Consider the following 133,778-nt stretch of genomic DNA (forward strand, 5'->3'; position numbering starts at 1 on the left):
TTTTCATTGACTTACTAAAATAGTGTTAATAATATACGAGCAGTTCGCCAATATTAATCCTGATTCTAACACGACCAGCTTATAACCTACATACTTGTAGAGCAAAATCTATCTCGGGTTAGTCCTTTAACTATACTGCTCGCGCCCCGTGTTTTGGCTATTGCTAAATGCTGCGGCGTAGCACGCAGTTTTAATTTACGATTGATGAAAATACTCCTCTGATGTTTGAAGTAAGTCCTGTTAGAATCGAAATAATAAGTATCTAATTATGGTTTATCGTAGAATAACCCTCGTTTGTCGTTCTTATGCGTAGAAATATATCATGAAATTGCTGCTGTTGTTCTTTCTGCGTGAGTAAACTTCACTGACGATGACCATACGTATTAAATGTAGCTTTCAGTTGATATTAAAACTTTATTTAATAGATATCTTTGAAATGGATATACAAATTGTTTGTTTTTTATTACCTTATTATGTCTTGAATAAGTAAAATTTGAACTTTATGTATTGAAAACAGAATGCGAAAACTGTTTTTATTCAGCTCATATGTAAATCTTTATAACATCCAAGTAATAAATAAAATGTGCAAACCGGACGACTAATTTCTGTATATCAATTGTCATTTCCTCATGTTACCTTTATAAAAAAGTATCAACTTTGAGGAATTAGCTAGCTGATCTCCGGACTCGGATATCAACGAATATTCTGTACTCTTTTGCCTTACGTAATATGCTCGTCAGCATAAAAATGAACGCTTTTCCTGTTGAAAATATGGTTTCATGCTTGCGGGACAGATGTTCGAAGTTTTCGATCCTTCATTTCGCCTCTGAAATGTTTGACAAGTTGAGAATTTCTGCACCTTATCAACTGAAGAGAATGAAGAGTCAGATGTGACTCTTACCTTGCCCGTTACAATGAGAAATATAGTCATATCAAAAGGAACAGATTAACATATAAACTGTAATTCACAACGTTTAAGAAAATTGATTAAAGCCATCCATTGTCAAAATGAGTATTTAATTATGCCGACTACAAACGGAATATTGAAAAGGATAAAGTAACATTAAACAGCAAAAAATAAATGATAATGAAGATGTATCTTGTACTTTTTCAAACAAATTGCATAAAAACTGGCCAAACTGAACCAGTAATTGATAATACGAGTGCAATTTCATACCTGGCCTTGGACTTTTCTGTTTATGGTTATTAATTAAGTTGCAACTGCACTTAATGCTATTAAAGCAAAACGAACAATTACAGATAAAATGCTTCAGAGTTCGCAAATATGATAATATAATAATTTCAGAGTATCCAAATATAATAATTTCAGAAAGGCATTTTGTTAAAGGAAACATACGGTGCCCCTAAAGTGACATGTTACGCACTTTTTTTCCACTTAGGTAATATGAGACTTTTTTATTTCGTTTAAACGTTTAAACGAAATGATTTCGTTTAAACGAAATAACTATTTCGTTTAAACGAAAATCGTTCAAACGAAATAACTAATTCTTTTAAACGAAATCATTTCGTTTAAACGAATTAGTTATTTCTTTTAAACGAATTAGTTATTTCGTTTAAGCGAAATAAAAAAAGTCTCACATTACCTAAGTGGAAAAAAAGTGCGTAACATGTCACTTTAGGGGCACCGTAGAAACAAAATAGTGAAATATGTTGTTTATTTTTTTTTGTTCAAGAACAATGTTTGCTATCTTTACAAAAGAAAATACAGCATATCTTGAATCAAGAGGGGTACACGTAAGTTAAGTTTGGTAGTGGGTAGGTTAAGGTTTTGGAGTTTGTGTGAAATTAGGTTAAGGTTATGGAGGTTTGGTATACGTAGGTTAAGGTTTTGGAGTTTGTGTGAATGACGGTTAAGGTTATAGAGGTTTGGTATACGTAGGAATTTAGGTTAAGGTTATAGAGGTTTGGTATACGTAGGTTAAGGTTTTGGAGTTTGTATGAATTTAGGTTAAGGTTATAGAGGTTTGGTATACGTAGGTTAAGGTTTTGGAGTTTGTATGAATTTAGGTTAAGGTTATAGAGGTTTGGTATACGTAGGTTAAGGTTTTGGAATTTGTGTGAATTTAGGTTAAGGTTATAGAGGTTTGGTATACGTAGGTTAAGGTTTTGGAGTTTGTGTGAATGTAGGTTAAGGTTAAACAGGTTTGGTAAACGTAGGTTAAGGTTTTGGAGTAGTTAGGTTAGGGTTATATATAGGTTAATGGTTATTAGAGGTTTAAATTGGTAAACGTAGGTTAAGGTTTTGGAGTTTGTGTGAATGTAGGTTAAGGTTATACAAGTTTGGTAAACGTAGGTTAAGGTTTTGGAGTTTGTGGGAATTTAGGTTAAGGTTATAGAGGTTTGGTATACGTAGGTTATGGTTTTGGAGTTTGTGTGAATTTAGGTTAAGGTTATAGAGGTTTGGTATACGTAGGTTAAGGTTTTGGAGTTTGTGTGAATGTAGGTTAAGGTTATACAAGTTTGGTAAACGTAGGTTAAGGTTTTGGAGTTTGTGGGAATTTAGGTTAAGGTCATAGAGGTTTGATATACGTAGGTTAAAGTTTTGGAGTTTGTGTGAATGTATGTAAAGGTTATAGAGGTTTGGTATACGTAGGTTAAGGTTTTGGAGTTTGTGTGAATGCAGGTTAAGGTTATAGAGGTTTGGTATACGTGGGTTAAGGTTTTGGAGTTTGTGTGAATGTAGGTTAAGGTTATACAAGTTTGGTATACGTAGGTTAAGGTTTTGGAGTTTGTGTGAATTTAGGTTAAGGTTATAGAGGTTTGGTATAGGTAGGTTGAAGGTATGAAGGTATTTTGTGTTAGGCTTCCTGTAGTTCCTCTGTTACTTCAAGAGGTTCTTCTACTACTTCCTTTATTTTGCTGCTGCAAGTAGTTCTTCTGCTATCATTTGTAGTTCTTCTGCTATTTTCTTCAGTTTTTCTGTTACTTCTGGTAGTTCAGTTGTTACTTCCTGTAGTTCTTCTGTGCAACCTAAAGTTAGTTTGATGCTCCTTGTATTTCTTCTATTGGCTTCAACTGATCTTCTATTCCGATTTATTTATTATGCTTTCATCATACCTGTAGTTTTCTGTTTCTAGCTATACTTTTTTTGTTACTATATATAGTTCTGTTTCTGTAGTTGTTCTGTTCTGTATAGTTCTTTTGTTATTACTTGTAGTTATCATGTTATTACTTATACTTCTTTTGTTCCTACCTGTAGTTATTCTGTTTCTTCCAGTAGTTCCTCTGTTACTTTTTGTTTTTAGTGATCATTTATAAAACTTAAGAATTATATTTATGAGGGGTGTTACATATTAGTATTTAATAACCTCTCATGAACAGACTCAGTCAAATCGTGTCGGCAATGATATTGCGTTCTCTGTTTCAAATGGATAGTTGTACATACTTTATTTGAGCCGCACCATGAGAAAACCAATATAGTGCATTTGGGATCAGCATGGATCCAGTCCAGCCTGCGCATACGCGCAGTCCGGTCAGGATCCATGCTGTTCGCTTTCAAAGCCTATTGCAATAATTGAATTAGAGAAACTGTTAGCGAACAGCATGGATCCTGACCAGACTGCGCGGATGTGCAGGCTGGTCTGGATCCATGCTGGTCGCAAATGCACTATGTTGGTTTTCTCATTTACTAAGACATCGAACGTTACAAAGAAACTGCGCAAGTTCTACACAGTTTCCCTTCTAAGGGCTGTTTGTCGTGAATTTGGAACATAAACATCGACTTGAGACCCAATATAAAACTCTCTTAAAATCCTTCATTAAAACAAAAAAGTAGACCATGTTGTTTGCATTGCCTACTAAACAGTTTCCTGAAGTTTTCGCCGTATGGTATAATACATAGGACGAGACGCGTTGTCACCACAGCCTGCAAAAACTTCAACCATCTATCTTAATTACAAACTGTTTAACGGCTTAAAATCAGTTAAGGAATGAAAATTAAATGAATCTCTATCAATTTTTAAGATCAATCGTTTAAAACATCACACATATCTCGAGGTGAAATGATTTAAACCAAATGGAAGAAGACATTTATAGTCTAAAATAATGTTTAATCATTTGAAGTATTTGACAGTAAGTGTATATACATTCATTTTAAGACTAACCTCAAAAATGAAATGGCGGCGAAAAAAGCAGGTGAATTTAATGCACGTTCAATACAAAAATGAATTGATTTCAGGTCAAAGAATACAAATTAGAAGTCGTTGGTTTGTCTTAAAATTATAATTGATAATGGCAAACGGCGGTGTAAAGTAAAGTAATGTGTAAATATTACCTGCTTGGCTTGTTGAGGTATCCACCTTTGATGAGAAAGTCTAAGCCAGTATACATAGTTTCAATTAATATGTTTTCGCGTTTTTTTTTTTTTTGACAAACGTCAAAGCTTATTTCTACGGATGTTGCCCAAACCAACTCAGGATTAAGTTGCTGGAGCATGTTGTTCCAGATGATAAGTTATATCGATAAATTTGTTGTTTGTGTTTAGTGCATATATTGATTAGAAAAATGAAGTTTAGCATATTGTGTTGTAGAACAATGTTTGTATCAATTTTACTAGAAGTGATCTATATATTCAATAGAAAACGTTAACATTTTACAGTTTACATGATAGGTATCCATTGCGTGAAGCGTTAATTAACTTGGTCTAGAAGATATAATTTCTGAGTATTTCTTGGTGAACAGAAACGTCAGCTTAGGAAGGAATAGTATAAAACGTTTATAGATAAACTTTCTGGACAAACATCTTCACAGAATTCTCTGTTCAGACATAGACTTAAAGATATGATGAAAACATCTCTGGCATATTTACCGGCATCACCATGCAAGCGAATGTTGTCATTCATTATTGGACACATCTTGAAAATTACGGTATGCTCCTTGATTGCCGTCAAGACAAAATAACGAAATAAAAGTTTAGCAAATAAACATTGCATAGCTGCTTTGTTTACAATTAAGTGGTTTAAGCTCCCAAGAGGGTTTGTTTCCACTGACCTTTCCAACACGGTGGCTTTGTTCTTGGAAAACAGTTTTCTTATTAGACATTAAATTTTCTTCTTGCACTTAGCGAATTATGCGTTTTGAGTAAGTTAGCTTTTGTGTGCTCTTTGACGTTGTAATTCTTAGTATCACTGTGGTTGCTTAGTATCGCCGTGGTTGCTTAGTATCACCGTGGTTGCTTAGTATCGCCGTGGTTGCTTAGTATCACCGTGGTTGCTTAGTATCACTGTGGTTGCTTAGTATCGCCGTGGTTGCTTAGTATCGCCGTGGTTGCTTAGTATCACCGTGGTTGTTTAGTATCGCCGTGGTTGCTTAGTATCGCCGTGGTTGCTTAGTATCACTGTGGTTGCTTAGTATCGCCGTGGTTGCTTAGTATCACCGTGGTTGTTTAGTATCGCCGTGGTTGCTTAGTATCGCCGTGGTTGCTTAGTATCACCGTGGTTGCTTAGTATCGCCGTGGTTGCTTAGTATCACCGTGGTTGCTTAGTATCACCGTGATTGCCTAGTATCACTGTAGTTGCTTAGTATCACCGTGGTTGCTTAGTATCACTGTGATTGCTTAGTATCACTGTAATTAGTTGCTTAGTATCACCCTGGTTGCTTAGTATCACTGTGGTTGCTAAGTATCACCGTGGTTGCTTAGTACCACCGTTGGTGCTTAATATCACCGTGGTTTCTTAGTTTCACCGTGGTTGCTTAGTATCACCGTGGTTGCTTGGTATCACCGTGGTTGCGTAGTATCACTTTGCTTGGTATAGCCGTGGTTGCTTAGTATCACCGTGGTTGCTTAGTATCGCCGTGGTTGCTTAGTATCACCGTGGTTGCTTAGTATCACCGTGATTGCCTAGTATCACTGTAGTTGCTTAGTATCACCGTGGTTGCTTAGTATCACTGTGATTGCTTAGTATCACTGTAATTAGTTGCTTAGTATCACCGTGGTTGCTTAGTATCACTGTGGTTGCTAAGTATCACCGTGGTTGCTTAGTACCACCGTTGGTGCTTAATATCACCGTGGTTTCTTAGTTTCACCGTGGTTGCTTAGTATCACCGTGGTTGCTTGGTATCACCGTGGTTGCGTAGTATCACCGTGGTTGCTTAGTATCACAGTGGTTGCTTAGTATCACTGTGGTTGCTAAGTATCACCGTGATTGCTTAGTATCACTGTGGTTGCTTAGTATCACCGTGGTTGCTACCGTGGTTGCTTAGTAGCACTGTGTTTGCTTAGTATCACCGTGGTTGCTTAGTATCACCGTGGTTGCTTAGTATCACTGTGATTAGCTGCTTAGTATCACTGTGGTTGCTTAGTATCACTGTGATTACTTAGTATCACTGTGATTGCTTAGTAGCTTAGTATCACTATGGTTGCTTAGTAGCTTAGTATCACTATGGTTACTTAGTATCATTGAGGTTTCTTAGTAGCTAAGTATCACAGTGGTTACTTAGTTTCATTGTAGTTGCTTAGTAGCTTAATCTCACTGTTGTTGCTTGGTATTATTGTGGTTATTTAGTAGCTTAGTATCGCTGTGGTTGATAAGTATCATTGTACTTTCTTTGTGCCACTACAGTTGGTTAGTCTCATGGTGACTGTTAAGTATCACTAAGATTGCTTAGCATCATTGCGGTTGCTCAGTATAAATGTTATTGCTTAGCATAACAGTAGTTGCTTGGTATCACTGTAGTTACTTAGTATCACTGTAGTTGCTTAGTTTCGCTGCGGTTGTAGCATCACCGTTATTGCTTAGTGTTACTGCAATTGCTTAGTATCGGTGTAATAACTTAGTACCACTGTTATTGCTTAATATTACTGTAGCTGCTTAGAATCACTGTGGTTGCTTAGTATCACTGTGGTTGCTTAGTATCAATGTGGTTGCTTAGCATCACTGTAGTTGCTTAGAATGACTGTAGTCACTCAGTATCACTGCATTTGCTTAGTATCACTGTAGCTGCTTAGTATCACTGTGGTTGCTTAGTATCAATGTGGTTGCGCAGCATCACTGTAGTTGCTTAGAATGACTGTAGTCACTCAGTATCACTGCATTTGCTTAGTCTGACTGTGGTTGCTTAGTATTAATGTTATTGTTTAATATCATCGTAATTGCTTAGTATCACTGTAGTTGCTTAGAAATAACGTGGTTGCTTTATACCACTGTTGTTTCTTAAAATTAATGTTGTTGCTAAGTATCAATATAGTTGCTTATTATTAATGCTGTTGCTTTATACTACTGTAGTTGCTTAGAATTAATGTTGTTGCTTAGTATCACAGTAGTTGCTCAGTATCACGGTGGTTGCTTATTATCATTTTTAATGCTTAGTACCATGGTAGTTGCTAAGAATCACTGTCGTTGCATAGTACAATTATAGTTGTTTAGTTCATTGTAGTTGCTTAGTATCAATGTTATCAGTTAGTAACACTGTAGTTACTTAGTACTGCAGAAGTTTCATAGTATCCTGTGGTTGCTGAGTATTAGTGTTAATGCTAAAAATCAGTTAGTATCACTGTAGTTGCTTTGTACCACTGTGGTTGCTTAGTATCATTGTACTCGCTTAGTATCGCTGTGGTTGCTTAGTGTCACTGTACTCGCTTAGTATCGATGTGGTTGCTTAGTATCACTGTACTCGCTTAGTATCATCGTGGTTGCCTAATATCACCGTTATTGTTTAGAACCACTGTAGTTGCTTAGTATCCTGTGGTTGCTTAGTATCACTGTGGTTGCTTAATATCACTGTTGTTGCTTAGTATCACTGTGGTTGCTTAATATCACTGTAGTTGCTTAGTATCATTGCGGTTGCTTAATATTACTGTGGTTGTTTAGTATCACTGTTGTTGCTAAGTATCGCTGTGGATGCTTAGTATCACTGTTGTTGCTTAGTATCACTGTGGTTGCTTAATATCACTGTAGCTGCTTAGTATCACTGTGGTTGCTTAGTACCACTGTAGCTGCTTGGTATCACTGGGGTTGCTTAGTATCCTGTGGTTGCTAAGTATCACTGTGGTTGCTTAGTATCCTGTGGTTGCTTAGTACCACCGTAGCTGCTTAGTATCACTGTGGTTGCTTAGTATCACTGTAGCTGCTTAGTATCACTGTGGTTGCTTAGTATCACTGTTACTGCTTAGTATCCTGTGGTTGCTTAGTTCCACTGTGGTTGCTAAGTATCACTGTGGTTGCTTAGTATCACTGTAGTTGCTTAATATCATTGTGGTTTCTTAGTATCAATGCGGTTGCTTAGAACCACTGTAGTCACATAGTATTACTGTGTTTGCTTAGTATCACTGTGGTTGCTTAGTATCCTGTGGTTGCTTAGTACCACTGTAGTTGCTAAGTATCACTGTGGTTGCTTAGTATCACTGTAGTTGCTTAATATCATTGTGGTTTCTTAGTATCAATGCGGTTGCTTAGAACCACTGTAGTCACATAGTATTACTGTGTTTGCTTAGTATCACTGTGGTTGCTTAGTATCGCTGTGGTTGCTTAGTACCACAGTAGCTGCTTAGTATCACTGTAGCTGCTAAGTATCACCGTGGTTGTTTAGTATCCTGTGGTTGCTTAGTACCACTGTAGTTGCTTAGTATCACTGTGGTTGCTTAGTATCCTGTGGTTGCTTAGTATCACTGTGGTTGCTTAGTATCACTGTAGTTGCTTAGTATCCTGTGGTTGCTTAGTACCACTGTAGTTGCTTAGTATCACTGTGGTTGCTTAGTATCCTGTGGTTGCTTAGTACCACTGTAGTTGCTTAGTATCACTGTGGCTGCTTAGTATCACTGTGGTTGCTTAGTATCACTGTGGTTGCTTAGTATCACTGTGGCTGCTTAGTATCCTGTGGTTGCTTAGTACCACTGTAGTTGCTTAGTATCACTGTGGCTGCTTAGTATCACTGTGGTTGCTTAGTATCCTGTTGTTTCTTAGTATCACTGTGGTTGCTTAGTATCCTGTGGTTGCTTAGTACCACTGTAGCTGCTTAGTATCACTGTGGTTGCATAGTATCACTGTAGTTGCTTAGTATCACTGTGGCTGCTTAGTATCACTGTGTTTGCTTAGTATCCTGTGGTTTCTTAGTATCACTGTGGTTGCTTAGTATCCTGTGGTTGCTTAGTACCACTGTAGCTGCTTAGTATCACTGTGGTTGCATAGTATCACTGTAGTTGCTAAGTATCAATGTGTTTGCTTAGTATCCTGTGGTTGCTTAGTATCCTGTGGTTGCTTAGTATCACTGTGGTTGTTTAGTATCCTGTGGTTGCTTAGTATCAGTGTGGTTCCTTAGTATCCTGTGGTTGCTTAGTATCACTGTGGCTGCTTAGTATCCTATGGTTGCTAAGTATCAGTGTGGCTGCTTAGCACCACTGTAGCTGCTTAGTAGCACTGTAGTTGCTAAGTATTGTTTTGATTACTTAGCATTGATACTAAGCAACCACAGTGATACTAAGCAACTACTGTGATACTAAGCAACCACAGTGATACTAAGCAACTACTTTGATACTAAACAATTACATTGATGAAAAAGATCCTGGCAATAATTACAGTTCTTGGGGTGATAGCCGCATGGATTTACTTTCAAATTCTGTGAATTATCTATCTGCGGGTTCAGGTTTTTTTCAGGCATATGCCAAGGGGCTGATGCTAAATTATGGTTTTAATATATTTGCCATATTAATTTCATATTTGTTACAATCAATTTGATTCATAAAATTACCCGTCGGGGGAGGTTTTATCTACTAGGCATCGTCGTAAATTAATCACCGATAAGCCTCAAGGTGGCAAATTTACATTTTTATCAATATAGGCACTTTACTGACATACGATTCAGATATGAATTTATATATGTTTCCCTAAACTGAGGTTATTACCGGGTTATAGATTCAATGGCCTGAATAACTACGATAGTATAATTTATCCAGAAATTAATCAAAATTTTTGTTCTGACTCGATTGAGACGAAACCTACAACAAGAAAAGGCCATTCCGTATTGTTGCTGCTATTCACGTGTATTTCTTTTAGCAGCATACCAACATCCATTTAGATTGGATTTAACGTCACATTGACACAACGATGGGTCTTTGGTGACTTTCCAGCATTAGCTGATGGAGGAAGACCCCAGGTGCCCCCTCTGTGCATTGTTCTAAGGCACGGGTGTGCACATGAGTAGAACCACCTACCTTCCGTAAGCCAGCTGGCTTCCTCACATGAAATAATTATACGCCCAACGCGAGTGTTGCGAGGTTTCGAACCCATAGTGATGAGGGCAAGAGGTACAAAGGCGGCGGCCCCCCACCCACCCCTTAATTTTTAAAAGATATATTGTGTATCCCTGAACCATGGATATTTATATATTATTTGAAAACCTTAATGACCTACAAATTGTCCAATGCGTATATTAGTTACAGATCATTAAATTAGTTTGCGATAAGATCTACGTACAATACCCTTGCCCACAGACAAAACAATTAAAATCGCGACAGATTCCTCAAATACCCTTCTGAGTCGCCTATTAACAGTAATTTGTAAAGATGGTATATACATGAAAGTCATTTGTAAAAATGTATATAAGGGTACATGTTAGCAATGTATAAAATAAAATTGGACATAATGACACATACAATTTTTTAAAATATATATCTTAATATATAGTAATAATAAGTTAATAGTGTGTAGTATAATAAATATTATATAGTAGCTATTTCAGTCTCCTGTAATTTTTCTAATAGAATGGTTTTGCATATGATTTCATGTTCCTATAAATTGTAAGTGTGAATTGTATTTTAAAATGAGAGGAAAATAGAGTATATATATGTGCATTTAATCATGTACTTGTCAGGTCACTTACTTAACATACGTACATTCATGTAATCACACAGTCTCTTACTTAACACCCATACATGTATTATATACTCACTTGGTCACTTACTCAACATCCGTATACTCACTCAGTCACTTACTCAACATAGGTACTTTCACGCACTCACTTGGTTAGTTACTCAACATTTGTACATTCATGCACTCACTCACCATCTGTACATGTATTATGCACTTATGAGGTCGCTTACTCAACAATGTACATTCATGCATTCATTTTGTCACTTACTCAGCAGCCGTACATTCATGTACTCACTTGACCAGTTATTCGGCATTCATACATTCATGTACTTACTCAACATTTGTACATTCACTATGTACTTATTTGGTACTCACTCAACATCTGTACATTCACTATGTACAAATGTACATATTTGGTCACTAACTTAACATCCGTACACTCATGCACTCACTCGGTCACTTCTAAACATCCATACATGCACGTAGCCACTCGGTCAGTTACTCAGCATTCATGTACTCACTCAACACCCGTACATATACATTTGTACAGTAGAATTCCGCTATTAAGACCACCCATGATTCTTTGTAAAACTGGTCTTATTAGCGGTCTGGTCTGATTAGTGGACAAGGCTATACGGGGAAGGTCGGGCAGATAATAACACATTGGAATACAATCAAGACGCAATAATGGCAAACACTAATGTATTATGTACTTACTCGGTCAATTACTCAACATCTGTACACTCCTGTTCCCACTCGGTCACTTACTCAATTTTCGTACATTCATGTACTTAATCGGTCATTTACTCAACTTCGTGCATTCATGTACTCACTCAACATCTGTACATGTATGCATGTACTCATTTGATCAGTTAGTTCATGTACTCACTCAACATCAGTACATGTATTATGTACTCACTCAGTCAATTGCACAACATTCAAACATTCATGTACTCTCTTAACTTACTCATTTGATTTGCAAATCTCAGCTTCTAGCTAGTTTCACCTTGAACAGAGATTTTATTCATACTGTTTTATAAAAGCACATTTGAATATGTATATTGTCTCTTGTAGTTGTAGTTAGAACGGTCATTTACAATACACATTGTTTTATGCTGTATGTAAATTTAAATGTTTGTAAATGAATGAGACGTAAATAAACTATGAAACATAACGACGATTGTTGTGCTGGTTACCATGATAAAGATGATGATGATGACGACGACGACGATGATGATGATTAAGACAGTGGCGAAGGTCATGACGTGGAGAACAGTGATCATAACTCGTTTTATATGAACAAGTGTACACTTATTATAAATGCTTCTGTGCCACTGAAAATGTGGCATAAGACTGACAATATTACTTTCATGACAAGATCGAAACAAGATCTTTCTTGACAAGATCGAAAGAACCTTTCCAACTTAATCAAACGTTAGTTAATTGCATTTCATATAAGCTTTTGTGCACACGCACAAGCTGGTTTCCTGTGTTATATTACAAAACAAGAAATATCTTTAAAAATGATGGTCGGCGAATTGTAATAAGGAAAGAAGTTTATGAATTTTTCATCTAACATTCATCTTTCATCTAACATTTTTCAAATTGCAAAACTAAACACCGCACTTTAACAATTTAAATGGTTCTCTTTTAATTTTTCGCAAAGGTTTCGTAGGGTTGCAATTTTGTTTCGTTTATCCTTAGACGAATAATTACAGCAGTAGTTTGATGAAGATTCATGAAGCGGTTCATGAGAAGAGGTCATTAAACGTGTTTATATTTTTAGCTAAATTGGTCCCTATCCCCGTTTGTAACAAAATAGCAGGAGACCTTACGATATTGTTACACATCGAGTTTGATAAAAATCCATTACATTTTAGTGGTTAATGCGAAGAAAGGCATATCTACTTTTAGCTATAATGGTCCCTAATAGGGCCCAAGTTCCTATATAAATAAATTTGTAAGAGGACCTTATAATGATGCTCTTGACCAAGTATGACAAAGATCCACCAAGCTGTTCAGGAGACGCTGTATAAAGGCATTTCTAGTTTTAGCTCTAGCAACCCCTAAAAGGGGTCAAATGTTCCAGCTGAACAAAGTTGGCTGCGGGCCTAATTAAGATGCTACAAATCAAGTTTGATTAGAATACATGAGAAAAAAATCAATTAAAGGATTTTTTTATTTATTTCTAAAATAGGCCAACTGATCCCGCTTTAACAAATGCATATTCGCTATTCATGAATATTAGGACAATGACGTCACACCTATAAAAAAGTGATGATCAAGCAAAACATACAATTGTAATCATTTCAATATTTCTGTTTCAAAAGCAAAGTTTGACCGTTATAATATCACATACTTTAGATAAACTGTATGCAGCGTACCTTCATTTCAGTGTAATGAGATTCAGTCATTATATATTATATGTATAATGAAACAGATTTCAACTGAGTTCAATATTTGCATACCATGCTAAAGAAAAATATTCATATACAAATGTATAATAAATCAGTTAAATAATTTATAACAAATATATCAAAGCAAACAAATACTCATTTTAATATGCAATCTGAATAAGTCACAAAAGCAAGAAACCTTTTCATATACAGACGACAATTGTAACAAGGAAAATCTTTTAAAAAGCACTTCTCTACATAAAAGACTCTTATCACACCCTTATTCATGTGATACGCAGACCGTATTCAGCTTTTTCTTTAATTTGATATATTTTGGTATTTGAACAGGTTTTTATCATATTTATTAAACTTACTTATCATTTTGAGATATATCAATATTCTTGCTAAATATACTGAGCCAAAGTTAGCTTTAAAACTGTGAACAGCGTCGTTTAGGATAAACGCTTTGTCTACATTTCACTCAGCGTAGCACAATCAACAGAGTGAAAGAAATTGACACTCTCGTCCAATCAGGCAGAGTGTTGCATAAATCTTCCATTTTGATAAATTATCTATAATGCGTTATCAAGTAGTTTGATTTGCCAACTGAAGTCACGTGGCATAGGAAACGAAAACGAATTTAGACGGCGTCGCCGAAAAAATTGTTTGAAGCTCTCGCGTTTCTAATATCATCATCAGCATTATTTTCATTATTAGTATCATTATTATCAATATTAGTATTATTATTATTATTGCTGTTTTCAGTGGGTTTATTTAAATACAACTGTGGATTATTACCCCTGATTGTGTAAAAACTAGTCGGTTGCCCATTTGTATGCTAATGTTCAACATAACTGAGACAGAGATATCTGTGAAGTATACATACCCGGTATAAGCCATTGACCAAGTAAGCAAAAACAACTTTCATTATTAAAACAACAGCTGGAAAGCTTCGGTTATTTCGTTGTTGTTTTTGAAGAAAAATCCTACCGTAATACTGACCCGTCGGGATGGAGCGGAACTAAAGCCAAGGAACAACATAATATGTCGATTTTAATTAGATTAAAATGAAACGAAGCAGATCGTAACGTTATTTGTGCCCCAGAAAATAACACTTTCTGATTTGTAAATACACTAAAAGAAATAAGGCGCAAATCAACTGGAAACTTTTTGAGTAATGCATTCATCAACGTTTGAATTAAGACTGTTTCAGTTTCAGATTTATTGGAATATCGGCATAAATATAATTTCTAAGTATATCTTAGTTACTAAGAAGCAGCAATATCTGTAAGTTTTTCCTTTCTTATAGCATAATATACATATTTGGCTGTATATCTGATAATTCTATTATTGTTTGTAGATAATATCCTAGTAAATTTATTTATACATGCAAATGAATGATCAATATCATGCTTTTGACGAAAATTTCTATAAAGTGGACAACATAACAGAAAATGATATTCTGATTCTACATTTGGTGTATAAAGTTTACAAACAAGTCGGTTTCTGTCAACTCCAGAAAATCTTCCACTTTCAATTTCAAGATAAAGCGAACAAAGCCTAAAACGAGACATTTCTTTTCAATGTAGATCATTACCTAATACATCTAAAGACTTTCTATAATAAAACAGTTTGGACTGATTTACTATCACATCATTCCAGATTTGTACATACTGATCACTTTATCTTTGTTTTAACACTGGCATGTAATTAATATCAGAATTCAAATAATTCCACAGATAACGGTATCATAGACTATCCAGTTGTCTTTTAATGGCTGACGCCCAGGTAGATTCAATAGTGTTATTCAACAAATCACAATGTTCTATAAAAAAAATTATATGCAAGTAACTGGGGAGTTTTCATTATATTTAACCAGTATGTAAGAGCTCGCTCATTACAAATAACAGAAAGCGGGAAACGACCAAGCTCTTCAAAAACAGCAGCATTGGAAGTCTGAGGGCGAACCCCTAGAATAATTTGATAGAATCTGAGATAAATTTTGTCGATTTCCTTGTAAATATATATCCCCCATACTTCCGAACCATACAGAATTATTGGAGTTACAAGAGAATCGAACAAAGACAATTTTCTTTTAATGTCCATTTAATTAATACCCCAGTCACACATACGGCGCGGAAAGCTACGTCTAGCCACGGATAAAAACGTAGTAATCCGTATCGACCCGTATTGAAACGTACCTGAGACGTACCTTAATGTAGTAAGCCGTATCAATTCGTACCAATTCGTATGGCTCAGGTACGGATCGATACGGGTTACTACGTTTCTATCCGTAGCTCGACGTAGCTATTTGCGCCGTATGTGTGACTGTGATATAAGACTGAAACATAGACTAACACTTACAAACTTGCCATGATGGAGGCTGAGCTGTCTGTACCTGTAGCATACACATTCAAACCAATTTTCATTAAAATGTATGCTACAATGACAGAGAAAAAAAAAAGAAGAATTGGTCTTTTAAAGTCGAAGTTTTAGACTTTCTAACAGACTTTAATTTCATTTGTTTTCCATGACATTGTCATGACGTCAAATTATATTGGTCGCGTGGCTTCATTTTGATAAATCAGCACACCAAGACAGCATTTAGGGTGGAAATGACCCAACAATCAAATCATTGCTAAACAAAGCAATTATGAACAATTCACCAAATACGCAAAAGATTCTTTGAAAATTTTCACTCTTTTTTAATCAAGGCATTGCATGAAAACCAATAGTTAAGAGAAAAAAACAAAAGACTTTTAATATTTTAAAATTACGTATCTTATGTGTTCCAAATATCATGAAGATCGCATTATATTCATTGAAACATGATGTCTAAAATGAGCGTGGAGGCGTTCGGTCTCCGGAAATTTAAAACAGCACAATGTATTTTATGTCCCAGTAGTGCTATATAACCCGAGGTTACAGTGGTATTTAATTTACTAATAACAGTTTTGTTGACATATTATAATGAATGATGACTGTATACATAACGCACAGTCAGTTTGATAAACATTGCATAACAGTCTATATTGAGGACCTACATTATAACTCCAAAGACGTAAAAAATGGTACTAGTAGCTTCCTCGCTTGGCGCTCAGCATTAAGAGGATAGTGCTAGGACTGGTCAGCCCGGTGTCAGTATAATGTGAGTGGGTGGGGTATCATGCCACGTGTCTACGGCGTGATATTCCAGTGAGGCAGCACTATAAAGTTGGGCATTGTGCTTACTGCTACAAGTAGACACCGTCGTTTATATGACTGAAAAATTGTTGAAAAAGACCTAAAACCCGAACACACACACACCTGAAGTTATTTGGATTTTATATAACTATGTCCATCTCCCATTAAAATCTAGACTGCAAGGAAATTTTGCTGAGATGGTAAAAAAAAAAACATGAAAAAGAAATTAACAAAAAAATCTTTTTAAAACCCAGTCAGTATCAACAATACAAAATAATATTTTTCCTTTTCTTTTAAGCTGATTTTCAATTGGTTGGTTAAAGCTACAGATTCTAAAAGACGATTGTTTTTACAGTTAATGGGAGGGAGACAATCTGTATTTATGCGTACAAGTTGTTACTACATGTATTTATATCCCTTTCTTACAGGTGTATAATATTTGTATGAAGGTTTTCGTTACGTTGCTGTATATTGTCTCAGCAAATAAATAAGTATGGGGTCAGAATATTATCAGGGATTTTCAGACAAAAGAAAATATATAGGACAAACAATGTACCTGTATTCGTGGAACTGGATAAATCTTGCACTATATGGCAATGTGTAATAATATAATGGAAATATAAAGCCATATACAATGCACCAAACAGTTTAGACAAAATATGGAATGGTCCTCGAAACTTAACTAATTTCTATGTCAAAAAGGGCCATAACTAAGTCCTTGTTCTAACTGTGTTATCTTGGATACTTTTATGGTAAACAAGTGGTCAAAGTTTCAAAGCCATATGTCAAACAGTTTAGACAAAGTTGGGACTGGTATGAAAATATCAACTGATTTCCAAATCCAAAAAGATCCAAAATTCAGCCAAATATCTTTGACATACCCTTGACAACAGATGGAGATTATGACGATGAACAAGTGCTCAAAGTTTCAAAGCCACATGCCAAATAGTTTTGATAAAACGTGGACTTGTGCGAATAATGCAGCCAAAATACTTGACAAAGTTGCTTACTCTTGCCTATAGATAGAGACTGTTATAATAAATAAGTGATAAAAGTTCAAAGCTTTTTATCAAACACAAAATATGAACTGTTACGGAAAACTTAACCAAGATTTCAAGTTAAAAGGGCCATAATTCAGACAAAATCGTTGATGGAGTTACGTACTCCTGCCTAAAACTGGACATAGTGATGGTACACAAGTGTTGAAAGTTTCAAAGTTATATGTCGAAAGGTTTTGTCAAAATGTGGACTGGTACGAAAAACTTAGCCAAAATGTGACGCCGACGCCGTGGTGAGTAGGATAGTTCTCATTATTCTTCGAATAGTCGTGCTAAAAATGTTCCAGAATTGGTCATAATTTTCATATTTATACGGATGAATTTACAGTAATGAATTTGGAAAATATTCTTATCCCTTCATAATGTCGTGTGGGCAAGTTATAAATGATATATGTTACAAAGTATAGAAAAACGTGAAATAACTAGATATGTTTAATATGTTTTACACCCCCCCCCCCCCCCACACACACACACACCTCGTATTATGGTTTAGACGAACATAGATAATCCACCTGAAGTCCAGCATGTTTCAGTAGTAACTATGGGGGTTGTGCGCCATGTTAATAGCCAAATGCTACATGACAAATACTAGTATTTGATGTTCAATGCCAAACTTTAAAGGTAAATGCTACGAACTAATTGCTATATAATGTTCTATCAGCCTGGATTGAAGTAATAACATGTGACCGAAACTGTTTACTCTAAAATATTTAGAAAAGGGTTTTAACTGTACACTAAAACTAAAGACGTGAAAAACATCTGTGCCAGTGTTAAATAAAATTAGAATATGCGTGACAAACTTGTGACCCAAAAATGCATTGAACCTCTCCTGACCTTGATCTTGAAGGTAGAGAACCGGGGGAATGCACCACAAACTAAAGATGTGATGAACAAGTTACATAAAATTAGAATATGGGTAACAAAATTATGAACTGGACAAAAACGCAAGAGCAAGATTGTGATATACGTGTACACTTGTGTAAAATCAGAATTAAATGTAGCCAAGGTTACAAAAAGGAAAATGCTGGGTACCCTCTTGATACTGATCGTAAACTATGAGCACCCCATACCGAAATATTGTGAGACTTCCCTCTACCAAATTTAAATAAAATTAAAGTACGGCCCTGACAAAATGGTGGTATAGATGGCACGACGGACGGACTTACGAACAGAGTGATTATTGTAGTGTGTCCAGAAAAGAATTAGGCCTGGCAATCATCATTTAGAATATGAAATAAGTTTTAAACGTCATTTTAATAGTATAACATTAATAGAACAGAACAGAACAGAATATTTTATTCTAGACTTATACCGTGATAAGTACATCGTCTTGTCTGCATACTGCGCAACCTGGGCGAATGCACTGAGCTAGTCAAAAGTCATACACTTCTATTGTACGTCCTTCTCATGAATATTCCTCCTCTCTATGGGATCCGTCAACTTCTAACGAGATCCACTGTTGAGCAAGTTAAGAGGAGAATTGAAACTTTCGTGCAAAGAGAGTACACAGATTGCATCCCAATCTATGTCACCATGATTGTAGGGCAACGAGACTGGAAGTCTACAGCACCGTCGCTACATAGCCAGCTTCACCATGCTATTCAAGATCCAGAACAATCTAATCAAAATACCAACAACATTAATTCGCAACTATTGGAGGTACGCACGTATTGGATGTATAATAGCTTGACTAAAGTTATAGGGTTAGGTTGAGCATAAGTTTAATTGTGTACATATAATGCGTGTCTACATTAAATGTGGGAGAATTGTTGCAAACCGTCGAAGTACCGCAAAGTCCGATACGACAAAGTGACGCTCGAACCAGAGGCTGTACCAGATGAGACCATCAATAGTAATGGCAAACATTCAATACTGATACATTATGGCCATGCAGGGGGATAGAGAAAGTAAAAGACTGTCAGGTTTCCTAGGCTACTCAGTCCACTTAGTGCTTCCTAACAGTTGCGATAAAGAGGTGCAAAAACCTAACACCTTTAAACTTAATTCCCTTAACTGCAAAATAAATATATGTACACATAAACTATTGTGCAGAAAGGAAGACGTTAATAGGGTTAAAACATGATAAAAGCAAAAAGATTTGTACTGGAATTACGGTGTAAACACCAATGTAGCCAGTTCTGATTTGAAATCGAAGTCTGTTTAAACACTGACTACATGAGATGGTAATATGTTCTAGGAAAATGAATTTTATGATAATCAGCTGTAGTAGATGGAATCTGAAATGCCTGATAACTGTAGTGTCTGGACTGTCTTGTGTAAGATGTAACGTATTGCTTAGGATCAGCATCAACATGATAATAAACCATTTTGTGAAATAAAATTAGTCTACTATATTGTTTTCTAAATTGCAATGTATTCCAATTTAAGTCTTTTATGAGACAGTGCCTTGGTCTTGCTGTAACTGTTTGTTACAAATCTTGCAGCTTGTCTTTGAACGTTTTCTAATTTATCTATATCCTTCTGATGGAAGGGATCCTTTACACTAGAACAGTATTCTAAAGTTGTTCTTGCAATAGTATTATAAGCAGCTGCCTTGATGGAGCTTTTAGAAGAATGTATGTTACGTTTTAAGAAACCTAAGCTCTGACTAGACTAGGTAAAAGTCATGCTGCTTGTCAACCAGGATATCAAATTTATCTAAATGATCTAAGATATTACTACATTTTATATCTAATATGTGCTCTAAGATCTTACAAGCTATTAGTATGCAGGTTAAAGACACTGGCTTATAATTTGAAGCTTGAAATGTTTCACCTTTTTAAAAAACAGGCGTTACATCGGCCTCGGACCAGTCTGAGGGTACAGAACCAGTATTAAGAGATTCATTGAATAAGATAGTAAAAATTGGTGCTACCTCATTTGCACACTCCTTTAAATTCTAGGTTTAATCTGATCTGGACATGGTGCTTTGAATGGATTTAAGATTTCCAGAATTTTCTTAACACCATTTTGTTACGTTTATTTCAGATATTCTTAGGACGGCCAGCACATATTTATGCAGTCTCGCCAGGCATATGTATGTTTTTGACAACACAGAAAATGACGTCACTCGACCTTCAGTTTTTTCCGGAAGTAAATAAAATGAAAGTAGAAATGCTAAACTTGAAAACGAAAGCCGCATTTTGATTCGTAGATAGTCAGGGGTCACGCGCAGGGGTCACCCCGTCTAAATGTATGCGCGTGGACTTTTTTTTTTTTTTTTTTTTTTTTTTTTTTTTGCTATTGGGGAGCCAATTTTCAGCACTTTATTACGAATTGAAATTACCTGGGCTTTAGTACAGCATGTCAGCTTTTAATCTACGAAAACATATTTGAGCTCTGGATAAACAGAAATCCCACAGGGGTCCGTCACGGACCAAGGGTACATTGATTTTTGATGTTGTCTGAGAGTGTCAGTATATGCCTCAGATGTAAGATATAACCGTATTTGAGAGCTGCAGACCTAGTCATTTCAGAAATATTTTCAAAATAAGTTTCGTGTAATAAATGTTGTTTCTACGGAAGCGTGAAAGGGCCATCAGACGCTAATACGTTTTAGTACGTTAAGGCTGCGGAAAGGATATGCTGGCAAAAATGCTATGTCCAAGGTTTGGTAGATTATGATCTGGATCATTTGTGAAACCAGAAGAAAAAATTCAGGTCCCCGCCGATGATAGGATGATAGTTGTACTGTTTAGTTGATCTGTAAGGTTTGTGTTCTAATTCATCTATGCATCTAAGATCCTTGTCAGGCCTGTATGCACTACAAACAAGCAAATCTTCTTTCCTTTCTGCTTTATATTATATTTACCCATATTATTTCTGAGTCAGACTTAATTTCAGAAGGAGAAGTACCTGTTCTACCTTTTCTATCAGTCCTGTAAACTCTCGGGGAAAACTTCAGAATTTAATTTTTAGCTTTAGCCAAGATTCATTCCAAAGTACTACATCAGGTTTTACTGTAGCTAGCATAGAAAAAAAACTTATTTCTTTCTTCTTTACAGATTGGCAATTCACGGTAAATATTTTCAAATGCTGTACATACTGATATTTATAATTTGATGGTTTCGGCAGATTGGTTGGTGTGCTACAGTGTAATAGCATAAAATGTTTTGCTCCGCATGGTGACTGAACTTTTTAAGACAAACGGAATTAAGAAAACTGTTTCCGTTATTGTCACAACATTAAATCAATGTTGAGGGATATTGTATTATTGAAGCCGGGCACGTATAATGGCTACCTCTTATACTACTTTTTATACTATTATGGTCATTTTATTTTCAATCATTTTCTTTTTTCAAATAAAAATCAAGATACACTATTTTGATCGGCAAAAATATTGTACAGTAAGTTGAATTAATTTTTTTTTAATCATTCAGCAAGAAAAGGAGGGGGGTGGGGGAGCTGTTTACGAAAATTCAGAAGTTGCGGTAACCTTCAAAATGAGGTAAGGAGTTGTACTCGTGTGTCAGATCTGAGAATATTGTCAATTTATGCATAAATTGCCGAACAGCAGTTGAGTTCGGATAAGCTCGTTATCATTTTTTAAAAAACTAACTGTAATAAAAGGAAACAGCGTGGGGGCCATTTGGTCTAGTCGCGTAATGGCGGACAGGTTTTTGAACACTATTTTTCTCTTGGCATGACCACACCTGTACGAAAGTAGGAACTGTTTTACAGCTGTAGAACGTCTGTAAATGAACTGTATTTTGAAATTACAGCTGTAAATGACCTGTAGTGGAAATGATCAGAAATACAGTTGAAATGTACAGATGTAAAACATGTACTTTTCAAAATTTCAAAAAAATAGCTGTAAGAAAACTACAGTTGAAAGTTACAGCTGTAAAATGTTCATGTCTCAAAACTTCAACTTCTGTTTGAGGGAAACATGAGTACTGTCAGTCATCTTTTATTAAGTTCGGTGGGATATAAGTAAGTTCAGAGAGATAGGCATCTTCTTAATTATTGGAAGGACTAAGTACAACTGTTTTGTTATGTAATATAGTTATAAAAGGACATGTATATGTACATGCATTAGCTATTTACGTTATATTTGAAGCTGATAAGTTTAAATGTAATAATTACAAAATTGTCATATGTTTTCATGACAAAGAAAGTTTTATAAACGAAATCTGATGCATAATTTCTACTTTATGTCCTACTATTGAATTTTGCAAATGCTATACTGTAATTTAACATATTTCATATTATTTTTTACTTACAATATCATTTATTTTGCCATTTTTTGTAGTAATTGCTACCCTTTCTAGAGAATGACAATTCATCCTAAAACTTTTTGTACCTCTGATTTCGTCCCTTAAATAATGTCCTCTTTTTCAACACCTGTAATATTTCTACAACTGTAAGTAACTCTGAGGCATTTTTACAGCTATATATATATATATATATATATCATTTTCTTTTACAGCTGTTAGTCTTTTTTACATCTGTATCTCATTTGAATAATTCAAACTATTTTACAGTCGTTTTACAGCTATAAACTGAAATCTACAGCTGTGAAATCAATGTTGTTATATGAAATCTACAGGTGTAAATTTGAAATAATCATAACTGTAATTTTGAACAAAAGTACAGGTCTTTTACAGCTGTAAAATTTCATACAGACAGAGGTCTAAATTAAAGCTGGTTTCTGTTTAAAGTTCATTGTGGATGTATTTTTTGACATTTTGGTAGAAAAAAATGGAGAGGAGGATGTATGTGGTGAAGTGAAACTCAATTTTAGTACGAGTAGTATTTCCAGGTCCAAAGTGTAAACCCTCCAATTATCGTCCAATATCCCTCTCATGTATCGCCTCAAAGTAAATGGAGCTTATCCTGGTCTCCAACATTATGTCCTTCTTTGATAAGTTTAATATCCCTAGTCTTTATCAACATAGTTTCAGGTCAAAGCACAGCTGCTAAACCCAGCTAATAAGTTTCTCCCAAGAAGTCAATGACAACTGAGAACAAGGTCAAAAAAAACAAATATCATAGTCATGGATTTCAGCAAAGCTTTTGATAAGGTAGATCACCATAACCTAGTCCATAAGTTACAAAGATTTAGGTGTCAACCCACGGGCCACTTTTTGTGTCAAATCCTTCCTGCAGGGTCGTGCCCAGTAGGTTGTCGTTGAAGGTCACAATTCAGACAATCACCCCCGTCCTCTCTGTCCCTCAAGGCTCGGTCCTTGGTTCTTGCCTTTTCCTTTCCTACATAAATGATCTGCCTGACAGTGTCAACGGCAAAGTGAGGCTGTTCGCAGAATCAATCGCAAAAGAAACCTTGTAATCTTCCCCTCTACGCTGCACGACATCGAATTAAAATCGGCAGATTCTGCCAAATATCTATGTGTAACCATCAGCAAAGACCTATCATGGACTAACCATATCAACAACATAACATCCAAAGCAAACAATTTCGTAAGATTCCTTAAACGAAATGTCTAAACCCCAAATAAAAGAGTCGAAGAGGTTGCATATAAAAGCTATGTTAGACCCCAGTTAGAGTTCTGTTCCACCATATGGCATCCGTGGCAAAAATATCTAATCCTTAAAATAGAGCACGTCCAAAGATCAGCAGCAAGGTATGTCTAGATCAGTAGTGTTTCCGGTAGCGTTGAATGAACTAAACTGGCAAACCCTAAAACAACGCCGTAAAACCAGTGCAGTTACAATGTTGTCTAAGATCCAACACCACCTTGTTTTTGTTGACCATAATCACCTTAGAAGAACTAGAAATCTGAACTATTTTATACCGTATTCAAAGGCACAAACCTCCTTATTCGCAGAAGTATACGTCGGTGGAGAGTCTCGATGTGTCTTTGCAAGCTAGTCCCAGCTTAGAAATATTTGCTGGGGCAGCTGCTACCTTTCTATCAGTTCTAATTCAACTTCCTGCTTTTACTTTTAATCTAGCTTGTAAAATAGTTATTTTACTCTATCTTTGTGATGCACATACTTTCTGTATTTTTACTATTTTAACAGCTACCCCTGACAACGCGCATGCTATAGTCATAATCGTTAACGATTGCTAAGGCGTAAAAAAATTGTTTGTTTCCGGTATCCCGACCTACCCTAAATTTTTGGCCCGACCCTAAATGTTTTTATGGCCTCGGAAAATATTTTTTTCAAGTTTTTAACAAAATGATGCAAAACTGCACTTTTTATGCGTTAAACGTGGCCAGTGATGTTAGAAATCAACTTACTGATGCTCTAAAGGCATATCCCCCTTATTTGTAATCATTTTTTGACAAAAAAATAATTTCCGAAAAGTCTCCCTTAATAAAAAAAAAATTCCAGAAAAAAAAATTTCCGACCTACCTACCCTAATTTTTTTGAGCATGTTACCGGAAACAAAGAATTTTTTTAGGCCTAAGGCGTAAAAAATATTCGCTTCCGGTATCCCGACCTACCCTAAATTTTTGGCCCGACCCTAAATGTTTTTATGGCCTTGGTGAAGTTTTTTTCAAAGTTGCAAAACCGCACTTTTTATGATTTAAACATGGTCAGTGATGTTAGAAATCAACTTACTGATGCGCTGAAGGCATAACCCCTTATTTGTATTCATTTTTTGACACGAAAATAATTTCCGAAAAGTCTCACTGCATAAATAAATAATAATAAAAAAATCAGACCTACCTACCCTAATTTTTTGAGCATGTTACCGGAAACAAAGAATTTTTTTAGGCCTAAGCAGTAGATATAGGACATAGACGTGATTTGATGTGATTTTACAGTAAGCAGTTGTAACGAGAGAAATCTCTCTTAGAAGATACATGACCCATAATTTCTCTTCATTTTTTTATCAGTTTTATCATAACTCTTTAAAATGAGGTAAGATGGGTCTTTTGTGTTTGACCTATTTTGCAATCGTGAAACATCGAATATTTCCGTATTTTCCGTCTATTGAGTAGCATAAATAGTATGGTAAAGGTTAAATTTTGGAGTCACATGACCTAAACATGGTGGAAAGTGCGTTGGTGGGAAGGATTACCAGAAATGCGTAAGATCTGTGTATTTGCAACAGAAATAAGTTCAATACTGTCTTTTTTGTTTGGTAAATTATGTTTCTTTTATGTTTTCCTGCGTGATAACAAACTAATTGACCATATGCAGGGCTTTTTTCCGCTATAAATCTACCTCGTGTAATAGTCCCCTTTTTACATACCCCTTTCAAAGGGGTCCGACACGTGTGGGTCACCTTAATATGGCATAATAAATAGTCCTAAGGCACTGGGGGCAAAAACATTGGTCAATAGATATATTACTTTGACCAGGGAAATTGCTCTCTATGGGCCCTTCAACTACCTCACTCTTCAAAACCCCCAAAATTTTTAACACGCTTCGTTGCATCCATTGTTTCTCTCTGTGAATTACAGGGCTATGCATTGCCACTCATGAAAACACACAACTTTAATCCATGCCTTAAACGATGTTCATTTTGTCAAGCTTTGTATGTCACAATAACGAATAAATTTTGATCCATTTACACGCGTTCGTACACACGGAATGCATCAGTAAAATGACTCTTGAATGCAAATTGTCGGTAAAAAATTGCTACAGTCCGATAAACAAACATATTTACTAAAACTCACCACTAATGTTATATTTATATTTCACTTAACACAGACGAAAATCAGTTTCAAGTAAATTTTAAGAATATTTCCCCCATCATCCTCCATCATTACTGGTGCGTGCTATTTGACAGAACGGTTGATGTAGCAAGTGATTTTAAAGCGCTTAGCCAATCAAATCATTTGTTCCATCACCGGTTCTGTCAATAGCACGCGACATGGAAAATGGAGTATGTTGGTGAAAATGTTTTGAAATTTACTTGGAACTGATTTTTGTCTATGTTAAGTGAAACAGAAACATTTCAACAGTGGTGAGTGCTAGTAAAATATGTTTGTTTATCGATCTGTAGCAATTACTCGCCGATAATTTGAATTTAAGATTCATTTAACTGATGAATTCCGTGTGTACGAACGCGTGTAAATGGATTGAAATTTATTCGTAATTGTGACATACAAAAATTAAGCTTGACAAAATGAACATCGTTTAAGGCATGGATTAAAGTTGTGTGTTTTCATGAGTGGCAATGCATAGCCCTATAAATTCACAGAGAGAAACAATGGATGCAACAAAGCGTGTTAAAAATTGTGGGGGTTTTGTAGAGTGTGGTAGTTGAAGGGCCCATAGAGAGCAATTTCCCTGGTCACAGTTATATATCTATTGACCAATGTTTTTGCCCACACGTGTCGGACCCCTTTGACCCCTTTCAGGCCCTCACTTCGTGTGAGTTTGCTTGCTAAATATAAATTTGAACTATGTAAAGTTTTTAGCAAAGGTTAAGCTTTATTTTGATACTGACCATTGATTTCAATTTGCAGAAATAAAAAAGTTACAGGTAAAAAACCTCATTTTCTGTTTCGGGTTTATCATCAGTACCAGTAGATTTTGGTAATTTGCAAATTGTCCCAATTAAGACAATTTCCGAGAGCATTTTCCCAATTCCACCTGTGTCGGTGGCATTCCCAAATTGATGAAAAAAAGGCCTGATATGGACATTATAGATGTTCCGGTATTTCCGTAAATAGGGTCAGGGGGGCTGGCGAGATTAACCGATATAAAGACCGTGTACATTATTAGCGATTATTTTTGCCAGAAGATTAGGATTTAGGAAAGTTCTTACTTTCTCACAAAGGAAATACTATTCTACGACCTCGGCAACAAATTTTTTTGCAAAAGTAATCTGTTTACCTTGAAAAAATACGAATAATTTCACACCTTTGGTATCAAGTCTTGGAAGCGGCAGTGTAGAATAAAAGATAAATTTAGAAAATAAAGTAAACTTCGAGGATACTTTTGCTACATCTTAATTACAACAATGTTAAATGATAATCTGCAATACTTTTTTTTATTCATTTTCTTTGTTTAAAACTTGAAAAAAAGATAAACTAAACACTACAGCCATATAGCGTAATGGCCGATACTCCCCTCACCGTAAAACCGGGAACGGGCGTTTATTGGTGGTTTATACTGGAAAACGGGATTTATCCTATAATGTTGATATCGAGAATATGAATTAAGGCACCGCGAATTGGGTTTTATCATTACAAAGAAAATATTCACAACTCAAAGAAAAGTGAAAATTCGTGAGAACCTATTCACTTGAAACAGCAAGTTTACATTTAGTGTCATCATACCTGTTACAGCAAATATCATACTTTGCAAATTTACGGGAAGCCGTCACGTTGACGTCATCCGCCGCGTTCTCGTTTTCTTTTCTTTCTTTTTTTGTTTGCACTCCGCACAGAACTCCTAACTGTTCAAAAGATATTTTTCAGTTGCATAGAATCTATGCATTTTCAAATCGAAAAAGAGAAATAAAAGAAACATGCTGGCGTGGTTTACGAATTTTTGCGACTGATTCGGGGTGTTCTGTTACTGATGCAGACAACCAGTCTGCTGAGTGTACATAAAACGGAACCGGAAGTCATCGAAAAAATTGCCTTGGTATATGCAGACAACAAAGAGGAATAACTATATACAGACGTTACCGTCCTGGGGATTTTCATCCCCAGCGCTTTGCGATAAACCCCCTATCAATCAGCAAAAAAAATCACAGGCAAGGAAAATGCAAGAGTTATGCAGCATGGTATATTTTTCTCTCAAATGTTACAACAGGCCTCGACCTTAACTTTTTTCAGCAGTTGCCAGCAGGTCCACCAACTGCTAAAATCTAGTAGACCTGCTCAGACTTTAGTGGACCTCCAATTCTATCACAAAAATTGTGATGTTGTAGACGTCATAACTTCATATGACTCAAAGAAGCAGAACTTATTTCTAAAATAATTAAAAATGAAGACTGTAGCAATCTGTTATCCCGAAAATAATTATTTTGAAAAGTGTCCCAAAATATGGACACAATAATCATCTTCACCCGACCCGTGTTGAAAATGAAAAAAAAAAAAAACAAAAACAAAAAACAACAAAAAAAACCCATTAACAATTGTCGGTAATTATTCTGTTGGTAAACTAAGTAATTGGCCTTATTTTCATTATCAATTAACACCTCCTCAAAGAGCTAAATGAAGGGTGTCGGTTTGAATTTTATGGCATCTGAAGTGGAGATCAAAGCGGTATAGTTGCCCGAGGTTGTCATGGCATTACGTCATGTTTTCGCGCCATGTGACACATCACTGTCTGATCGTACTTTCTCGATTCCTTAAATTGTTGAGAAGAAATCAATAAAAAAGTTTTTTCTTTAATTTTTTAAAAGCGAATGTGCAATATCCCGAATAAACTGACATGTAGGGTAAAATGGGGTAACTGGGACACTTAAAGAAACACTGTTGAGTAATATGTTAGTAAGACAAAATATATACTTGGTTTATTGATATTTCAGTATGCGCAACCTATATAATATATGACGAATATAAACTTTTACAAATACCTGATAACCTGTGATTAACTATAAATTAATTAAACATTGGTCAAGTGTCCCAAGTTACCCCACCCAGTTGGGGTAACTTGGGACATTTTAGTTTTATTAGAATTTATGTATATTACAGTCGCATTTATGACAAATGAAACCATTCATGTCCACAGATCAAAAACGAATTCTAAACTGAAAATATAGCTCAGTATTAATTACAATTTATGACTGTTTTGTAAAACAAGGATGCATAAAGAATCAATATGTCCAAGTTTTACCTAAATTATGTCATTATTTGTTTCAATATATGCTTATTATATAAATCGTTTAAAATAGAAAAATGTTATAAGTGTAAATAACTATGTATGAATTAAACATACACTTGACATAATCCATTATGTACTTATATATGTGATTTTTACACTTGAAACTGATCAAAATTTTAAACAGTCTTAAAACAGATTTTATCAAATATTAACGGGACAATTAAAATGTGTGTCTTTTTTCACAAAGAAATAAGGACATTAACTAGCTTTTTGCATACAGGAAGACTCGGGGAGGAGGGGATGAAATGTGAGGGGAATGAAGGCAGGGTTAAGGAGATCTAGAGGGACACATGGGCATACGCTCTCGGAACCTATTGGCAACTGTACCTAGAATGTGTTGTCTGGCCAATATTTGGTGTTTGCTTTAGCCTGAATATTTGACACAACGTCATCTTTTAAAGGAGTAATTAACTAAAAGAACTACTATGTTGGCTTGACTGTCAGTTGGTTCCTGCGCTTCACCTAGTATAAATACTACTTATTAATATAAGATTTGCCGACAGTTTCTTTAAACATGATAGAAATATTAGTATTAGCCTATTAGACTATCAAAAATTCTAAACTCACCAGATTTTACGCAGAATGAGTGGGAGGGGTTCACGGAACGATCTCCCTTTAAATAAACGTATGTGACTAAAAAGTGACTTAGATCATCTAAACTTGGTATCGGGTAGAAAATTCAGTAGTTGCACCAGAGTTAAGCTAATATATATTATGACCACGCCTGTGAAATAGTGGTATACTTACAAAATATCAGAGTTTCGTCATTACTAGACTTTCTTTCCTATTTTCATTTCATTTGTGGAAAAAGATTAAAAGTTGACAATTTATAGTGGTTATGTCCAGTTATGTACAACATTTTATGTACTGTCCATTGGAGCATATCCCCATTTTCTTCCAGCATCCAGTTTGTTCAAAAATAAAATCATGGAGAACTTTGTTCTTAACGACAGTGTCCCACTTGCCCCAATACATTAGGGTAAGTGGTACTCTTTTGAAAAGGAATGTTCAAAAATAAAGTATGTTGTAATTTCTCAAAAACAAATCTCATTGTATGAAATAGTAATGTGATACCTATAGCTTTGCAACTCTTCCCATAACTGAAGGTATCAACACGTACCAATATAAATATTTTGGACATGCCATATTTCACAAACAAGCACCTGTTTTATAACGTTGTTGTCTGACGTCAACGCAACGGTTCATGACAGGCCACTTTATTATTCAAAATGAAAGTCAATAGAATTTTAAAAAAATAATGCCATGTCCTTGATTTGCAATGATACATAATATGCTTCAATATTTCAAACAAGTTAAATGGGATATAAGATGTATAGGAGAACCAGTTTCTTGCGTCAAAATTGACGTCACATTTAGGATCAAGCCGTTACGGTACCGAAATTAAATATCTTTAAGATCTTATTGATATACCGACCACATATAAGCAAATATATCTAGAAAGTCAGACGACTATTTCCACTGTGCGTTTCACTAGACAGGAACATAACGAGAATATTTTAATGCACCATCTGAAAAAAGTAGGCATAATTATTTACAGCGTGTAATTTTATGTTTTCTTATTTTTATTTAATTAGTAATATTCTCAACATATGTCTAAGGAAATCGATTCTTAAAATATTTTCCAATCTATCGGCAGAAAAGTTTTGTCATAATAGGCTTTAACACTGAATGTTCTTTTTCAACATATGATCTTATTAAGGGAACGTAACCAATATTTACCCCAATTTACTGAAAAGTGTAAAGTGTCCCAGTTTCCCCATTGTCCCAGTTACCCCATTTTACACTAAATGTGTTAAGCCGTGAACGATATTAGTGGATATCCTACCTCTGTGACCTATTTGCCCTCAAGGAATTTACATTATTGTTTGAGAAGAATATCTAACAAAGTGTTGTGTCAAAAAATACATGTACAAAGAATCATTTAAAACTTACTAAAAACCGCAACGACATCATACTGCTTTATTTTAAAACCACAATTTCTATTTACGTTCACGAGGTCACGTAACCTATTCTGCCGCGGTAACAGAAATCTGTTTGCCAAAAATCGTTTTACTCCATGTATTTAAATTGCTGCCGCTTTTTCATTATTTAAGATTTTTTAATTGTGTTTTTTTTGTACTTTCTGGTCAAAAGTCTGAATTTTATTACCATAGTATGTACCGTTTATTTACTTTAAGAAAGAAATAAATAATCAAGATCGCGCTGTTTGAAATTTTACAAAACATTATATGAAAATTTGATTGTTTTTAAAGAATTTTGCCTACATTCCTGTCGATATCTTATTAAAATTGTTATAGAATTCAAACTGTATTAGTTCTCAAGCGGTGTTGAAAATTTGAAGCGATTATATTAAAAAATGAATGCACTACGCGCGTTTTTTGTGTAAAAAGTAACCGCGATGTAAATTAGATATTACGATAGGGCGCACGTGCTTGTGGAGTGGAAAATTACCAGCATGACGTTTTGATATATTTACAATTCGCGGGTAAATTCCAGTCAACTCAGGTAATTTTGCCTGATGTAATTTCTCAATTTGGTAAAGTTACCATGTAAAAACCACTCGCCCGATCGATGGAGTAGTCCATTCGTGCTATCCTGACTTTAACTCGCCAATGCTTATAACTGTAGAATGCTGTACTTAAGGCAAAATCAACTTTCGTTTTGTGAATTCGCCGATATGGGTACGATTTTTTCCTCTTATTTTTCACTTTTAAGGGTTTTATTTTACTTGCAGACCGTGACTGAAAATTGGTTGACCGTCGGTCTACCCAACTTTTGATAGTTAGTGGACCTGCCAATATTTTGGTTGCGTCGGTCCAACGGTCCACCGCTAAGGTCGAGGCCTGAATTGTATCAGTTGAATCGATTAAGAAGGATATAGATATATAGTTCAAAGTGTTAAGTTATATAATTAATATGAAATTAGGTGCCAGCTATGATGCATAAAGTAGACCAAACTAAAAATGACTCATATTTGCGAATATGAGATCAACAAAGTATAAAATACACACAGAACGACATCAGGAGATAATCTCATGTAAGCTCGTGTGACCTCGTTATCTTATTTAAGCGCTTGCTGACTTGATCACTTGTGATCAAATTAACAGATGCTTGTTAAAGTATTACACTTTATTAGTATTACAGCCGGGACGAAAAAACCAAATCGGGTCTAATTTTCAAACGACAGATGTTCATTTCTCAGACTTCCAATCATAAATTCCTTCCTTCCCCTTGTAGAGAATACTAATAACATTTAAAAAAAGCACCATTATCAATTCATTATAAACAAACAATCTGATAGAATTAGAAAGTTTTTCATGACACAAACTTTTATCCTTCTACTGTCTATTGCATACACCGGTAATTAAAATGAGATATCATTCAGTTCCCAGGTTATGTTGAAAAAATTTGCTCTATATGCCTTTCAAGTTGCTGATCTATTTATTATGCCACCCTTCGAAGAAGGAGGGGTATATTGTTTTGCAGATGTCGGTCGGTCGGTCGGTAGGTCTGTCGGTCGGTCGGTCGGAATGTAGACCAATCCGTTTCCGGATGATAACTATAGAAAACTTGGGCCTAGGATCATGAAAGTTGATAGGGAGGTTGGTCATCACCAGCAGATGACTCCTATTGATTTTGAGGTCTGTATGTCAAATGTCAAGGTCACAGTGACCCTGAACAGTAAAACGGTTTCCGGATGATAACTCAAGAACACTTGGGCCTAGGATCATGAAAGTTGATAGGGAGGTTGGTAATGACCAGCAGATGACCCCTATTGATTTTGAGGACAGTATGTTAAAGGTTAAGGTCACAGTGACCCTGAACAGTAAAACAATCCGTTTCCGGATGATAACTCAAGAACGCTTAGGCCTAGGGTCACGAAAGTTGATAGGGAGGTTGATCATCCCCAGCAGATGACCCCTATTGATTTTGAGGACAGTATGTCAAAGGTCAAGGTCATAGTGACCCGGAACAGTAAAATGGTTTCCAGGCAATAACTCAGGAACGCTTGGGCCTAGTTTCAGGAAAATTGATAGTTAGGTTGGCCATGACCAGCAGATGACCCTTATTGATTTTGAGGTCATTAGATCAAAGGTCAAGGTCACATTGGCCAGGAACACTTAAAGGGTTTCTGATCTTCTTGTCCAAAACCATAGGGCCTAGGGCTTTGGTATTTGGTAGGTAGCAAAATCTATTGGTCCTCTACCAAGATTGTTCAGATTATTTCCCTGGGGTCAAATATGGCCCCACCTTGGGGGTCACATGGTTTATATAGACTTGATGTAGGAAAAAACTTTGTCCAAAACCACAGGGCCTAGGGCTTTGATATTTTGTATATGACATCATCGAGTGGTCCTCTACTAAGATTGTTCAAATTATTCCCCTAGGGTCAAATATGGCTCCGCCCTGGGGGTCACATGGTTTACATAGACTTATATAGGGAAAAACTTTGAAAATCTTCTTGTCCAAACCACAAAGACTATGGCTTTGATACTTTGTAATGTAGCATCATTCAGTGGTTCGTATTTTTTGTATATTTTGTATATGACATCATCGAGTGGTCCTCTACTAAGATTGTTCAAATTATCCCTCTAGGGTCAAATATGGCCCCGCCCCAGGGGTCATATTGTTCATATAGACTTATATAGGGAAAAACTTAGAATCTTCATGTCCATAACTTAAATCATTCAAATTTGGACCACATGTATAGTTTTGAGTGGCAAGATGAAGCTTGACATGAGTTGACCTTGATCTTGACCTTATGACCTACTTTCACATTTCTGTAGCTACAGCCTTCAAATTTGGACCACATGCATAGGTTTGTGTACTGAAAAAAACTTTGACCTTGTTATTGACCTAGTGACCTACTTTCACATTTTGGAAGGTACAGGTTTCAAATTTGGACCACATGCATAGTTTTTTGTTCCAAAATAAAATTTGACCTTGATTTTGACCTACTTTCACATTTCTCAAGCTAAGCCTTCAAATTTAAACCACAAGCATAGTTTTGTGTACTGAAATGAACTTTGATCTTGAGATTGACCTAGTGACCTACTTTCACATTTCTGAAGGTACAGAATGACCATGAAATTGATCTAGTGACCTGCTTTCACATTTCTCAAGCCACAGCTTTCAAATTTGGACCACATACACATTGTTATGTACCGAAATGAAATTTGACCTTGATTTGACCATGAGCTATTCTTGAAATTTGGAACATTCAAAAATGGCCCAGTGAATGGCGCCAAGATCACTCTGTAATCTCTTGTAAGGTTAATAGGTTAAAGGTCAAGGTCAGATTAAACCAGAATGGTAGAACTTTTGTTTGCAGTGAGCATATAATTTCTGTTCCTTGTGCAATTACTGAATGCATCAAGGGGGACATTGCGTGTTCGACGAGCTCTTGTTTTTATAGCTCTTTGATTAGATCAAATACCAGTCAATATGAGATCTATTTAATTTTCAAATCAACCAAAGTTTTGCCATAAACATTTTAATATATTTTTTTAGCTCATCTGATTTTTTGAAAAAAAATGATGAGTTATTGTCATCACTTGAGCGGTTGTCGGCGTCGGCGTCTGCGTCGGCGTTGCCTGGTTAAGTTTTATGTTTAGGTCAGCTTTTCTCCTAAACTATCAAAGCTATTGCTTTGAAACTTGGAATACTTGTTCACCATCATAAGCTGACCCTGTATAGCAAGAAACATAACTCCATCTTGCTTTTTGCAAGATTTATGGCCCCTTTTGTACTTAGAAAATATCAGATTTCTTGGTTAAGTTTTATGTTTAGGTCAACTTTTCTCCCAAACTGTCAAAGCTATTGCTTTGAAACTTGGAATACTTGTTCACCATCATAAGCTGACCCTGTACAGCAAGAAACATAACTCCATCTTGCTTTTTGCAAGATTTATTGCCCCTTTTGGACTTAGAAAATCAGTTTTCTTGGTTAAGTTTTATGTTTAGGTCAGCTTTTATCCTAAACTATCAAAGCTATTGCTTTAAAACTTGCAGCACTTGTTCACCATCATAAGTTGACCCTGTACAGCAAGAAACATAACTCCATCCTGCTTTTTGCAAGATTTATGGCCCCTTTTGGACTTAGAAAATATCAGATTTCTTGGTTAAGTTTTATGTTTAGGTCAACTTTTTCTCTTAAACTATCAAAGCTATTGCTTTGAAACTTGCAACACTGTTCACCATCATAAGCTGACCCTGTACAGCAAGCAGCGTAACTCCATCCTGATTTTTGCAATAATTATTGCCCCTTTTGGACTTAGAAAATCATTTTCTTGGTTGAGTATTATGTTTAAGTCAACTTTTCTCATAAACTATCAAAGCTATTGCTTTAAAACTTTCAACAGTTTTTCACCATCATAAGTGGACACTGTACATCAAAAAACATAACTCTATCCTGCTTTTTGCAAGAATGATGGCCCTTTTTAGACTTAGAAAATCACGGGTAGGACAATATTTCTATCACACAAAAAAAATCAGATGAGCGTCAGCACCCGCAAGGCGGTGCTCTTGTTTTATTTAATATGTTTATTGTTTTATTTTAAATAATTCAATTAAATTGGTAAATAAGAATATTACATTTCATATTCAGTCTTCACCTTGCATACATGAATATGAGATTCTAACTGCTCATGCAAATTATTTCAATAATATATACCTTATAAATTCTTCAAGTTCAAATCAACCCAAATTTTGCCTGAAAATAGTTTAGAAATATATTCAGTAGTTTGATATATAAAATAATAAATTTATTTCATAAAAAAAAAATCCCATATTGATCTTTACAGCGCATTCACGACGGTGCCCCATTCACAAATACAGTATGATACAGCTTGAGTGAATTATTTCAAATAAATTTTGTATTAATATATATTACAGTTTGATAAAAAAGAACAATTAATTTATGATTTAATTCATAAATAAAAATTTACACTTGTTACCACCCTCGCCCTTCCAATACCCCGATAACCTCAAAATACCCCCCTTCCCATCTGGTCCCACCAAATAACCCCTGCCCTCCCATTTATCTGTGAAATACCCCCTTCCACCGGCTTGAGAACTGCTTCCACGCTATACAAACAAAATACCTTCCCCACTCCTTCCCGCTAGACACCCCCCCCATCCACCTGTTCCTGACCCATTAACTTTAAATGACCACCCCTGTTCCTAAAAACTGTTTTCACAGGGGGGTGGCTGTTTTCTGGAATAGCCCAATTCATGAAAATTTGTTATGAATGTAGTGAATCAAACAGTTTCAGTTCTGTGATAGGACATGAATAATCATGCAAATGATGTTCACAAGATAAAGATAACAGAATCTAGCACCAGAAGCCACCATTTACATACATTGTATATCACCTATATTTAAAACTGTTAGAGTTGGGGGTTGGGTCCTCCTATTCCAAATTGAAGTAGGGAATACCCCATTCTGTACATGTATAACTCCACTCGGCACTCTATGTCGTGACAATCACGCTTTTTCCATCTACTTGTTTCCCTAATGAAAATTTCAGAATCTGGGCCTGCAAAGTTTCTTTTCCTTTCATGGCTTTTGTGGTTTTAACAACAATTTACAAATAAAGCCCACATAATGTCAGGCTTAACCTCCTGACATTAGTGCATTTTTGATGACGTTGGCGCAACATTAAGACGCGACAGAACGTGTGCATATTTCTCGATGCAAATCTAATACACAATGTAATCTTTTTAAATTGCATATGCATCTACATTTAAAATAATTATATAAATGATTCAAATTTTTGTTAATAAGCCTGAATGAAATTGAAAAACTGTTGCGACGACATTTACATGAAACTCAGACGTCACAAATGACATCACGCACCCGATATGAAATTTGAACGTCAATACAGAAAAATATTGATGTTTCAGGTGCCATGAAACGTAACAGAGTTCATAAATAAGATGTAATAATTAAATGTATGTATGGCCGACACAAGGTGATAATTTTTTTTAATTTTAAATCACAGGAGTCTGAAATTCTATCAATAAGACCATAGAAGTCTATCTTTACAAAAAATACGCCCTATATATATAAAGTTTATTTTATATATATAGGGGGTATTTTTTGTAAAGATAGACTTCTATGGTCTTATTGATAAAATTTCAGACTCCTGTGTTTAAATAGAATGTGTATCTCAGTATTTTATCAAACTTTAATAGATTTTGTTGCACTGTATGATAAATACATCATGTGACAGACACTGCTACCTGCTTAACTTTAATTAGGTTTTAATTTGAAATATTTATGATTATTTCAGTCTGGTCAGTGTGTTTACATAATGTAGCAATTGGTGGACTATTAATACCAGCTGTGAAACAGTCAATATAGATGACTATGACTTATATTATAATGGATTCAGTGTGTAAGATTGTGGTACTGGCGTTACTGTTGGAAGTATCATCCTCTGCTGAAATAGGTAAGTCACTTTATTTCCTGCCTGCACAGATACACTCACAAAAAATGTATATAAAATAGGAAAGAAGAAGGTGAGAACCAGCTTGGGGGCAGCATGCAACAGTCAACTGTCAGTCAGTTTGTTTATTTTTTTGTCTTGTCAATAACTTTGTCATGCCTAGATTTGAAATATTTGCACAAACATTTGCAGTATCCGTATGATATTCTATATGTAAGACCCAGACCACTAGTTCAAGTCGGTGTAGAAGTGTCCGGTAACTCACTGTGAGACACAAATTTTGAGTCTCACATTACACATATTAAGGTTATCACTTTATTCCTAGCCATCTAAAGAGGCATTTATACTGAGTCTAATACATATATATATATATATTATATATATAATAAGACTCATTTTAGTGTATCTGGCTGAAATGAAAGATAAAATGGCACTACGAAGCATTGTGAATTTAAAAAGCTGTTTTATTTTTATTAATCTTCAGTGCCTTTCTGTCACCAGATATTTTAATTACTCTGGGTCTTTTGTTAATTTTTTTTATTTGACATATATTTTTCAGTGGATGACTACAAGTTGAATTTGACAAGCAGTGGACCAGCAGTGTTTGGCTCATATATAACATTTCAAGCACAGTTATTTCTTGGTGCTAGTAGTAAAACTCCACAAGATGAGAAGTTGTTCCGATATGATTGGAAAGATACAGTTGATCTCTTGACAGTAAGCAACTTATTATTATTATTTAGTTTAGAAGATATTAGTAGTTGAATTTGATCTTTTGTAGTGGTTACATGAATTATACTAAAAATGTTCCTTTAGTCACTTCATATTTCATTTTCTGTAGATTATTTCATATCTCTCTATATCTAAAATGACTCTTGGCATTCCTGTATGACTTCAATTATTTAACTGTCATTTAACGGGTTGCCATTCATTCATTTATAAAATGATTTTCATTTCTGTACCCTGAATCCAGGCTTTATTCCAAACACCATCACTTCCGGTTTATCGAACTTTCGGAACTACCTTAAAAAGCTAAAGTGTATTTCAGTTGAGAATTGGATGAGGTAACGCATATTAAGGGAGCATTTATACTGGGATACGTTGTAGTACATGTATATCCTGACGATATTTACAAGTTCACGTACTTGGGAGGTTAAACTCATTTATTTTTGCTTGTTAATAGGATAGCGGTATATTTATTACATTCTGCAAGTTTGGGCTAGATACCTTGAAAACTTTAAGAGGAGTTTCCAGAAAAAGTTCATGTAATTTTGAGCACTATACAGCATTCTCTAAAATTTCAAAGGGCCATAACTCCTAATCCAGGCACATGACATTGTATGCAAGATATATGTCTGTAAGTTTTGGGAAAATCCCTTCAAAACTGTAGCAGACTGACTGATGGAGCATAAAAAAGAGATGAATACAGATTTTTCAAAGATTACTATTTTCACCTTTTGAAATTTTATGTAAAAAGTCATAGAGAAGCTTATGTTCATGAAAAATTCTTTAGAAAAATGAATGAAAATAATCATATTTCTTATGTCGATATTTTATATCCTAAGGAGAGCCAGCATGCAGATTTCAACACCAGCCTTCATCGCTGCTTTGATTCTTACGTTACTCCAGATGGTTATAAAATGCATGTGTCGGTGTATGATTTAAAGTCCAAAGCCGTGTTTAGACCAGTTTCAAAAAAGGAATTAGACTTCATTATTACATGTAAGTAATTTTCATATGTTTTATCTACATAGAGTATAGAGTATTTCCCGTCAGGGATTACAAAGTACAGAATTATACTTTCCGGTATATTACATGAGTCAAATATTGTCAATGGATAAAGAAATGAATTGCAGCAAATGGCACACTCTGCTACCCTCAACAATGATGATTTTGAATAACATGTTGTTGTACTTTACAAACTGAGAGTAATAAAGAATTTATATTTTAGACACTATGATTTTGCATTTTCGTTAAGGACTTCGGACACTATCATATGCTTCTAGCCTACATTTTGAATGCAAAATTCTCCATAAGTATTTAAACAATACCCAAATCGTTTCGAGCCAATGATAAACCAATGTGTTAGTTAACTTATTACAGCAGAAACTGTTTTTTATCTGTTCCTATCAAGATGTTTTTCTTATTTTATCTAGGCCAGGGTATATTTTCTTGAAAAAATAAAATGTTTAATTTCCGTAAAAATATAATGTCATCACTTTACGGATGTTTTAAATATATAAATTCCAGTCGAAAAAAGTGACAAAATCTGTTTATTTAAGGAAAAAATAACATTTTAAAATTAAAATCCTAAAAATAAATAAAAAAGCGAGCGATATTTTTGCAAACAACCTGTACTTGATTTATCTATACACTGTTCGTAATGTAAAGTTATTGATGCATTACATGTATGAATAGATATACATGTATAAGTGACCGGTCAGTTTTATTACAGTGGTTCAGGTAGTTATTTAAGTACATGTACATGTCTGTATAGCTGTGTTTTAAGTGATGGCAGGTATTTGTGTGCTGTATAACATTAATACTACGAAAAGGCAGTCATCTTATCAAGCCGTAGGGTGGGTTCTTGCTTGGAATAAGTACCAGTGGCACAGATAATATTTGAGCCACGCCATGAGAAAACCAACATAGTGCAATTGCGACCAGCATGTATCCAGACCAGCCTGTGGATCTGTGCAGTCTAGTCACGGATCTGTGCTGTCCGCTAACGGTTTCTCTAATTCCAATAGGCTTTGAAACCTAACAGCATGGATCCTGACCAGAGTGCGCTGATGCGCAGGCTGGTCTGGATCCATGCTGGTCGCAAAACACTATGTTGGTTTTCTCATGGCACGGCTCATTTGGCTTAAACATTTAATAAAAATGTATCCGAGATGACAGTTCTTTGTGGGGATTGCCTAAGGAAGCTGTATTGGAAAAAGTTAAATCGGGATAAGTCTGACAACAGCCCATTTAAAGATAATGTTGTCTAATCAGGGCAGAAGTTGTGAGCAAAACACATTCGAAATGTATCATTTGTAGGGCTAAAGTAGAAGCAGGTCGATGCATAAAAATTCCACCTTAAACTCGGCTGGACCTTTCAGTTCGTTTTCGCGTCTGGCCGTATTTGTATATGTCATCTGCATGGAACGCGACTTGACACATCACTTTCGTGACATCACACTGAATGTGAAACCGTCACTGTCATGACCTGCCATGAAGCTACTGTTCTGGACCTATGCATCACAGGCATATCAATAGCAAGCGTTATTTCTGTTTGATGGACTATAGTCAGGATCAGATTATCTGCTGTGCACATATTGACTCTTTTTTGTGGTGTTTAGTCCGTCGCAAAGGACAATACTCAATTCAGTTTTCACAGAAGGAAGAACATGAAGTAATGAATCCGTGTGACATTTAGTTCGTGTCTAAAAGAAATAAATATAAACGCACAGAAGAAGATGAAAAAAATTAAGAAATGAAAAATATATAAAAATACAAAAAATAATAAAAACAAAATGGAAAACAAATAACATCCTCATCGCTAATGGCTGGCGTGCGCGTCGCGAGGAGGGCATGCAGAAGATTAGCTGGTGTGTTGCTAGTATTTTACAGCACACATTTGCCAATCTACTGCAACAAACAACCAGGATAAGCCAATGAAAATTTAACCCAACGAATAATATTCACAGCAGTTGCTTCTCTCACTACTATACATGTATAAAATGCCTATGTGTACCCTCTCAAACATTTGCATAGTATTTGAGTTACAAACAGATGTAAAAATATGTGACAATCTAATTATTAAACATGAATGTAAAAAGTATTGGTTACTTTACATTTAGGAACACCTTGTAGTTATATTTTTTGTTTAAAAGTACTGTTCCACCCCATGCATCAACACAATAGTCACGGAAAATGTGTATAATTAATATCTACATGTGCTGGCCAAATATGGTTTTGATGCACGGGTGGGAACAATGTTGTATAAAACAAAATAGCTTTTATATGTATAATAAAAGGGTACGTAATTCTATTTAGAGCAAAACTCACCGTTTTATGAAACAAATATTGAAAATTTGACTTTAAGAAATAATTTCAAATATGTATTTTGATGGTGTATGTAATTAAATACTTATTTCTTAGTGGTTTATTTTTCACTGTTGGAGTAGGCAAATTCATATAGAAAGTGTCCGAAGTCCTTTCCATGTTCATTCTATTTTCAGCAACTTTGAATGGCAATTTGAAGCATAACCAGACTATACACAGAAGTTCGAGGGCATCAAACAACACTTTTTCAACACATAAACCTGTGCATTTCATGGCAAACCTTACAGATCACTTCAGATTTGCACCAAATTTTACATACGAATGGTTTATTGATGATGAAAAATATATAGCAGGAAATGTTAAAAATGAGAGCATAAAATTTGAGAAGCCTGGGAGACATAACGTTAGACTAGATGTTGTATCAACAGGAATTACAATAGACTGTAGGGGAGAGGAATATGTCAAAGATCTGAAGGGTTCATTCCAGACCAATGTAGTTTTGAAAGGTAAGACTGAAATGATTAGTTGAATTTATTTCATGTTTAGGTATCTTAGTTGTAGCTGCCACTGTTAAACTATTAGAAGACTGTTAGTAATTTTTAGGGGACGAGTGCAGGATACAGAAGAGAATGTAAGAAACTTTGCTGGAGAGGTAGGGACTCTATACTCATGACCTGTGATTTCATGCTCCTGCATCTTACTATGTAACCACTTCATCCACTCCTATTGCTTATATGAATATAAAGATAGGTTATAAACTGACTGATTTTATCTTTTAAGTGCATCTTAATGACATATCAACATGTTTTTAGATTGTCACTCAACACTAAATGAATTTTGTTCCTGATTAATTTCTAGACAAGAGCTGAAAGCATGACTGTAAAAACAAAGTATATAAGATGTTATGTAGAGATATAAATACTTACACCAGACCCTGACCTGATTACTGCACTGCTGTAATGGGGTTATCACTGGTAAAACTTTCATGTACAAGTCTATCATATTGACCAAATAACCTATCAAATTATATGAGGTCACACATGGAAAATAGTTTGGGTTAAGTAAACGGGATGTAGTTGTATGGTGAAGACCAGGTCAAAGGGTCTAAATTTAAGAAATGTTTTCTAAATAGCATTTGTTTGTTACGAATTGGTCAGAAGTAGTAGTTTGGTTGGTGCATGACTAATTACTCACCATATTTATAATGATTTTCTTTAAGTGTTTTAGTGAAGTGGATGAAGTGACAGAGACAAAATTAGTTCTGACTTATTCTGACCAGACGATTTGTTAATGTAGACTAAATTGAAGATGTTAATCATGATAACTAGAATCTAAACTTTATAAATCAAACCTGCTGTAACGTTCACCTGTATACAGTATAACCCTTCTTAGAATGGTCAACCCGCTGGCTTAGCTCAGTAGGGAGTGGACAGATTTACAGATTGTGGGGTCATGAGTTCGATCCCCGGTGGGGCATATGTTCTCCGTGACAATTTGATAAAAGACATTGTGTCTGAAATCATTTGTCCTCTACCTCTGATTCATGTGGGGGAAGTTAGCAGTTACTTTCGGAGAACAGATTTGTACTGGTACAGAATCCAGGAACACTGGTAAGGTTAACTGACTTTCGTGTCATAACTGAAATACTGTTGACAAAATGCATTAAACCCCAAACAAACAAACTTAGAATGGTCATTTTTAGGTCTGATAATTTAATATATAGGTAGGCAGTTCTTCTTCCAACGTGCCTGTCCATACCTGAAGTAATGCCTGGAGGGGCACCTAGGGTCTTCATCTACAATCAAAATCTGGAAAGTTGCTATTTGACTGTTGTTTTATAATTGTGTTGGTTATGAGTAAGACCCAACATATAAAATATACAGTGTGGTAGATATAACATACATATTAGAATTCTGTACTTATCAGTACTTGCGCATTCCAAAGAAATTTAGATGCAAAACATCAAAACTTGGAGGTAGTGATCACCTGTCTTACTCTACAACTTATTTTCAGTCCCCTGAGTGACTGCTATAAAATGTGTATATGTTAGCCTGTACTATTAACACTGTTTTCACTTTATTTGAAGAGGTTTGATATGTGTACACTGTTACAACTTTCCCCAATGTGATTAAGGAAGATAATATTTTAGATACTTAAAGTAAATAAAGGAAGATACCCTCCTTTATTATATGTTATCAGACATTACAAAACAATTAAGTATACATTGATCCTGATAATTTTAAATTTTGTTTACATTGTATTCAGCAAGCTGGGTCAAAATAGACTGCACATGTTTTACAATGTGTCTGTACTATAAATTTATTTATAGATACAGGACCTCCTGTGACCTCTGACCTTACAGCAGTGGGCACAGTGCCAAGCTTTATAGCCCTGTCTCACTGTAGACATGTGACTTGATACCCCATTTTCATTTCTTTAGTGTGACTGTTACATAATGACACCATGACCTAATGGTACTGAGTTCCTTGCATTTTTGTCTGTAAAATAATAACTTTCGACTAAACTGGATGTTAGATGACAATAAGTGATACAGTCAAACCTGTCTATAAAGACCACCCTTGGGAGAGCCAAAATGTGGTCTTTATAGGGGGGTTGTCTTTATTCACAGGTTAAACTACACTGTAAATGTTAAAATGGGAAACAAAACCTGTGGTCTTTAGAGCCAGGTGGTCTCTGTTCAGAGGTGGTCTTTAACACAGGTTTGACTGTACTTCAGTTTCATAAATTATTTTATCTACCCTTAAAGGATAAAACACTGCCATGAAGCTGTCTCTTCATTAATTACTACTTTATCTACCCTTGCAGTATAAATCACTTCTGTCATGTCAGTTGGACTCTCTCTTCATTGATAGCTATTTTAACTACCCTTTAAGTATAAAACACTGCAGTTAGGCTTTCTCTTCATTAATCAATGTCCTAACTACATTTTAAATGTGTCCGCCCACTTAGCTCAGTAGGTAAGAGCCTTAGTCTACGGATCGCGGGGCCGCGAGTTCGGTCTCCGGGCGGGGCACATGTTCTCCGTGACTATTTGAGAAACGACATTGTGTCTGAAATCATTAGTCCTCCACCTCTGATTCATGTGGAGAAGTTGGCAGTTACTTGCGGAGAACAGGTTTGTACTGGTACAGAATCCAGGAACACTGGTTAGGTTAACTGCCCGCCGTTACATGACTGAAATACTGTTGAAAAATCCAAAACAAACAAACAAAACCTTTTAAATGTAAAACACTACAATTAGGCTTTCTCTTCATTAATCAATGTTTTATCTGCCTTTTAAGTGTAAAACTCTGCAATTAGGCTTTCTCTTCATTAATTTTTGAGGATAAAACACTGCAGTAAGGTTGTCTCGTCATTAATTACTATTTTATTTGACCTTTAAATATAAAACACTCCAATTAGGCTGTCTCCATTAATTACTGTTTTTTTTATCTACTCTTTAAGTATAAAACAATGCTGTTAGGCTATCTCTTCATTAATTACAATTTTATCTGACCTTTAATTAAGCATAAAACACTTCAGTTAGGCTGTCTCTTCATTAAGTACTATTTTATCTACCCTTTAAGTATAAAACACTGCTGTTAGGCTGTCTCTTCATTAATTACTATTTTATGTACCCATTAACACTACCCATCTACTGCATGGATGTGCAGGCTGATCATGATCTGCACTGGTCGCAAAGGCAGAATCAGTCGTGTCCAGCATGATAAGTGTTAAGTATAAAACAATGCTGTTAGGTGTCTCACAGACTAGTCCCTTGTCTCAGAAGTTTTTCTCTTTTTTTTTTCAGTTAAGCAGAACCGATTTTGTGTAAACTAAGTTGGTAAAAGGTGTGTAATTTAAGGTGTTTTTGTGACATGAAATAATTCAGATAATGAGAAGGTGATTATAATTTCAGATCCTGTGTTAAAGCTTAACCTATATGGGAAGACTGCGATAACTGAAGGAGGGAATATAACTCTTGTTGCAGTCTTCAATGGAAGGTAAGATGTATCAAGCAAGTTGAACATTATTTTACACTAGAGACAAGAAAGGAAGCATCATATGAGGGGCAGTCAGAAAATATCTAAACTTTTGATCTTTCTCAAAAACCAATATTTTATAAAAAAATCTTTTTAATCTTTTTCAAAGTATTCCCAGTCTACGTCTGTACACTTGCCATCTTCATGAGAGCTTTTGTATTCGCGCTGCAAACCATGAAGTAGATCTACTGCTGATGCTGAAATTAAATCTGCCATAGTCTTATATTTGTTTCCAGCGAGCCTTATTTTCAGTGCTGGAAACAAAAGTGGAAGGAGGCAAAGTCAGTTTTATATGTTTACCCGCATGGAATTTTATCTGAATTAAATAGATTGATGCATATAAACACAGCTTGAATGTATATAAAGTCAAACTGACTCCTTTGATGAAAGTATTTACAGCAGTTGAATTGCATATGATATAATTATATTGACCACAAAGTTGGAGCATTTCTGAGGTGGAAATGATAGATTGAATTGGCTTGTTTCCATACCTACCATTATCATTTGGAATATTTGCATTTTGAGAGGAGATTGCAAATGGAAAATGTTAATTGGGATACAAAGTAAAAATGTCTGCAGTTTCGCCATTCATGGATAACTTGGTTGTATTTAGAGATTGATACCTGAAAAAGTTTGCATTACTGGATCAGTTAGAACAATGTAAAGACAGAAAGCCAAACTTTAAGGAGTGAACTTCACTTTGAATGATCTTCGGTTTTTTGTATAAAACACAGTAAAGGCCATCTTAAAACATGCTCTTTTATTTTATGCTAACTAATGAAATACTGTATTCTATCAGCTAAATATTTTTATTTATTTTATGTTTTCCAGTGAATTATAGAGTTTTCTCAGTGAAATAAAAGTGATAATCCACAGTTTTGAAACAGTAGATTATCATTTTTATTTTCACTGTTTTTGCCGAACTAGTTCCGGTCCTCCGTCGCGATTGAAGTCAAATTGTATACCGAGCGTTATGAATACCGGGGACCATAATGATGATGACGTCGTTAAAATGACGTCATTTGTGTTATGCTTTCTGCTGACCTTTCCCACGATTTTCGACATTTTATAAGTTACCCAACAAAAGTAGAGTTTTACACATGAAATAAAAAGAAAATTTGTTTGTGTCAGTGAAATATGCCACTAGTGAAAATATCAGTTTTTGATGCTCACTTGTGAAATAAAATTGATATTTCACTGAAACAAACAAATATCCTCTATATCTCATCACTCACACTGTGAAAATATGAAATCTATATTTTCACACTGTGAGAAATATAGCTCTGCCCGCTCATATATTGTGTATGAATTTTAAATTATTTGTTTAAAACAGGATGAAAATTGTAGTCGCACTTTGTTCTTTATAGTATATTTCTTGATTCAGACTATTTTACTTAATGAGAATTTCATAACGTTACGCAGCAAAAAAAAAATGGAACTTTATGTTGTGTGCGTCTTTTTAACGTCACAACACGTCGGACGTCATGTCTGTTTACGCGCGTCTGTTTCCCGCGCTGAGATTAAAAATTGTTGCAAAATGCACATCTCAACGTAATTAAGCATAAAATAAAAAGAAAATTTTTGTTTTTCGTGAATATTGAATATATTTCACCTCGAAGTGAGAAAATGTTCACATTTTCACTCGCGCTACGCGCTTGTGAAAATATCTGAAATTTTCTCACTTCTTAGTGAGATATATTCCATATTCACTCAAAACAAACAAATATCCTCTATGTATTCATCTTAATAAAATGAAACTTGGTATACTTCATTAACATTAAGTGGACATATGCGTGTTATCAGGACTTTAATGTCCGATTAATTGTTCTGATGAAATATTACAGCTGCATTTGAGCATTACATACTTAACTCCTAGTTTCCATCCAGTTGAAATGAAACTTGGTATACATCATCAACATGAAGTGGACATATACATATTATCTAGATGTTTATGTCTAATTATTTTTTTCTGGAATTTTGTCCCTGTTGTAGACTTTATTTATTATTATATTAAGTATTTTCAGGGTGGGGGCATGTGCCATACAAGGTTGACATCATTCTTTGTTTAAATATTCTAATTGCTGGACAACTTACTGCGCTGCTCAGAGAGCTGTGTATTCTGAGTCCTAACTTGCCATGGTTTCATCTGTAAGTCCTGTATCATTAAATGAGCCGCGCCATGAGAAAACCAACATAGTGCGTTTGCGACCAGTATGGATCCTGACTAGCCTGCACATCCATGCAGTCTGGTCAGGATCCATGCTGTCACTTCCATAGCCTATTGCAATTAGAGAAACCGTCAGCGAACAGCATGGATCCTGTTATGCATCATCAACATTGATCCATGCTGGTCCCAAATGCACTATGTTGGTTTTCTCATGGCACGGCTCAAATATTTTATAAGGTCTGCTCTGTTTAAACTTACGTAGACCCTTCTTTGCAGTAAGAATAGTAGTTGACACATTATTTTTATTTTCTGTAATAGTGCACCATACAAGTTCTGTTGGAAGCTTGCACCATACAGCAACAGTGTGGCTGGTAATCAGACATGTGTTTATGAAACAGAAATGCCTGTCTACACAATACGTGTACCCAAGGAAAGTCTTTCAGAGGTCGGAAAATACTCTCTCACCATATATATAGAGAATGACGTCAGTGTACTTACCAAGCAGCATTATGTAACAGTGAAAGAAGGTATGTAACTAATCTAGTTGTACCCTTTCAAAATATGGAATGGGGGCATATGGAAGTTTGTCTCCCCAAAAATTTGCTTTTGGAACAGTTTTTTGTCCATCCATCACAATTCTTGTTCTCTATATATTGTTGTAACCCCTGAAAGGATTTTCAGAAAAAACTACCTACAAAACATCGACCAAACTGAGATGTGCAGAATGTAACAAGGTCAAGGTCAACATTGCACAGTGAGAGCAGTGTTAAAATAGGGATAGTAACAAGGTCAAGGTCAACATTGCACAGTGAGAGCAGTATTAAAATAAGGATAGTTTCATGTTCTCTTTCCTTTCATCCACCTTGAAAGATCTTCATTTAACTTGCCCCAAGGGTTAAACGTGATGAGACAATTTTCAGAACAATTTTCCGCCATGTCTGTTCAAGGTCAATGTCCCAGGGTGAGATCATGGATCGAATTGAGATTACTTTGTGTCTGCTCTGTATCTTTCTACAGCCAGAGGGATTTTCAAACAACTTGCCACTAACCATTACCATAGTGAGATAGCATGCAGTACACAACTTAGTTATTAGGGTCAAGGTCACATAATGAGATACTAGGTGATGATGGCAAATCATAGATAAGCCTTGTTAGTACTCCAGAGGTCATTTTTTATGGAGACAAAAGTTTGGATTTGGGGCTCACTAGGGTGAAGGTCACTGTCACTTCAAATAGAAAAACAATTATAGCTAAAACACTTACGTTAGGAATGAGATATAGTGGTGAAAGGACACTGCTACTAAACATTGAAAAATGGCTTCTGCTCAGTATCTTTGGGTACACCTTCTGCTACAAGAATTGTTGTGTAGATAGATTTTATTGAGACAAAGGTTTTATAATGTTGTAAACTTCAGTTAGTCCTGAGAAGTGTGATAGACATTACAAATATGCAGTTGCGGGCATTACATATCAATCTGTGAGATGTCGAACACTGAAAACACTGAAAACTGGTTTCTTGGTGTTGCAAATTTCTTGTTGTTAAATCATTAATGTGTTCAGTGAATAACTATAACTGGTGTTCATTAATAAATTAGACTGTAATGTGTGTCATACAAAACAATGAATCATTGATTCATGTGTAGATAATAACAGGATGTAAAACTCTTATGACAGTTTGGTAAGTATATATGTGGCAAGTACTTGACAATGTATATTTCCTCACAAAGATAGTGGAAGTATTGTATGAGAGATTCTTCTGTTTGAATCTGAAAAAAGTAATCTATTGTTACATAAGAAATGGATTATCCTTCAAGTTCTGATGGTAGGTATAAATTATTGTTTCTTGTGTCTTTTTCAGTTTATGTCATCAGTCATGCATGATATTTATAGGTTATTAGCGATGTTTCGGGAAATAAGCACCAGTTCTGCAGCGGAAATATTGTGTAACTTTAGGAGCGCAATATTCCTCTGCTAAAGAACAAGTACATATTTCCCGATGCAAAGATAATAACCTTTTTATTACATACATATCTGCATGTATAAGTGTAATGTTAATATTATGACTTTGTTCAATAGTCTGAATAGGATTGACAATACTGAACTAAATAAAAGAATTAATGCAACAACGCACCCGATATGAAATTCAGGGGTGAGTGTATGGAAAAATATCAATGTTTCCAGTATCATTGTAACTAAACGGGAATAGAAACGAATATGTAATAAAACCATGGTACTTGAGTCTCAGTTTGGTATGATCTTACAGAAAAACTAGCCATCTTTAAACTTACATTGTCTTATAATAAACTGAGAATTTCTGTTGTAATTTTTGTAACTCTGCAATATACTGGCCACTGTTCCTATTCCAGTTGTTATGTCTTTAGGAGTGATATCTATTTTTTCCTGTAATGTATCATTGGAGCCACATGAGTATTACTCAAGTTGTCATTATTTTTAGGAGTTACCCCCCTTTTTAGCTCTTCCAAACAATAGGTTCAAGATGAAGTGTGAGCTATTAGTATAGATGGTTGGTGTTGCATTTGTTGTGTATAAATTTACTGTTAATTCACTAGATTATAACGACCTGTTATCAGTGCAATTTGTCCAGAATGTTTGAAATTGAGATATTTTTGGCGAAAATCTAGGTTTCTAAGATCCAATCACAGAAATCTCTAGTTAAGGTAATGAACCCGTAATAATTATCAGCAATTTCAGATAAATTACATGAGAAACTGGTCAGATTGTTTTTCTATATCAGGGCTTATTCAGGTCGGAAACCATGTGATCTGGCATCATATCTTATTCAAATAAACACTCAGAAGGTCCAATTTTCTACCATATCTACATGCTACATGGCCAGCATAATTTTCTTTCTATAACATTGGGCAACTTAAAAACTGATGCCAAAAACAAGGTCACCTTATCAAATCTGTAACATCTTATACCTGATCTATTTGAAATCTCATCAGAATGTCTGACTCAGTAAATGTACTGGTGTTGCATATTAAACACTGGGATATCTTGGTTTAAAAACTAGGCCATTAGATCAAACATACATGTAGAACAACATGATAAGCACTCTTAAAATTACATTTTAACTGGATGTTCATTAAACGTTTTTTGTCCATCTACTCAAGAGAGCAAATTTAGGCCATCTTGTCTTATTTTTAGAGACCAGACCCTCACCAATCCAGACACTCCATGATTTATGTTTTTGTTCAGGGTGTTACAGTTTTATTAGTTATCTCCCTTGTTTTGTTATTGTTTTTTTCAGGACCGGTACCTCACCCGTCTGGCCACTCAGCAGCATATGTTCTCATTCCGGTTGTAACAGCTTTAGTAGTTATCTCCCTTTTATTATTTGGTGGAGTGTTTTATGTTAACTACCGCAGAAAGAAACTGCACCATATAGAATCAGCAGATTTTCAGTTCCACAGAAGCATTCAAAAGACATCTAGTGAAGGCTGGTTTTGGTCAAATGTTAAAGACGCATTCAGAGAATTGTTAAGTTCACGACATTCTGACCATAGCTGGGAAAGAATTAACAGTAGATCTGGTAACAGAAATACAGAACAAGGAAGAGGATATGGCTCCATGGTCAGTCCAGTAGAGACCTAGATACGGACAAAATGTATTATTTAAGGTCTGAGATTTGTAAAGCTTGTGATATAATTTATGAAATGTTAAAACATTATCTCATATTTTCATGGAAAAGTAACCTTTTTTCATTTGCATACTATTAAATTAATAAATGTTAATTTTTGTTTGACAAACAATATAGTTATGAATATATATATATTTTTTTGCCATATATAAAGAAATCACTACTGGAACTGCGTTACAACAATGTATATTGTTATGTTTTCCCATTTTTCATGTCTGCATTTTGTCTATCAGCGCTTCTCGGACCTCATGCAGGATTTCACCGAAACCTTACAGGATTGATTGTAATGAAGCAAAGTTGTGCATATCATTTGCACATCCTCTATGGAATATTTACTGGAGTTATGTCCCCTTAAAAGTAATTTTTGAATAAATTTGTCTGGACTACTTCTCCTTTACTATTTATGGGATTTGAATGAGAGTTAAAAGTATGAATAGTACCAAGCTGTTGTTCATGCAAATTTAACTGGTACGGGTTTTTTGATTGAATGATTTTTTACTGAGTCATAGCCCTTTGATTATAAGTATTAAAGTCTATGCAGAAATTCTTGCCTGTGCCATGTCTCCAAAACTTTTGTCCAGAGTTCATTCAAGCTTCAGAGGAATGGTTGATACAAAGCTTAGTTGTATGTATTGCTGCCACATACCACTTGGAATGTTTTTTATCAGTATTAAGGTTTTAGCTTTACTGTTTGAAAAATATGTATAGCTATTGAACTTGTCCATGCGTCAGTGTCCCAATTTGGTTAAGTTTTTGTGCTTAAGCTGGTATCTAAGTAAACACTTGTGAATGGATTGAAACTGTATACAGTATTCTCTGTGGTAAACTGACTTACATTTTACAGGTTCAATAACTCTGTTGTTTTTTTTACAAAATGATGCCCTTTTTTTCAACTTAGCAGTTTTTGGTTAAGTTTTGTATGTAAGCTGGTAACCACTAACTGGAATGGATTGAAAGTTCACACACTTATTCACTGTAGAATCTGTTGATTGAACATGCAATGCACAAGTTTTACAACTCTACTTTACATTTCAACAAAATTATGCACCATTTTGACTTGGCAGTTTTTAGTTAAGATTTTGTATGTATACTGGTATCTCAGTACCCACTAATGGGAATGGATTGAAATTTCAGCTTTGTTCACCGTGACGATCAGACATGCTGTGCTAAGGTTGAATAACTCCACTTTGCATTTTTACAAAATTATGCCCCTTTTTCAACTTTTATATTCATTCAGTTGTGCTGTTGAATAGTTAAATGTTGCTGTCCTCTGACAGCTCTTGTTCTAAATTACACTTTTCTAGACTTTTTTGTACTGTTGGTGGGATCTAAATGAAACATTGTAGGAATGGTGAGTAGCAAGTCCATTTACACATACATTACAAATTTTATGGTTAGATGGTGTTCACTGAGTTATGACCGTTGTTTATTATATGTAACGTCTACATAGCACCGTTCATAATTTTTAGTACCTATATGGTTCTACGTATTAAAACTTCAATGTTCAGTCTCCAATACCTTACCAAGATTATGGGGAAGACAACTGTTTAATCAAAATACTCCAAAGTATGTGTTTATTATTTGCAAATATTCTGACAACAGATTTTAAAGAATTTCCCTCATGCTTATGAATAGAAAATTAACTGGATATGTGTGTGTGTTTTTTTTTTGCACTGGTTGCAAAGGCAGAATCAATCATGTTCAGCATGATAAGGGTTAAATACTAAATATCAATAAAATATGAAAAACAGTGATATATTGTTGTGTAGTAATAAGGTTGATGATAAAATGTTAAGATTTCTGTGTATAAATCATGATTCATTTCCAGATATAGTGTTGTTACAGTGTTGTTTTTATGTTGTTACTGTAACTTACATATTTTTGATGATTTTTTGAGAAAATGTAGTGATATGCTTAAAGAGATATTCCAGAATTTTTTTAATTAAGCTTTAAGTTGCCAAAATAGATATAAACTTTACATGAAATGCAATGTATATACTGTATATAGTCTTGCTTGTTGATTTACACTTGTTATGTTGTTTTAGCACACACTTATTATGATTATAAGGTGCAATATATTACCATATTTTGACAGATAAATTGATGTTAGTGTAGTGCATAATTAGATTAGGATGGATACACAACTTCTTTATACCTGTTTTACAGTTATTGTCATGTATGCTAAATCTTACTTCTGGCAGCTCTCTTTTTTCACCTAGCAGACAATAATCTGGGTGCTTGTCCATGCCTAAAATATTACCAGAATGAGCACCTGTGGTCTTCCTCCACCATCAAAAGATGGAAAACCGTCTTGTGTCCCAAGTGTGTCCAGGTGATCCTAAACCCAGCAAAAACGAAAGTATTCTTTAACCCTTACCCCACTAAATTTCTGTAATGAACTTTTCCATCTTTCAGTTTTGACAGTACCATTTAAACTGTTAGGAGGGGTGTTCACCAAAAGATACTGACTGAATGGTGAACAGTGCAGATCACGATCAGACTGCATGGATGTGCAGGCTGAACATGATCTACACTGGTCGCAAAGGTAGAATCAGTCGTGTCCAGCATGATAAGTGGGTGTTAGTAAAGTGTATTATTTAAAAATTTTGAAAATATCATTTGCCGTTGTTTTAAGCAGTTCTCGACAACTCCATTGTAAAATTTAGGCTCATGAGTATTTTTACAACTATATGTGACCCATATTATGCTTTGTTTATTTTTTGAAGACATTCTACTAATATATTCCAGGGAGCAACATAGGCTACAATTTTTCCTAATTTAACAAAGTTTAGAAGAGAAAATTCAATGTCAAGGTTGTTTTCAATTTACGGAAATTCAGATTTTTTAGTTCCTGTATATAGTTGGTAATGTCAGAAATGATGTGTTGCATATATATGATGTTATTTTAAGACCGAAGGCCACAAAATGCTGTTGAATTAGTGATTAATTACCTTGTTTGATTTTCAAAGTCTGCCGATTATGGTAAGACACCATACAAGCAAAAATGAGCCATGCCATGGGAAAACCAACATAGTGGGTATGCGACCAGCATGGATCCAGACCAGCCTGCAAATCCGCGCAGTCTGGTCAGGATCCATGCTGTTCGCTAATAGTTTCTCCAATTCCAATAGGCTTTAAAAGTGAACAGCATGGTGCCTGACCAGACTGCGCGGATGTGCAGGCTGGTCTGGATCCATGCTGGTCGCATACCCACTATGTTGGTTTTCTCATGGCACAGCAAAAATGCATTCTAATTTGAATGCATAACTGTAGAAACAGGATGAACTATGCATTTATTATTCAAAAATCACAAATTACAAAAAAATGATAGAACTTTCCAAAAGTAATGGCTAATAATGGCTGTACAATTTATTTGAGTTATTTACTGCCTTTATAACATTGACAACGTAGTATCACTAGTATGTGAAAACCTACATATATTAATGGATGTTGGTGGATTTGTTTTCATCATGTACACCAGCTTATATTTTTTCATGGCCGACCTTGTATTTACTGATTTATGAATGCTGAGACTTTACATCAGTTCTCATAGTTGCAAAAAAATGGTAAAAATTGAGTTTATTATACACTAGATATACATGTAATCACATAACATGTATTCATATTTAATACCAATGCCATATGTTTTGTATGTAATCTCTAAATCATTATTGTTTTGTAATAAAAAGAAAAATAGCAATTGCTGTACTTAATTTTACATCATTAAACTATGAATTATTATCTTTTTACTGAAAAGGGAGATAAATCTTACCAGTTTGGTGTGCCAGTGAAAATAGTCATTTGTTTCAATCCTTTTTAGCTTGACTATTCGAAGAATAAGTAGAGCTATCCTACACACCACGGCGTCGGCGTTACACCTTGGTTAAGTTTTTCGTACCAGTCCACATTTTGACAAAGTCTTTTGAGATAAAGCTTTGAAACTTTCAACACTTGTTTACCATCATCATGGCCAGTTATAGGCAATAGCACATAACTCCATCAAGGATTTTGGCTGAATTATGGCCCCTTTTGACTTAGAAATCATGGTAAAGTTTTTCGTATCAGTTCATATTTTGACAAAGTCTTAAGATAAAGTTTTGAAACTTTCAACACTTGTTTACCATCACCATGGCCAGTTATAGGCAAGAGTACATAACTCAATCAGGGATTTTGGCTGAATTATGGCCCCTTTCGACTTAGAAATCTTGGTTAAGTTTTTCGTACCAGTTCATATTTAGACAAAGTCTTTTAAGATAAAGCTTTGAAACTTTCAACACCTGTTTACCATCACCATGGTCAGTTATAGGCAAGAGTACGTAACTCCATCAGGGATTTTGGCTGAATTATGGCCCCTTTCGACTAAGAAATCTTGGTTAAGTTTTTGTACCAGTTCATATTTAGACAAAGTCTTTTGAGATAAAGCTTTGAAACTTTCAACACTTGTTTACCATCACCATGTCCAGTTACAGGCAAGAGCACATAACTCTGTCAAGGATTTTGGCTGAATTATGGTCCTTTTTGACTTAGAAATCTGCGTTAATATTTCGTACCAGTTCATATTTTGACAAAGTCTTTTGAGATAAAGCTTTGAAACTTTCAACACCTGTTTACCATCACCATGTCCAGTTATAGGCAAGAGTACATAACTCCATCAAAGATTTTGGCTGAATTATGGCCCCTTTTGACTTAGAAATTTCGGTTAAGTTTTTCGTACCAGTTCATATTTTTTGTAAAGTGTTTGACATATGGCTTTTAAACTTTTATCACTTGTTTAGTATAATAGTCTCTATCTGTAGGAAAGAGAACATAACTCTGTCATCTATTTTGGCTGAATTATGGCCCTTTTTGGACTTTGAAATTGGTTCTGTTTTCATACAAGTCCATGTTTTGTCAAAACTATTTGACATATGGCTTTTAAACTTTGAACACTTGTTTATCATTATGATTTCCATCTGTAGGCAAGAGTACATAACTATTTTGGCTGAATTATGGCCCTTTTTGGACTTTGAAATTGGCTCATATATTGCCATTTAGTGCAAGACTTATCAAAATCAAAGTAATACAGGAACATTGTTTGTCTAATCTATTTATTTTTATGCCCCCCTTTGAAAAAGGAGGGGTATATTGTTTTGCAGATGTCGGTCGGTCGGTCGGTCGGTAGGTCTGTCGGTTGGTCGGTCGGAATGTAGACCTATCCGTTTCCGGATGATAACTCAAGAACGTTTAGGCCTAGGATCATGAAAGTTGATAGGGAGGTTGGTCATCACCAGCAGATGACCCCTATTGATTTTGAGGTCTGTATGTCAAAGGTCAAGGTCACAGTGACCCTGAATAGTAAAACGGTTTCCGGATGATAACTCAAGAACACTTGGGCCTAGGATCATGAAAGTTGATAGGGAGGTTGGTAATGACCATAGGATGACCCATATTGATTTTGAGGTCAGTATGTTAAAGGTCAAGGTCACAGTGACCCTGAACAGTAAAACGGTTTCCGGATGATAACTCAAGAACGCTTGGGCCAAGGGTCACGAAAGTTGATAGGGAGGTTGGTCATCACCAGCAGATGACCCCTATTGATTTTGAGGTCTGTATGTCAAAGGTCAAGGTCACAGTGACCCTGAATAGTAAAACGGTTTCCGGATGATAACTCAAGAACACTTGGGCCTAGGATCATGAAAGTTGATAGGGCGGTTGGTAATGACCAGCGGATGACCCCTATCGATTTTGAGGTCAGTATGTTAAAGGTCAATGTCACAGTGACCCTGAACAGTAAAACAGTTTCCGGATGATAACTCAAGAACGCTTAGGCCTAGGGTCACGAAAATTGATAGGGAGGTTGATCATGACCAGCAGGTGACCCCTATTGATTTTGAGGTCAGTATGTCAAAGTTCAAGGTCACAGTGACCAGGAACAGTAAAATGGTTTCCAGGCAATAACTCAAGAACGCTTGGGCTTAGTATCAAGAAAATTGATTATTAGGTTGGCCATGACCAGCAGATGACCCCTATTGATTTTGAGGTCATTAGGTCAGAGGTCAAGGTCACATTGGTTAGGAACAGTCAAATGGTTTCTGATCTTCTTGTCCAAAACGATAGGGCCTAGGGCTTTGATATTTGGTATGTAGCAAAATCTAGTGGTCCCCTACCAAGATTGTTCAGATTATTTCCGTGGGGTCAAATATGGCCCCACTCCTAGGGTCACATGGTTTATATAGACGTATATAGGAAAAAAAATTGAAAATCTTGTCCAAACCACAAAGTCTGTGGCTTTGGTATTTTGTAATGTAGCATCATTTAGTGGTTCTCTACCGAGTTTGTTCAAGTTATCCCTCTTGGGTCAAATATGGCCCTGCCTCAGAGGTCAAATGGTTCATATAGACTTATATAGGGAAAAACTTAGAATCTTCATGACCATAACTTACATCATTCAAATTTGGACCACATGTATAGTTTTGAGTGGCAAGATGAACCTTGACATGAGTTGACCTTGATCTTGACCTAGTGACCTACTTTCACATTTCTGTACCTACAGCCTTCAAATTTGGACCACATGCATAGGTTTGTGTACTGAAAAAAACTTTGACCTTGTTATTGACCTAGTGACCTACTGTCACATTTTTGAAGGTACAGGCTTCAAATTTGGACCACATGCATAGTTTTTTGTTCCAAAATAAAATTTGACCTTGATTTTGACCTAGTGACCTACTTTCACATTTCTCAAGCTACAGCCTTCAAATTTGAACCACATGCATAGTTTTGTGTACCGAAATGAACTTTGATCATGAGATTGACCTAGTGACCTATTTTCACATTTTTGAAGGTACAAATTTGGACTGCATGCATATTTTTGTGTTCTGAATTGAAATTTTACATTGATTTTTATCTATTACCTACTTTCACATTTCTCAAGCTATAGCCTCCATTTGAAGCACATGCATAGTTCTGTCTACCGAAATGAACTTTACCTTGAAATTGATCTAGTGACCTGCTTTCACATTTCTCAAGCGACCGCTTTCAAATTTGGACCACATACACATTGTTTTGTACCTAAATGAAATTTGACCTTGATTTTGACCTTGAGCTAGTATTGAAATTTGGAACATTCAAAAATGGCTCAGTGGATGGCACCAAGATCAATCTGTAATCTCTTGTTAGGTTAATAGGTTAAAGTTCAAGGTCAGATTAAACCAGAATGGTAGAATTTTGTTTACAGTGAGCATATAATTTCTGTTCCTTGTGCAATTACTGAATGCATCAAGGGGGGCATTTCGTGTTCGACGAGCTCTTGTTTTTGTCTGAATCTGTGGAAATATTTTGACCCCATTCTTCAATCAATTCTTCGAATAGTCGAGCGCGCTGTCATCAGACAGCTCTTGTTAATTCCTGCAAGGATTGTTTTAAATAGATATGTATGGTAAAACTGGCTGTATATTTGAATACTGATAGTTCTGTCTTTTGTTTAACTTTAGTAACCCTGATAGTATTAAATCCATTAATAACATTAGGGTCACAGTGGAGAGTGGTGAATCTCTTGCCCACTAATCTATGTGGGTTTGAGCACTGCTGTGGTAACCTTGTGAGGAAGTCATCTAGCTTGCTTAGTAGGCCGGTGGTGCCACACAGGTGTATGTCGGTGCCACACAGGTGTATGTCTGTGCCTGGAATATCCTGGGTCCTCCTTTACCATGTCAGAAATCATTCGTCCTCCGCCTCTGATTCAGGGGAGTTGGGAGAGGGGGCGGGGAGGGCGAAGTTGGCAGTTAAAGTGGAGAAGTGGTTCACTGGTTCTGTTTTGGTGTCAGCCAAAACCAACAAACAGCACCATAAGAAAGCTGGAAGTCTCCATATCTTAACTTTGTGACTTGTACCAAAGAAATGAGTGACAATCGTAGCATTAATCTGGAAATAAGACTCTTAACGCTTAAAACAATTGTAAATATGGCACTGATGCCGAGGACTCGAGAGGCAAATAGTGTTTTGTCTGTCCGTCTATCACACTTCCTTAGGTGTCTAACACCTACAGTTTTCATCTATTTCAAATGAAACTTCACATACATCATCAACATGTGACGTGCACTCGACCACTACAGTTTTCATACTTCATTAACATGAAGTGGACATGCACGTATTGTCGGGAATATTATTTAGTTATGCGCCTTGTGTACCTACTCCTACAGTTTCCATCCAATTTAGATATAACTTTGAATACATCACCACGATCAGTGTGCCCCATTTCTGGTCTTAAGTGTAACACAACTATAAGTGTACCCAGTGTGCTTAACTCATTCTACAGTTAATGTAAATTGTTATACAAGGGCAACATCAGTTGGACATACCAAAATTACAACTGCTTCTGTACATTGTATACTCAACTCCTCCTACAGTTACTATTTAATTCAAATAAAACCTTAAGTACATATTATGTTGGGACTTCCATAATATTTTGTCTTGAACTTAGCCCCTATTTTAGATTTTACAATGTCGCAACTGTGTTTCCTTATGAAGACGAAAGTCATCAGAGCTGTTGCAACATCGTGTGTAGCCACCATGTTAATGATCCTCAGCAAATTCATATTATTCATCAAAACTGAATGAAACATCAATCATGCCTGCTTGTTTTTATTTTGATGAAGATATGCCCCCTTTTTTAGAAAGCAGCTTTTATTCATTAGTTTACATCAATATACTTTTTCCAATTGCCAGCAAGTTAGTATCTCAGTTATTGCACATCATAATTAAATAAAACCTTACACCTTATTCGTTATGGTAATACCAGCTGAATGACATAGGTCACATATCTCATGCTGTCATTTTGAAATAATTCCCCTTTTTGTTCTTAGACATATTTCTCTCTCTCACTCTCTCTCCCTCTTTCTCCCTCTCTCTCTCTCTCTCTCTCTCTCTCTCTCTCTCTCTCTCTCTCTTCGCAGCAATATGCTGTTTGTGATTGTAAGAGAGTTATTATCTCAGTAACTACATATCACAACTGAATGAAACTCTACACACTTGTGCGCCATCATAACAGCAATTGGATGGCACATACTCCATAACTTTTATTAACTAATAACTAATAGTTTATTTTGTTGAAATAATGCCCCTTTTTAGTACTTAGCCATTTTTTTAATATAAATTAGATTTCAACATTCATCTGCTTTCGTCTTGAATGTATTTTATTATCTGCTGCGAAGTGGGAGGGGAATAGATAAAAACTGTTCATATGTCTGTATGTCTGTTCATTTGTCTGCATCTCCTCACCCCACCCAACCCCACTAACCACCACATTCCACCCCAGTCTACACGTAGACAACAAAAATTATTTTACTTTTAGTTCCTAGTGATTCTTGGTACTGTCACTTAGTACCCCATTTACCCGGACCACATTTACTCTTACTTTGATGGGGTTTTTTTTTTTTTTTTTTTTGCTTAATTGTGTTTCTCGGTATCGTTTCTTAATCAACCAACCCCTAAACCGCCGAAGATTGTACACTCAAAAACTTACCAACCCTCCCCACCCACTCTTACATTATGTGCTATTGTAAAACTTCTAATCTTTTATGGCGAGCTTCGTTGTTTGTTGGCCACTCTTCCTAATTGTGTTCTCGACTCCTCCTACAGTTTCAATCCATTTAAAATGAAACTTGCATGGCTCTATGGCTGTGTTTGCGGTGCTCTGTGCTTCCAGGGAATCTACCCTTACCTTTTATCTTTTTTGTTTTGGTATACATCATCGCCATCTAGTGGACATTTGCATATTCTTGGGTGTTTTTTAGCTCACCTGTCACAAAGTGACAAGGTGAGCTTTTGTGATCGCGCGGTGTCCGTCGTCGTCCGTCCGTCCGTGCGTCCGTCCGTCCGTCCGTAAACTTTTGCTTGTGACCACTCTAGAGGTCACATTTTTCATGGGATCTTTATGAAAATTGGTCAGAATGTTCATGTTGATGATATCTAGGTCAAGTTCGAAACTGGGTCACGTGCCATCAAAAACTAGGTCAGTAGTTCTAAAAATAGAAAAACCTTGTGACCTCTCTAGAGGCCATATATTTCACAAGATCTTCATGAAAATTGCTCAGAATGTTCACCTTGATGATATCTAGGTCAAGTTTGAAACTGGGTCACGTGCCTAAAAAACTAGGTCAGTAGGTCTAAAAATAGAAAAACCTTGTGACCTCTCTAGAGGCCATATTATTTCACAAGATCTTCATGAAAATTGGTCAGAACATTCACCTTGATGATATCTAGGTCAAGTTCGAAACTGGATCACGTGCCATCAAAAACTAGGTCAGTAGGTCTAAAAATAGAAAAACCTTGTGACCTCTCTAGAGGCCATATTTTTCATGGGATCTTCATGAAAATTGATCAGAACATTCACCATGATGATATCTAGATCAAGTCGAAACTGGGTCACGTGCCGTCAAAAACTAGGTCAGTAGGTCAAATAATAGAAAAACCTTGTGACCTCTCTAAAGGCCATATTTTTCATGGGATCTGTATGAAAGTTGGTCTGAATGTTCATCTTGATGATATCTAGGTCAAGTTTGAAACTGGGTCACGTCCGGTCAAAAACTAGGTCAGTAGGTCTAAAAATAGAAAAAGTTTGTGACCTCTCTAGAGGCCATATATTTCATGAGATCTTCATGAAAATTGGTCAGAATGTTCACCTTGATGATATCTAGGTCAAGTTCGAAAGTGGGTCACGTGCCTTCAAAAACTAGGTCAGTAGGTCAAATAATAGAAAAACCTTGTGACCTCTCTAGAGGCCATATTTTTCATGGGATCTGTATGAAAGTTAGTCTAAATGTTCGTCTTGATGATATCTAGGTCAAGTTCGAAAGTGGGTCACGTGCCGTCAAAAACTAGGTCAGTAGGTCAGATATTGGAAAAACTTTGTGACCTCTCTAAAGGCCATATTTTTCATGGGATCTGTATGAAAATTGGTCTGAATGTTCATCTTGATGATATCTAGGTCAAGTTCGAAACAGGGTCATGTGCGGTCAAAAACTAGGTCAGTAGGTCTTAAAATAGAAAAACCTTGTGACCCCTCTAGAGGCCAAACTTGTGAATGGATCTCCATAAAAATTGGTCAGAATGTTCACCTTGTTGATATCTAGATCAAGTTTGAAACTGGGTCACGTGCCTTAAAAAACTAGGTCAGTAGGTCAAATAATAAAAAAACCTTGTGACCTCTCTAGAGGCCATACTTTTCATGGGATCTGTATGAAAGTTGGTCTGAATGTTCATCTTGATGATATCTAGGTCAAGTTTGAAACTGGGTCAACTGCGGTCAAAAACTAGGTCAGTAGGTCTAAAATTATTAAAATCTTTTGACCTCTCTAGAGGCCATATTTTTCAATGGATCTTCATGAAAATTGATCTGAATGTTCACCTTGATGATATCTAGGTCAGTTTCGAAACTGGGTCATGTGCGGTCAAAAACTAGGCCAGTAGGTATAAAGATATAAAAACATTGTGACCTCTCTAGAGGCCATGTTTTTCATGAGATCTTCATGAAAATAGTGAGAATGTTCACCTTGATGATATCTAGATAAAGGTCAAAACAGGGTCACGTACCTTCGAAAACTAGGTCAATAGGTCATATAATAGAAAAACCTTGTGACCTCTCTAGAGACCATATTTTTCAATGGATCTTCATGAAAATTGGTCAGAATTTTTATCTTGATAATATCTAGGTCAAGTTCAAAACTGGGTCACATGAGCTGAAAAACTAGGTCACTATGTCAAATAATAGAAAAAACGACGTCATACTCAAAACTGTGTCATGTGGGAAGAGGTGAGCGATTCAGGACCATCATGGTCCTCTTGTTATCTGATTACTTATTAGCTCACCTGTCACAAAGTGACAAGGTGAGCTTTTGTGATCGCGCAGCGTCCGTCGTCCGTCCGTCCGTCCGTCCATAAACTTTTTCTTGTGACCACTCTAGAGGTCACATTTTTCATGGGGTCTTTATGAAAATTGGTAAGAATGTTCATCTTGATGATATCTAGGTTAAGTTCGAAACTGGATCGCGTGCGGTAAAAAACTAGGTCAGTAGGTATAAAAATAGAAAAACCTTGTGACCTCTCTAGAGGCCATATTTTTCACAAGATCTTCATGAAAATTGGTCTGAATGTTCAACTTGATGATATCTAGATCAAGTTCGAAACTGGGTCACATGCCATCAAAAACTAGGTCAGTAGGTCAAATAATAAAAAAACCTTGTGACCTCTCTAGAGGCCATATTTTTCATGGTATCTGTATGAAAGTTGGTCTGGATGTTCACCTTGATGATATCTAGGTCAAGTTTGAAACTGGGTCACGTGCGGTCAAAAACTAGGTCAGTAGGTCTAAAAATAGAAAAACCTTGTGACCTCTCTAGAGGCCATACTTTTGAATGGATCTTTATGAAAATTGGTCAGAATGTACACCTTGATGATATCTAGGTCAGGTTCGAAACTGGGACACATGCGGTCAATAACTAGGTCAGTAGGTCAAATAATAAAAAAACCTTGTGACCTCTCTAGAGGCTGTAATTTTCATCGGATCTGTATGAAAGTTGGTCTGAATGTTCATCTTGATGATATCTAGGTCAGGTTCGAAACTGGGTTAACTGTGCTCAAAATCTAGGTCAGTAGGTCTAAAAATAGAAAAACCTTGTGACCTCTCTAGAGGCCATACTTTCAAATGGATCTTCATGAAAATTGTTCAGAATGTTTACCTTGATGATATCTAGGTCAAGTTCGAAACTGGGTCACGTGCGGTAAAAAGCTAGGTCAGTAGGTCAAATAATAAAAAAAAACCTTGTGACCTCTCTAGAGGCCATATTTTTCATGGGATCTGTATGAAAATTGGTCTGAATGTTTATCTTGATGATATCTAGGTCAGGTTCGAAACTGGGTCAACTGTGGTCAAAATCTAGGTCAGTAGGTCTAAAAATAGAAAATCCTTATGACCTCTCTAGAGGCCATACTTTCAAATGGATCTTCATGAAAATTCTTCAGAATGTTCACCTTGATGATATCTAGGTCAAGTTCGAAACTGGGTCACGTGCAGTCAATAACTAGGTCAGTAGGTCAAATAATAAAAAAACCTTGTGACCTCTCTAGAGGCCATATTTTTCAATGGATCTTCATGAAAATTGGTCAGAATTTTTATCTTGATGATATCTAGGTCAGGTTCAAAACTGGGTCACATGAGCTCAAAAACTAGGTCACTATGTCAAATAATAGAAAAAACAACGTCATACTCAGTTCAAAACTGGGTCATGTGGGAAGAGGTGAGCGGTTCAGGACCATCATGGTCCTCTTGTTTCTTGAGTTAGCCCCTTTTTATTTCATACATTATTCTATCAAGCATTCTGGGGACATATGTCACACATGTGCTCGCCCTATCATTGTTTATTAATTATCTTACAATGAAATGCAAACAGCAAAATAAATGTTTACAAAAAAGAATCTCACCCAAATATCAGAAGAATGCATAATTGTAGAAGTACATTTCCAGATCATAATTTCACATTAAATGGTACTCACAAACTTATGAATAATGTAAAAACGTACTTATACTGGTTGTTACATAACCATTTGCTGTACATATAATGAATCTAAGCACTGACATTTACTTTTGAAACAAACATATGACAACATTTTCAGTAACGTTTCGAAGTTGTTACTTGATAAAGAAATAAAAACCAGAAGTCTTACAATGAAACACCACTCGTTTCAGCGTTCGGATATCACGTTGTTGGTAGTCTTTTTGCAAACATTTACGTCCTTATTTCTATTATTTTAGCACAAAACAAAACTTACGCTTTTCAATTGTACGAGGATACATTACTGCACACTTTATTTTAGGCAACATCTGTGACATACAAGAAAAACGTAAAAAGAAACATTTAGTTGGACATAAAGCACATTATAGTGCTGAAATGTTGCACAGGTTTAACATCTGTTACGCATAGGAAATACGTAAAAATGAAACATATATATATATATAAAAACACTGTACGAGGGTCCAGCGAAAAGTTCTGTCATTGGATTCGAGTTTCTCAAGTGCTACGTTTTATCAAAAATTATTTTTATTACAAACCTTCGAAGTATTCCCCCTTTTCCGAAACACATTTTGTAACCTTTTTACCCAATCGCGGAAAACATAGTCTACTTTTGGTATCTGTTTTGAGACACTAATAAATGACGCTGCCAAGAGAACCTCTGGACTTATATTTCTTTCCAGAAAGCGTTTTCTTAGGCCTTTAAAATAAAAAAGTCACATGGATTCAGGTTAGGTGAATAATGCGGATGGTTTACAACTTCCACCTTTTCAGAAGCCAAAAAAGACTTAACAACATCGCACTTGTGAGAGGAGGCGTTGTCGTGTATAAGATGGACTACTGACCAGCCTTAGCTTGGACGTTTCTTATTGTAAAACGTTTTTCACTTTCTTCAGTACAGAGTTCAGTGACTGTATGACCAGATGGACAAGGCACCTGAACGACTGGCCCGCCAGTATTGAAGAAAACTGGGTACATCTTTTCAAAACTTATAGTTCTCTTGGCAATACAGGGGCGTTTTTGATCTTTTCTCTTCCATTGCTTATTATCATCCTTTCTGTGTGGCTCAAACATGTGTATACAGGTTTCGTCACCTGTTAGCAAGTTAGAAATAACCCGACTATCACAACTTTTGTATGTTTTCAAAAGTTCACGGGAACATTTAAGGCGTTGTTACTTTTGCTCCTCAAGGAGTATAAGAGGTACCCACCTAGCGCAAACCTTTCTCAGGTACAAACGCTTTTTCAGAATTGTTCGCACACTGCCTTCTGATTATGCCAGTACAACTGGCTATATCTTTCATCGACAATCGCGCATCCTGTTCGACCACAGCTTTTACAGCAGCAATGTTTGCCTTGGTAACAGAGGTTTTAGGCCTACGAATAGCTACGAATGTTAGTCTTTCGTCCATTTTACAATGTGACAAGTAGACTGGTCAGTGTATATGTCTGCATGTATTTCAATTTGAAATAACTTGGTCATTTGAAAAGCAATTTGCACGAAATAAACGGGTATCGTTAGCTACTGGACACGCCATTCATTTGCAATGAAGCGTTTTAAAAATATCTCCGATAAAACTACAGAAGCCCATTTTTAAGTGACAGAACTTTTTGCAGGACCCTCGTATAGTGCTGAATGTTGCACAGGTTTACTGGTACGACAATAACCAAGGTATTCTGAATATTGTAGACTACGTTTTCTTTGGTTGTTGCAATTTTAGTTTAGAGCAAGAATATATCATCTATACAAAGGCTATGTGCAGTTAAAGCTCAAATTAATGCTTAGAATAACACTGGTGTAAATTGAAAATGGTACAGTTATGCATATTGGCTAATGTACTTGTATTCTAAAATTAAAACAATTTACTGATAAAACGTGCCCTACAAGACCTTGCAGCTAAAAGTATGTCTATTTTCCCGACAGCTCAAACTTGAACACCCTTAAAATAGGACTATAATATGAGATGCACTTTGAGGATTTTTGTGGATTTAACAAAACACACTGCTGGTATCAACCATAAAACAAGAAACTAGTTGACAGCTAGTCAAGGCTCATCTAGTTAACAGTACTTGTAGTACACATTTACCATTATACATATAGATGATAGAAACTGTCTGACTTTTAAATAATGCAATAAGTTATTTAGATGAAAATGTGAATTGTGAACGCAAACTACAGCTGAAGAAAGCGGACTCTGGTTCATGTATATTGAGACCCATTCACTTTTTATTTTAATACAGCTGGTAGACACTTTTTCCAGCACTTGACATTTTGATTATTCACTATAAGACCTGTTGAACTATTCATTGCGTAAACGTGTTCATTTTTAATTCTTGTTTTCTTCGTATGTACCTTCGCCCTTGTAACTGGCGACATATCCCGATTTCTTGCCCTCATCAGAACGTCCCGCCTTGCTACGCCCTTTACCTGTCTCGTCAAAACGTAACTTGTGCGACCCAGTGTATTTGGTGGTATCTGTAAGTCCTTGCACGTTTCCTGTGGCTGACGGTTTCTGGAAGGAATGAAAACTTCATAGATATTATTTGCTTCTTGTGAGGTTCAAGAGATCTTACACTGCCGATTTACCAGTAACTTCTTATTTCCGTAATATCATTATACCCGCCCACCCTTAAATTTTCGGGAAAGATGGTGGAGTGGGAAATGAGATGTGCATATAACTTTCGTCTTGTTACTCCGCCCGTAAATCTTTGACCAAGTAACTCATACAGCTAGGATAAAATCATTTGGTCCAAACTAACAGCAATGCATCACTATGAAGTGAAGTTGCGCACATTTTCAAGATACGAATTGCCATGCCTCTGGCACTCTGAAATGTTACAGAGTGTTGTATATTGTGCAATTGTAAAACAGAAAGGTGGAAATTCCACAGGTCGCTCAACACGACAACAATGAAAATGTTGCAGGTTCGGTTTGATTGAGCCTGTTCATGTACGGTAGTGGAAATGCATGCTACCGTCCACGCCCTCTAGCCCCGGGTTGAGCAGAACTCAACATTTACACATGCTACAAGTACAAAAATCAATTTAGAAACATCCGCAGATGTATTCAATGGGCCGACAATCGGCGACAATCGAATAATCGTCGGCGTTGCATTCATGAGCGCGATCGCCGACTTCACTTTTCCCTGACCGATTAATTACTTGTCACCCCAACGGATAATTTAGTTGTTTCTTATCTTTTTCTTTCTGGTATTTACGGTTCTTTAGGGCAATTACGCCAAGGGAAACTACACTACGTAAAAATGGCTTCCTCCAAAGTGTCAAAAGAAATTGATGTCATTTGCGATCACCCAGATTTTGGAAGATATATGGCTTTTACAAAATTAAGCCGGGAAAACCATCAGCCTAAACTCTTGACATTAGTATGGCAGTGTGCATAGCATAACGTTAGACTTACGCAAGCATATTAGTAAAAGTATTTTCAATTTTTGATTTTGTAGGATTGAAATTATTCCAGTCGTTAACTAAGAATTAATAAATCGTTAATACTTTTTTTTTCTCCAAATAATTTTAATTTAATAGCATAATATCACTGGATAAGTCCCTGGTGAAATTAAGACAGTACCTGATTTGAAGGTTACTATCTTCACAAATATTTTACTTTTATGCTGTTAACTTACTCATATTTACAATAGAAATAGGATATTTGATGTCTGTGAGGTTCATTTCTTAAGTAATGACATAAAACATACATTGTGAGGTGATCTTATAGATATGCAACTAGAGTAACCGATTATCCGATTATATCCGATTAATCGAATCGGTTGGCTTTTCCGATTATGCCGATTAATCGGTTGGCAAAACTAACCGATTTGCCCATCACTAGTATTCATACGGCGGTGCACATGGAACCTTCAATGATACACTAGCGTGTAATTCCATGAAAAGCGGCGTATGGTCCCCAGTTAAAATAATGGGCAGAACTAAACAATTGGAATTTAGAAAGGGGATCTAAGGTTACGAGCCTGCATATCACAGGAACATGCCCTGTTCGTATACCTCCTACAGATTTCAAAGGATCTAGTCCAAACTTAAAAAAATATATAATTATTAGATACACTCACAAGTACATAATTGTCAGGATGTCAATGTACCCTACATTGTTCAGTTGTTTCCAACTGAAATTTTATAGAGTGCTGTATATTTCTCAATACTGATACAATCCTTGTTTTAGCAAGTTACCGAGTATCGCTGTGGCAATGCAGAAGCCCCCTACCCGTATAAAACTTTGTTAGTGTTCATCCCTTGTGGTTGTTGGCAACAGTTTTAAGGCTAAAATGCTTCAATGCATTTAGGAGGTAAGAAACAAAAACTATTTTTACTTAAATTTCAATAGTGACATTGACCTACAAGCATAAATCATGTACGCGACACATTGTTTAATCATGGGGAACATTTGTGTGCATACTAAGATAATCCATCAATACTCATAAGTTATAGGGCAGAAACAAATTTTTACTTGACCTTCAATAGTGAACTTGACCTTTGACTTACAACCATGGGTTATGTGCGCAACAAATAGTCTAATTATGGGGAACATTTCTCTTTAGTAATAAAAATATGCTTTAATACAATTAAAAGTTATGGGGCAGAAACACATTTTTACATTACTTTAAACAGTGACATTGACCTTAAACCGACAAACATAGATCATGTGTTGACACATTGTCTCATCATGGGGAACGTTTGCGTGGAGCACTAAGATAATCCATTAATGCATATAAAAAATACAGAGCGGAAATTTTTACTTGACCTTGAGTTGTGATCTTGATCTTGAACGTACAAGCGTAAGTCATAATCTGCACAATCTGCATACTGCCCTCTATTCATATACCAGGTTTTATGAACCTAGCTTGAATATCTTTTTGCTAATTGCAGGATCCAGATTTACGGCGGACAGACGGAAGGAGGGCATTCCTATAGTCTCCTCCGGTGTTCCACCGGTAAGGGACTAATAACCCCTCTTACAGTTTTAAACGGATCTGGCTCGAACTTAAGGAAAGTATCACTATAAAATTCACACTATGCATATCGTCAGGACTGCTTGAAATGTACCGTGTATCAGTTTTCAAGTAGCGAACCCAAACGACAGAACTAAAATGCTATGAAGCGAACTTATGATTTTTTTGTCAGGAATACATGTACCCCAGTATAACACCATACCCCACTTCTTCCCCTAAGTAAACGCATATCCTTTTTTTTGCCAAAAATAGATTTTTGATATATTGCTAATATAAAAGTACAACCATATACCGTATACATCAGAGTAAACACCCCTCAATACAAATATTCATCAATATACCCAAGTATAAATACTCGGCAACCAATACATGCACCCTCTCCGTCCTTATTGCAACAAACGTCTACAGAACGGAATTTTTAGGTACTCCTAGATAATTATTAATTTATCTCCTCTTTTTAACTTAAGATTACGTAAGTACTGAACAACTGTACACATTTTATAAGTAAGGAAATATAATATAGAGGAAAGTTTAAATAGTGTAAATCATTCATATCAGGCACGTGCTTTTGGTCCAAATTCAGTGATACATTTCATATTTTGGCTCTCTATAACTATTAAGCACTAATATCAGATCTGTTTTCCCAATATATTCCAAGATATATGATTGATAAGTATTAACGCTAGATCAGAAATGTTATCAATTCTAGAGATAAAACTGGGCAAAGCAAAACTTGTATCAGTCTTTCAAACGATAAAGTTATTTGTAGAAAACATTCTGGCTGTTCTCGTTTTATCTATGCATGTACATCTTTACTGGTAATTATTTGTTTTAGATCTTATGTCATTATGTACCTTGCCTTTCTCATTAAATCACTATATTCCTATTTTGCAGACTTATACTTATAAATGACATTACCATTTAAATAGCTGTTCAAAATGTGTGGATGCATCACAACGCAAGTTTTTTTTTTCCATGGGCAATTTCGAGAAAGATGCACGTTTTACTGATGACGATGTAAATAGTCGTAGAAAAATGAATGTTGTTACTTCTGAAACGCTCCGCTTTTTTAGTCATAGTATTCATTAAGGATAGGTATCAGCAACATATAACTTCTAAGGAAATGCATTTGGACTATAAAATATTTTTACTTTTCTACAGTTTATATCTTTGACCATATCACCTGTACATACAATACAAATGAATTCAAATCTTTGAATCATTTGTCCTCCACCTCTGATTAATGTGCGGAAGTTGGCAGTTACATGCGGAGAGCAGGTTTGTACTGGCACAGAATCCAGGAACACCGGTTAGATTAACTGCCCGCAGTTGCATAACTGAAATACTGTTGAAAAACGGCGTTACAAATACAGCTACGAACACTGTTTTTCACAACTACTTATATTGTAGGAGATACAAACTGTCACAACATAGGCAACCTTTAGTAGATTTTATTTTTTCCCCAGTTGAAGTCTGTGGCTTTCAATATTCGCTATGCTCTGACATGCATCATGTTCATGAAGGACAAACAAAATGTTATTTGTTTCCCTGTATATCATGTTAATCTAGGCTACCAATGTAACTGATACGCATGAACTTACCACAGTTTTAATTTTTGGTCCAGTGGATTGCATTACTTTTTCTTTCAGTTTTTCGTACATTTCGTTTACTTTTGGATCATCTTTACCCAGCTTGTCATTATCTGTTTTAAGCTTAGCAAACTCATGTGCAGTAAATTGCAGGAATTTCTCACAATTACCTTTGTTTACAATCATATGCCTGCGAAAAAAAGAGTCTTCTTTTTACAAATTTATCATTTCACTTGTGTGATTCAATAAGAGCTCCTGAAGCTAAATAAGTATACAATATGAGTCTGTACATTTTAAAAGTTTGTAAACGTTAAGTACTTACAAATTAAAAGTGACATATATTAGGCCAATACAGTGTGTTTAATGCCTAAACACATTTGATGTATTAAGAGTTTATATCCAGTTTTGTTTCTACAGAGTAAGGTAAATATTCTGTTTTAGTTTTTCAAACTATACTGAAAAGAGATATATTGAAAAAGTTTGCGGATGAAGTTGTGAAAACACATTTATTCAGGGAGTGCCTAAATTGTCCGCCAGTCTGCAATATTGCTGTATTATACAACAACGGCACGAACTTCATGTGGGGAAAAATAGGTCACTTAGTTGCGATGGGACTTTAGATTTCAGAATAGAAGCACACAAGTTTTGTTCGTGCATAAAACACGTTTTTCATACATGTATAAGGTCACTGTAGTACATGGTGACATATAATTGACTTTCTGCTCGAATCATGTGTAAAATAAGGAAATACAAAAAAGATTGAAATTTAGTAAGAAAATCTTTAAAAATGAAAGGATGAAAAGTCTGCTGTTATAATATCAATTAAGCGTATAGATATGAAAAAAACCTATTATTAAAAGCAGAACGTCTATATACAGGTATGAAAAAAACAACAACATTAAAGTGAACGCACACGCGAGCCACGTACATGTTAAATCTCAATAATGTACTTACGGTTTACTTTTCTCTTTGCACTTTGAAAACACACTAGAGTCAACCCTGTTAGTTAAAATCACTTTTTTGAACTTAAAATGATCTTCAAAACAATCTTTTACTAATTTATTGCACGCTTTTGAGGTAAAATGGTCTTTAGTTTTAATGTCACAAAAGGCGGAAAATTTTGCTGCCAAATCTACATTGACATCATCATTTTGAGAAGATCCCCCAGATGCCGAACCGGAAGTTTCCGTAGATCCTCCATCTTGACAGGCCGGTTTGTCGTCATCATTTGTCGCCATTTTACCTAATTTTAATACAGAATGTACTAGCTAAGCTTCATATAGATATCAGATAACAAAACCAAAATCACAAAATACTTAAATTGAACGTTCGTGCTATAAATGGTTAAGTTTCAAAAATCAGTCAAAATGCTCTGATATTGGAGCGTATCTTGTATCTTCCGCTGTTACTCTGAAACTTAAAAAGTTACTAGCCGTAACAAACACAGTTACAATCCTTCATAAATCGACTGAAATTATCACTAAACGTTTAAAACCGAATTGAGGAAACTAACGTTTATAGCCAGATCCTTTATCATTTAAACTAAGAAAGTGGGGACGTTTTCCGGAATAAAATTTATTTGTAGTAAACGAACACGTTACCTTAAGTAAATACTAAATCCTTGAAACAAAAGCGTTTTATAAACAGATGAAAATGACCTTTATGTTATTGTATCCGTTTTGGCTGAATGAAATAAATCCATTAAACATAAAACATGTTACATGTAACAGTCAATTAACCACTTACGTTGTACTATATCCACTTAATCTATCATCGGCAAAGAAAATATTGCAAGCAAGAGGCGTTTCCTGGTGACTCATCGGTGAATTTATATTTGCCTCACTGCAAGACATATCTAAGCTGCTGATGTACATGCCCGAATTTCTAACTGAATGGAAAGACATTTGACAATCCATTTACTAGTATCATGTAGTGAATAAAGAAAAATGAGACTTTCACTATAAAGTTCATCAACTCATAAACATTTGTCCGATAATATATGTAATGGCAGAGTAAGGCAGTTGTTGCAGAGTCACAAAATACAATGTATGAAAGAATTCAAGAACCATAAAGAATATAATTGTTTGCTACATGTACTATCTTATTTAAAAAATATTTCAAAGCCGAATTTTAAACATAGTTTATATGCTAGTAAGTCTACTTAAATGCTTGCAGGCCGAGTGAATTATTCTAAGCGGCCTATTTGAAAACTTGGATTGTTTAATACAATCTAAAACATGGTTCTGCTATATATTATTTCTATTCGTATATGTCTAGTATATAAAAATGTGAATGGAATAGGGAAAGCAAAAAAAAAGTATGTCGACGTTAACGGGATCGTGTTTAAAATATTATGACATAGCAAAGGGGATACACGTCCCGCTGTCCTAAATTGTCATTTCAGAGTGCATGGATTAAGTGTAACACAGTTATATCATTTCAGTTTTGAATTGTCTTTTATAGATGAGTTAACACTTGGCCCGTTCCTTAGTAACGGAAGTAAAATTTCGCACATGCGCATTCTACGTAGGGGAAAAAAAGATATGGTCGCACAGTGTAAGGAATGTATAAGTTCCATCAAATTACAATCAATCTGGTCATAATGAGTCTGCATTATAATAAATTACCACTTAGGTATCCTTTGCACATCGACAACTACCTTGCTCAAAAATGAGAAACTTTGACAATAATCGACATATTATAACTGATAATAAGGGTCTCGTAATGGACAGGCAATAAACTGTTCTTCAACCAAACTGACTTTCATTTGGACATACATGTATTGAAGTTTTAATAAAACGGAAAATGATATTAACAATCAATTTAAAGCTTATATTTTAATGGACATTTCATTACACGATCTGACAGAAGTAACAATCATTGAGAAATGAAAAAAAAAAAAAAAAATACTAAAGAGTAGTTGAAGTACACATTTCATTTCTCTTTATGGATTTTAAGAATAAAAAACTGAAAAGTTTTCGACGGAGTTACAGATTCTTCCCATGTGGTTAACATTCCCCACACTCACACCCAAAAAGTCTCATATGCTAAATGATCGACAAAGGCGGACACAGTCACGCCCCGGCCCCTTGAATTGTCTTTCAATTATATCCAAAATGGCGTCATTCCGTATTTATCATGTTTTGAGTTTTTGAATTTTAAAGTTTTTTTCCCAACAAAATCAAAGTGATGAGGGGGTGTGCTGTGTGTTTGAAGGGGTGTGGGGGCGGGCGCAGCGGTCAAAATTAACATTGTTATATTTTCTGGGTACGGGGCTCTTCATCTGTTGTTAGAACATGACCTCCAGTTTATTTTCGTCAAGTGTATTGTTTTCATTGTTATTAATTGAATGGTTTTCGGTACGGTATATTTTCTTGCGTTTAACGGTTATAAAAAAATATAAAAGTGTTCCAGCATATAAAGATGAGATTAAGATATATTCAGTATTTTTTTCACTTAAGAAACTAAAAACCAATAGTAATTTAGGCCTTTGATATTATGCAAATCCAACGATTTAGATTTTATTTTCAATATGAATTTCATTTTGAAAGAAAACTTCCATCAAACTTTCAAACGATTTTCTTATGAATTTTATTTACAGTGTTAGATATCGTGTGATAAGTTTCGCACCGACACGTGAACTATTTGTCCGAATTTGCCCATACTGATTATGGCATTGATGACTTGACAAAAGTCACATCAAAGACATTTTATATGCTTCAGTTACTTTTATGACCCGGTCTTATTGGGTGACATCCTCGAGATCACGTTTTTGTCTTGATCACCAAAGTGATCTATGTTTAATTATGTCAGTTGCATAATAATTATGTAATAGATTGCGCTCAACAGCAATCCGTTAATTAATACTAAAAACAGCAACTTTAGTGACAAAGAGTCACGTCCCTTAAACTTTTGTAATAAATATAATTTAAGTCGGTGAAAAATATGTAATATTAGGTTATTTAACATTGTTCTGTACAATACGGAGATATATTTGGACGAGTACCCAGCTGAGAAAACCATATTGGACGAGCCGCTAGGCGAGTACAATATGGTTTTCCCAGCTGGGTACGAGTCCAAATATCTCTCGTATTGTACAGAACAATGTTAAATAACCTTGTTATTCTATATCTACTTTATTTTAGTTTAAGGTAGTTCTGCACGTTTGGATCGAAATTTTTTCTACAATGTAGAATTTGATTAAACTCTAATTTTTCAAAATTTCATAATATACCTAAAAAATTCAGCAAATAAAAAAGATAGGGTCGTGTGCTTGATTTTTTGCTAGACTGATTTGAAAAATTTGGACCTCACGCAATATTTCATAATGGGAGTCAATGGGAAATTAATTACTTTCATAACATTTTCGCGAATAGAAATATTTCTACAATGTAGATTTTGATGAAACTTCTCACAGTTGTAAATAAACACATGGCCTATAGTTTGGTGAAATAAAATGTATAGGTCCGTGTGCTTATTTTTGAGATATTTGACCATGATTAAAGGGAAAAGGACATTTCACGCTAATTATAAGACATTATTTTGATTATTTTAACGTGTCATATGTTTTAATATCATATTTTAATGTTAGAAATATAACAACAGTGCCATTTTAATAAATTTACTCACAGATTTCAGTTAATTCAGAAAATGATTTTCATTTCCGTACGCCGAATCCAGGCTTTATTCTACGTTTTCCGGATAAATGACGTTACGCCATCACTTCCGGTTTATCAAACGTGCAGAATTACCTTAAATTAAATATTATTCACTGAATATCTTATGCCTGTCTTCTTGATTTCAAGACGTATAACCAAACTCTTTACATAAAGCACCTACTTCACCCGATTTCATTCGGAACATTTTCACGCGTTTCGGGCTTTATCGTATGTTTAACATGGGACTTTTTGAACCGTCCAAATACGGAAAATACAGGATTTTTGTACGCACGTGCGTCCAATAAGGTAATATATTGTACGGTCACGTGTTGCAAATGAACGTTCACGATTGGATAGATAAAATAGATATAGAATAATACAGTGTTATTTGGAGGGAAAAAAGAGTAATCAGGTAGGACATGACTAATGAAATATCTATCTTTACTCGAGACATTCTGTGCAATACATTTTGTGATCAAAATGTGTTTATTGTAGCTGTACAATTTGTGATATAATGATTCTATGCATGTTTACATACGCATTTAATTTTAAATCTCAGGTTAAACAACAGGGCAATAGTAGATGTTGTAAATCCGTCTATAGAAACTAGTAGATCAAATATGGGTACAATATTTTTCGGCCTCTGTACGGCGCGTTACGCAAATATTGCAGTGTTGTGATGAAAACAGACTGTACTTTTAATATTTGAAACATCAAATTAATGCTTTTGCTTAAAAAAAACAAAAAAAAAAAACTGATAATGCTTTTAACGTTTAAAGAGACATTTTGGAATTGTTCTGAGTAGGATTTAATATGGTCCCAAATATTGACTGCACATGAAATGCAATGTAAATACTGCATAAGTCTTGCTTGTTGATTCATACTTGTTATATTGTTTAAACACACACTTAGTAAGATACATATTTGATCCCACTATGGCATAATTTTTTATATCATGAAACTGTTAAAATAATGCTCTTTATTTTAATTTGGCAGCATCAATCTAAATTTTAGGTACACAATATGTCGAAGTATTTTGCTCCATTTTATGTGAAGAATGATATGTCTTGTTCTTCTTGATAAAGTTGTAGAGGGTAACATTTCTAACTTGCAATTTTCTACATAGAATTTTGATATGTTACAATTTTATATTGAACATTTTAAAAGATGAAAATGACAATATAATGTATGTAAAAGCTTATCCAAATTACATGATGGTGGTACTATATTGTATTTTATCATTCAGAAGGGCTTGCAATAGTTCCATGGTCGACCCGGTTTTTATTGGTTTATGAATGCTGACTCTGTCATAGTAAAATTACATATTATACGCACTCATTCTTTTCATATCTGACACCATTGTCATGCATTTGGAATCTATAAATATGCTAAAATAAAAAAAAACGCTTTACTTCAGTTGCTATTGCATTGCTAAGGTGTCACTGCAACGGAAAAACGATTTGTGTCAAAAATCTCTCCGTATTTGACTCAGTGTTGTTATTTTTCTAGCCTGTAGGGATAATGGAATACATTTAATTTTACTGTTACAGATTTCCGCTTAAGCCGGTGCTAGGGGGCATGAGGGGTGTTGCACATTTCATTAGCTCTCATGAACAGACTCACTTAAACCGAGTCTTCTATTACAATTTTGCTTGGTTGCGTACTAAACTTCCTAAGGATCTTCTTATAGATTGTACTTCTTGTTATCTTTCTGTGACGAACCGATGAACTAGCGAAATAGTTTATATCTTGACTAAGGTGCTGAGTATTTTTTTTTCAGTTAAAAAAGTTACATTCCCCGGCCAAATGTAGCTTATTTCGGGGTTTTATTTTGCATTAGAAAATTGTGCCAGACTTCTTGTCGGGCGTGCAGATGTACATCCGGTCAATGTCTTTAATTCAGACTGATACATTGTCACCAAACTAGCTTTAAAGTTTACATGAATAACTAGCGCTTAAGCTTGCAATAGGGGCAGCTAGGGTTAAGGTCGCAGTTTGTAGAAGTGAAAAGCACTGTCCACTCAAGTATTTCAGTTTGAATTGAAATATTGAAATGAAACAAAAGGTGGATTATGAAAATCACCTTTTAGATTTTATTAACTATCACAACAGCAGTCTTTAACTGCCGTGTGGCGGCTGTAAACGTGTCCCCGTTCTTGAACTCAGTGTTGTTATATTCTCTGGTCATCTATGGGATCATGGCGTTCATTTCATATTATTGTAACAGAATTCTGCTTAAGTCGGTGCTTAGTGGCGTAAGAGGTGTTGCACATATCATTACTTCTCATGAACTGAGTCTGCTATTAATTTTGCTTGGTTTTGTTGTTTACTTTCAAAGGATCTTCTTTCAACTTTAATTAACTATCACAACAGCAGACTTAAAGTGCCATGCTGCAACTATAAAAAGTCTCTCCTTATTTGACTCTGTTGTTATATCATTCAATTTTACTGTAACACCGCTTAAACCGGTGCTAGGGGGCGTGAGGGGTGTTCCATATTTCAATACCTCGCATGAACAGACTCAGTTAAACCAAGTCTGCTATTACTTTTGTCGGTTACATTCTACGTTTCCTTAGGATCGCCTTATAAATTGTATTTTTTTCTTAACTTTCTGAGACGAACTGATGAACTACCGAAATAGTTTATACCTTGATTAAAAAGCTGAGCATTATATTCAGTTAAAGATTTCAGGCCCCATGTAGCCTATTTCGGAGTTTGATTTTACGTTCGAAGATCTTTAGAAGCATAGACTGTAACCAAGTGAAGTGTTAGTTTTAACGGTTTGATGGTCTGTTCAAAACATTGTCGATTCCGTAAACATTGTATAGGTGCCTTAGTACATCGATGTCAATATCCATATTTCAAACTGGAAATTGTCTTATGATAAAAACCATTTCTGGCATTTTGCTGTAAGCTACATTTACTTTCATTCCTGATAACAATATAGACCTTCACACTTTAGTTTTGGGATTTCATTCTACCCTTGAACCATTTCAAACATCACAAGGTAGTAACATGTCTGGGGATTGTTTAATTGTACTTTATATATTATGCAACAATGAAAAGTGAAAAAAAAATTGTGTAACCACGTAATCTTAGTAAACTATGATTAAAGATGGTTAATCAGATTTGGTCAACTAATGGATTTGTTCAAAACTTATCCAACTGATTATTTACATTTACTTATGTTCACTTAGTTATTAATGCACATCATATTTTCACCGGAAGTACCTTAAAATTGATTTTCCTATCCTGTGTGGCAAAACCAATATAGTGTTATTTTACCATAAGTATAACTTAAATAAACATATTTTGCTTAAGTAAAAATAAGCACTACAAATTTTGCCAAAATTAAATAGAAATGTCAGTTTATTACATCATTACTGTTTCCCGTTGTCATTATCGGATACGCAAACAAGATAGATTAAAAAAACAGGTGAATTCAGAAGCCACATGCTGTTTTAAAACTTGCCTTCTGTTTCAGGTTGTTGAAATAGCCCGATATTTATCAAATAGAAATGCGAGAGCAGAAATTAGATTGAACTCAATAGAAATAGTCCACTTTTAGATACTTTTATACTGAAGGGAGGTAATTATAGAGTTTCATAAAAAAAGTAATAAAATACACATTTCCAATTCAAAAGAACTCTATGTAATGGGTCGTTATGTTCTTTAAATAAATCTCTAACAGAATATATTAATACTGAAAAATGTCATTAAATGTTGCTCAAATGTGATGAACAACCTTTAATGTAAACCAAAATTTTGTCTACATTTTCATCATAACCCATTATATAGAAGGCAGAGCTCCCTTGAAAAATCACCAGTGCCCCTTGAAAATTAAAGGAGTGCTGCTGGAATTATCTGGAATTATGGATCCGTTTTAAGAAGTTTATGTTCTGTAAGATCAATTAAAATTTTAAGAATTGAAGATAATTCATGATTTCTGAATGAATGTCTTAGAATGCATTAAGATTAAATCTTGACATGCGAAAATTCTACAAATATACTTTATACGAACTAAAGAAAGTTACGGTTCTTTTTAGAAGGAAGAATGTGTCCAACTTTAAGGCACAGATACTGCTATGATAGACGTCTGGTATGGGGGAGTGAAAATCATTTACATGTACAATCTTGTTTAAAGGTGGTCAATCACATTTAAGCAAAATTTAGTGACATTTTTTACTTTTTGTATATTCTGTTAGAGATTTATTTAAAAACAAAAATACCCATTACTTAGAGTTAGATCCCTGTTAGAAATGTATACTTTATTGATTTTCATAAAAATTTGTAATTACTCCCTTTAATATGAAAATATTTAAAGTGCTTGGTATTTCTTTTTATTTCCATACAATTCCGAGTTTTACATTCGCATTGGATAGATATACCAAATATTTAACAATCTGAATCAAAAGGTGGGTTTTAAAATGCATGTAGCTTCTAAATTTCATTTTTTCCATAGGCAAAGGGAGGTAATAATAATTTTTCAAACTTGCATTTCTAATGAATTCAATCTATATATGTAATTGTTAATGCAATTATTTTACGAACATAATACAATATATCGGTTAGTTATACATTTTATTAGGTAAAGTATGTTTATCACATTTATACTTATGATAAAATAACTCGATCTTGGTTGGGCAACTGCAATAGGAAAACCAATTATTAAAAATATCTCCAGTGAAAACCTAACTTGTTTTAAGCGCTAACTGAACATAAATGAGTGTAAATGATCAGATGTTAAAGTTTAAAGCAAATCCGTTACTTAGCCAAAATCTGATGATCCACCTTTAAAACCCAGAAGACTAGCCGTCTTTAAAAGATAGTGATGAGAATTTTACCCAGAGAGAATCACTGTTTGCCGAAATTCTCGAAAACTCCTGTTTTGTTTTACGCTAAGTGTCTATGACATTTTTATGGTGAATCCTTTAGCACTACTGGTATAGAATAGGAATGGTAGTAGGAGCCTTTTTATGTTTATTGATAATTCATAGCCAATAGTTTTTTTCCCTAGTAATAAACTCTGGTCAGTGATTTTAAGCTTGTGGATGTAATATATGTGTACTGGGAGAAGAGCATTATGTGCTTTTCACAGTTCAATGCCTGTATATTTTGTTCCCAAAACCTTTTTAAAAAATAAGTTTTATCTACATACAGTACATTGAAACCTGACATCACTAACAAAACACTTGTTAAATTTCACATGAATGACTTTATTTTTTACAATGCTTTCAAAACTCATAAAAACAAAAGCAAAAACAAAAAACTAGAAAAACAACAACAACAAAAAAAAAAACAAACAAAAAATAACACTGAAATAAAAAAGAAATTAAAAAAAATGTTTCCAGTGAGGACCGAACTCATTTCAACGCGGACTCGGTAACCACTGCACCACTGTGGAAGTATGACGTCTATAAGTATACATAATAAATTTCAGTTATGGCTGCGTGACGAAAATCTTTTCCCATTGAAAACATTGTATTTTATCTTTTTTTTCTTCGTAGAAAATGTATTTAGCACTAAATTCTTATTATCAGACTTCATTTTAGATATCTTTTATTCCCCCAATAATGGAGAGTACAACATAATTATAAACAAGTATATGTACAATAATACAAAATGTCAGTAATTAATACAGCACTTACAAATACAGTTACAAACTAGCATAACATTTAAATGTAATTACTTAGCTCTAACAAAAACACACATATAGTTGGACTTATATTTAGATAACATATATCTCGAAAGTATCGAAAGGCATAAATCCAGTATTCTATATATACACATGTAAATGTTAAAGCCATACCAGGACAGAAACATAGCAAATACTTTCACACCAAAATATCGACAGCCTAGTCAATGAAACCGAAAGTACTAGACCACCAAGGATGTGCATTTGCTAGAAAACATTTACTATAGCGATGCTACGGGTATACCATAAGTATTTAAAGACACATGTGAACATAACAACAATTTAAATGACCAGTAGCAAACATGCTCTCTGTCCACACCTTTAAAACATTTTGCACAATGCAATAACAAGACTGAAGTATCTCAAGCTATTTCCATCAGTTTCAACAGCCAAACTTAGCAAATACTCGCACTGATCTGTTGGTGATAACTGAATAAACGTTCTGTATGCACTGTACCCAAGTTTTACAATTATACTGTCCCACATATTTTCACGAATACTGCAATTTTTACAACAGTAGCATATCAAATGTAGAACAATATCATCATTGACACAATCACATTTGGGGCATTTACACACATATTTTCTAGAAATGTAACGTGATAATACAAACATTAACCTTTTACAAACGGATAGTAATCGTGGGTTATTCTTCGACATAGTCCACAAAGAACATGGATTATCCACCTCAAGCAATGAAGGTTTCAATATATGTGACTGACCTGTAATGTTATTGAACGAGTCTATTTTCTGTTTGGCGAGAACATACTCGCACAACATTCTCCCCCAAGTAATCTTTGGTGGAAAAATTCCTTCGGTACTGTAAGTCTCAAGCACACCGTTTAGTCCGTATTTGTGTTGAATCCGGCATATGTCCGGAATAAATCCGTGGGTTTGATTGTCGTAGTTAATGTAATGAAAAAGCCTATTGTTAAAAACATGTTTTGCTAAGTACGAATTCGACAGTCTACACAACTGACCGAGAAACTGTAACATTTTGTGTTCTATGATCGTTTCTATAGAAGTCATGTTCAAGGCACACAACGTAAAATCAGTTGATGTTCCCTTCGGGAAAGATTGCATATGTTTGAGACAGAATCGATGTGAACGTTCAAGACGTACGATATCATTAGCAGTAAGCGAAGACCAAAGTTCACAGCCATACAATGCTTTCGGAATAACAGTAGCATTATATATAGTTCTGGAAGAAATTGGATTCAAACCTTGCGGACTGATTCCGCTATTGATAATACTTAAAAATGTTCCCCTGAGCTTAGTACAAGCATTATCAACCAATTCCTTAGTTGTCAGAAATGGATCAGTTTTCACACCAAGATGTACGTAACACGATGTTTCACGAACGACACTGTTTCCAAGAGTAAACGCTCTATTTTGATCAGTATTGTTACCACGTTCATTAAAGACAACCACAGCACATTTGTCTGCATTGTAGCTATAACGCCAACGTTTTGAGTAGTTTTCACATATATTTAGCATTGCGTTAAGCCCCTGAACTGAGTACGAAATTAGCACCATGTCGTCGGCTACAGTAGGAGAACTGAGTCTGGTATCATACAAACACACGCCACAACCACTCTGTTCCAATGCATTTATAAGTCCATTTATGTACAGAAGATATAGAATCGGGGAGCTCTTTCCACCTTGTCTGGTACCTTGAAGTACCTTAAACCAATTCGAATATTTCCCTTGAAATCTTACACAACTCGAAGAGTTTGCATACATTGCTTTAAATGCTAGGAATGTGGTAGTATCAATATTTGTCTCAAAGAGTAACTTATACAGCATCCCTTGATGCCACACAGTGTCAAATGCCTTGCGTCCGTCCATGAAGCACACATACATCTTGGAACCGAATTCACGCGAATAATATACACATTCCCTTAGTAAAAATGACGTCATAAGGCAAGATAGACCGTCCTGAAAACCACCCTGTTGGTTGTTAATTGTTGTCATTATATCACTTTTGATCTATATAGCAAAACAGATTCATACAATTTAAGGATTACTTAGGACAGGGTAATCGCACGATATTATCTGGATTATCTTTCCTTTTGTTCCCGCCTTTATGTAACGTTACAATAACTCCTCGCTTTAATGTCTCTGGAATAAAAGCACGTCTGAGCATCCATGTGAAAATATTGGCTAACACAGGTGCTAAAATGTCTTTTGCATAAATTAAATGTTCATATTGTATTGTATCATACCCACTAGACTTCCCTTTCGGGCATTGCTCTATAATAGACTTCACCGTTTCCGGTAATACCGTAACTGAAGTATCCGGTTGCAGGGAATGTGTTGACATATTCAAAGTTTGTGATATGATATTTTCAAAGTTTGTATCATAATCATTGTCTTCATTTGGCGTATATAAATCCTTAAAAAAGCCATACCAACCATCAGTAACTCGATCTTGGTCTCTAACAACAGTACCATTAAAGTTAATTCCAGCAGTAAGATTACCCTGTTTCTTTTTTCTCTTGGTATTAACCATTTTCCAGAATTTATTCGCATCAACTTCTGCGGTACAGTCAATTTCATGAAGGAATTTAATTAAATGCTTATTAACATAACGTCTGTGTAAGCGCCTGAAGTCACGTTTAGCCGTTTTATATTCACAATAAAACCTATCACTGACGTCACGGGGCCGCCCCTGTCGACACCATTCCTGTCTGATTAACTTCATCTTATTATGAAGAATAGTAAGTTCATTATTCCAGTACGGTTTCAGATATTCTAGATAACGTTTCTTTGGCAACGAATCATTGGCATAAGTTGTAACACTTTCTACTAACAGTGCATACGCAGGCTCAATTGATGTTGTATCTAATTCACAATGCGCTAGATGCATTAAATTACAATCGGACATCAACAAGTTATTGTACAGATCAATTTGCACATTGTTTTATACTCTTCGTAAATGACGTCACAGCAAACCTTGATTTTAACTCATTAACAGAGTACGACTTGCAACAGCTTTCTATTTATTTGTTGATGTTTGCATACGATATGGTACTATTTACTATCGACCAGAAGAGTCTCCAGGCACAGCTAGATAGCTTGTATATTTACTCTGTTAAATGGGGGCTTAAGATAAATATTGATAAAACGAAAATATGTATTTTTAGAAAAAGAAAACAGAATATTGATTTTCAATGGTACATTAATGATGCACCAGTGGAAACTGTGAACTCTTTTTGCTATCTTGGTGTGAAATTTAATTGTAATGGAGCTTTATCTGAAGCTATTAAGGCACTGTCTGATCAAGCACTTAAAGCTGTTAATGGTCTATATTCACTATTTTCTAGGTTAAAATTTGATGTTAAGACTAAATTGACACTCTTTGATCGTATGGTTGAACCAATTTTATTATATTGTGCTGAAGTATGGGGCGTATACGATACAAGTTGCTTAGATAGAATTCATATGAAATTTTGTAAAAGGATACTCGGTGTAAAAATGCAAACCCCAAATATGGCAGTGTTGGGGGAACTTGGAAGGTATCCTCTCTCAATACTGTGTAAAGAGAGAGTTCTAAAATATTGGTTAAAGCTTGTAAATAATCCAGATTCTATCGTGACTGATATTTTTAGAGACCAATGTAACAATGTCAATTCTCCCCGATGTACAAACTGGCCCAAATATGTTAAAACTCTTTTAGAACAATTAGGATATGGATATTTATGGAACCATATAGCGCCAAATATTAACTATTTTCCAATGCTACAAAAACGGTTAAGAGACCAGTTTATACAGGAATGGCATGGTAGTATTACAAACATGCCAAAACTAGAATATTATTCAAGATTTAAAACGCTGTTTATGTTTGAACCATATCTCACAAATGTTGATAATGATTACTTAAGAAAATTACTCAGTTGTTTTAGAATGTCTTCACATTGCTTAGCTATTGAAACTGGAAGGTATAGTGGTATAGCTAGGGATCAAAGAATATGTCAAAATTGTAATTTAAATGTTATAGAATCTGAGTATCATGTGTTATTGACTTGTCCTAAATATAAAAACTTACGTTCAAAATATTTGCCAAAAACATCGTGGCCAAATCTGAAAATGTTTGACAATTTGTTGTCATCTGCTAAGAAAAAAGTCCAATTGAATATATGTAAATATTTGAAGGAAATTTATTTGTTAAGGGTTTGAAATCTTGATTACAAATTATTTATACGCATGATTTGAAAGAACTGTATACTGTTCATTAGCCAAAGGCATATATATGTCGATTATGCTAATAAATGTTGTTGTTGTTGTTGTTGTTGTTAAATTTACCCCAATTTACAAACGTTACATCGCTATCAAAAGTGTCAAACCTGAGAATAGGAAAACTGACTATACAAATGATAGGCCTATGACATGATACATTTAAACAGTTGTCATCTAGAACTTCGCAATGTTGAACACAATCAACCATTTCAACAGACATACAAATAAAATCTATCAATGTCTGATATTTGCCGTCATATGAAACATAAGAGCTCTGTGCTCCTACACAAGACCCTGTGACATTTACAGGAGTGATATTAGTATCTAAACAGAACCTATGCAGCAATATATCTCTAGGACGTTTGCTAGAAAAGTCATATTTGGCATTAAAGTCGCCCAAAAAAAGAAAACTGTTCCACTATTCGTATATGTGTTCCAAATGTCATATAATTTACCTATATAGTCACTATATAAATCAATTGTATGATTAACACATGGCAGATAAACCTGAAATATGTATACATACTGATTTGGTGCAAACTGAAATTGCACTCCTACTATTCTATCATCATCCATTGTCAATGGAACCACAAAGTTATCGTGACGTCTGTGCCACATCATTGCAACACCTCCCTTCCCGACCCTTCTCTTGCTCGGAAACATAAGATCTTTATCACATACAGCATATGCACGATAATCGGAGGTTAAAGTTTCTATAAAATGTACATTATGGGGATATAAGTAATGTTCGGAAATACCACAAAAATCAATATCATATTTCTGTAACGAATCACATAAATACGATGAAATGGATATTAACCCAGTCGCATTCCACGTAAAAACTTAATATTCATAAGTATCAGAAGTGCGTACACAAGTGTTAAAGAACTAAACAGGAGTTTAGAGCTACATGGATGATATATCCTACCCATCACAAAATTAATCAACGTCTACGGAAGCATAATCTTCCTGTAAAAGTTCATACGAATTTACACTGCTGTAATTGTCTGCTTCTTTATTACGACGCATGCGTGGAGGTACGTCACGTGACACTGTAAATCGTCTGCTTCCACGTTTATCGCGAGTTTGCCTTAGCATTGCATCACGCGACAACCACGGTCGACATATAATTCCACGCGGCCAAAATTTTTCATGCAGGACATGATTCGCTTTATCATCATTTTCAACGTTCATTCTAATAATAACCTTATTTTTAGACCGTTTGACTGGGAAAATCCTTACGTTCGTGACTGACGGACCTTTTGAATTCACAAATGAATAAATTTCCTGAATTGATGTAGACTCAGTATAACCACCAACAAAGAATCGTCTCGTCTTGCGTCGAGTGCTTGTTTTGAATCCATCGTCCCGACAGGAGGTAATAATCACAGGTATTGGACGTATTACCTGCTCAGCATAAGCAGCACTATTATCCAACCCAGTTACACGTGCCGTTGATAAGTCGTCCGTGCCGGTAGTTTGCGCGTCACTAGTGACAGAGGTATTAACCGTTGGTATCGGACGCACTTGCTGAATAACACAACCAGAATCATTATCAAACTCGATTGCACGTGACATTGATATGCCGCCCGTGCCGTTTAACTGCGCGTCGTGATGAGGAGTGGTGACGTCATTTTCATACTCCGGCATATGTGTTTCCATGGTAACTGTAGAAGCATGGTAATCTGTCGTCACTAGCTTTTCTACTGTTATAATTCCTGAGGTATCCAAGAAATTCTCAAGTTTTGTTATATGATCAGTCATGGCCAGAATTGTCGACTCTATAGGTTTGAGTATGTCCTGTAATACACTTAAAGTCTGGGATTTCATATCGGTCACACAGTTAGTTATATGTTTACCGCATTGGACAAGATCACATTTTATAGAATCCACTGACTGGCGCATTGTTTTCATTTGTTCGGCCCTTAACTTATCTGCAGAATGCATTTTCTGTTTTATATGTAGAACATCTGTCTGTAATGTGGAGACTGTTTCTTTAATCAAACCAAGTTCGATTGCACTTCCAGAACCCACAGCTTCAGAAGTTTTCTTAAAAGGCATTTTTAAGGGAGTTTGTAACTGGGAGGGTCTGGGTTTACCGTTACTAAGCAACTCTTTCGTAACGCTATATTCTTCCCCTTCCATTACTGACACCAGTCTATGTATGTCTGTTGCCAGTTTTACCGGAAGCTTATCGCCTTTTCGAGTCTCCATTCTTTTCTTTAATTCAGCCTGGATTCCAAATGGGAAATCATCGTACGCTTTAAGGGCCTCAAAACACATTTGTCGCACTCCCTCTAAATCAGGTTCGAACGACGCATAATCGCGTAATATCCGAGAGATAAAGATCCCCTCGGGTAGGTCTCTGTACCATGTTATTAATCGATTATATTCAACTAGGAATTTATCTTCTTTGACAAGTCCAGTTAAATTGTCATCGTCAAAGTCTTTGTATGAGAACGGTACTTTAACCTCTGTATTGTCATCTAAGCTTAAAGGCTCAAGTTCGAACATTACCGTTTGATCGCTTTGACCACTTAAGGCCATGGTGAGATCGCTCACTCTCCTTTCACCTAATATTTAGCCAGAGGAAATGTTTCACAATGATAAATTTAATCCACATCTATTGTTCTCCAATTTTTCGCATATAACTCCTTAATCAAAATAGTGAAGTTAATGAACTTATCACCAGCCTCTGCAGCAAAGTTTCACACACAAGTACATGTAAAAATCCTTTAGTAGGCTAACTTAAAGAAATATTAGCAATATCCAAAGATTTTCCAAGAGCGATTTATAACACGTCTTATCACATCAATCTGACCTTTTTGATTAATTACTATAAGCATTGTGTACTGGAAGAAACCCGAACAACACCAATTCCAAAAAAGTACCACGAATTTTCAACTCGATGCCCATATGGGCCAAACATAAGAAAATAAACTTGAAACTTGAAACTTGATAGTATTTCTATACACAGTTTTATTCATTTTCTTTTTCACACGTTTAACCGTAATGCGACGCTGTCGGCACCGCTTCGCGGCGCCGGTAGCTCTGCTATTAAACAAAGAAGGCTGAACGTTGTGTGTTATTTTACAACAATTCACTGTTTTGACGTCACAATTATTATCATAGAATTAAACGGCATAGCGGTGCGCTGAAAAAGAAACCAACAAAAAACAGGCAAATATTTGACGGACTTCGTCAAGGATGTACTTAAAATCCTTGGTAACGTGTTAGAATCGAAATAATATATCTCATTTAGTGATTTGCTCTTGAATAAAATCATTGTTTGTCGTTCAGATGCGTATTAATATGAACTTAGGTGCTACCTAGAAGGCAGAGCTCCCTTGAAAAATCACCAGTATCCTTGAAAATTAAAGGTGTGCTGCTGGAATTGACTTTACTTTTTACAATACTTTCAAAATCCATATTAAATAAAAAGAAGGAAAAAAACTGAAATAGAAAAGAAATTAAAAAAGAAAAAAATGCGCTTCTGGTGAGGATCGAACTCCCGACCTTTGGTTTTCAACGCGACCTCCCTAACCACTCGTTTCGCATTGAAAATATTGCATTTTATCTTTTTCTTCTTCGTAGAAAAAGTATTTAGCACAAAATTCTAATTATCAGGCGCTCATTTACATTTTTAGTCAACGTTCAAAGCGGTAAGCGAAACAAACGCTTTTGTCAACCGTAAACAGCAAGCGTCTACTGACGTCTTACTGATTAATGGCTGTGACTAAAGGTATGAAGGTATTAAATGCCTCCGCTAATATTTTCTATATAATATTAACAACTTATAACATATTTTTATCAAGATTTCTAGCCTTTCACTTTTTGCGAGACTACCCTTGTCTTGAAGGCCTGTCTTTAGGCAATCAAAATATACCCCAAAAATATGGGGTTGGCCATAATGCAGTGAAACCATGGTCACGTGACTGAGACACGTGATGAAACGCTAATATTGGGTAGGTAGACATCAGGAAATACCTACTTTCACTTTTATTTCACAAGGCAGCTTCCAATCAACTTTAAGGTGGCAGGGGAGCGGTTTCGTAGTTTGGCCCCTGTCGATTTTCTGTATAAACAGGACAGGGTAGATATAAAGGCATATCTATCTTACTGGTTATTTATCATTATTAATTCTTTAATATATCTGGGGAATGTGAAACGGTTAATGATTATACATGAAGGGTGTTTTAAAATTCCTAGCTCCGTACTTCCGGTTGAGGCTAAAACATAAATATCAGAACAAAAAGTCGGCCAGACGCGCAGCTGTCATCCATCCACATTTTTTCAAGTGAAAATTAGGGAAATAAAGTGGTGGTTGGTAGACACATTCCTCACCACCTGGGTATGCATCTATGTTCGTTCTATACATATATGCTACGAAATTGGATTTAAAAATAGAAATGGATGAATGGCATAGTTCAAAGTGAGGCCCGGTTTAGGCTATTTTAGATCTATAAAATTTGGGTGCTGTGGCCGATTTTCACTACATCTGGTGTGGAAAGTGACAGGTGCATAGGCCCGGAGAGGGGTCTTTATGTAGTCTATAGTATCTGCAATGGTCCATAGTAGTTTCAAAGAAAAATAAGCAAAAACGAGATTTCTATGGATATTTCAACACTGGTACCCACACGTCAATGTGGAATTCGCAAATTTGCACTCCCCTGCCACCTTAAGGAAAATAGACAATATTTCAGACCACTGAAATATTGACTTTTTTGCATTTATTGCAACCCATTACGGAATGAACTGTAACATATAGTGGTTTTTTTTTTATATATTTCTGAGTACTAAATTCGGCCTGGCGAGTCCCAAAATGGCAGTGGGTGGCTATATAACAGTGAAGCTAAGGACCCCCAGTCAGTAGGATTCGTATCATAAAACGGCCAAAAGAAGAAAATAGTGCCTAGATAATGACTATTTATGCCATTTTGTTTAAAAGTAGAGTAGCACATGTGTCTATATCTAGCAATGCCATCAAGCTATATAGTGGCTGGGGTGGCCCCAAAGGATGGATGGGTGGCCTTTAAGGGGTGTCCCGATAGGTTAAATACGGTAATTTGCATTTGTATACCAGAATTATGTTAAAAGTGTATCGTTTAAACATTTGAACGGCTTTAAAATGTAAATATCATGTTAAATTAACTCTAAAGGCAATGAATAGTTTTTCGGGGTTACTTTGATTCAGAATGCAAATTTTGGCTGATTCTTGCGTGGAGGGGTGGGCATTTTTGTTGGCTTATTCACCGGCTATCTTGTAAATTACGGCAACGTTTTTTGTTCAGTTGATATCAGCATAAGTGTCTTAGGATTCAGGACAGGTTACAATTTATTTTATTTAAACATTTAAAAAACTTAAGCATATAACGTAGCTTAAAATCATCTGCGGACATTCCTTTTTCAATCAAGCATCAATAAAGCTTATATCTGGTATGAAAATGGCCTTTACTAGGCGGGAAAATTGCACTATATATTGATATGGACTACAACCGGCATATCCAGCTAATTGCCCCCTTCATGCCTATAAGAAATACCAAAGTTTTCAAAATCGTTCTGTTGCAGTCAATTATTGTACGTAAGTCAAATGTCAACAATTTTGCCAACTTTCAGTTTGAAAGAATGGCAACTGTCGGAATTATGCCCCATTCAGACAGACAGTCCACACCTGCAAAAAACGTGTCAGGGGCATAGATAATGCCAATTTTTCATTAAATATAGTAACATACGGCCTTACTTTTCTTATTTCTATAATTCGTTTGCAAGAAACAGGTAGAAGTACACGAAAAATAATCGATTTCTGTCATTCTTACCTAAACTGGTGTCGCTGATGCAAAACTGAGATGTGGGGAAACACCTTAAAAATCAGAATTTTGCCTACTTTCCGAAAAAAATCTCAAATTTGCCCAAAATATGCAAATGATATGCCATGTTTGTCTTAAATTGGTGCTTATTGCTCAATTCTGATCAGAAAGTACCAGTTTTACATCGGTTGAAGCAATTTTCACGAAGTGCGAATTTTTCATTTTATAAGAAATACCAAAGTTTTCAAAATCGTTCTGTTGCAGTCAATTATTGTACGTAAGTCAATTGTCAACAATTTTGCCAACTTTCAGTTTGAAAGAATGGCAACTGTCGGAAATATGCCCCATTCAGACAGACAGGCCACACCTGCAAAAAACGTGTCATCGGCATAGATAATGCCAATTTTTCATTAAATATAGTAACATACGGCCTTACTTTTCTTATTTCTAAAATTCGTTTGCAAGAACAGCTAGAAGTACACGAAAAATAATCGATTTCTGTCATTCTTAAATAAAATGGTGTCGCTGATGCAAAACTGAGATGTGGGGAAACACCTTAAAAATCAGAATTTTGCCTACTTTCCGAAAAAAATCTCAAATTTGCCCAAAATATGCAAATGATATGCCATGTTTGTCTTAAATTGGTGCTTATTGCTCAATTCTGATCAGAAAGTACCAGTTTTACATCGGTTGAAGCAATTTTCACGAAGTGCGAATTTTTCAAATACAGAGTTGGTGCGCCCGTGATATATTACAGACTCCGGTATATACCGGATTAACTAAATCTGAACAAAAATACCTTAAATGTATATATTTTGTAACCATGGTGATTCTAACCCTAACCTTTGGTCAGTATATTATGCACATTATACACTAAATGCGTGCGGACACGCAAAAAAATGAGCATTTTGGCGTGCTTTCCATTTGATAATAATTCCGCGCATGCGCAGAACGGCTGCACCAACTCTGCAATGAGAAACATTCCTGATTAATTACTATGAGCATTGTGTACTGGAAGAAACCCGAACAACACCGATTCCAAAAACTTACCACGAATTTTCAACTCGATAGTAATTCTATATACAGTTTTATTCATTTTCTTTTTCACAAGTCTAACCGTAATGCGACGCGAAGCGGCGCCGGTAGCTCTGCTATTACTGCGCCCTCGTGATATAATTCCTTCGCATCTGAACTCCAAACAATGATTTTATTCAACGACAAATCACTGACTGGATGAGTTAAATATTATTTCTTAAACACATTTAAGTTAGTTTTACATTGATGTTATACTACCCTTGTTTTCTTAGAAAATTTGAACTAGTTTTAGTAGCGCACAACATAGGCGTAGAAGCAGGGGTAGGGGGGGGGGGGGGGGGGGGGGCGGGGGCCAGGCCCCGCAAAGCTAGGAGAGGGGGCCCAACTACAGTTTGCTTCCCCCCACCCCCCACCAATATTTTGGAAAAGATATAACTTGCAGTCCAATATAACATTTACTTAGCATCATATAATTCTTTTCAACCTGATTTCTGATTTGCATTTCCCTTGTATTCTGACTTGTCTCTTTCCGTAGTGTGAGTACTGAAATCTGTACGCGCCACCCCAAGGATTGTTTGATTACATTTTATGAGCGTCTGCAAAATCTATGTAACTATTAGTAAACGTTATGTTGTTTTTTTTTGTTGTTTTTCATTGTCCATTCAAGTGCAATGATATTTCCACAACTTTATATCACAGTTAGACAAATGCAGCGCTAATTGATTGTATGTCCAGGGCTTCAACAGAATGTAAAGAAAATGACACACTTAATTAGAACAATACATAATATGACTGATTAAGACAGTTCAGTGCCTAGGCGTATGTGTATCATCATTGCTAAAACAATCATCATTGCTAAAACATAGAGGCTTGAGGGGGGCTATGACCCATTTGGCCCCTGTACAAGGCTTTGAGGCTTTGTCATGAATAATGCACCGGGGATACCTTGCTGCACCCTCCCTCACCCCCCCACCACACCCCACGTTCGAAAAGGTTTGCCCCCCCCCCTCCTCCCCCCAAGTTAAACTCGCTCCTACGCCCATGCACAAACACCATCAGTAAAATACATGCAATATACATTTACGTGTACCATCAGCACCGTATAATGGCATATAAATTACTTGATATATACATTAAAAGTTAATGTTAAATAGCGATCTACAACATAAATATGAAGGACAAAAGAGATAACTATACAGACTTTAATCAGGAAAATCATTTATATTTATACTAACTTGAACGCTGAATTCCCGGCGATAATACTAATAATGCCCATCAATAATACCAATAATGCCCTACAATATTAACAATAATGCCCATCAATAATACCAATAACATCCATCAATAATGCCCATCAATAATACCGATCAATAATGCAAATCAACAATGCCCATGAATAATACCAATAATGCCCATCAATAATGCCCATCAATAATACCAATAATGTCCATCAATAATGCCCATCAATAGTACCAATAATGTCCATCAATAATGCCCATCAATGATACCAATAATGTCCATCAATAATGCCAATCAATGATACCAATAATGCCCATCAATAATGCCCATCAATGATACCAATAATGTCCATCAATAATGCCCATCAATGATACCAATAATGTCCATCAATAATGCCCATCAATGATACCAATAATGTCCATCAATAATGCCCATCAATAATACCAATAACATCCATAAATGATACCAATAATGCCCATCAATAATGCCCATCAATGATACCGATCAATAATGCAAATCAACAATGCCCATGAATAATACCAATAATGCCCATCAATAATGCCCATCAATAATACCAATAATGCCCATCAATAATGCCCATCAATAATACCAATAATGTCCATCAATAATGCCCATCAATGATACCAATAATGTCCATCAATAATGCCCATCAATGATACCAATAATGTCAATCAATAATGCCCATCAATAATACCAATACATCCATCAATAATGCCCATCAATGATACCAATAATGCCCATCAATAATGCCCATCAATGATACCGATCAATAATGCAAATCAACAATGCCCATGAATAATACCAATAATGCCCATCAATAATGCCCATGAATAATACCAATAATGCCCATCAATAATGCCCATCAATAATACCAATAATGTCCATCAATAATGCCCATCAATAATACCAATAACATCCATCAATAATGCCCATCAATAATACCGATCAATAATGCAAATCAACAATGCCCATGAATAATACCAATAATGCCCATCAATAATGCCCATCAATAATACCAATAATGCCCATCAATAATGCCCATCAATAATACCAATAATGTCCATCAATAATGCCCATCAATGATACCAATAATATCCATCAATAATGCCCATCAATGATACCAATAATGTCCATCAATAATGTCCATCAATAATACCAATACATCCATCAATAATGCCCATCAATGATACCAATAATGCCCATCAATAATGCCCATCAATGATACCGATCAATAATGCAAATCAACATTGCCCATGAATAATACCAATAATGCCCATCAATAATGCCCATCAATAATACCAATAATGCCCATCAATAATGCCCATCAATAATACCAATAATGTCCATCAATAATGCCCATCAATAATACCAATAACATCCATCAATAATGCCCATCAATAATACCGATCAATAATGCAAATCAACAATGCCCATGAATAATACCAATAATGCCCATCAATAATACCAATAATGCCCATCAATAATGCCCATCAATAATACTAATAATGTCCATCAATAATGCCCATCAATGATACCAATAATGTCCATCAATAATGTCCACCAATAATGCCCATCAATAATACCAATAATGTCCATCAACAATGCCCATCAATAATGCCGATCAACAATGCCCATGAATAATACCAAAAAATTTAGAAGAAGTCAAACAAAACATCATTAGAAGTTACAACGACAGACGGTTTTATAATTTTTTTGTATCACCAGTGCCTTTGTCCTTATATCGACCAATATATATTTCATCATTTTGACGGTCTTTTCGCCCTTTTCTCCATCCGCCAAACCGTTCTCTTTTGCTTCCCATTTTCTTCCAAGATGTTTCCTGATAATAATGGTAATGAAGTTGATTCTTACAGTCATGAACATTATAAAATATGAAAAGAATAAATGATATCGACAAGAATTCAAGATGGTTCATTCAGCAATCGCGATATTCATTTTAGCCGGTGTAATGAAGTATTTCGACCCCCATAGAATAATGACCCCCCCGGTCATTATTCTATAGAAAAAGTGACCCCCGGTCATAGTATTATGACCTCCAGATCATAGTACTATGACTCCCCCACGTGAAGTAAACTGAACCTCACGAAGAATATTGACTCCAATAAATACAAGAGCTGTTGGAGGACAACAACGCTCGACTATTCAACAGCCTTGTCGCTTGAATGAATACGAGTCGAAAAAGGGGCATAATTTAGTAAAAAACGTAAAATAGGGTTATGGAACCTGCATAGTGCTTATCAGCTCATGACAGTGGACAAGTGTATGAAGTTTCAATCCATTCCCATTTGTGGGTACTGAGATACCAGCTTACATATAAGAATTTAACCCAAAACTCCCAAGTTGAAAAAGGGGCATAATTTTGTAAAATGCAAAGTTGAGTTATTGATCCTTTGCACTGCATGTCATATCATGACAGTGAACTAGTGTGTGAAGTTTCAATCCTTTCCCATTAGTGGATACTGAGATACCAGCTTACGTACAAAAACTTAACCAAAAATTTCTATGTTGAAAAAGAGGAATAATTTTGTAAAAAAGCAAAATAAAGTTATGGGACCTGTTTTGTACATGTCAGATCATGACAGTAAACAAGTGTGTGAAGTTTCAATCCATTCCCATTAGTGAGTACTGAGATACCAGCTTACATACAAAACCTTAACCAAAAAATTCTAAGTCGAAAAAGGGGCATATTTTTGTAAAAAAGCAAAATAGAGTTATGGAACCTGTGCAATATAAGTCAGTTTATCACAGTAAATAAGTGTTTGAAATTTCAATCCATTCCCACAAGTGGTTACTAAGATACCAGCTTACATATAAAACTTTAACCAAAAATTTCTAAGTCAAAAAAGGGGCATTATGTTGTCAAAAAGCAAAACAGAGTTATGAAACCTGTGCAGTGTAAGTCAGTTTATCACAGTGAAGAAGTGTGTGAAGTTTCAATCCATTCCCACAAGTGGTAACTGAGGTACCAGCTTACATACAAAAACTTAACTAAATCGGGACGCGGACGCCGACGCCGACGTCGACGCATGGGCGAGTCCGATAGCTCTACTATTCTATGAATAGTCGAGCTAAAAACGACCCCGGGTCATTTGGTCAAATTTAGTCATAATTCATTTATCTAAGGCCTAATTGCTGCATTTTATGCCCCCACTCGGGGGAGGGGGGCATATAGATTTGCCCTTGTCCGTCCGTCCTTCCGTTTGACCATTAGCCCCAGATACCATCACTTGACACAGAAATCAGAGCATTCCGCAACGGGAAAAGGGATTCTATTCTAGACGCTGTATCTTGGTGTATACATTTTTTTCAGGAAAATAACAATTCACAATACGTTCACAAAACACACCAGTGTCAATAATCCCTGCAAACTTCGGTATGAAGTAATTCTTCAGAAGAAAACTGCACAAGAAACTGCTAGCATAGAACTTAGTATTAATAGAAGTTGCAATACTTAGCAGTGGCAGTAAAGTACGGCAGCGGCAACAATAGAAAGTAGTAGTAGTAGTAGTAGTAGTAGTGGCAGTGGTAGTGGCAGTTGCAGTAGTAGCAGCAGCAGCAGCAGAGGAATAAGTGACAGCAACAACAGCATCAGGAGGAGAAGAGGTAGATGTACAAGACGTATTAGTGGAAGCAGGTATAGTAGTAGCAGTAGTAGTAATTGTAGTAGTAGTAGTAGAAGTAGTAGTAGAAGTAGTAGTAGTAGTAGCAGCAGAAGAAGAAGTACATATAGTAATAGCAATAGAAATAGCGGCACAAGTAGTAGTAGTACAATCAAAATGTTAACTATTGGCAATGGAGGGTATTAGAGTTGTAGATCTAGTAAAATTGTCCGTTAGGTTTGGTGGGGATCACTTTTTAATAGATATTATCGTCGAAAGTCTTTTTAGGAGCCGGTGTTTTACACGGAAAGAGTAACTTTTTTAAATAGAATAATGTCCGGGAATCGATATTATATGAGAGTTCGAATGTAGTAATTTCGGCAGTGAGTATTTTACATGGAAGGCGTCACATTTTCTATAGAATAATAACACAAAATTCAAGTACATGTATTTTATTTAAATTTTGCTTTGCTCGGCAGAACTGTTATATTCATTATGCATTACACACAAGGAAAATGCTAAAGCCTTTTAAAATTACCAAAAAAAAGCCTATAATTATAATTAGGTTAAAAACTTTCTGCCCAGCAGAACGTTATCTGTCTCAACTTGAGTCTTTTAAATTAATATTAAGGATATAATAAATATGTATCAATGAGTATTAAAAAGTTTTCAGGTTCTTTATGCACTGGTCTATTATCAAAATTATAAAAAGCCTATAAATGAAATATGAATTAAGTTAAAAAGATTGTGCCCGGCAGAACTGTTACAGGTTCATTATGCACTACCGGTTAAAATAACTTAACAATACATTTTGTAAGGTAACAGACGATATATTGTCCGGCAGAACTTAATACAAATCAACTAGCATATTATCAAAATTGTATAAAGCCTATAAAGGTTAAAAAATGTTCTGCCTGGCAGAACTTTACCTGACTCAATTAGAGTCATTATGAATTATATAAAGAATACCAAAGTGTCTAAAATGTTCTGCCCTGCAGAACTTTTCAAAGCGCATTATGCACTACATGCCAACAGATTATGATAATGTAAAGTCTATAAATGTTAGAAAGTTCTCCCTATAATGAATATATGAATAAGGTTTAAAAAGTTCTGCCTGGCAGAACTTTATCTGACTCAACTCAGGCCTTTTAGAATAATATAAAGAATATCAAGGAGTCTACAAATGTTATTCCTAGGTTCACAATACGTTTTGCAGGGGAGCGAGTGATATGCTTTATAAAAAGTTCTGCCCGGCAGAACTTTAGCTGAACTCACTTGAGTCTATTATCAAAATCACTTTAAAGCTTAAAGATGTTCTGCCCAGCAGAACTTTATATATTCATTAAATACAACGGGCTATGAAAACATTTATCACATATTTGGCAAAATCTTTACAACAATGATTCTCGGTTGAAAAAGTTCTGTCTGACAGAACTTTATCTGATTAAACTGCACCATACTTATCAAAGTTATGACCTTTGACCCCTAAGTGTGACATTGACTTTTGTGAATGGAACCTGGGGTTTTCGTGCGATACTCCGTCTCATGGAGGTTAACACTCATTCAAAATATAAAAGCGATTTCTTTATGCACGTCAAAGTTATGGCCCGGACATGATCTGAAATGACCTTTGACCTTCAAGTGTGACCTTGACCGTTGAGATAGGAACCTAGGCTTTGCGCTTGACACTCCATCTTTATTGTTGTAAACATTCATGCCAAATATAAACAAGATTGCGCCATGCATGTAAAAGTTATTGTCTGGAAAATGATCTGGACGGACGGACACATGCACTAGCTAACACACATACATGGAACAGCCATTTGGATGACCGTGTCTTCGCTTTCCGCAAGCAGGTTCGACAAAAAAGCATATTAGAACATAAATTCTCTCTAATACTTTTATCACTTATATACATTCATCCAAAAATTTGAAATTACCATAACATTTACATTTCAACATTAATTCATTACAGAACATTCAAATAGTATTAAGAGCAAATAACATTTGACTGAGGGTATAATTGATTATCACCTTAAATCAATAGTAAATAGATAGCAGGAATTTTCTGATCTGATCTATTAAAATCGTTTACTTTTTTGTCAATTTGGCCAATGAAAACAATTACTGTATTCAAGGTTATCCATCCAACCCTAAAATTGAGCCCAAACTATAAATACTTTTTCATTTGAAAACCTTAAATGATATACAAAAATGATTAATGCAATCATAAAATAAATTTTGTTAATTTATTTTTATGTTGAAACGTACATGTTAATTAATTTCTTGATGTGATTTTAAAATGAGAGAATGATAAATTTCTAGTAAAAGCTGTAAACAAATATGGAAACTGATTCTCATTGGTGTAACAATTTTTACTGTTGAATTATGTTTGTCAAAGATTAGCAATGACAAGTATATATTTTGCCCAAAACTCATTATAAATGCCAGTTTGTAAAATAATGATTACCCCCCACCCCCACTCCACCCCTTTGCATGTCTTGATTAAAAAACAAAGGATTCCGATTAAAACTTGCCTTTTTGTTTCAGGTAGTTGAATTATGCAATATCTATCAAAAGCAAATGAAATACTGGAAGCTATGTCAAAATGAAAACAATAGTCTGCTTTTTAAATACTTTTATATTAAAGGGGGTAATTAAAGAGATTTCATTAAAAACAAATGATTTATAAAACATACATTTCTAATAGGGATCTATCTGTATGTAGAGTCTTTAACCCACACATTGTGATTTGTGATTTTTAAAATAATTTATCACCGAAAGGCAAAATGCCACCATGGTTTCATATATTTACATGAAATTTAATGGTTGGTCAGTTTCTAGTTTCCAGAAGTTTCCAGAATTACGGGAACATTCGTGTTTTCGCTGTTTTTCTCATGCACTTTTATAATCCGTTGCAAACGATTTACTTTTGTGAACACTGATAAATATAGAAGGCTGATCACAACCAAAACAAATGTAAGCCTCCGCAGGTCTAGTAGTCCAAATATAAATAGTGCTAAACTTTTTTCCTTTCCTAGTGCCTTTTCTCAATAGCGACGTGTTTACTTTTACCGCGTTTCAGTATGTATCACTTTGCATTCTATTGAAATCAGCATGTTCCTACCGCATGCTAGGTAAAAATGGCGGCGTAAGAATTTAATGTCTCGAAAAGAGAAATTGAAAGAAGCGAAAAGGAGTAAATTCAGCGAGTTGTATTTAACGAACTGTAGTTTTCTTATATAAAAGTTAACACCCCCTTTTCTTTTTGTTTTTCTAAAGCAGCGATATAGTTCTTTATGGGAATATAAGTCTCTGAAAATCTGATACGCTAGAAAATGTCGAAAAACCGTTATAAAGTAAATGCATTTAATATGAAATAAAGAACAGCCGGATTTAGTGGTGTTCAGCCTATAACGCGACGCGAGAGTATTTTCAGACACTATCATCTCGTGGGTAGAAAACCAAAAGTGCGCATGCGCATATTTTGCTTCCGTCACTAATAATCAATAGTGCGCACACGTATAGGTATTTTTTATATCGCACAGTATTATGGCATTTTCAAATGAAAACAAACAAAACAATAACATAAAATTAAATCAATACACTACGTTTATGATGCAGTCAGTGATTCCTCGTTGGCCGAGCGATTACGGTATTCGTATACTTTTTCGTCGGGAGTTCGATTACCAGACCGGTAAAAATTTTGTTTTTAAAACTGTATTTAATTTCTTATTCTTCAGTACGATTCAACGAAGACAAAACGAGTTAGTAAATCCAGTTCTAACTTGTTCACTAACTTATATATGTCACTTTTAACACGTAATTATGTTTTAAGTACCGCACAGTATTATGGCGTTTACGAAGTAAAGTCAGTAGTTGGACTGACGGAGCAGTAGGTAGAGTGGTATGATATGTATTCACTTTATGTATTTATCCTAAGTTTAAAGAAATCGAGATTTTACTGTATTGAAAAGTATTGAAGTGTTGGATGCACGATTATTTCGTGCTATATTAAATGGTATATAGCTGAGTTGAATAGTCAATTAAAGAGGCACCACAAGATAACTGTATTCTTTTGTATTTCCATGATGGTAATTAATACATGATTTGCATGAAAAAAATGAGATATACAAGAATTTAGTTTCAAATTGACTGTGACATATATTAGGCCAAGACAATATGTTAAATGCCTTAACATTTTATTGAATTAATGTAGTAATATGTACAAAAATCAGTGTATTTAGTTAAATTTCAATCACATTTTGTTTCTACAGTGTAAGACAGTTATTCATCTATATTCTTAAAACTATGCTGAAAAGAGATTGACTGAATAAGTTTGCAGATTGAAGTTGTGAAAACATTTATTCAGGAAGGGCCTAAATTGTCCACCTCACAACCTGTAGTATAGCTGTATAGTACCTGTATTATAAGAATGATTTTCATGAAGTTTTTGTGGGTAAAAAAAGTAGGTCACTAGGTCGTGGTGGGTCTTTAAGTCATTCGAGGTTGTCTGCATTGCTTAACAGAACACACACTACTTACATGTATACAAACTGGATCCCATCCCGCCCACCCATTGAAAATCTAAACACTGCAATATTTTTAAATTTCAGTAAGATTTTAAAGTCCCAAAGGATTTAAAGTTAAAACAAATGAAAAAACCAGGTACTATGCCCCAACGATAACTTGATATTTACAAACATGACTATAAATAGATTAAAATGGAACATAGGGAATTCAACATTTTTCTAACATTTTAAAACCTAAATATTTCTAGTTTCGGTACCAATTACATATTAGCTCAGAGGTAAAGCATACTCTCCATGTTAAACAGATATTTTGCCGTGTGGGTTCGAAACTCAGCATCGACATTTAATTTTTATTTCTTTTATGCATGAAAAATTTAGATTCCTTCATGTGCTCTGTGACAACACCACAGAGAAATCTCTAAAGCCGATATTGCAGAGTAGAAAGGTTTAAGAGTGAGGTTGGGTGCGCACCATAAACCGGGTTAAGCTCCCCAGTGGTATTTTTGCCACTGACCGTTCCGAGGCGGTTCCTTTGTTTGTTCGTTTTGTCCTCGTGTGTTGGCTTTGTGTGTGTGTGTGTGGTGTGCACGTCTGCGTGCTGTAGGTTTCGTTTTGGGGAGGCTGCGATTTTGGTACGTAGCATTCCCTGTTTGATATTTGCCTTTGTTTTTTAGCATTATATCAAAGATGATATTAATTAAATACATCCACTTAAGCGAATAATGAACATAATATTAATAATGAAATATGTAATATAAAGACATATATGCAATGCAAATACAAACCATCAAAGAAAGAAACGAAAATATGTGAATAAAAACGAAAAAAAAATCCTCATGAGGATTCGAACTCACAAAACAATTTGCTTATATCCAATTGTTATCTGCATTTTACCCACCTGAGCTATGTTGCCATATACTTAGTGGATAGTTAAAATGAAACAAATACTAATGTTTACTTGTACAAGCATTATGAATAGTTATTTTATCAGTTATCATGAAATAGACTCGTCCTCGCGTTTCGGCGGGAATCACGTTATCATTGGGGATTAATAGAATATACAATAATCATAAAGGGAGGTAATCAGAACTAATAAATTCAATAATACTTTCGATTGAACTTGTACATTAATAAATGACCAAACCCCTGACAAATATACAAATATTGAATAAAACAATTATCAAAGAAAGAAAATAGGAACTGAAAATGAATTTTATATGTTTTATGTTTACAGAAGTGTCGAAATCTATTATGAGCCGTTAACGTTATTCTGAATATCAACATAGGCCCTTCTTAATATTATCTCCTGAATATTGAATGAGATTCCCAGAGCGAGGCTGAGATGGGTCAGTTGTAAACATTGCTGATAAGCAGAATGGCAGCTACTATAGTGATAGTGATATATACCAGTTTAATCCCTAATATAACATTTTTTTTCTGCTGAAGATTATATTGGAACTTACAAGTTCTCTTCTAAAGAATATTTATGAATATTATAGTGAAAGCTACATACACTATTTTTAAAGTAAGATCAAATATCTATACTTTCGTTGTTGTTGTTTTTCAGCTTGTTTACCTGTATGAAACTAAATCATCAATACACATCTTATCTCTAAAACTGTAACTAATTGGTCAATTTATGCAGCTGTAGAAGTGGCCAGCTTTTAAGTTCTGATTATAAACACTGATTGCTTGTACTATTGGGGCTAGTAAGTTGTTTACATGGTAAAGTTTGTTCAGAGCAGTCAGATTCTTTCCTAACCATATTATTTCATATATATTAAGTGACACCAACACAGGCTAGCTTATGTACCAACAGCAGCCAAACGGTATGCTTAAGTCTGTGAAAACCATTTAAAAACCCTTATTTGGTTGTCAGTTTTAGGGCACCCTGGTTAGATACAAGTCCAGACAGACAGGTCTATGATCCGACTAGAGATCCCTCCACTTGGGCTATTAAAGATCAAATACCTTCAAGTTAAATTCAGGGAAAAGAAATGATCATCATATAGAAACAAGATTGGCTGGACTACAGTGAAAAACAAACTCAACAATTGTGGAGAAATAACAAAGCATTTAAGTTTAAATGTTTTAAGTTGGCTGGCTAAAGCAATACATTCTTAATTTTTCTAGCGCAGCTCCAGTCCTTCAGTGTTGATATTTCCGGTCCTTGTTCAACATAAAGTAGGACTGCTGTCAATGTTCTTCCTCCAGTTGTAGATGGTTCTTTTGTACTGTCCATTGTTTCACATTTTTTGTCAGAAAATAAATAAATTAAAGGAATTTGAAAACAGCCTCCTTCATTTCTGAAAACTGAAATGACTGAAGTACAATACAAAACATAATGTCAGCAATTATTTTATTTTTCTTACTATTAGACTAAGTGTTCTTTTTTGAAATTCGTCTTGGTTTAAGTTGTGGTCAGCCTGTATAATTTTCATTTTTGAAGTGCTAGGAACAAACAACTGCTGACTTAGAGATCTGTTCAGAAAACAACAACAGAAATCTATGGTATAAAGAATAAATATGGTAAAATTGGAAATGCATTTTACTAGCAAATATACTATTTACTCTAATAACCTTCTTTAATGAAGTTTGTTTATTTTTGAAAAAAATTATTTGACTGCAAACTTCATTTTCGAAAATACAAAAAATGTGATTATAATGAATATTTATATACCTGGAAATCACTCACTGACACACATCTCGCCTGATTTTAACTACCCAATTCATCTTTGGAAAATTTATAAAAACTCAGATTAAAATAACATCAGTCATTTGAATTACACTTTGGAACACATTAAAAGTAAATTATTATTAAACTTTGTGTGTTTTCCTATCTTATCATAAACAGTGTACTTTAACACTGGAAGCAGTAATACTGCTCTGAGATAATGTTTACAACTGACCCATCTCAGCCTCGTTCTGGCAATGGAATGTAAAGCATGCATATAATTTGAGAAGGGGCTATTACTTAGCGTCTGACTAGAGCACGCCATGGGAATTTTCCCCATGTATTATATGGTATGATAAAACCCTATAACCGGATGTCATCAGTCAAAGTGGTTTTTTTGTAATATAAGTGTTAACAAGGATCTTGTAAACACCGTATATGAATATGATAACCGTTTTTGTTGGGATAAATAGTTTCTGTATACATGCAGTGATGGTGCACAATATTTGAATATGGTATTATGACAAAAGAGTAAATTTTATTCTTTTCTATCGATATCATTTTGTCTAACAAAGGGAGATAATATGAATTTTTCTTGCATACCAGAAGGGGATTTCCGGTATTTTTACCGGTGCTGGAAAAGTCCATCTTACACACCCCGGGGTGTAAGATGACTCTCGTGCTTTAAATGACGTATTACGAACTACATATATGTAGAAGATTTATGTAGTTATCTATATTTTATTTCAAAAAACGGAATAAAAATCCAGTACCTTGACAGTTCCTCTTTGTTCCTGATAGTATATTTCTCGATTCAAAACACGTTATTTTATCAAAAATTCATAACGTTACGCTGCAACTGATAAAACAAAACCGGAACTAAACATTGTTATTTGTCTTTGAAACGTCATGACGTCTTTCCTGTTTACGGACGTTGCTTTCCCGCGCTTTGTTTAAATACGCTGCTATAAGAAATAGTTCTAAAAAGAAGGCCGTTCGATTGATTTTATTTTTATTATTATTTCTTTATATCGGTATGCAAGAAAAAGATTCTGTCACTGGTTATAGGTGCAGATGGGAATATCCGGCTCTCGGGTAACTGTTTAGGCGGTAACTCGGCTGGAGCCTCGAGGCCGGAAATTCCCATCTGCACATACAACCAGTGAAAGAATCTTATAATGAATTACTCTATGGACAAATGTTTCCTTAACTTGCATTGATCTGCTTAATTGCATGAGCTGATTTAAGTATAATTAGTTATTAATTTGTTGACGGTTTTAAGACGATGTTTATAATAATACAAGTTAGTTTATATTTTACAGATTACTCCAAGAACTGAGTTCTTCTTGACACATTATCGCCTAGATTTCTACGAAATGGTTATGCTTTTATAGATCGATGCATATAGAGACTGTTCTATAATGGAGTGAAGTACCAAGGACGATATATTTGCCTCGTTTAAATTTCTTTTAGAAATAGAAACTTATATTTTCTTGTAAGATTAGAAATAGAAAGTTACATTTTCCCGTAAGATAGAAAGAAAGAAGATAGTATTTTACCAAAAGTGCAAAACTGATTCTTATTATAGTCTCATTCAGATATAAATACATTGTAAAAATTCAAATGACTTTATATGAATTCCTAACCTTACTAAAATGATATGTTTGGAAGACATATATCTGATGAATGTACATGTTTTGGCTAGCAAATGAATTTCTATGGATTATATTATCTTCACTGAGGATAATAGTTTTCGGCAAGTTTTAGATAGCATATCATCTGTTACCCTGTAAAATATATTGTTAAATGATAATCTGTTGGCCTGTCGAGCTTGATATACAACAAAAAAGGATTTTTTTTAGATTAATTGGTATTTTTATAATTTTAAAAGAAGCTAGTTGTATTCTGCCAGGCAGACCTTTTTTTAAACATGTATAGTTTTTCTGTAATTTTTAGACCCACGGGTTTTGTAAAAGTTGGTAGAACTTTTTGTACTGAGACTCGTTAATGTACAGACTTTGCCATGTATGTGATAAAATTATGTATAGCCTGTTGTATATAATGAATATAATTTATAAAACCAGGTAGAACTTTTCAAACCGTATTCATATATTCATTATAGGGAGAATTTGTCCCCAGTTAAGGCTTTACATTATCATAATCTGTTGGCATGTAGTGCATAATATATTTTAAATGGTTCTGCCGGGCAGAACGTTTTAGACACATCGTTATTCTTTGTATAGTTTATAATGACTCTAGTTGAGTCCAATATCACAGGCCCTTAATAGGCTTTATACCATTTTGATAAAAGACTAGTGGATTTGTATCAAGTTCTGGCGGGCTGAAATTATTATACAACATATCGTCTGCTACCTTGCAAAGTGTATTGTAAAATGATTATCTTTTAGCCTGTAGTTGTAATGAACCCGAAAAAGTTCTGCCGGGCACTCATTGAGATATATATATATATATATATATATATATATATATATATATATATATATATATTATATCCTTTATCATATTTTAAAAGAATCGATTTGAGTCAGGTAAAGTTCTGCCAGGCAGAACATTTTAAACCTTATTCATATATTCATTATAGAGAGAACTTTTCAATATTTATAGGCTTTACATTATCGCAATTTATTGGCATGTAGTGTATAATGTACTTTGAAAAGTTCTTCCGTATACATTGATATTCTTCATATATAGTTGAGTTAGAAAAAGTTCTGTACTTAACCTTTATAGGCTTAATATAAGTTTGATAATAGACCAATATATAAAGAACCTGCAAACGTTCTGCCGGAAAACTCATTGATATATCCATTATATCCGTAATCTTATTTTAAAAGACTCTAGTTAAGTCAGATAAAGTTCTGCTGGGCAAAATGTTTTTAACCTAATTCATATTTCAGTTATAGCTTTTTATCATTTTAAAAGGCTTTAATATTTTCCTTGTGTGTAATGCATAATGAACATAAAAGTTCGGCCGAGCAGAACAATATGTAAATAAAGTAAATGTATTTGAATGAGCATTTTGTGTTTTGTCTTATTTTGTTCTGGTCAGTGTGAAAAAAAAGCCTTTATTTTATCAGTGTATTTTCCCCCAACATGGCTACTTTAAATGGGATAATCCCTTTTTAAAATGGACTTGGTTCAGATGTAAATTGGTGCTTATCATTATTCTGATGTTTGATAGTTTGAAATCTAGTCTCGGTACATTCGATGATTTATCGTAAATATTTATGAAGATAAACGGTTTAGAAACATACCATTATCTAGATAGATATTTCGACAAGACATATAAAGCTAATAGTTTGGGCTACCCGCTATTTCAGTAATTTTTAAGTGCTAAAACTACAGTTGTAACTCAATATTTCTCAGAAATGCTAGAATGTATGATTATGATATATTGTCATATGACCAAAGATATAAAAGGTATGCGTATTCAGACGAAGACTCTGAAGAAGACGCTATGTAAAACATGTCTGTACAAGACTTGTTAGACTAAGCGTTTATAAAGAGTCAGCCGTAGTTTGGAGACGAAGTGATTGAGCTTATACTGAGCTCATTCAAAGTGACGCTAGAGAAGAGGGCTTTGAGGTTATGAAAAAGGCTTACAGAATAGCCATGACGAACATTTTCGGAAGTAAGCCGATGTAGTTTGATGCCATGAAAAAACAACCTATCTTTAAAACTATAAGAAACACCGTAAATCAACTCATGGCAGCGGAAAAAAGCTTTTAACGACGCCATCCGTATAAATAGAGCAACCACAAAAAAAGAAGATAAATATGTAACAGGGAATGCCACGTTCTAAAAACGCAGCCTCCCCAAAACGAATCTCACAGCACGCAGATGTGCACACTGCAAACACGCACGCACATACAAAGCAAACACACGAGGACAAATAAATGTTGAGGAAATAAAAAATGCTCAGAAAGATGATGAGACGTTGAAGAAACTTTGGACTTATGCTTCAGATAGAACGAAACTGAAAACGAAAACAGGTTTCAAGTTTCAGTATGAAGTGAGGAAAAACGTATTATATAGAACCTTTGAGGAGAAGAAGGGCAGAGTTCGTTAAACAGATTATAATCCCAACACAGTTCAGGAGAAGTGTTATGACACTAGCTCATACGTCAAAAGTCAAGGGACCAAACGAACAAATAAAGGACCGCCTTGGAACGGTCAGTGGCAAAAACACCACTGGGGAGCTTAAACCGCTTTATGGTGCGCACCCAACCTCACTCTTACCACCACCATGTTCCAAAGTCAAGCGACAGTGTAAATAAAAGTAATCCCCGCCAGGTGAATCTCTAACACACGCAATGGAAACAAAAGTCATGGCATGTGAAACACTAAAATAGGGGCATAGATAACAAATGAAGTCAAAACAGATGTGACATAACTATTTTTAAAGTGTTTACCGAAGGAACATGACAAATCAGTGTCGGGTCATTTTATTTAAGCTTTATTTTCATTAGAACCGCGGATAATGAATTGAACATTTCAGGACTGATCTGCTAAATATAAAATGAAAACTACAATAGCATTACAAGACTAAGACTTTATAAGAGTTTATAAGTGAATTATTGCATAAATTTGACAATTATGATCACTTAATATTGAGGCGCATTTAAGGGTAATATAAACATATAGGACTACAACAGTGTTAAGTAATATCAGTTATCAGAACATGTGGAGTTTTGCCTTAAAACGAAGGGAGTATTGTAACCCCTCGAACAATTGGGACTTACCATTTTCCTGTTTTATGAGCTTAGTCATTGATCTTGGCTGTGATTTGAACTGTTTCAGTGACATTTTTTTTCAAGCTGATAGTAACGAAACACAGAATTGTACACCTATGTGTTGATCTACATAATATGACCAACCAATCACATATTATACACCCCCATGTTCGTTTTAATCTTATCCGAACTATGTTTATTTTTACATGAGACATCTGTTTCGGCTGGTTCATATGTAATCCTTATTTCGTGTCATTTTCCAGCATGCGAAACACTAACAATCTGTTACGCAAAGTCTACTACTCAGGGGTGCAAAATAAACACTGGTCTTTGACCCATAGTATACATACAAACTAAGAAAGTGCAGTAAAATGGTCAACACAACGCTCAGATCCTTCTGGTGTACATCTTGGAGTCCGTGAAGGTGGGATCCTCAACAATGACCTGTACAAGCTGTATATTAACCCTCTCCTAGACAGAATCCAGGAAACAAACCTAGAATTAAAGATAAGTAACATCCTCTGTAACGCAAGTGCCTGTGCTGACGATGTCACTTTGAATGCTGCGTATAGTGCAGAAACACAAATTCTAGTAAGTATTGCGGAAGATTTCTCCAACTTGGAACGTTATACTTTGCAACCAACGAAAACTGAACTACTTAGAGTTACTGCAAAACATGTGGACTCAGAGCAATTTACAGATACCTCCCTCATTTACAATAAAGAAATATTAAACTCAACAGTCAGTACGCATCTGGGATTCAAACGCTCTAGCAATTTAGTAAATACAGCAACAGAGACAGTTGAAAATAATATGAGAAAAGCCAGGAAAACTGCGTACAGCCTAATGACCAGCGGATTCCACGGAGAGAATGGCGTAGATCCAACAACAGCCCTCCATCTAATGAAAACATATATCTCACCGATTCTTCTTTATGGCTTGGAATTGATACCTACAGGCAAATTACTAGATCCACTGGAATTATTTCACAAAAAAATATGTTGAAGCAAATACACTCAGTTCCGCAAAACACATCAGACGCCGCGATATATATATATTTTTAGTGGCTTTCTTTCGGTACAAGCACAAATACATAAGAAAGTTTTAACATTGTTCAATAATGTCTGTATGCAAGAGGAAATCCGTCGAAAAAGAACTTGCAAGAAGACAATTTAATGTGAAATTAAATTAGAGTATAAGGTGGTTCATCTAAGTTAAACATATTTACTGGAAGTATTAACTGGGGGATCCTGCGGAACAGCTAGACAACCCTATTGCAAGTTTTAACTGAAAAAAATAACAGACTACCAAGGTGATTAACAAATATTGGCAGACTGAAACTGCAAATCTGTGCCAATACTACAAATACATTCAAAACCTAAATACAGATGTCTACCACCCAGGGAAGATTCATCCTCTACTGAATATACCAAAAAAGTCAGTTAAAGACATTACTCGTTATCTGGTGAAATTAAAACTAGTCACCGGAACGTAATTCTTCAGTCCAATAGAGCAGCTTTTAATCAGAACGTGGTCAACCCGACATATAAATTGTGTGAGGCTGATGAACATTTTTTACTAGAGTGACAGAAGAAACCCGATAGTCAGTGACTTTGACTATGAACTTTCAAACTTCAGTTATCCAAAGTTAGTTAATTTTTCCTTAATGGAAAAACTGGAGCTGATCTTAGATCCTACTCACATTCTGTCATGGAACAAGGAAACAACACTTGTAGAACTTGAACTCTATAGTAAAATAGTAATTTTCTTCTTGCACTCTGATATTCTTTGCACAAATAATCTAAAGTATTTAAATGTTTGTTTAAGATAAGTGCCATCCTTCTGTTCAATCCGAGTTTTGTATAAATTATCAATATTTTCCAGATAACTCATTTAATCTGTCACATTTTCCGACAGGATATGCATCTGTCGCATTGCATTGTTAGCAGCAACGGCCAACATTTTATTATGTAACTGACAGATTTTAACCATCAAATAGATGAACAACTTATTATCAAGAAGAAAGACATTTGTAATTACATTTGATATTAGTGAAATGCATTTGTTTAATGTGTTGACTTCGCCTGTATTTTCTGGAGTATTATATATTAACATTAATAAACATCATTAACTGTTATCCTGAGTCTTATAGTTTTTCTGGTTTAGTTAGTTTTACGGTACACTGAATCAAGGCTATCCTTATTTGCCTTTTCGTCTACTTGAGTAAAGTTTACCCAGAGTTCTCCAGTACGCCTGGCCTACCCTTCTCCACAACACCCCGAGTCATAACAATATTTTCAGAAATCTCCTGAAACCTGCTTCTGATTAGGGGCCAACCATTTAAACTTTTTGGCGGGAATAATTTGTATATTTGATAACGTAACACATAAGCACAGACAGTGCTTGACTCCCTTTTCATTGCTATAATTATAGTTGACTTGTTGTAAATAGTAGAATATGGGTCATTTATGACTGACTTGTATTAATTATGGTTACAGTGTTTGTAATTATACGATATCTATCATTATTGTCAACTACATAATAACAATTTTCATTAAGCACAGGTTAGACTATGTTTAAATTTTATGTCTCTTGAGAAGGAACATTTATGGTCAACATTTCACACTTGACTGAGCAGGTAATGATTACAAGGGTACTGTCAAAGGCATCCGAATACCAGAAGGGCGCCGCCGTCTTGGACTCATGCATATTCATTACAAATAGCCTCTATGCCAATGTGTGATCGTACGTCTTCACGTAAATTTATTGTGAAATGCATGTTATTAAAGCAGGCTGACTAGAAACAATAATTCGTATAGAGTACTAACGCGTGCATTGAATATTTGAAACTGAAGAATAGAGATTAATATAATGAATATGCACAATCTAAAAATAGACTCCTGCCAAATAATCGTGTTATAAAATAAACGATCTAAAAAAAAACTCCCGAGTTCTGTTATGAAACGTTATGTTTTATAGCTTCAGATATATCTGTGCAATTTGCAAATGCTGAAGTTCAGGTTTGTAAATGCTTCGTTTTATTTTTTAACCTGTCTAGATCCTTTTCTCGCGTTTCGTAAATGAATATGTGAAATATTTTTGTGTATAACTATGTAGGTGATCGCTTGTACATGTCGCTAGCAAGCTTTAACAACAAAGGTTACCTTCTGCAGATTAGTGTAGAATGGAAGCAAGACGATAAGAAGGCTCCAAAATGTGTATTATAAAGGAAGGATTTCAATATCGCAAAAATTGATACCATTTTTACAGTTTTTGGTCCTGTACAAGCAAGAATTGAATTAATGATCTTCATCACGTCTCTAGCGTAGGTCTTTCCTAATTCAAGTAAGAGGGCTCTGACTGTAGCACTGTCCACCGGCATTAAGCTGAAATTAGAGGAACAACTGTTAGGAAGATTAAGGAGTCTTATCTATCAAAATTGTTGCATAAGATCCGACATAAGACATTAATTTTCGCAGCTTCATTCCAATGTTTGACCTTTTAGCCCAGTATATATGTATGGAATACAGACCGGTCTGACGTCACAAATTATGGATATATATAAGGAGTGATGCAATAAAATCTGGTCAAGTCAAGTCAAGTCAAAACTTGAATTCTAGCATAAAACTGCCGTTCTTGACACTTTTCTAGGGTGTTTTAACAAGAGAAACATGAGTGTCATTGACCCTAAAGCACTCATCTGAATAAAGGCTCTAAGTGTGTTTGTATAACTAAATGGTACAAGTACAGAGTTAGGTTTATATAAATATCAAGGCTCTAGCTGTTGTGGATTCAGGGAAGAAGATATTCAAAGTTTCATTTATATTAGCCTACATATACACTGTGGGGAAACATAGATTGCAACGTCATCAGAAACAATCACAAATGAGTTATCCACACAGAAAGTTTCTTTTATATAAGCCTATATTATATACATGTCACACACATGGGCATGTCCAGTTTTGAACCTAGGGCATATATATATATATATATATATATAAAGAAAAAATAAACAACATTACATGAGTTACTTAACACGGTGAAGAAGAATCACGTTCTGAAATACATATATGTAAGCCTCATAAATATACATGTATAATAATAAACACAATTTAGCATATTCATTAAATATTTTATTACATGTTTTAAATAATGGATCTAGTGGATTTAATAAATTGCACTATAAATAAAACATATAAACAGATAATGGAACAAAACAATAGTGTACACAATACACATCAAAAATGTACATTATACATGAAACTTACCATTCATACTTCTTTTTATTGGTAAAAGCTCTACCCTACTGTATCCAACTGTATCACCGATAATTGAACTTGTAGCATAAGTTTAAGAGCATTATAATAACACCAACACTCGACTTTACTGACTTTCATAAATAACAACAAACTATCAATCTCATTTAGAAAAAGTAAAGTCAGGCCATTTTATTATTGGGTCTTTTAAAAATAATCCTTTTTTACGGTTTCCTCTCAGTTTCTAAAAGATTCAGAAAAAAGGATTTATACTGGATCAAAGCTTTCCAAATGGTAATGCTGTCAATGACTTTAATAGGAAAGAGGTACTTAAACGCAACTGACAACATATTTATGTAAAGTTAGCCTTACTTATTCCCTTTCCCTTTAACTTTACTGAAAGCTATGTCCAAGTCATTACAGCAGTGTTTCTTCTTAAACGATAGAGTTCTACAGTCTGTCATCATTTTGACAACTGACTTAGCGGAGATAAACTTGCCGTCTTTTTTATGAGTGAATAATTTGAATTTCTTAACTATTTCTTCATAAACATCTTCTTTAACCTGCAACAGATGTAAGTATTAAGTTAGTCTTGTTTGAATAAATGCTGTATTCAATCAAGTAGATCTGTTTAATATCTGAGTCGCTTTTCTAAGGTCTCAGTTATCCCATCTTAGTCAGTAAGATTATTTCTGCTACAAATGTTTACTTTATAGCAGAAGGTGTCAACGGTGTACAGAAAGAGTGAAAATCTGTCACTCCCATGAGATAGGGATAATGAAATTCCATCCGAGTTTTCGTACATATCTAAAATTGAGGGTGTGATTTCCGCCAAGTAATGATTGAAATTGAAATAGCCCATGACCGGTGTGAGAAAATCAATATAAAATATGGAGATTTTAACTGGTCTATGACGTAAAGATTATATTTAAGTTTATTTGTAGTCGTATTCGACACTTGTAGCACATAAGAGCGAATCCTTCCTAAGACTGTTAGTAATTTTAGTTGAAGGATAGTTAAAAATACACAACCCATTGCTTATCTTCACATCGGTCTATATAAATATATCGCGTGTATATCTCCAGTAGTCCTAAGTGAACCGGTTATTGTTATTGGCTCTTGTCACAGAGCACTGTCTCTAGTAATAGACAGTTACATCGCGAAAGCCCGTACATCAAGGTGCACAACTCTGTCCGTACCTATGTTCTATAAATAGCACTTGTCATTTGATCCAATGAAAATTAATCATATTTGGAAGAGTTGTGGCGCTGATTGTTAACTTACTGGTTTTTATAAACGAGTTGAACAAAATTATTAAATGCGAGGCTCTGTCGAGAATTGTTGTAAACATTGATAAGATCAATAAATAAAGGATAAATACAAAAAAAAATGAAAAGACATCGCGTAAAGCATTATTCTAACACTTTTAAGATTTTCTTTTATATAAACAAAGAAGGATTCTACCGTGTATTGTCTTGTCGATTAGAACACGTTTCGCAAAATGACCTACGTTTGGCTATTTCGGTGTACTCCCTCGTATTTAAAAGCGCATTTTATTCCAGATTAGATTTTAGTTTTGCGTGCTTTGTTGGCAAATAAAACACATTTTTTTCCGTGCACATGCGTCATAATTAATCACTCAGGCCTTCGATCTTCGTGATTAGATTACTACGCATCTGAACTCAAAATCGTGTTTTATTTGCCAACAAAGCCCGCAAAAAAAAAAATCTATTGCCCAATTCTAATATGAAAAATCCATGCACATTTACGTTAAAACACGGATATCTTACGTGATGTCGACGCATTATTATGGACCATACAGCCTTCGAGAAAGAGTGCTGCTAGAATTTATCTACATTTTATATCAAAGAGAATTCAAATGGAAATGATATAAAAGAATATAAAAGAGATATTAAAATCGAAATAATACATAGCAGAACCATGTTTTAACATATCTTAACATTACGCATTGGTTAAGATATTCCTCAAGCGTATAACATCATTGTCTTGTTTCGATATGTTAAAACATAGTTTGGCTTCATATTATCTGTTACATTGAATAAAAAAGTTACAAATTTGGCTAAAAACATTACAAAGGATCATAGAAAACAAATGTTTCCGGGGTTTCCGATATTCCGGATCCACATGCACGGACACCCTCTAGAAAGCCCGTCCGAGGGGCTACGGTTGCTGGCACGGAATCTACTGCTGGAGGCCTTAAAACATTCCTGGGCAATCAACCAGCCCATCCTTGGTCGGAAACAAGAGTTTTCCCGGGATGGCCATCACCCGGGCGTGATGTTGTAGCGGTTAACTGTTGTAGTTACTGGTAGTTCATAAAACTTTCCGGAAACAGATTATACTGCTTACGCAATTCAACAAACATTTTTAGAAGATTTATAACATTTTTTTCAAATGATAAAATAAAAAAAAAAACGTATTTTATATTCCATGCAGTCCTGGATTTTTCTTAGATGTAATCTTAATTTCTCTATTATTCAAATCCAAAAATAAAGTAGAAACCACCTACCGCAAAGGATATTCCATTTATGAATATCAGACAACAGAGTAAACGCTGTATGTGTTTTGCAAACATTCTGGCATATGTCTCAGATCTTGCTTGAACTAGACTATTTAAATATCATTGAGGCACGTGATCAGGCTCACATGAATGAATTTCATTTGAAAAAATATTCACCGTCGTGTGAGATGTTGTATTCGGCTCCAGTGGATTTTGCCAAGGCTGGATCATACGAAGCGCATAAGCTTTAATTAGATACATTTATATAGAAGACCGAGATATTACGACAATTTACACACATGTATAGAATTTAATTACATAATTAGCAGGCATGTATGTAAAATGTAATGGTTTGGAACAGCTGGCATCTTGATACTACCTGTTAAAAATCAAGTAAACCATGGAGACATGAACGAAATAACGAAATGGCACAAATCAGCCATCTTAGTTACTTTTAAAATCTTGTCGCCAAACCAAGATGGAGTTATTTTAACGTTCGTTGAAACTGAAAAAACATACGTTGCCTCAGGAATGATACGTATATAGGAACAATTCTAACATGGCTCGATTTGATTTCCAGTTAAACAAAGAATGGAATCAAGCTCTGTATATTCTGCGATAAACAACGGTTGACGCGAGCAGTAATATATATAGCGTGGCCAGCGCTGCTTGACCTCATTTGACCGTTTACCATTGGTTAAAAGTGACCAATGCCGGCCAATTTAAAACCCACAGGTTTTAAACCCAGTAAAAAGTTTTAAATACATATGATATAGATGCGTTTACAGAATAAAATATATTGTTTGAAAGAAAGAAGATTTACTGATAATATAAATCCTCATTATGTTACAACAAAAAACGGGAGAAAAATGATAATGGCTACCTGTTCATCTTGTGGAAGAATGAAATCAAAGTTTGTTAAAAGTACAGGGGGTAATTTAGATATTCATAAAACAATGTTACTTTTATTACCTAAGAAAGGTTTAACACTCCCAGGATATAACTATTGCGGGCCGGGAAACCCTTTAGATAATGGACCTCCTGTTAATGAACTGGACGCAGTATGCATGGACCATGATTTTTGCTATACTAGTACAAATAAAAGCGAATGCGATAAAAAATGTTATCTAATTTAAAGAACAATAAAACAAAAACATTTGGAGAAAAGATTGCAAAACATTTAGTTGTAAAACCTGCAATTAAAACGAAATACAAACTTGGGCTTGGACAAATCAAAAAACGGGAAAAGGGGGTAGAGTATTTACTTGGACGTAAGTCCTTGGGAGCTAAAAGCTTACTCAAAAAGACCCCCGAAATAACATGGAGTGATGAATTAGCAGAAGAATTACATAAACCAATTAAACGAAAATTTACGAAACGACGGGTGATTGTTAATGATATTGATGATACTTGGTCTGCTGATTTAGTTGATATGCAAGCTTTTTCAAAATATAATAAAGGTGTAAAGAACGTGTTAACCGTTATTGATATATTCAGCAAATATGCTTGGGTTATTCCATTAAAGAATAAAACTGGAGAATCTGTAACTGAAGCATTTGAAAAAATAATTTTAAAAGGTAGAATACCAACAAATTTATGGGTAGATGAAGGAAAAGAATTTTATAATAAAAAGTTTGAATCAATTTTGAATAAAAATAAGAATAATATGTACCATACATTTAATGAAGGAAAAGCTGTAATAATTGAAAGATTTAATAGAAGTTTAAAAAGAATAATGTGGAAATATTTTACAGCAAATAATACTTATACTTATTTAGATAATTTGCAGGATATGGTTGATAAATATAACAAAAGAAAACATTCTAGTATAAAAATGACACCGACTGAAGCCAGTAAAAACTTAAATAAAGGGACTGTTTACTTTAATCTATATGGTAATTTAAAGATACCAAAGAGTAAACCGAAGTTTAAAATTAGTGATCGAGTTCGCTTAAGCAAACTTAAACGACATTTTGAAAAAGGATATACACCAAACTGGACAGAGGAAATATTTATAATTTATGGAATTAATAATACAAATCCCAGAACATACACTATAAAAGATTTAAATAATGAAATAATTCAGGGTTCATTTTATGAGCAAGAACTTTTACCTACTAAACAAGAGGTTTTTAGAATAGAAAAATCTATTAGACGAGACTATAAGAAAAAACAAGCTTTAGTAAAATGGAAAGGTTATAGTGAAAAATTTAATAGCTGGATTCCGTTTAGTGAATTGGAAAAAAAATAATTTAAAAAATATAATTAATAAATGAGTAATAAAAATCTAATTTCTAATGGAATAGAAACAATAGCTCTATTAATTATTCACTTAACTAAACTTGCTGCTGCTTACAGAAAAAGTTATAAGTTTTGTGGAAGAGTAAGTACTGGATTACATATTACAGCAGGTATCTTTGGTTGCTCAGCTGCATTAGCACTTGTTCCAGCTATTCCTATATTTTTAGCAGTTGCTGGCGCTGTTCCATCAGTAATTACTATATTTATTAATAGACTAAAGGTTGAAGACAAAAAAAAACTATTTTAAAATTACATCATCACGAAATAAAACAACTTATAACAAAAGCACGGATTGGAAAAGTAAATAAAGAAGATTCAAATAAAGTTATTCAGGATATTTTTACAATACTGTTAGAAATGCAGAAAGAAAAAGACTATTCAATGCCTCTTGAAATGCATATGAAGGAATTTAAACTTAACGGATATAAAAATAAAAAAGAAGAAGAGTTGTATTAAATTTAGATTGTTGGATTTATTTCTTTACGTGCGTTTTTTAAAGATTATTTTCTATAAGTATATTATATAGATGGTTAATAGAAAGGTAGATACAATGATTATACCAAAATTATCTAGCATTTTAGGAGAAATAACAAATCCAGACAAAGATTCATATAAAAAAAATTCTTAAAAGAAGGAATGTTATTAACTCTAAACTTGATAAAATAGTTAGTGAAGAATATAAAAAACATGTAATAAATAAATTAAAAAATGTTATAGATCCATATCTTTTTCAGAAAAAACTATATAAACGTGAATGTGGTTGTTTGATGCTGGAAGAAAATAGTAAAAACTGTGATTGTCCCAGACCAAATAATCATCGAAACAATCCTAAAAAAGTTATTGCAACCGATTGTGATACTAATGAAGAAAATATATATATAAGCACTTACGCAGCATTTAAAGACCTTGATATTAATTCTGGGTTAATAAAAATGTGCTGCGAAGGGAAAAACAGAGTAAAAAATGGAATATCAAAAACTAATGGAAAAAGATATAAATTTAGATATTTTATTTCTTCTTAATTTTATGTTTTTTTATTTAACGATTTTTTTTTCTAAATATAATATATAGATGGCTGTTAGAGAAATTGAGAAATCTACAAAGCAATATTATAAGAAATTTGAAATTAAAATTACATATAGAAATGATCCGAAAAACCAATTATATTCAAATATAGAAGACTCATTTAGTATTCTTAAATCTGAACTTAAAACTTTAAAAGGTATAAAAATAAATGTTGTTTTAAAATTAACTTTTGCGAAAATGGATAAAACTGATACAATATATAAATCAGCGTATTTTCAATCAAAGGCTTTAGAAATTATTAGCACAAATGAAATAGAAAACACTTGACATCAAGCTTTTGATGAAATAATAAATAGGATTGGTAATTGGATTTCAGAAGGAAGTGGCTGGAGAATAGAGTCAGTTGATGCTCATTATATAAATAGATATAAATATAATCCATTAGCTGCTTCTAGTTACTTAGAATTACAAATGCCATTACAAAATTCAATGAAAGGATTAATAAATATAAAGAATGATGTTAATGAATGCTTTAGATGGTGTCATTTGGCTTATAAATTTTCTGTTGAAAAAGATCCTCAAAGAGTTTCAAAATATAAAAAGCATATAGAAAAACTTAGTTATAAAGGAATAAAATGTTCTGTTACATTAAATCAAATACCTGAAATAGAAACTCAAAATAATATTTCATTTAATATATTTGGTTATGAAGAACCTACATGTATTTATCCATTGTACATATCAAAATATCAATATGAAGAACACTGTGACATGTTATTAATCAATAAAGATAAGATAAACCATTATGTTTGGATAAAAGATTTTAATAGAATAATTTAAAAAAAAAATATCAGCATAAAAAACATTTTTGCAAATCATGTTTACAAAATTTTTCACAAGAAAGAATATTAAATGAACATATACCAAATTGTTTAGCTATTAATGGTATTCAAGTTGTAAAAATGCCAAAAAGAGGGAAGTAATATTTATTTTAAAAATTATCATAAAGGTTTAGCAGTACCTTTTGTAATTTATGCTGATTTTGAATCAATAACTGAAAAAATATCAACTGCTTTACCATCATTTGAATCTTCATTTACTGAACCATATCAAAAACATATAGATTGTGGTTACGGTTATAAAGTTGTTTGTTGTTATGACGATAAATATACTAAACCAACACAAGTTTACAGAGGTCCTAATGCAGTTTATAAGTTTATTGAAAAAATGCTTGAGGAAGAGGAATATTGTAAGGAAATATTTAAAGAACATTTTAACAAAGATTTGAGAATGTCTAAAAAAGATGAAAGTGAATTTAAAAAACAAAAGTGTTGTCATATCTGTGAAAAAGAATATAAGAAAAATGAAAATCCTGTACGAGACCATTGTCATATAACAGAAAAATTTAGACGAAGTGCTCATCAAGACTGTAATATTAATTTTAGACTAACACACAAAATGCCAGTTATTTTTCATAATTTAAGAGGTTATGATGGTCATTTTATTATGCAACAAATAGGAAAATTCAAAATAGAAATTAATGTAATTCCTAACAATATGGATAGTTATATGGCATTTATGGTAAGTGATTTGATTTTTATAGATAGTTTTCAATTTATGTCTCAATCATTGGACAACTTAGTAAAAAATATTCCAGAATTTAAGTACACATCTCAAGAATTAAAAAATAAAAAAAATGCGAAGCTGGAACCTTCGGTTGCACTTGAATTATTAAAAACAAAAGGTATTTATCCATATGATTACATGGATTCATTTAATAAATTCAAAGAAACAAAATTACCTCCTAAAGAAAAGTTTTATTCAATTTTAAATGAAAGCTGCATCAGCGACATTGAATATGAACATGCTAAAAATGTTTGGAATAAATTTAAAATTAAAACAATGGGAGAATATCATGATCTATATTTAAAAACTGACGTATTACTTTTAGCTGATGTATTTGAAAATTTTAGAAAACTATGTTTGGAATATTATAAACTTGACCCTTGTCATTACTTCAGTAGTCCTGGGTTAGCTTGGGATGCAATGTTAAAAATGACCGGAATAAATCTGGATTTAATAACTGATATTGATATGTATGTCTTTTTATTGAAAAGGGACTAAGAGGAGGAATAAGTTATATAGCTAATCGTTACAGCAAAGCAAACAATAAATATATGAAAGATTATGATCCTAAATTAGAAACTAAATACATTATGTACCTTGACGCCAATAACCTTTACGGTTGGGCTATGTGTCAACCTTTACCCTCTGGAAATTTTAAATTCATATCCGAAAAACAATATAAGAAATTAATTACAAAAGGTAAAACTAACTTTATAATTGAATGTGATCTTTAATTTCAAAAAGAATTACATACTGTACACAGCGATTATCCTTTAGCTCCTGAAAAAAATAAAATACCAGATCAATGGCTTTTAAATTATAGTAAAAATATTAAAAGTAAGTTCAAAATAGGAAAAAATAATGTAAAAAAATTAGTTCCAAATTTAATGAAAAAACAAAATTATATTGTTCATTATAAAAACCTTGAACTTTATGCACAATTAGGATTAAAAATAACAAAAATAAATAAAATATTAACTTTTGACGAAAGTCCTTGGTTAAAAGGATATATTGATTTTAATACTCAAAAAAGATCTAAAGAAAAAAAATTTATTTGAAATAAGACTTTTTTAAACTCACGAAGAACTCTGTATTCGGTAAGACGATGGAGAATTTACGCAAGAGGGTTAATATTAAATTAACACATGATGAAAATCTTTTATTAAAATATATAGCAAAACCTTCCTTTGTTAGTTCAACAATGTTTAATAAGAATTTGTTTGGTATTCATAAAATAAAAGAAAGTTTATTATTAAATAGACCTTGTTATGTTGGAATGTGCATTCTAGATTTATCAAAATATTTAATGTATGATTTTCATTATAATTATATTAAAGAAAAATATGGAAGCTCAGCGAAGCTTTTATTTACTGACACTGATTCATTATGTTATGAAATAAAAACCAAAGATACATAGAAGGATTTTTATAAGGACAAAGATTTATTTGATAATAGTGATTGCAACCCAAAGTCAGAGTTTTATTTTGATTACAACAAAAAGTAATTGGAAAATTCAAAGATGAAGCTGCCGGCATTCCCATTGTTGAATTTGTCGGATTAAGAAGTAAAATGTATTCATATTTATTAGAAAATGAAGTTAACATTAAAAATGTAAAGGAATTAAAAAGCATGTTGTAAAGAAAACAATAGTTCATGAAAATTACAAAGATACTTTGTTTAATTCAACCCAGATTAACCATACCTTTTAAGTTATTCGTTCTGATAAGCATAATCTTTCAAGTTATGTTATAAATAAAACGTCTTTATCATGTTATGACGATAAAAGATATATTCTTGATAATGGTATTGATACATTAGCTTACGGTTATATTAGTTAAATTACAGAACCATAAATTGTTAATTGAATATTCATAACGTTTAAACCATCTATATAAATTACATCAGTCATTTTAAATTCATTAGCATAATTAATAGAAATAGATTCATTTTTTCTGTTATTTTTTGCATTGTAACTTTGAAGAATTTTATTTTCTTTGTTTTTAAATTCTAATCTAGCTTCTCCTTTATCTGATTTAATTGCATCTATAAGATAAATTAAAATGCAATTTTGTTTGATTGTTACATTATTACCATTTTGAACTAAACCAGGACTAGCATTTACAACTTTCCATTGAAATAATCCAGCAACATTTTCTGTTGCAGGTGTTAAAAACAATGGGGGTTTTCTCATTATTTGCCTTTATGTTTTATTTACTTTTTCATTTATATTATTAAATATTCCCATTATATAAAAAACGCAGTAATTAATTAAAGTTTTAATTAACTAGATAGAATCTAACATAACTTCCTGGTTCTATAGTATATTTATCATTTTTAAAGGTGCAAAATAAAGACAAATGAATAGACATAAATCTTAAAAATTGACTACACATTTTGAAATATAGTACTAAACATTATGATAGCCGTGCAATATTCCCTTGAAATCAACACAAGAACAGAGAAACAAATGATTGTTTCTGTATTTTCTTAGACTGACATGGGGGGGGGGGGGGGGGGGTCATTTTGTCCTACTTTTATGTTTATCGTTTTACCGTAATCGGTCGGAAATTCTTCGGGATCACATGATTTTAAAATTGTTTCAAACGAATATCCGTTTAAAGACGATCGAAAAATAACTGTATTTCCATGATGGTAATTATACACGACTTGCACGAAAAATATGAAATGTACAAAATTTATGTTTAAATTGACAGTGACATATATTTGGCCAAGACAATGTGTTTAATGTCTAAAATCTTATTAAATTAATGTAGCCATATGTACATAAATCAGTGTATTTAGATAAATTTCAATCACATTTTGTTTCTGCAGTGTAAGACAGTTATTCATTTATATTCTTAAAGCTATATTGAAAAGAGATTAACTGAAAAAGTTTGCAGACGAAGTTGTAAACACACTTTTATTCGAGAAGGGCCTGAATTGTCCTCCCGCAAACTTGTAGTATAGCTGTTTATTACCTGTATTGATTTTCATGAAGTTTTTGTGAGTTACAAAATTGTTGAATTCCATGTGCTAAGTTTGTAAAAATCACGTTATCGTTTGGGCATATAATATATTTTGCATCTATTTATAAATTATAGCCTCTTCCGAAAAAATCCGAAGATGCTCGACGGATTCGTAAGCAGTCGGAAAACATACTTTCGGTTTGACATAGGCAACATCTTTTGTTTATTTGTTAGTTATTCTTGAACATATTCATGACTATTTGATCAGATCAGATGCAGTGGGCCATATTTTCAGTAAATAGGAAGTCTCAGCTACAAACTCTGGTTTTCATATAATACTCGTTCGGGTTTTAGTAATGGACCTTTAAACGGTCCCGTATAAATTCTAAACGTCGCTCCTTTTTTAAAATTAATTTTAACATTTTTCTTGAAAATAAATGTTGTATTTTTAACCTCAGGTGATATAAACTCATGTCCGTTTGTGTTATCATCTTGCCAGCTAAAAACAAAACGATCTGGTTTTTCACCAGAGTGATCAATGATAATATTCATTTCAATTATATAATCCCCATCTTGTTGGATTTCAAATTCATATCCATTTTTATCTTTTGTAATAAAACTTTTATAATTTGTAATCTTATTAACTCGTATTCCAAATAATGCAAATAAATCTCGGGAATATAATCGGTTTTAACTGTTTTTCTTCAATAAAATACAAACTTTCAACAACTAGATGTAGTTGTCTGCTATTGTAATGTTCAAAAAGAAGCACTTCACGTCTTAGTTTTTCTAGTTCAGATTTGTATTCTGTAAATTTATTTTCATGTTCAAGAATTACATCAGCTAAATCATCAACACGTTTTGTTGTAGCAACTTCAGAAGCAGATAAATTGTCAAAAGTATTTTTTGTTCTAGCTAATTGTGTTTCTTGTTTTAAAAATACATTTTTTACTTTTGTAATTTCTTCTGCATTAGTGGAAATTGCTTCAGTATTAGTGGTTATTGCTTCAGTATTAGCAGTAATCGATTCTCCTTGTTTAACTGATTTACCAACTACAAAGTCTATATTATTTTCAATTTCTTCTCTTTTAGTATTAAGCTGCGCTATATCATTTTGTAACAAACCTGTAAGTTTAGTTAAGTCTGCATACTTTAAATTGTGACGTACGTCGATAGTACTTCTCCAGTTTTGAAATTGTTTCTTCAAATTTTCTATTTTAGAATCAAACTCTTTATCAAGGTTATCTAATGTTGTATCATGGTCATCACCTCTTTGTGAAGCTGCCTTTTCAAGTTCAGATTTATATTCTGCAAGTTTATTTGAAAATGTATCCAACAAATCTTGATGCTTTTTGTAAAGTCAGTGTTAAGTTTATTTACTTCTGTTCTGATTTCTAACTGATATATATTTTGTAACTTTTTCTCGGCTTCAATAATCTTGTTTTTTAGTTCTTCATGTTTAATCATACTATCTTTTAATTCCATATGTTGCTTGTGTAAAATTTCTATATTGGTTCTAAATACTTTTTTATGTTGTCATCTGTCAAATCAGATTTTTCGTCAAGTTTTCTAACAGAATCAACTATAGCTTTCATTTCTTCTTCAATTTTTTCTCGTAACTCAATCATTAATGTTTCATTGTTTTAAAAATCTTTTTTTAATTCTTCAATATTCTTTATTTCTGCTTCTAGTGTCTTTTTAATACTTTTATTATCTTCAAGATTATAGTCTTCTATTACACTTTGATTTTTTTTCAACACAAACCGTTTTTAAACTGCATCATTGGGTTTATCTGGATTTCCTAGGTTAATTATTTCATTACCTTCCATATCTAATGGTCTGTTCCTTGTGTTATCAAGTTCCTTATTTTTATGAAGATATGAGTCCATGTCCTTTTTAAGCTTTTTGAATTGTTTTTTATTAACATAATCACTTAAATCAATTACAAATTTAACTTTACTTATACTGTCTGATTCACTTATTTGTTCTATATTATTAAAAACTCCCATTATACTATTCAGTAAAGTTTTTTCTTAAAAACTTTCTTGGTTTGTCAACATATAAGAAATCATATTTTTGTTTTGTTGCATTAGCAAAAGAATCACGATTTATATTTTGTTCATTACAAATCATATCATTTTCCTTTTTACCTGGACTTTCAAACAAGATATAGTGTGAACAGTTAATTCGGATATCTTTTGGTGTTTTATAGTAAGACTGACTTAAATAAATAACAGAACAGTTTTTGTGACGTCCTTGAATAAAGTATTTTGTTATTTCATTCTGAACCTTTTTTTCTTCACATATAAAATCATCAAATATTACTACTTTTTGTTTTTCTGGTTCAAGATTCTCACAAGGTTCGATTTGGCTGGGATCAGCTGAATATTCAAGTATTTCATTTGGATCTAATTCAATTTCATCTGCAATTTCATTTAAGTGATTTATTAAATCCTGATATTTAGATTGTTCCAGGTTTTTAGCATATAGGTATAATTTATCTTAAAATATAAGAGGTTTTCGAAGCATATGCATTAATGTATTTGTTTTTCCTGATCCGGAAGATCCACATATTAACATTCTAAAACATGAATCTGGCATAAAAGGATAAATTTGCTTAAAGTTATTAGATCTATCACTTTTTGTACCATAATTAGGAATTTTCTTTATATAATAATCTTACATTGTCTTACATTAACTTACACTAGCTTATATTATTATATCAATGCTAGCAAAACTTAAAGAAATGAGAATAAGAAAAAACTTAGTTGGGCAAAAGGTAAGAGCTAAAAGAGAAGAAATAAGAAGAGAAAAAATAAGAAAAGCTACTAGTCGAGAAATGTATAGTGAAACTTATAAACCAATTACAGAAGGAGTAGAAAGTCAAAAAGAAGAATTGTCAAAAGAATTAAAAGCATTACCTGGAATTAAAGAGCAATTAGCGTTAATTCCAAAAAGTATTTCAGAAGATCTGGCACAAAATATTACTGAATTAGTTAAAGGAATGCAGGAAGAATCTAAAAGAGAACAAGCTTTAAAACCAGATCCCTATACACCAATAGATTCGGGAAAACCAGATCCCTATACACCAATAGATTGGGGAGATGAATCTGTTCGAAAGATGTTTAAACAGGATGTTTAAACAGGATGAATTTCGACAATTAGAAGATTATGGAAGAGAAAAGATGGGAATAACTGAAAAAACGGTACCAACAATTGATCTAAAGAAAGAATATGCAGATGATGAAACAACTGATGAGTAAGAAGCAGTTGAAGAATTGGGGGCAAGACCAAAATAAACAGAAGTTAATTTAAATGAAGGTATTGACCTAGACGCTTTGGGTCACTATCCAACACCGTATGAAGTGTATAAAAATAAAGATATCATGAGTTTAAATGGTCTGATAACCAGCAAATCAAGATCGAAAAGCAAAAAAAAAAAAAAAAAAAAACATAAACGAGATGAACTGGTAACGTACAAAAAACGGTTAAAGAATATTATTGATATGGCTCCTACATATAAGCAAAAAACGGGAAAAGGAATAAGACATCATAATCCATATAAAGTTTCGCCAAATGGACAATATGGTAATTTAATTATTGATCTTAATAAACTTTATGGTCAAAACAAATTGATTGCTAAGGATAAAAAAACTGGAAAAGAAGTAATTAACGTTAAGGTAGATAATGATTTAATTTGATCAATAAAAGATATAACAACAATAAAAAACATTCAATACTTTCTAGAAAAATATTTAAAGAATTAACAGAAAAATCAGGATTACCTATCAATAAAAGATCTATGAAATTTAGAAAAGTAATTAGAGGTGATTCCATCAATGCCTCCGGCAGCCAAGGTTATGACGTTTGTCCATGTAATCCAGAAGAACTGGTTAATAACTTAGAGCTTATCTGTGGCTCAATTAATGCCGGAAATAATAATGAAGAACTAAAAAATGAAGGTATTAGCATAATTGATGAACTATTAAAAATAAATAAATTGTTACCAGATCAACAGGAAATGTTATATATAAATATTTTTCTTGAATTTACACTTTTATTAAAAATATTTTTAATAAATTATATATAAATAGAACAAAAAATAGTATTAAGTTCTGAAGCTGTTAAACACGATAATAAAATACTCCAAGCGAGTTAGATTTAGTCGTTCCTTAATTTTAGATAAAAATAAAACTTATGTTGTTGGTTTGGATAGTATTAACACTATGACTTACTCTTGGCATAATATTAGTGAAGAATACGATAATAAAAGAATTAGTTATAATAATGGTAAGGAATGGAAAAATATTATATTTCAAAATGGTTCTTACAGTTATACGGACATCAATAATTATATCAGGGAAACATTAATAAGTAATTATGATTTTGAATTTGATAAATCAGACATTGCTCCAATAAGTTTGGAATTTTATTTAAGTAGTTTTAAGATATTAATTTCAATTCATGATAATTTTATGATGGATTTAAGAATGTCAAATTTTCATACATTGCTTGGATTTGAGAAAAAAGCTTTAAGAAATACGGAATGGGGAACTACAACACCAAATATATCTTCTGTTGCATCTTCAATTAGCACTGCTGGAAAAAAAGCCCTGTAAACTGCAGGAAAATTAGCTGCTAATAAAATTACAGAAAAATTAAAAAGTTTTAAAAAACCTGTGGACGTTAAGAAACCTGCTCCTCCGGTCAAGCCTCCGGCGAGCTCCGCTGCTGTTGGTAATTTAATTGTTAAGAAATTACAAGAAAAAATAATAGTAAAAATAATAATGATAATGAGGAGGATATTGATATAAGAATAAATAGAATATTATCCGGATCTGGAACTTCAGCTCAGCGTAAACGTATTAACATATTAATTTATAAAAAATAAAATAATATAACATACATGTTTAGAACAAAACAGTATTGTGAAAGATACGAACTAACTCCTATTCAATTAGATACACCTTTAATTTCTGTCTTGGGAAATAATGTTAAAGAACAAAAAAGTGGGTATCACTTTACAATTAATGATAGAAGTTCATATTTTGATTGGTTTAATGGTTATTTTGAAGTAAGTTTTAAAGTTAATAAACTTGCTAATGGTAATAATTATGGTGGCGATGATCAAATTGCTTTAATTAATAATGCAGCTTCAATAATTGATCAGTTAGTAATTAAAAAAAAATGGAAAAATTGTTTATGATTGTAATAATTGATATAAGGTAATAAATGTAAAAAATTTAGTTGAACTATCTAAGGATTACGCAGAATCAACTGGAACAAATGAATTTATTTATTTAGATAAAACCGCTAGTGCTGAAAGTGGGGATGACCAAGCTACATATAATAGTGGTTTTGCTTCTAGAAAGGTATTAATCCAGGGAGGTAATGAGGTAAATGCTAGAATTCCGTTAAATAATTATTCATTTTTTCAGGGTTTGGAACATAACATGTTATCCCCAAGCCAAATACAAATAACATTACAATTAACAAATGATGATGAATTAATTTACAAAGCTAATGCTGCCGATGCAGGTAGGGTAATTGTAACTAAATTAATTTTGTGGGTTCCATGTTTAATTTTCAATGATTATGGACTTAATTTAATTTCTGAAAGATATACAAATGCAAGTTGGAAATATCTTCGTGAAACGATTTCACAGTCAACAGACACGCAACAGACTAATATAACTTTTAGAATAACAGCTGGTGTAACAAAACCCGAACATGTGTTTGTTTATTTACAACGACCTGATAAAAGTAATTCACAAGAACATAATCCGCATTTTTAGATACATTTAAAATTAATGCAGCAAATAATAATTGCAAGCTGGAATCTTGCCGTCTTGAAGTTGGTAATGGTGTTTTTTATCCAGAAACGGAATACACAAGTATATCAAGAATTTATGATGATGTTCTTAATTATTTTCATAAACAAATTAATAAAACCACTGGAAGTCTCTTAAATTTATCACATTTTAAAAGTTTGTTTGGATTTGTTCATTTTAACTTAGAATTTAAAAAGGAAGGAATAACAGAAGATCCTAAGCATATTACATTAACAGCTCAATTAAATATTCCACCGGCAGCTAATATTCGTGTTTACGCAATTGTATTGTATGAAGAAACAGTTAAAATAAATACTATTGGAAATGAACTTGTTATTGTGTAAATAAAATATACATGTATATAAAATATAAAACTAAATTTTATAAATTTAATATATAATGACATCAAATTATAATTAATATAAAGTAAATTTAAGAGATGGACAGAAAAAAAAATTAGCACAAGCTTATAATAACAAAATTCCACATACTTTTAGATTAAAACATGAACAGTTACGTGGATACTTTCCTTTACTTTTAACAAAAACACAAATTAATCAAATTGAAAAGTCTATTAGAAATAAGAAGGGATTAGAAATTACAATTTCAAAAAAACAAATGTCCAGTCAAGGTCAAAATGGCGGATTTTTAGGAGCTCTGGCTGGTTTGTTAGGTCGGACAGTACTTCCGGTAGCTGCAAAAATAGCTCCAAAAATATTAGGGCCGTTAGACGTTGGAGCCCTTTCTGGTCTTGCCAGTACTGGTGTCAGTAAGTTACTTGGAAATGGTATGATTTCGGTAGCTTATAATAAGAGAAATAGAGAAATATGATATCACCATATCTTACACCTAATCAAAGAAAACAATTAGTGGGATCTGGAGTAATTAAATTAACACAAAAACAAAAACAAGACGGTGGCTTCTTAGGTATGCTTGCGGCTAGTCTAGGAATACCTTTGATTACATCCCTTTTAAGCGGCAAAGGCATACAAATTGACTCTCAAAGAAGACGTTACAGACGAATTCCTATAGTAAAAAAATAAAAAAATATATATATATATATAAACAAACCAATTTATAATTTTGAAATTGAACAATGGGTAAAACAATTAAAAATTAAAAACTTTAGGGGTGTATTTAGCAGAAATAATTTACCAAAAACAAAAGGATTAAAGGCCGAATGTGGAATAATCAACTTGGACGACTCTGTTGGGCCTGGAACACATTGGGTATGTTATGTAAATAAAATATACTTTGATCAAACCAAGGGTTTTCTTCATAGTACTTTGTACTTTGACCCATTGGACTTCCTCCACCAAAAGAGGTAATTAAATATATACCCGGAGTTAAGTATAACAACATACAATATCAAGACAAAACAAGTGTATTGTGTGGTTATTATTGTTTATTTTTCATAAAAATGTTACAAGATGGTATAAACATTTATGATTTATTGTATAAAATACTAAAAATTAATAATGTAAAACAAAATGAACAAATAAGTATAAATTACTTTTCAGTATAAGTTTAAATACCTTTACATTTTATCAATAAAAATAATCTGCCAAAAGTTTGTCAAGGTGGCAGCGACTGTCACTTTGCTGCCTTCGTGGCAGGATTTTGGCAGAAATTTGGCAGAAGTGTTTAATCATAATTTACTAAAGGTTTTCATAAAGTACTATGAAAATCTGTTTTTTTAATTGGTCAGCATTGGTTGGTTTGGACCGAGGGTAAGGGTCAAAATGGGATCAAGCAGCGCTGGCCACGCTATATATATTACTACTGACGCGCGGACCGGTACGAGAGCATTATGACGTCAATTATGACGTCAAATTGCCGCATGACGTCTAATACATTACTCCTCGGGTAAATGAAGTCCAGCATAATATCTAACAAAATATGTCAATGAGCATGTTAGAATGAAAACAATCAAGGCCTTCTTGTGATTTATCGTCTAATTTACCACGAATCAGAGTTCAGATGCGTAGGAATTGAACCACGAGGGCGTACCACTCGAAGGCCTTGAATATTTGTTAATTATATCACAACTGTTAAAGATTTGCAATGAAAATTAGACATTTGGCCAATATTAATTAGAAATGCAAATTTGTAATGTTATTATTACCTCCCTCTGCCTAAGTTGTGCAACTCTTAAAGGGGGACGTTAATCTACAATACGGGCCTAGCAGGATACCAGTATTTTTCATTTAACAAATCATTGATGTTTTTTATCACATGGTAATTGAAATAGCAAAGTATATAACATTCGACTGATATTTCATCTTGAATCTCATGTAATAATCTTTACATTATCATAACTTGTGAAAGTGCATTCTTTTGTACTACAAAATGATTTTAGAAATATTGTTTTTTTTTTAATTTGTGTTCAGTTTTGGTTTCATCAATATCTGATATGATATCAAGTAACATGATGACACGCTTCACATTTTAATTGAATACGTACAGAAATGTGCCCGCATATTTAGTATTGCATTGTCTACATGGTTAAATTGATTGTTAACAGGCAGTACCAAGTTGTGGGTAAATTACGAATTATTTGAACAACTTGAAGATCAAAACGCAGATGACCGAACATTGTTATAGCGTCTGCTTCATAAGTTTATAAATTTCAGTTGTTTTTTTTTTTTTTTTTTGCAAATACATAACTTAGCAATGTCCATTTATCTATGCGAGACAAGGACGGCATTACGTGCGTTATGAGATTCAATACTCACTTAGTTTAAACGTTTTTTACCGCCTCCAACGTCCGAATGACCCCGTATTGCCGATGTATGTCGCCATTACGTGGTGCTACACTTAGCGTAGTTTCATGTAAACAAGGGAACTATCAGTGCAAACATAAGCGGTCGAATTCAAATCATGACAGATAAAAAAACGACTAATTGCTACCCTCCTATTTTATATCTTTAGTATATCGTATGCATTACTACCGTATAACCAATATATGTATTGCCGAAAACACTAGAATATACGTTCCCTTTACCCCTCCTGTTCTCCTATTTGCAAAATAAAATAGATTTCATCAAAATAAAAACATATTTAATATACTGTTAAAATATTAATTACAAAACTTGGTAGTATCACATGTAATGTTAATAATAATCCTAAGAAAGATCAATCTCATGTTCAGACTTTATAATAGCTACACGTTCTGATAGTAAGAAGTGAGTGTTCTCTTGTCCTTTGGGTTCAAACAGTGGATCTAATACATGTGTAACATAAGCTGGC

General features: G+C 34.3%; 2 protein-coding genes across 6 annotated transcripts; one reads left to right on the forward strand and one right to left on the reverse strand.

The window, feature by feature from the left end:
• The first annotated feature begins 25,366 nt into the window (after positions 1 to 25,366).
• Positions 25,367 to 55,317, forward strand: LOC123563631 (uncharacterized). 2 transcript variants are annotated; one of them, XM_045356533.2, is made up of 8 exons: positions 25,367 to 25,465; positions 37,541 to 37,699; positions 38,256 to 38,413; positions 39,262 to 39,418; positions 41,923 to 42,252; positions 45,666 to 45,750; positions 48,275 to 48,483; positions 51,228 to 55,317. In XM_045356533.2, exons 2-8 carry the CDS (start codon positions 37,612 to 37,614, stop codon positions 51,569 to 51,571), a joined length of 1,371 nt encoding a protein of 456 aa, XP_045212468.2. In that variant the 5' UTR covers positions 25,367 to 25,465; positions 37,541 to 37,611; the 3' UTR covers positions 51,572 to 55,317. The 2 variants fall into 2 exon arrangements, with proteins under 2 accessions (XP_045212468.2, XP_045212467.2); XM_045356532.2 differs by having other exon boundaries at positions 25,399 to 25,519.
• Positions 55,318 to 64,993: 9,676 nt separating this feature from the next.
• LOC123563637 (tubulin polymerization-promoting protein family member 3-like) lies at positions 64,994 to 73,614 on the reverse strand. 4 transcript variants are annotated; one of them, XM_045356546.2, is made up of 4 exons: positions 73,478 to 73,614; positions 72,686 to 72,974; positions 71,744 to 71,921; positions 64,994 to 67,673 (listed from the first exon to the last, which is right to left on the reverse strand). In XM_045356546.2, the coding sequence occupies exons 2-4, from the start codon at positions 72,967 to 72,969 to the stop codon at positions 67,488 to 67,490; spliced, it is 648 nt and encodes a 215-aa protein (XP_045212481.2). In that variant the 5' UTR covers positions 72,970 to 72,974; positions 73,478 to 73,614; the 3' UTR covers positions 64,994 to 67,487. The 4 variants fall into 4 exon arrangements, with proteins under 4 accessions (XP_045212481.2, XP_053389989.1, XP_053390006.1 ...); XM_053534014.1 differs by lacking the exon at positions 73,478 to 73,614 and adding an exon at positions 73,333 to 73,471; XM_053534031.1 differs by lacking the exon at positions 73,478 to 73,614 and adding an exon at positions 73,390 to 73,407.
• Between the last annotated feature and the right edge of the window lie 60,164 nt (positions 73,615 to 133,778).

The sequence above is a fragment of the Mercenaria mercenaria genome, chromosome 2 (assembly GCF_021730395.1).
Source record: "Mercenaria mercenaria strain notata chromosome 2, MADL_Memer_1, whole genome shotgun sequence".
NCBI classification, from domain to species: Eukaryota; Metazoa; Mollusca; class Bivalvia; order Venerida; family Veneridae; genus Mercenaria; species Mercenaria mercenaria.

What these genes read in the sequence shown, in the direction of transcription:
- LOC123563631 (XM_045356533.2), top strand. Translation starts at nt 37,612, where the DNA reads ATGACTATGACTTATATTATAATGGATTCAGTGTGTAAGATTGTGGTA. An exon ending in GTTGCAGTCTTCAATGGAAG is followed by an intron (nt 45,751 to 48,274) that starts GTAAGATGTATC and finishes TTTCTGTAATAG; the next exon opens with TGCACCATACAAGTTCTGTT. An exon ending in TTATGTAACAGTGAAAGAAG is followed by an intron (nt 48,484 to 51,227) that starts GTATGTAACTAA and finishes TGTTTTTTTCAG; the next exon opens with GACCGGTACCTCACCCGTCT.
- LOC123563637 (XM_045356546.2), bottom strand. Translation starts at nt 72,969, where the DNA reads ATGGCGACAAATGATGACGACAAACCGGCCTGTCAAGATGGAGGATCT. An exon ending in TGCAAAGAGAAAAGTAAACC is followed by an intron (nt 71,922 to 72,685) that starts GTAAGTACATTA and finishes TTTTTTTCGCAG; the next exon opens with GCATATGATTGTAAACAAAG. An exon ending in GACCAAAAATTAAAACTGTG is followed by an intron (nt 67,674 to 71,743) that starts GTAAGTTCATGC and finishes CATTCCTTCCAG; the next exon opens with AAACCGTCAGCCACAGGAAA.